Raw genomic sequence first — 139631 nt, 5'->3', positions numbered from 1 at the left:
AGCTGTAATGTAATTCTATATTCTGTAGGTCCTTGAACAGTCCCAGGATGAGCTGGTGGTCCCACTGGCTCTCCTGTTCTCTTCCACTCTTCTGCAGATGAGCCCAGATACAGTAGACCGCCACACCACAGAAACTCATCATCACCACCAACCATGACCAGAAACCCACGTGAGGACAGACTCAGTCCAGTCCAATGTACCGTAGTTCTCAGATGATCCAGTAAGTATCTCTCCTCTGTTTCAGACCCCTCACTTCTCCTCTGACTCTGGGGTGCTGCAGGAGGCCTGTGAGATGTTCCACTGTTTCCTGTCCTGGCCAGAGCCCTGCTGCAGCGCCAGCCAACACCTGCTCTCCCTCATCCAGCAGGAGCTCAGGGCACCATGTATTGAACCCTTGACTCTATACAGCCTTCCTGTTGGTCTGGGTCTCATTTCATCTGTCACTTGTCACTGTCCTGATTCAAGTTCCATTTTCTTCCACATGGAGGCACTATTGTTTAAACCAGGGCTCTCCAACACTACCATCCTGTAGGTTTTCACTCCAACCCTAATCTAGCACACCTGATTCTAATAATCAGCTGGTTGATAAACTGAATCAGGATAGTTACTGGAGTTGGATCAAAAACCTACAGGAGGGTAGTTCTCCAGGGACAGGGTTGGAGAGCCCTGGTTTAAACAATACTAAAGGTAACACCATCACATATACTGTATTTCCACCAGGTATCTCATTTCAAAGACTAGTGAGAGAAGAACAGGGCTTGACCACCACCACCAATCACTCCAAAACTATGTACGTCAACACAGACCATCCGTGATTAAATCATTCAACATCGCTCCAACTTGAAACATTTAAACTCAAACCACTGTTCTCCTCTTTGTTGTGTGTGTGCTCATAATGTATGTGTGTGTTCATAATGTGTGTGTGTGACTGTATTAGGATGGTATTGTTAATGAGCCTAGGCGAGGATGTCCCTCCCGAACTCATGTCTGTCTCTGAGCAGCTGAGTGGTGTCTGTCACTCCCAGAGGGACACCTCCATCACCCTGATCAAACATGCCTTCCAGGCTGCCCTGGGGACCAAGTACCCCCTCCAGATACTGCATCATGCACTGCAGGTATGTCCTATTATATGTGATTCCTAAATGATGTGTTCACAGTGTCACGTCTGCTCCCGCTCTTCCCACCCTTGGCGCTTGAGGATGCCAGGCTGCCCTGCATCATGCACTCCTGCCATCTATTATGCACACCTGCCTTTCCTCGTCATGCGCATCAGCGATATTGGACTCACCTGTTTATTACCTCCCCTATATTTATCAGTTCCCCTGCTCTGTTCCCTGCTGCTGCATTCATTTGTATTTTTTTCCCTGTATTACTAGTTTGCTGATGCTGTTCCTGTCTCGTTCCATGTCTGTTCCTTATTAAATGTTTGACTCACCGTACCTGCTTCATCTGGAGCAGCTTGTGACTGCAGTAACAGAGGCCCTGGAGACAGCAGCCTATACACGGGACCCAGACGCAGCCAGAGAGAGTCCACTGCAGAGCCTGAAGGGGCTGGTGGAGAGAATTTGCATACCCCCTCCAGACTGCCATACAGGCCCTGGTGAGAGAATTTTACTACATGCGTCATCATAATCTCACCATCTGAGGGGTTTCTGGAACAGATAAGCTGGTCAACTTTGGGCAAACAGGACTGACTGGAGATGATTAGAGAGAGACGGATGAGGAAGTCAAATGTTGAGTAATGAGAAACTCAGTGGCACATACAATGCTTGATCCTACTTGATCTGATTTAGTCTCGGTTCTTTCTCTTATTATTAGGAAATGTCCATACACTGACGCTGCCCTTAGCCAAATGTCACATGTACTCCTGGGATAAGGACAAGTTCGGTAACGAGCTTTTCCCATTGCTTCTTTCTCCATATCCAAGACAGTATATTTCAACACCATACTGTAAAATCTGTATAGCCTTTGTGTCTGTGGATTGTCAATGATGTAATTCTGTGTATTCGTTCAGACATTTTAAAAGACATTCTTCAGAGTGAGCTGGACCGGCTCCCAGTCTTTAACCTTTACAGAGACAAGGGAGACGAGGATGAGGAAACAGAGGAGGAAACAATAAAGAACCGATACACAGACCACCGGATCTCCACTGTGTCCACCTGCTCCAAAGACTATGTTCTCCAGCTACTCCCTGACCTCCAGCTTGTCTGTGCCCTCCACCCTGTCTGTATGTGTGAAAAACATCAGTCAATGTGGACTCAATCTTTCATTTACTGGTGTAGACAGATGTGCCTGTATTGAATTTCCTTGTATCCTACAATGTTTCACAGTGTATCTGAATACGGTGTTGAGATGTAGTACCAGTCAAAAGTTGACACACCTACACATTCAAAGGTTTTTCTTAATTTTTACTATTTCATACATTGTAGAATAATAGTGAAGACATCACAACTATGAAATAACACATCATCGAACCCTGGAATGAGTAGGTATGTCCAAACTTAGAATACACAAGGTGCAATACCGAAATTTGGTTGTGCATCAGCTATTTCTCTTGGTACTGTATATCAGTCACTCAATTTGATTGATAAATTAGTCTAGCCATCTATCTAAACTTGTAGTAATCATGGTCGAATTCCGACCCTTTACTCAGGGGCCCCCATTGGTTCTGACTTAGCATATGTGGACAACTACAAATACCTAGGTGTCTGGCTAGACTATAAACTCTCCTTCCAGACTCATATTACGCATCTCCAATCCAAATTAAATCTAGAATCGGCTTCCTATTTCGCAATAAAGCCTCCTTCACTCACGTTGCCAAACATACCCTCGTAAAACTGACTATCCTACCGATCCTCGACTTCAGCGATGTCATTTACAAAATAGCCTCTAACACTCTACTCAGAAACCTGGATGCAATTTATCACAGTGCCATCCGTTTTGTCACCAAAGCCCCATATACCACCCACCACTACTAACAAATTGATATCGTTAGTCACTCAGATATCATATTTCATGGCAAAATGTGTAGAAATGCAGGAAATTATCTTTAAAAAATGACAAATATTTCTCCACCCTATGGGGAAATGTTTAGAATTACAGGAAATTATATCTAAAACTGCACATTTGTCTCTCCACCACATGGCACAATTTGTAGAATTGCATGAACTTACAGATGTAGGACCTTAATTTGACTCTTTTGTTGCTGAGAATTGTCCTAACAGCACAGATAATGGAAATTGAAAAAACATGTATTGGCTTACCTTGACTAACTCGTATCCCTCTCATCCTTGAGCTCTCCACTCAGCAGATCTCCAAGGTCCAGGTGAGTGGTGGCAGTGGGATCACATTCCCTGTGTGTCTGGACCAGGATGAGAAGAAGATCATCCAAAGTGTCATCAGGTACAGTATCAATTAAACCAACCACAGGCCTGATCATGTGCTGCCAATATACAGTATATTACAGAATGATTTTACATGACATGTTGCTGACCCAATAATTATTCTGTTGTTGTGCAGGTGTGAGGTGTCATTGTGCTGTAAACCAGGCAGCGGTTCTGACTGGAGGTCTCACAGGAGCCGGCCTGGTCAGGTCCAGCCACTGCACCCCTCCTTCTGCTCCCTGCTCTGCCTGCCCATCACCTCCTGTGGCTCTCAACTGCCATAAAACACTGGACTAGGCTACTCTCTCTCCTAAACCACTCAGACATAAACACCCACATGATGTTCTGATAATACTGTATTCCATTTAGCATGAAGCTTTTATCCAAAGCAACATACAGTCATGTGTACATACAGTTGAAGTTGGAAATTGACATACACCTTAGCCAAATACATTTCAACTGAGTTTTTCAAAATTCCTGACATTTAATCCTAGTAAAAATGCCCTGACTTAGGTCAGTTAGGATCACCACTTTATTTTAAGAATGTGAAAAGTCAGAATAATAGTAGAGAGAATGACTTATTTCAGCCTTTATTTCTTTCATCACATTCCCAGTGGGTCAGAAGTTTACATACACTCAAGTAGTATTTGGTAGCATTGCCTTTAAATTGTTTAACTTGGGTCAAATGTTTTGGGTAGCCTTCCACAAGCTTCCCACAATAAGCTGGGTGCATTTTGGCCCATTCCTCCTGACAGAGCTGGTGTAACTGAGTCAGGTTTGTAGGCCTCCTTGCTCGCACATGCTTTTTCAGTTCTGCCCACACATTTTCTATAGGATTGAGGTCAGGGCTTTGTGATGGCCACTCCAATACCTTGACATTGTTGTCCTTAAGCAATTTTACCACAACTTATGAAGTATGCTTAGGGTCATTGTCCATTTGGAAGACCCATTTGCGACCAGGCTTTAACTTCCTGACTGATATCTTGAGATGTTACTTCAATATATCCACATCATTTTCCTTCCTCATGAGGCCATGCATTTTGTGAAGTGCACCAGTGCCTCCTGCAGCAAGCACCCCCTCAACATGATGCTGCCACCCCCATTATTCACGGTTGGGATGGTGTTCTTTAGCTTGCAAGCCTTCCCTTTTTCCTCCAAACATAACGATGGTCATTATGGCCAAACAGTTTTTGATTCATCAGGCCAGAGGACATTTCTCCAAAAAGTACGATCTTTGACCCCATGTGCAGTTGCAAACCATAGTCTGGCTTTTTTTTTTATGGCGGTTTTGGAGCAGTGGCTTCTTCCTTGCTGAGTGGCCTTTCAGGTTATGTAAATATAGGACTCGTTTTACTGTTGATATAGATACTTTGTACCTGTTTCCTCCAGCATCTTCACAAGGTCCTTTGCTGTTGTTCTGGAATTGATTTGCACTTTTCGCACCAAAGTACATTAATCTCTAGGAGACAGAACGTGTCTCCTTCCTGAGCGGTATAATGGCTGCATGGTCCCATGGTGTTTATACTTGCGTACTATTGTTTGTAGAGATGAACATGCTACCTTCAGGCATTTGGAAATTGCTCCCAAGGATGAACCAGACTTGTGGAGGTCTACAATTTTTTATTCTGAGGTCTTGGCTGATTTATTTTGATTTTCCCATGATGTCAAGCAAAGAGGTACTGAGTTTGAAGGTAGGCCTTGAAATACATCCACATGTACACCTCCAATTGACTCAAATTATGTCAATTAGCCTATCAGAAGCTTCTAAAGCCATGACATAATGTTCTGTAATGTTCCAAGCTGTTTAAAGGCACAGTAAACTTAGTGTATGTAAACTTCTGACCCACTGGAATTGTGACACAATGAATTATAAGTTAAATAATCTGTAAACAATTGTTGGAAAAATTACTTCTATCATGCACAAAGTAGATGTCCTAACCGACTTTCCAAAACTATAGTTTGTTAAAAAGAAATTTCTGGAGTGGTTGGAAAATGAGTTTTAATGACTCCAACCTAAGTGTATGCAAACTTCTGACTTCAATTGTACATTTTATGTATGGTCCTGGGAATCAAACCCACTACCCTAGCATTACAAGTGCCCTGCTCTACCAACTGAGCTACAGAGGAAGTTGTATTATTTTGCTAATTTGGTGTTCTGTGTACTGTAATAGTCAACTCAGTCAAAAATATTTTGGCTGCATTATCTTTTCCTTGAGTGGATGCCTTGTGATGCATTGTACTTGTGTGAGGATGTCTAGACTAGACAAAGGGGATTTTACTGTTGTGGTGCTGTGAGAAAATGTGTTTCACTCAAGATATTGTACAGTCCTCATGGGCTTCCATGGGCATTGCTAGCAGTGCACTGTACATTTCTTATCATGTCTGAAGATTCATTAATTGAAATATTCTCTATGCTATAGTGTCAACATTTAATTGTTCAACTATGAATGGCCCTGTAGACTCCTCAGTCCTCATTGACAAGTGTACAACTTGAATAAATACATAGATTTAATTAAATAAAGAAATCATATTTAACAGGATTCCATACTGTTTAATTTAGCAATAACATAAAGGAAGTGAACATTGTGTCGCGCGTCAACCTGCCTACACATTACAAAGAAGGTGTGGCCAAATATATTGTTTAAGTTTCTGTAGCCTACTCGATTAGCCAGGAGGGCTGACGTGCGACCCACGTACCTAGAGGGGCTACTTGATAGAATGTGGTTAGTGAATTGTCTTTTTTACCAAACGTCCATCTACGAAAACAACGGTGTACCGTGTAGCTGCTGCTGTTCATCAGCCAATTCGTCCACATCCAGTGTCAGCGTACAGTGACAAAATGCAAGGCAGGTGCGTCTCTGTAGGATTGCTACTGTATCATTGTATTATAGGCTATACTGTAATAGTAAAGTGTATTTGCACCTGTAAAGCAGACTTTTGCGATAGTGGTGTAATAGTGATTGCTGCAATGTAGAGTTTGCTGTTTTTACATCTAGAACTCTAATACATATGTTACTTTTAATGATCTCAGTCATAGATCACTGCACATTGATATCAATGTCACTGTTTCTTATGACAAGTTTTTTGTAAATAGCCTAGGTCAGCAATAGTTTACATGTAGGCTTTTGCTGAGCCAGTCAACTGGGTTCCCTAGGGAGTTTTTCACGCTATGCTTACACTTTTGAAAGTTCACTTCAGTGACAAATTACTTAAAAGTTAAATACAATTAGACTAGGATGAATTGAAAGAAACGAACTTTGAGTCTACTTTGAAAGTAGGAAGCATTACTAGCGCAATGACAGTGAATGACACTAAACTTGTATCTGGAATTTGGTGGAAGGGGGACTGATTGATTGTAATGTCTCATGCGTTCAGTATTCACATGTGCATTGTGTGAATTGCATAGAGAACTCAATAATTCTGAAAATATTTGTCATAGCAGAAGAGGAAGTCTCGCATTAATCCAGAAATCATTCTGATCTGTGTAGTTAATAAATATTTTCATTATTGGTCTTTATGCCTTTCAATTTGTCAGAGAGTACTTCTCAGTTTATAACTAGTCGTAATGCTCTCTACACCCACACATTTCTGTAGACAGGAAACAGGTTAATTCTGGCCTCGGAAGTGTGAGCTGAGGAGGCTAACTGTATTGTACGCTGTGTGTTGATGCGGAACTGCAGCATTAGACCGTTTGAGTTTGTATGAATGTAATAGGGTTTTCATGTACGTTTGTAAATTACATCAATTCATCAATTACAATTTGTTTATATCATTTCTCCCCAACTTTCCCTGTATGTATCGACTTTGGTGTCTGATAGGTTAGGTGTCTCTTATCAAGTGAATTATCAGAAAGTCTGAGTTGAGGAGAAGTCCCCCCACCTTCTGTTCCTTGGTTGTCTTAGAGTGCATTTGGAAAATATTCAGACCTCTTGACTTTTTTCCACATTTTGTTACATTACAGCCTTATTCTAAAATGGATTAAATCGACTTTTCCCTCATAAATCTACACACAATATCCCAGAATGACAAAGCAAAAATAGTTTTTTTTAAATATTTGCAAATGTATTGTAAATGTGAAATATCACATTTACATAAGACACTTTACTCAGTCATTTTTTTTGTTGCCTTTACCTCCCTTATCTCACCTCATTTGCTCACATTGTATATAGACTTGTTTTTCTACTGTATTATTGACTGTATGTTTGTTTTACTCAATGTGTAACTCTGTGTTGTTGTATGTGTCAAACTGCTTTGCTTTATCTTGGCCAGGTCGCAATTGTAAATGAGAACTTGTTCTCAACTAGCTTACCTGGTTAAATAAAGGTGAAATAAATAAATATTTTTTTGTTGAAGCACCTTTGGCAGCGATTACAGCATCATGTCTTCTTGGGTGTGACGTTACAAGCTTGGCACATCTGTATTTGGGATCCTCTCAAGCTCTGTCAGGTTGGATGGGGAGCGTCGCGGCACAGCTATTTTCAGGTCTTTCCAGAGATGTTCAATCGTGTTCAAGTCCGGGCTCTGGCTGGGCCACTCAAGGACATTCAGAGACCTGTCCCAAAGCCACTCCTGCATTGTCTTGGCTGTGTGCAATTTTAGTCAAGGGGTCTGAATACTTTCCAAAAGTACTGTAAATCCACTGTATACAGTACATGTGGTGTCATCAACCTCTGCTCCATTATCTAGGTGGGAACCCATGATGCTGAAATGTGATGTTTGACCTCCAAATTCTCTTGGGATGAATAAGAAAACAACCCCATGGAACCCTCCAGTAGGTAAACGCTCACTTACTCAGTCTTTGAACTCATACAGTATTTCAATGTTTATGTATACTTTGCTCTTTACTGTTGTTTGTCCCTTTTAATTACTTGGGTAGACTGACGTCTAGTAGTAAGAATCCCCACACATAGGACCACTGTGTTTTTAAACAGAGCTGCTATCTTGTCTAAATATGACATTTGATGTTTATAACTCTATTATTGTAGCTGACAGTATGTCGTCAGCAGTGGAGGCCAGTATGTACAACAGTATCCAGGCCATCCTCAGACAGGCTGCCTCCTCATGCAACAAAGGTACATTATCAGTGCATACAACAATAAAAAGTCAACGATTATCCCATTCATCATTATGTGGCATAATTATCTATTATACAATATTAATAGTATTACACAATTTAATAGACTTGAGGACATTATGTGGTCAATTCAGCAGCCTTGTTTGACTTCCTGAAGGTATGCTGAGGTGGACTCTTCATAAGAAGGTGGAGACCCATCCATCTAACAGTGTCTCACTGGTCAGGGTTCTGGTCAAAGAGCTAGAGAAGGTTGGTCTGACACTACCAGAGTATTCTGTTCTTGCAGAATGACACATGGCATGCCCTTTGTCTTCAGAAGTACAATTGACCATTTTAATTGTCAGTTTGATGATGAAAGCTTCCTTCATTTGTTGATTCAGGTGGAGAGGCTTGACTATAAGATGCATGTCATTCCATTGCTTCACACTCTCAACTACGTTATTATTCAGGTCAGATTAATTTATCCTACCTTCATCTGAAATAACCTTGATCAGAAAGTAGCTGTCCTGTATTACTGACGTCTTGTTTACTGTGTTATTTCCACGTATCATATTTCTTGTGTTGATTTCCTGGTTATCTTTATCCTGCTTAGAATAATTGTATTGTTCCTTGTTTGTTTAATCTTTGGATGCCCTATTCAAACTATGTGATGTTTGTTTTTACTTTCCAATCAGCTCTGATGTATGTATCTGATTGTGAAGGCTGCTCTTTTTATTCCGTTGTATCGGCTGCAGTCTAGCCACATTCCATGCAACCTGTTTCAGAGAGTGTATGAGTGCTTCAAACGGCTCCTAACACTTCCAGAGCCCTACTGTACTATCACACTGAGATACATGAGAAGCATAAAGATGGAGCAGATCACACCAGGTACTCATCACTAGCACTTTACACTTAACATAGTGGCATGTAATGTAGCACAAGCACATTTGAATCATATGAATACAGTATACAGTTCTCCCAACATGTATTTACCTTACTCCCTTTGTTCTGCTAAAGCTCCCTCCCCTACAATAACTTCCTCCACAGGAGCTTTGTATCAGAGAAGGGTAATTGCTGAGCAGAGCCTAAGGAACAAACATTTCCCCCAGCAGGAAAGGTGAGTTTAAAACACCCACGAACACGTCCGCCATCAGAATATATTTTACACTTCCCACTGAAGTCAGTTTGTAGTCACCAGCAAAAGCTGACTAATTTAGTCATGGTCATTTCTCATAAGGTGAGGGTGGGGGGTTGTTGGCTTATGTGTGAGCTTGGGTGTCACTTTCCCTTTCACAAACTGATGCTTGTAAATGAGGACTTTCCCGTCAGCTACTCTGAGGTTGTGCTGTATCCACAATAGCTGTGCTGACTGGCTGCCCCTCTGACTGTGTCCCCTGTAGGGTATTTGTGTTTGCAGACCCGGCTGTGTTCTCAGGGTCCCTGTGGCAGGCGGTGAGGGCAGACCTGGTGCTGGCCGGCCCCCAAAGTGACACACTGGCAAGATGGGTGCTACTGCACACTCTGCAGGCTGGACTGGGGAAGGCCTGTCATGGTCCCATACTGACTCAAGCTCTGGAGGTGAGGGAGGTCAATGGGCTGTGATGATATGAGATGTTTGGATTAATTGATTTCATATCTTGGTATTTGTGTGCATCAGATGGATAATCAAATCACGTGTGTGCCTGCGTGTGTGCGGGCGTGCATGTGTGTGTGTGCCGCAGGATCTAGGAGAAGATGTGGAAAAGTACTTCCAGGAGGTGGTGTTAGCTGTAGAGCAGAGTATAGAGAACGGCGAGGCAGGCCGTGACCAGCACAAAACCAGGCTACAGCACATCTACAGTGACATCCTGACCTCTGCTAACCAAGGTGTGTGTAAAGGAGGATAGGGTTGGGCGGTATCCAGATTTTCCTATTGGCATACCGTCCTTACGGTATTACAGGTTTAGTACACAAGGGGGCACCAGAAAACCCATTGGGCGTCTATTACCATAATGCTAACTAAATTAGTCATAGTGAATTTCCATGAAGGCTGCTAGCTAAATATGCTAACAAACGCAAACTAAAATAAACAAATTGCAAAGACAGGCAATCCAGCTCATAAAGTTATACATACAGTACCAGTCAAAAGTTTGGACACCTGCTTATTCCAGGGTTTTTCTTTATTTTTACTATTTTCTACATTGTAGAATAGTAGTGAAGACCTCAGAACTATGAAATAACACATATGGAATCATGTAATAACCAAAAAAAGTGTTAAACAAATCTCAATGTATTTTATATTTGATATTCTTCAAAGTAGCCATCCTTTGCCTTGATGACAGCTTTGCACACTTTTGGCATTCTCTCAACCAGCTTCATGAGGTAGTCACCTGGAATGCATTTCAATTAACAGGTGTGCCTTGTTAAAAGTTCATTTGTGGAATTTCTTTCCTTCTTAATGCATTTGAGCCAATCAGTTGTGTTGTGACAAGGTAGGGTTGGTATACAGAAGTTAGCCCTATTTGTTAAAAGACCAAATAAGGCAAGAACAGCTCAAATAAGCAAAGAGAAAAGACAGGCCATAATTACTTTAAGACATGAAGGTCAGTCAATCCGGAAAATGTCAAGAACTTTGAAAGTTTCTTTAAGTGCAGTTGCAAAAACCATCAAGCGCTATGATGAAACTGGCTCTCATGAGGACCGTCACAGGAAAGGAAGACCCAGAGTTAACTCTGCTGCGGAGGATAAGCCCAAATAAATGCTTCACGGAGTTCAAGTAACAGACACATCTCAACATCAACTGTTCAAAGGAATCAGGCCTTTATGGTCAAATGCCTGCAAAGAAACCACCACTAAAGGACACCAATAAGAAGAAGATACTTGCTTGGGCCAAGAAACATGAGCATTGGACATTAGACCAGTGGAAATCTTTCCTTTGGTCTGATTAGTCCTAATTTGAGAGCTTTGTTTCCAACCGACCTGTCTTTGTGAGACACAGAGTAGGTGAACAGATGATCTCTGCATGTGTGGTTCACACCGTGAAGCATGGAGGAGGAGGTGTGAAGGTCTGGGGGTGCTTTGCTGGTGACACTGTCAATGATTAATTTAGAATTCAAGGCACACTTAACCAGCATGGCTACCACAGCATTCTGCAGCAATACGCCATCCCATCTGGTTTTAACTTAGTGGGACTATGATTTGTTTTTCAACAGGACAATGACCAAACTCTCCTCCAAGCTGTGTAAGGCCTATTTGACCAAGAAGGAGAGTGATGAAATGCTGCATCAGATGACATGGCCTCCACAATCACCCAACCTCAACCCAATTGAGATGGTTTGGGATGAGTTGGACCGCAGAGTGAAGGAAAAGCAGCCAACAAGTGCTAAGCATAGAGTGGCTACTTCGAAGAATCTCAAATATAAAATATATATTGATTTGTTTAACACTTCTTTGGTTACTACATTATTCCATATGTGTTATTTCATAGTTTTGATGTCTTCACCGTTATTCTACAATGTAGAAAATAGTAAAAATAAAGAAAAACCCTTGAATGAGTAGATGTGTCCAAACTTTTGACTAGTACTGTATATAGGTAGGAGCTACCTAATGTCATTTTCGTGAGTTTGGACATTTTACAAGTGAATGAGAGACATTGTACAAATGAACAAAGTTTTGATGCATGCTTTTTTGAAGGAAGAACAGTTCTGGCTCTGGAGTAGAATGTGTACACACTGTGTCTGTGTGGAGTCTGGAATCGCTAGGGCAATGGGCCTGCCTGCTCTGCTCGGAGAAGAGGGAAGGAGTAGTAGACAGCCAAGAACATAGAGGAGAAAAAACACAAGGAAATCACGATAGCATTGGCAGCTGTACAGGTTTCTCAAACACGGCAGAAAGCTGATATGATATGATGCCCTGTCACCTTATTAATTCAGCCACTTACTTAGATAACTAGCAAGTTAAACTTAGGGGTCGGGTTAACGAAGAATTCTGCGTTTTTCACGAAGAAAATAAATAACGCATGAGAAATACCTTTTATAAAAGCAGATATAAAATGCTTCTTAATGTCATTTCTGCTCGGCATCAGACTAATTTTGTGCTTCAGTTGCACTTCTCCACTCGGATGAGAATTCACAAAAGGGCATTTTATCAGCAGACTACCTGGTACTTTTAATTTTAGCCTACATTCCTCAGGTAAAATGCTAGATTAACTTTAATCAAAACATTAGGAAATGTAGCTGGCTACATTCTTTCTATGATAAACATTAGAAATATGTTTTAAAAGACCTTGATTTTTCATAGTAAGCTCATTTAGTTGTGTGGCTGCCAGCCAAATAGTGTTGCACTTCCGTTGTCATTTGATTAAAAATTCACCTATTTTCTAATGCATTTTCTGTGAAGGAAAACTATAGTTGCACGCCCCTGATCACTCTTTTGAAGCAAAAACACTGATGCCTTTCAAAGTGAAATATAATACCCTTGTCAATACACAGATGGACTCACCTGCTCCCTCTTTAACCCTTTGTGCTATTTACAAACAACCACGTGACTGACTTAACTACATAATGTAAAATAGTGTGACAGGTGAAATTAAGAACACAATCTGCTTTATCTCCTAAGGTATTGCGCAAGTTTACTGCAGGTATTTACTTAAAGAATAGCTACAAATATTAAAATGTATTGAAAACCTTCAAAGAAATAGTTTTGACGGTATTGAAAAACCATCCCGTGGCCATTTCTAAATACCCCGGCATACGGTGTTTATTGTATACCACCGAAGGCTAAAGGAGAATAATGAAAGAGATTTGCTGATTATTGATATTCACTGTTTATTGTGTTATGTTCACTCTCTCTCTGTTCAGACCCAAAGGCCCGTGGCTCTCTTTCTAACACTCCATTGCCCTCGCCAGAGATTCACTTCCACCTGTGGACAAACGAAGAGGAGCTGTGTGAGTCAACATTATAGAACCTTAGTTTCTAGGGTATTATAAAGACTTAAAAATTCTGTCAAATCAGACTAATAGATAGTGTGGCAATCTTGAATCTTTCATATTTTTCTATAGGGAATGAGCTGGTAAACTTCACCCTAAACATTTCCACCTCTGAGCGGAACTCTATGTACCAGGAGGAGGAAGAGGAGGATGTTTCTAAGAGGGTTTCCCTCCTGTCTGTTGATAGTGGAATAGAGAAGGACCTGTCTGACATGGAGGAGCGGGAACAGAGGAATCCATTAACCCGGTCACGGTCACCGTGTTTCAGAGGGAGAATGAAGCCAGAAGACAAAATGGCTCTGGTACAGGAAAACATCAAGGGGCCCACCTGTAGCACCCCTCTCCCTAAAGAGGAGGGGAACCTTACCGCACGCATAGTGATGATGGGAGACGACAGGGTGCTGGGGAGACTGGCCAAGGTGTATCACTCCATCCGGTAGGAAGTACTTCTACTGTCCCTTAATGTCCCTTAATACCTAGTTTCATCCTAGGTATTCATCCTATCCTTATCCAAAGTGACTTACAGTCATGCGTGCATACATTTTTATGCATAGGTAGTGCTGGAAGTTGAACCCACTATCCTGGCGTTGCAAACACCATGCTCTACCAACTGAGAGACAGAGGACTACTGTACACTGTAATTACACTGTAATTCTGTTATTTAGAAATGTGTGTGAACTGCTTTACAATGTGCATTGCTTTTGTGTGCAGAAAAAGGGAGGCAAAACATCTCATCTTGACCAAGAGAGTGAACCTACAGATATACTACATCCCTGTCACTGATGAGCCTATCGTCAATTCACCTGTGAGCAATAATCCATTCCAAAATCCAATAATACCAATCATGTAAAATAAACATCCATCTCATGCTGCACATGTACAGTAACCGGTATGATTTGCTAGGTTATGGAACCAGTCTTTTCTCTTTTTCAGGAAAGCACATCACAAGTTGGAGACAGGTTGTCTCTAGCCTCGTTCTTAGGAAGGGTCGATCCCTGGTACGAAAGCAACATCAACAGTTTGGGAGCCATGATTCCAAAGCTGGCAAGAACGGTAATGAGTACTAATATGTTTTATAAAGTAATCTAATTCTGATCATGATTGTCCAGAAAGATCCATCAAATGGGTTCAAGGCTACCTAAATAGAAAGGGATTTTAAGAGAGAAATAGACATCCAGTCATGTCACAGTGAGACCTAATACTGTGTCTACTATGTGCCATTGCAGCAGTCCAGGCACAGCAGGTCATCAGAACCCAACCACTTCCTTGTGGATGTCCTCTCCTACTACCTTCGCTGTGGCCTACAGCCTGTCCACTTCACACTCTACTCTGTTAAGGTCAGCTCCCTGAGATACATCCACATGTCATAGTCACGTGTGTGCGTGTGTGATAGCAGCAAGATGATACACAAACATATGGCAGCCCATGAATAGTTCATACTGAAGAGTTCATATGGTTATGGTTAGGGTTGAGGCTAGGTTTAGGGTTGAACCGGGATGTGGACACGAAGCTAGCATTATGGTTAGGGTTGAGGCTAGGTTTAGGGTTGAACCGGGATGTGGACATGAAGCTAGCATTATGGTTAGGGTTGAGACTAGGTTTAGGGTTGAACCGGGATGTGGACATGAAGCTAGCATTATGGTTAGGGTTGAGGCTATGTTTAGGGTTGAACTGGAATGTGGACATGAAACTAGGGTTAGGGATGCTGTCATCCTAGGGTACCCAAGCCTTTATCCTAACCTTCTTTTATCATACGTTTTATCCTACCTTCTTCTTTGGACCTGTAGATTGCTGGAGCTTGGCTTTCCCTGTGACCCAAGGTGCAAGAGCCCTGCTTCGAGTAGCTCCGGCTCAATTTAACCACTTGTTATCATTAAGAAAAAAACAACACAATTTCTCCCTAATTTGAGCTTGTTCTTGTTGCCCTGTTGTGTTTTTAGATCTCTGTCTCTGGCCAGACTGGCAGCCCTGTGAACGAGGTGTTTGTGTCCCACCTGGATGCTGAGTTCCCGGAGTTTAAAACACTCAGAGAAAATCTAAAACAAGGTACTGTTGTCACAACTGTGAATGCAGCATGAACCGTGTTGTCAGGACAGGGACAGAAACTAGATTGTCCTGTTACTGAATCTGTTGGTGATTGCATAATGTCTCTCTGCAGAGAGATCTAGTCTGCGACGAACAAGGAAGACACTTGGAACCTGTGGAGCGGTGGTTTCTATGAATTACACTAAGGTACTTTCTGAAGGCTTTCTTCCCTATTTGTGTTATAGAGTATTTGATTAGTGGTTAGTGAATGTGTTCATGCTTGGTTAGTGTAGTCACAGTATCATTGTAATAATTTAGGAACAAGTAGTACACATTTAAATGAAAAGTAACAACTATGGAAATATCTAGATATCCTTTATGGCATAATGTCTTAACTACAATGTCTTAACTACAGTACCAAATGTGTCTGTGTCTCAAATGCTTTCTGCAGGTCTCCTTGAGCAAACAAGAGGTTGTCCAGGGAATGTCAGTCATGACATGTGGAGTGGTCATCAGTGCAATATCACCTAATGAAACAGAAGGTTTGCATTAAAACATGCAGTAACTACCTAGCGGTTCTCAATAGCAACTTGGTTTCATTACCTCAAATCAGCAATTTGTCATCCCTATTTTCCCTAGGTCTTGATTCCCTAACGGTCCATTTTGACAGTACAAATCCAAGATGCTGCACGGTAAGGATATTTCTGAATGAATGATAATAAATCATTGAGACCCCAGTAACACCATATGGAAAGTACTAAAACTGTCAGTCAGGCAACACACTGACAGATGTGATTTCTTGATCTTATCCTCATGTCTCACCTCCAAAGTAGATTATTGATTAAAGCAATTATATATAATGGTAGAGGTTTGATTTGAGCCCATAAATGCAAAGAGGGTAGACATACAGTACTGCAGTTTGGAGTCACATCCCACAATGATTTTTGCTCCTAACCTATCAGGATATTTAATTTGACCATGCTGTGTTGACAGGAGATCAGAACACAAAACATTAAAATCAGAATCCTGGAGGATAAGACCTTCACTGTCTGTCTGGACAAAGACTGTCGCAGGAAATACACACATGTGCAAAGGTCAGAGATCATACTCATCAGCAATATAATGCCATGATGCTCTACCATCTCTAATATCGATGATTGCTATACAGTAGTTATTTAGTTGTCTTTTACAGAGAATTTCCCTGGGCTCACACTGTAATAACTAAGTAACTAACACTCTTCTACAGCATTGAGATCTCTCCATGTTTGGATCCAGGGTATTGCCTCCAGACAAGTTCCAAGTTCAGTGTGGGAGAGGAGAGGGAGGCGGGGCTGAGCAAATACATGTGCAAGATCCTGCCTCTGCCAATCAACACCTTCACTGGCATCAACCACTGAGGGGATTTGATTATTTAGCCCGGGCTCTGTCCCAGGCGTGAGCCAGGTGCTCCGCTCTGGCCAACGGCGAAGTAAGCTCAAAACAAAAGTGACATCGGTTATGCCCGATTTCAACACAATGTTTCTTATAAAAAGAAGATGCAGATGCAGTCGGTCTCTCCTTTATATCAGCCCTCTGTGTCACGCCTGGTCCCACTCTTACCCCCTGGCACTCGAAGGTGCCAGGCTCTCCAGCAAAGCACACTCCTGCCATCATCATTACACACACCTGCCTTTCCCCCGTCACGCACGTCAGAGATTTTTGGATTCACCTGGACTCAATCACCTCTGTCATTACCTTCCCTATATTTGTCTGGTTCCCCGCTCTGTTCCCTGCTTCTGCATTAATTGTTGTTTGTCTTTGTTTACTCGTGTGCTGACACTGTTCCTGATTAAATGTTTGACTCCCCGTACCTGCTTCTCATCTCCAGCATTGGTCATTACACTCTGACTACAATGATAAGCAAGACGTGCCGCTCTGTTCTGGGCCATATGTTTTGACCATGACAGTTGACAATCTAAGATAACACCAAGTAATTTAGTCTCCTCAACTTATTCAAAAGCCACACCATTCATTACCAGAGGTTTAGAACTTAGGGAATGATCTGTACCAAATACAATGATCTTAGTTTTAAACAACAGTTTATTACTGGCCACCCAACAGACTGCAACTCTTTGTTTCAGTGACTTCATTAGCTGTGGTTGCTGATGTGTATATGGTTGAATCATCAGCATGGACACACATGCTTTGCTTAATGCCAGTGGCAGGTCATTGGTAAAAATAGAAAAGAGTGGAGGGCCTAGAGAGCTGCCCTGTGGTACAACACACTTTTACATATTTGACATTAGAGAAGCTTCCATTAAAGAAACCCCTTTGAGTTATATTAGATAGGTAGCTCTGAATCCACAATATGGCAGAGGTTGAAAAGCCATAACACATATGTTTATTTCAACAACAGGTTATGGTCAATAATATCAAAGGCTGCACTGAAATCTAACAGTACAGCTCCCACAATCTTCTTATTAATTTCTTTCAACCAATCATCTGTAATTTCTGTCAGTGCAGTACATGTTGAGGGCCCTTCTCTATAAGCATGCTGCTTGGCAGTGTGTATTTGTTTACAGAGGAGAAATAGCATTGTATTTGGTCAAACCCATTTTTCCCCCAACAGTTTGCTAAGAGCTGGTAGCAAGTTTATAAGTCTGCTGTTAGAACCAGTAAAGGAACACTTTATCACTCTTGGGTATCTGAATGACCTTGGCTTCCCTCCAAGCCTGAGGACAAAGAATTTCCTCTAGGCTCAGATTAAAGAGATGAAAGTGGCTATAGAGTCAGTTACCATCCTCAGTAGCTTTCCATCTAAGTTTTGTCATTATTGATCGCAAAAAATTATTTCCCCACCTCCCCCACACTAACTTTACAAAATTCAAACTTCCAATGATTTTCATTAATTCTTTTCTATTTTCTATGCATGAATATGATGGCTCACTGTTCATTGTTTGCATTTCCTGCCTAAGTTTGCCCACTTTGCCAATGAAGTAATCATTAAAATAATTACCAACATCAAATGGTTTTGTGCTGAATAAGCCATGTGATTCAATGAAAGATGGGGTTGAATTTGTCTTTCTGCCCATAATTTCATTTAAAGTCCTACAAAATGTTTCATATAATTGATCTTCAAATCAAATCAAATCAAATTTATTTATATAGCCCTTCGTACATCAGCTGATTTCTCAAAGTGCTGTACAGAAACCCAGCCTAAAACCCCAAACAGCAAGCAATGCAGGTGTAGAAGCACGGTGGCTAGGAAAAACTCCCTAGAAAGGCCAATACCTAGGAAGAAACCTAGAGAGGAACCAGGCTATGTGGGGTGGCCAGTCCTCTTCTGGCTGTGCCGGGTGGAGATTATAACAGAACATGGTCAAGATGTTCAATGTTCATAAATGACCAGCATGGTCGAATAATAATAAGGCAGAACAGTTGAAACTAGAGCAGCAGCACAGTCAGGTGGAAGTTGAAACTGGAGCAGCAGCATGGCCAGGTAGACTGGGGACAGCAAGGAGTCATCATGTCAGGTAGTCCTGGGGCATGGTCCTAGGGCTCAGGTCAGTTGAAACTGGAACAGCAGCATGGCCAGGTGGACTGGGGACAGCAAGGAGTCATCATGTCAGGTAGTCCTGGGGCATGGTCCTAGGGCTCAGGTCCTCCGAGAGAGAGAAAGAAAGAGAGAAGGAGAGAATTAGAGAACGCACACTTAGATTCACACAGGACACCGAATAGGACAGGAGAAGTACTCCAGATATAACAAACTGACCCCAGCCCCCCGACACATAAACTACTGCAGCTTCATGGCTTCTTGGCTTCATAATACAGTTTATTCTTCTTTTTGATGCGTTTAGTCACATAATTTCTCAGTTTGCAGTAAGTCAGCCAGTCAGATGTGCAGCCAGACTTATTAACCACTCCTTTCTCCTCATCTCTTTCAACCATACAGTTTTTCAAATCTTCATCAATCCATGGAGCCTTAACAGTTCTAACAGTTAGTTTCTTAATTAACAGGGACATGTTTATCAGTAATTGGAAGAAGCAGTATCATAAATTCATCAAGTGCCATGTCATTAACCATATAAGACCAACAATAATTTTTTTGCATCATCCACATTAAAGTCACAGCAAAATATTTTGTATTATCTCTTATATGCTATTTTAGGCCCAGCTTTTGGAACTTTAGCTTTCCTGGATATAGCCACTATATTGTGATCACTATATCCAATGGGTACGGATACAGCTTTAGAACAAAGTTGGACAGTATTAGTAAAAGTGTGATCATTACATGTGGATGATCTTGTTCCTGTAGTGTTTGTAAACACCCTGGTTGTTTGTTTCTGAGTGATGCAACATGTGCCTAGTAGACAACATGACGGTGCAGATTACTGTTCAATTTGAGAATTGCGCTCATTCACTCACCACTTTTGCCCATTCACGTCATGGGCCATAGACAGGTGCACTGTGATTCAGCTTAATCGATACCAATGCCTAGTAGTGTGGGTGGGGATCAACAGGCACAGTACATTTTTTAGAGCTGTCACTCCTGTCTAAAAAGTGCAGAGATATTCTTGAAACACAACTAACTTTTGTAATCTTCTGTAACACAGCATACTGACTGTATAAAGACATGTTTATCAGTTGTATATTTCCTTGCAAATTCCTGATGGACAGTCCAGTGTATTGTTGATGTTTTCAATGTATTTCATTTGGATTGCTTTCTACAGTGCTGGTTTGCAATAAATGTTCCGTTTACACTATGCTATTAAAGGAAGGCACTGTGTTGGTTAACACAGAGGAAATTACTTCTTACATCTTACCCGATTTAAATGTTTAGAATGAATAACATAGTTTTGGCTGTGTGGATATTTTGTATTTATAAACTATGAGTTCATTTAATCATGTAGCGCTGGACAAACTCACTACCTGAGCTGTTTCTATTTTATTTTACCTGTCTCGAGTAGTTGTCATCCTCACGCCCTGATGGCGCTGCAGACAAACGGCTTAATGCGTGCAAGGTGCACGAAAACTGCTTTAACAACGGACTTTTCAACTACAGAGAGGTGATATCAGGTGGTCATGACAACTGTCCAGAACCATATAAGAGACGTAAAAAGTCAGAGACAAAATGACCGAGCACAAAGAATAACCGTACGTTAATTAAAGTTCTTTAAAAAATCATAAGTTGTGTAAAACAGTTTACTGTAAAAGATGACGTGGACATGCTTCGGTTGAAACAGGTGCATTGACTAGCCTCTAACACACCAGCTGCGCTGAAAATTTGATTCATCGTTTTGACGGTTAACCATTGTAGCCTACTGATGTTAGTGGTTGTTTTTGGCTCTATTGAATTAGCTTACAGTTTTTTATTGAAGGTTTGATTGGGGGCATATGGCCCATTATATCTTTATTTTCAGTGATTTCAGTAATTCTTCGAATATAGGCATTCGTTAGTTAAATAAAAACAAATATGATTACATCCTCAATGTTAAATATTATTGCTATTTACCTATTCTTGATTTTAAGCTATATTGCATTATTTACCAGGTATTCAAACATTAACCAAATAGTAAATGTACATGTTAGCTACTGTTTGAAATATGTTTATAAGGATTTCTATACATATTATTTGTATGTATTCACAGTGCGTGCTCTGTATGAAGATAGTCTGTGAGACAGTGAGTTCACTTGGCTGGCAGATATGAAGAGGAACAAGCAGATCGACATTAAGGGTGCTCTAGCCCTCGCCAGCACCGCTTCCTGTATTCTTGTGCCAGAGCCTGCATCCTCCCCTTCCTCACCCTGTACCTCAGATACCTGGGCCTCACTCCCTCCATGATGGGCCTTCTCATGAGCACCAAGCATCTCATCTCCCTGGTCTGGAGCCCTCTGGCCAGCTTTCTGTCCAAACACTACAACAAGAGGAGGGCAGTGATTACAGGGTCTCTGGTCTGTTCAGCAGGGGCAGCCCTCATCCTCCTGCTTATCCCATCCACAGGCGTCGAGACGCTGACCAGTCACTGCAACATCTCTCACCTCAGTGTGAGCTCCACTGAAGAGCTGAGTGACTATGTGCGTGTTGTTGGCAGTGTAATGTCTACCACCCACACTACCATTGTGTCCCAGTCAGCAACACATGAATCTTCACCTACAGAGACAACCATTGACACTGTCTTCCGCTGTTTCAATGAGCAAAGCCACAACCTACACATTTCAGCTGCAACATTCCAACAATGTGACTTCTCAGTGGTCACAAGTGAATGTATCTGTGGCCAACCACAGTAAAGGAGGGAAGAGAAATGTCTTAGAGTCCCACCACGGTGCCTCCAAGACTTCACCCACAGTGAGGAGGGTTAGCAGGTTAGCAGAAAAGGAGAAGCAGAGGGAGAAGGATGAGGCCCGCTTAGAGTTCCTGGGCAGCCTCAAAGTTATGGACGTCCAGCACCAGCTCTTCTTCATGCTCCTCATCGTGGTGTCGATATGGGAGCTGATGGCCGCCCCTCTGGAATGGACAGTGGACGATGGGCTCTATGAGTATTTGGATTTTGTGGATGCGTCTGATCGCTATAGTAGTACAGGGGTGTGGGGGTTGCTTGGGGCTGTGTGTGGGGTGAGTGGTGCAGGACTGCTGGTGAGCCACCTGGACTGCCTCATTGGCTCACACACACCCAGGGAAGCTGTCCACTTCTACTCCTATGCAGCTGTGACAACCCTGGCCGTGCCTGTGGTGGCCTTCCTGCCCCTCTACCTAAACAAGAAGCGTAGTCGCTCCCCTGGGCTCTTCAAAGCTTTACAGCTGGTGCGAGGGGACCTCTGTGCCCTGCTGTGTGCTGCCACTGCCTTCCTAATGGGGCTGGCGGGGTCTGAGGTGGATGACTTACTGCTGTGGCAGATGCAGGAACATGGGAGCAGCGAGCTGCACATGGGCCTCTCTTTAGCCGTAGCGTTGCTCTCCCGGGCCGCCTTCCCTCTGCTGAGTGGCCGGGTGTCGAAGCTCCTGAGCCCAGGCAGGGTGCTGCTGGTTGGGACGGTCTGCCTGGCCCTGCAGTGCCTTTACTACTCCTTACTGTGGGGCCCATGGGCTGCAATACCTGTCCAGGTGCTGAGCTGCTTCAGCAGTGGCGCCCTCTGGTGGGCAGTGCAAGTGCAGTGCGAGGACGTGACCACGCCGGGCACAGAGAGGAGCGTGAGGAGGGTCTACCAGGCCCTCTCTCTGGACCTGGGGGCAGGGCTGGGCAGCATGGCCAGGGGGTTTGTTGTCCACAGGTTTGGGGTATCTGTGCTATTCAGAGGGGTAGCGGTGATGCTGCTCCTGTGGTGCCTGTTTCTACCCCTGCTCCAGTGGAAAGCCCCACCCCAACGCAGGATCAACTACTCCCGCCTCCTCGCTTCTGACACCAGTGAAGTGAGCGAATCCGAGTCGGAGCAGGAGACAGACTGGCTGGAGAAAGCCATGGAGGATGACGAGCAATAATAACATGGGTTGGAGTATAAATCATTAGACCTAAGGAACAATATGCAACATAATGGAAGGATGACAGTATCAATTCTGCTCCTGGAGGATTCCACCACCACTTACAGACATGTCACTCTTAATTTAGTCTGCCTTCTTGCTGCTCCACAAACTGCTAAGTGAATCTGTCGCAGGCTGGTTTAATTGAAAACCCAGTATTGCTTTTTAATTCTCTTTACTGCAGATTTATTCATTTAGTGCTAATGCTCTAGCACTCCCCACCTGCCCAGAAGGCGTTTAGCCTTCTTCAGTTAAACTAAACACATGGACTGCAAGCCTCACTATTGCACTGGTGGTAGATCCACTGTGAATGCAGAGTGATGATGAACTGTAATTTGCATAAGTTATCAAGAAACTCTGGATAGCAAATAACGGAGAAGAATTAGGTGTGGGCAGGTGACTCTGCGAGTGCTTATGAGTGTTACTATGGTCCACGTTAGGCAGCTTTACTGTCTGTAATATAAGGCCTCTTGAGTGCAGGTGTGGTCTTTGGGCGAGACAAAACCCTGGACTAACAGACTCCTCCTGTATGTGTGGTTTAGCCTGCTCTCACATGACAATGATACTTACTGTCTTGAGTCCACTGTGAAAATGTTATGTTTTGTTCACCTGTAGTAGAACTCACCCCTTGGGTCAGTTTCCTAACTAAACATGAAGTGCCTCTTGTGTGGGGGAAGTATTAGAAGCTATCTGTGGTTGGTTGCTGAACTTGTAGGTTAGATGGTGTTTGCTAAACCTGTATTTCAAAGGATGTTTGCCAAACTTGCCACAGGTGACATGGCCCATTTTGACCTGACTGTTATTTCAGCATATCCGCCAGAGACACTAATATAGTTTAGCACCTCTCCCTGAAACCTTTGTCTAATTTACAGTGCTTGGAGTGGATATAACAGTACATTACATACAGTGGTTGGAGTGGATATAACAGTACATTACATACAGTGGTTGGAGTGGATATAACAGTACATTACATACAGTGGTTGGAGTGGATATAACAGTACATTACATACAGTGGTTGGAGTGGATATAACAGTACATTACATACAGTGGTTGGAGTGGATATAACAGTACATTACATACAGTGGTTGGAGTGGATATAACAGTACATTACATACAGTGGTTGGAGTGGATATAACAGTACATTACATACAGTGGTTGGAGTGGATATAACAGTACATTACATACAGTGGTTGGAGTGGATATAACAGTACATTACATACAGTGGTTGGAGTGGATATAACAGTACATTACATACAGTGGTTGGAGTGGATATAACAGTACATTACATACAGTGGTTGGAGTGGATATAACAGTACATTACATACAGTGGTTGGAGTGGATATAACAGTACATTACATACAGTGGTTGGAGTGGATATAACAGTACATTACATACAGTGGTTGGAGTGGATATAACAGTACATTACATACAGTGGTTGGAGTGGATATAACAGTACATTACATACAGTGGTTGGAGTGGATATAACAGTACATTACATACAGTGGTTGGAGTGGATATAACAGTACATTACATACAGTGGTTGATATACATGTCCAATGACTAGTAGTATATCAATAAAGTATTAGTATTATTGGGCCTTGAAGACATTCTCAAATATTGATGACTGGCATTACAATACCTTTTGTTTATCTGATGTTTATAGTTACATTGTAAGTCAATGCAGTGGACAGTATATGTCAATACCTCACAACAGCATAGTGTCAAACATCAGAAAATGTCTTGTAGTGTTTTTAAAGAACACAAGCAGGAAACCCAATGCCTGTTGTGTCAATATCAATACACCTCTTAATGTAACAAAGCAAAGGTCAGCAGTATGTGGAACTCCTCTTGAATCTTTGTATTTGGCCTTGTCTGTCATGACTCATGCCTGTGGAGAACAGTCAGTTGAGTGAAAAGGAGCTGTCAGCCTGAGCAGGTGCCGGACCGTGGTCCTCCTGTTCATGTCCACCTCATTCTGTTGACTTACTCACGCACTATCCTGACCATATCAGCCAGAGATTTTTTTTTAAAGGGGGGGGGGGGGGGTGACTTGTCACCTCATAAAATTGACTGAACTCTTTTGTATTTTTTATCTGTCTGTGTACTGTAGACCTATAGGATACTGCTCTCTACTGATGACTTTAGTCTGAAGTCCCTGTGTGTACACAGCTGCTGGATCAGTTTATAGGGTAAGTGATGTTGCCCTGGGCTTGGAGTGCTTCCACCTACTGGCCAGAGGCAGCACCTGCTACCAGCACATTCTCTCCAGACCAGACAGAGCTGGCTGACAGCCCCATTCAGTGAACACCGATGAGGCTTCCAATACAGCAGCAGCATCTGCTCCCTCCTCACCAGTCAGTCCTCAAGGGCCCTGCAGGATGAAATCATGTCAGCTCCAGCATAAACTCAATCCGGCATGGAAAATGAATGGTGGAAGCTGATATCACATGTGAATGTTATTCATTCTTTCATTTTTTTGAGGTGGGGGAATATTGATCCCCTCCTAACCTTACCTTTGCAAGTCACAAGGTGGCGCTTCACGTTCAACTTCAGTCATTTGACTCGAGCTGTGTCCGTGGTGCTGAAATCACACTGTATTCTGCAAATACATAGCCGACGTTCAACATGTATTCTCCACGTGGTGATGGTGTTTCCTTATGGCAACGTAAATAAATAGGCTGCGCCGTGTAATTACATTTTCAAATAGGCTAAAGTAGGCTAAGGGTATTTATCTGCTACTGATTTATCATCATCAAGCCTGAAGTCGTTCAAACCGAAGAAATGGAAAAGGAGCGAAAATCCTCCAAACAATATGGGTCTTTGGAACGAAGCAAATTGGATGGAAAAGATGATAAGAAGGGTGAGCCTTTGAAAAATGCTTAATTGTATACAGTACATAGCATAGAAAGTTGTATATATGCGGGCTGCCTTTTTATCTATTCTACTGTGAGTTTGTTTTGCATGAGGATAAATTGAGTTTGATAGAACGTGGTGCTGAAATCTTAACGTTTAAGTCTATTTTCTTTACAAAAATCCAATATGTTTTGTGATTTGGAGACTTTATGAAGATTATATTTGATACTCAAAATGAGCTCCAAGTATACATTGAATACTTGCAGTAATTCAGATGAGATGCACTTGTTGTCATATTCTTAATGGCTATAAGGCTCAACATCTTACTCTGGTCCATGTGCTGATCATAAAATGAAACACTTGACTGGGTTAAGGACACTCATTGGTGAGTGGAATGGAGTAGTGATCTGATATTCTTGTGTAATGTCTGATTTTATTATTCTGTACTAGTAGAATCATTACATGAACATAGACCATGGATACTGTCACTGCATTTAGGAGTGAAAGCCATAACGGGAAGACATATAGATAGATCGATTCGATCTGAGAGTGAGAATTATTTTCTGAAAAGAGAACTTGGTGCAACAAGGCATAGAACAGAGCGTGCAGGAGGCAGGGAGTACACTTTAAAATGACATCTGAAGGCTGGGGGCAGCAAGGCGAACTAAAGAGCGACTTTGCTTGGAATTAGTAGGCAAAATGATGGAAATTCAGTGTGTTTGAACTGAGGTTGAGGAAGTCTTTGTTTTACTTCCTCTTAGTGTTTTCGGTATGCAGAGGGGCTCAGTAGAGTGGACTGGTATCCTAAAAGAAGACGTGAAACTGCTGTTCTGACTCATTGTGTTACTCTGTCTGTACAGGTGCAGTGTGAGGATATGACTCACCTTTGCCTCTAGCTGTGACTCTTCACAGGCGACACAGGGAGAGACAGTGATGAGTCTCTAAAAAGGTGAACAGGAATGGAGTATAGCCAGCCACACAGAGCCCTGGTAAAGCTCTGGTAATCCAAAATGACATTTTGAAATCCAATTGTGAGGAGCAATTTTCACAATAGGGGCAGAATATTGCCTCCGGGGAAAGGCACACACAGCAGGCAACCCACGATCAAAACACAGACGTCAAGCTTGAACTGAAGATTTCTTCAAAATGCGTAATTAGTGAAATCCATTGGGGGAAAAAACTAGCAGGAGCTGCTAAAACGTAAATGATGATATGTGTGTGTTAGATGGCATTAGCCTTGTTATCCCTGGTGATTTGGCCTCTGTTTTCACCTAATGTTGTCTTTTCTGACAAGGTGAAGTAATTAAGAGCCAATTGCAGCATTGTTGGAGGAGTCATAACTGGTCTGTGAGGAGGCTGCAGGATGAACAGCAATGATGCATTACTGGGCTTTCAGTGGGCTGCAGGATTTACATAGTGGTGAGGAGTCTACCTGGGCGCCTGGAGGTCAGAGGGAGTTGTTGACTCTTCAGGGCAGTTCACTATGGGAGGTGTCCTGAGTTGTCTCATTAAACTAATGTTAACTAAAAACACAATAGCATTGGATCAGAAAAGCCCCTCTGTAACAATAGACTAAAGAAGGACATCTCAGCCTTTTAATCCAAAACTGAGATCCGAGTCATTTGTCATCATCAAGCTGCCTCAAATTCCCCTCACCATCATGCTCAGTTCTTTCACTCATCCCCAGCCAGTGTAGCGCAAGTCTGTAGAGCTTTACACTGAGCAATGGATGGTTTATTCCAATTATCCAACCCATCGTCTGTTGTAGGATGGAGCATTTCTAGACCAAATGAAGAAAAATCTACATGATTATCAGTTATTGTAAACTAGTCCTAATTCCAAATGATTTATTGTTGTAGTTGCCCAATATACGTTCATGCACCAGTTAGTGTATGCATTGTTTACATATGTATAGTGTTTGACAGTTCTAAGCCACTGCAGGTTGAGATGACTATAATGGAGATTATATTCAGTGCATCATATCATCTTGGGAAACTAGGATCTCCTCACGGATAGCAATCACAGCGCTTCACAGACTATGACCAATGAAACAGACCGGCCCCCTCCTGGCACCACTGCCAAATTAGGAAATGTTAATGAGACTGCACGAGTCTACTCAACTGATGACCTTAACCAGTTCATTCTAGATGCTAGAAATGTACTAGTTCATGGGTGCTCAGCATCTCTTTCCTACTTTAATTGTCACTGATTCGGTCTTCTTTCTCATTGTCTGAGATTATTTCTCATTGTGCATGAAACTCAGACATGTATCAATATCCTGAATTCAACTGTTTAGCGAGAGCTGCCGTCATGCCATCCCAATCTCAGCACCACTGAGTCTCTGCCCAGCCTGGCAGTGTGCCACTCAGAAAGGCACGTTCCCTCCATGCTGTCCCACTGGGGGAGGAAATCCAGGAAGCGTGCTGCACACATGCTGTAATTAAGGCAGGCTGAAGACACACACTCACCACCATGCACACACCCACCCACCCACCACTTATGTTGCTGCCATACTTTTTACTATTGTTGTTGTTATTATTATTATTATTTATCCTGGTACCAGTCACTTTCTCATAATCTCTGCCTACATGTACATATCTACCTCAATACTCCAGTATCCCTGTACATTGTACATTTGGTGCTGGCACTGACCCTGTATATAGCTTATTTATTTTTTCTCATGTTTTGTTTTAGTTTTTTCTTAGTTATACTATTTTGATATTGAATACTTCACTGTTGGGTAGGGTTTGCAAGTTAAGCATTTCACTGTACTTGTGCATGTGACAAATGAAACTTCTATGACACGATCATGTTGTGCTAGGATAGGTGGCGCGAGCAGAATAAGCAGTCATTTGTTCCCATTTTTGTGCTGATGCACAGTACTATGTCAATGTAGCAGTAGAATAACTTGCTAATACACAAAATGACCAAAAGTATGTGGACACCTGCTGGTCGAACATCTCATTCCATTCCATCTCATTAATATGGAGTTGGTCCCCCTTTGCTGCTATAACAGCCTCCACTCTTCTGGGAAGGCTTTCCACTAGATGTTGGAACACTGTTGCAGGGACTTGCTTCCATTCAGCCACAAGAGCATTAGTGAGGTCGAGCACTGATTTTTGGCTGATTAGGCCTGTTTGATGGGGTTGAGGTCAGGGCTCTGTGTAGGCCAGTCAAGTTCTTCCACACCTCAACAAACCATTTCTGTATGGACATCGCTCTGAAACAGGAAAGGGCCTTCCTCAAACTGTTGCCATAAAGTTGAAAGCACAGAATCATTGATAATGTCATTGTATGCTGTAGCATTAAGATTTCCCTTCACTGGAACTAAGGGGCTTAGCTGAACCATGAAAAACAGCCACAGACACATTATTACTCCTCCACCAAAGTTTACAGTTGGAACTATGCATTGGAGCAGGTAGCGTTCTCCTGGCATCTGCCAAACCCAGTTTTGTCCGTCAGACTGCCAGATGGGGAAACGTGATTCATCACTTCCGAGAACTCGTTTCCACTGCTCCAGAGTCCAATGGCAGCGAGCTTTACACCACTCCAGCCGATGCTTGGCATTGCGCATGGTGATCTTAGGCTTGTGTGCGGCTGCTCAGCCATGAAACCCCATATCATGAAGATCCCAACGAACAGTTATTGTGCTGACGTTGCTTCCAGAGGCAGTTTGGAACTCGGTAGTGTGTGCTGCAACCGAGGACAGACGATTTCTGCGCGTTATGAGCTTCAGCACTCGCCGGTCCCGTTCTGTGAGCCTGTGTGGCCTACCACTTCGCGGCTGAGGCGTTGTTGCTCCTAGACGTTTCCACTTCACAATAACAGCACTTACAGTTGACCGGAGCAGCTCTAGCAGGGCAGAAATATGACGAGCTGACTTGTTGGAAAAGTGGCATCCTATGACGGTGCCACGTTGTAAGTCACTGAGCTCTTCAGTATGGGCCATTCTACTGCCAATGTTTGTCTATGGAGATTCTATGGCTGTGTGCTCGATTTTATACACCTGTCAGCAGTGGGTGTGGCTGAAATAACCTAATCCGCTCATTTGAAGGGGTGTCCACATACTTTTTTATATACAGTGTATCTTTGTTTTCTTGTTTCCCTTCCAGCAGAGGAAGACATTGTCTCAATGGCGGACTCCACCATCACAATAGATCACATCGAAGGGGAGCTTTTCAGAATCGAGCGGATACGTGATGTTCTAGTACGGAGGGAATCAGAACTAAGATACATGTGAGCATTTTTATAAATAACTATCCAATCACACCAACACTCAGTTTCGGACTCTTTTGGTGATTTATCAACGCCCTCTAGTATGGGTAGAAGAACAGGATACACATGTTGGGCCTTTTCAGTCACACATAACATCCATGCCCTGGCTCCTTGTGGAATGGGTTGTGGTTGAACTGTAGCAGATTTTCACAGGGCTCATTAGGGTTGATCTCCTCGGACTTGGTGACGCTCCACATATGACAGGATCTAGCGATTGTGCATGAAGGCGAATACTGTGTAGAGGACAGCAGCCTGCTGTTCTATTAGTCTACCAGCTCAGATCGTACACTGCACATGGACTTTGTTCTAAGAACAAACGGTTTTATACTCCTCTCTTTCCGATCCCCTTGGCTGTAATGTTTCCTCTTCATTATTGTGACATATGCAGGGGAAAGAGGGGAGAGACACAGAGAAAAGATAATGATGCTGGGTATGGGGAGGTCCAGTTGCTGGGGAGATGTGCACCGATGCGTACAGTAGCCTACATTCTCACTGTTCCTCCTCAAGACCTTAACTTTCTGGGTTGGAGCTTACATATAAGAAACCCTCGAAGTAAAACATCCTATGGGATTTCTGTGAGAATCAGTATGATTACTGAACACTAACCCTGCTCTACACTAACAATAATCACTATTGGCCAGGTAAACAACCGCACTTCCGCTCACCATTAAGTAGATGAGCACAGCGGCACAGAGAGCTTTTCTCACTTCTTACTGTATCTGTGATTCCTCGTCTTTCATCTCCAGGGACAGGAGCATATTGACGCCAGTCGCTGCAGCTCTCAAGGTCTTTTCAAGGCTGACCACAGCTCTAACAGAGAGAAACTGAACAGTGATAGCATAATACCGTTGTTCATGTGGAAAGGTAATTACTGTTAGGTTTCTGATGTGTAAAGTAGCTTTTTTCCTTATCTACTTAGGTGGAAGTGAAATTAAAAACGAACAACATGACATGGTTTACTTATGGAATTAAATGAGAACTCTCATTTGCATGCAGTGCATTAGGTGTATGCAGTTCAGTGTGTATTCTTTAATGCTGTAGGCACCACAAGGTGCTTTATTGTGAACGTGTAATGTCGGGATGCAGCTTCAGACACAATGACAGGGCAACACAAAGGGAATCCATATTAAAGCACGTACACAATTTCCATGCAAATAAATAAGCTGTGATGCAGGTACTGTATTCATCACTCCTATGAAGTGGCTTGAAAATAATAACACATTTCCTGTGTTTAAAGGGCTTGGGGCATGTTTATCTAGGAGTTCATTTTCCTCTTATTGTCTGATGGAAAAGCCCAGTTATCCAGAGCCTCAGTGTCTGACCAGTATTGTTTACTTAAACCTCCCTACCTGAGTCAATTAGTGAAATGAGATATGATGCAGCTGCAGCTCAGATAGATGGGGAGTGACTCATTCTCAGAGGCCCTGTGGTATCAGAGTTAATTCAGCTAATAAACCCTCAGCCAACAATAATTTCAGTCCACCTGGGAAGAGGAGAAAGCTAATTTAGTTCGCCATTTCCACTGAAGTGGTTTCTGTCTGTAGGATAGGCTAATATGGTTATTGCTATCATGTCTATGTTTACCAATCTGAAATGGGAAATCGCTTAAATTCTATAGCGTTACATTCTACTATGTATTTGTCCATTTAAATGTACTATGTTCGAATCGCTTGTGGAGTCACAAAATGGTATTTTTAAATAAAAGTCATTATCTCTACACTCATCTAGAGTATCTCTCCCAGTCTCCTAGCTCTGCCTGTCAGGCAGTTTTTTCAGTCGGCAGCAATTATTTTTTAATCGCCATAATTCGCTGTTGTTATATTGACCACGTTCTAATGGAGGAGTCATTGCAGAAGCTGAGAGCTTTAGGAAAGTTATGCCTCAGTAGACAGGACAACTCCAGGGTTGTCTGGCACATTGTGGTCCCAGGGGAAGGGTGATCACATCAGAAGGTCCTCTATGTCACAACCCTTATTACTGCCCAGCAGGATCTGTCTGACTGTAGTGACTGTCTGTCCTTAAGTGTTAACCCTAGTGTGGGGTTATACATGCAAGCCACAGTGTCTTCAGAGAGACCACTCAACACTGGAGCCAGCATCATTGTATCTTTAAGACTACAATCTCTCCGTCCTCTGTATTGAAGCATTCTGTATGGGCTTCAATTGTTCTGTCAATAAGAGCAATTAGGATTGATTCCTGAGTGTCAGACTAAGTGTAGTACAGGGAGAAGAACAGCCACTGTATTGACAGTCGATACGTGACAGGATCCGATTCTCACCTAGTCCTGGTTTCTCATCCTCTGGGTCATACTATACGGCTGTGAAGAAAGATTGCCTTTGAAGTATATCAATGTGGTTTATGATTGCGAATTAAATAGATTCCTCAATTTTTTTCCCCCTCAGGATGGACGACATTCAGCTTTGCAAGGAAATCACACGGCTGAAAAAAGAACTTCAGAAGCTGGTGTCTGTTTCAGGTAGGCTACCATACACTCTTAGAAAAAAGTGTTCCAAAAAGGTTATTTGACTGTTCCCTTAATAAGAGAACCCTTTTTGGTTCCAGGTAGAACCCTTTTTGGTTCCAGGTAGAAGCCTTTTTGGTTCCAGGTATAACCGTTTTGATTTCCAAGTAGAACCCTCTGTGGAAAAGGTTCTACATGGAACACAAAAGGGTTATTATACCTGTGACCAAAAGGGTTCTATCTGGAACCAAAAAGGTTTCTTCAAACCCTTTTGGATTCTAGATGGCATCTTTTTTATGTGAGGTGACTCTCTCTCTGTGTGAGGTGAGGTGTCCAATTCATATTATAGAGAGCACACACTCGCTGTGCCAGAAAATGAGGGAATATCTGCATCAAAAGGGCTTATGGTCCAGCTAGTGCTCTAGGAAAACTAATAATAAAATATTTGCAGGACAGACAAGCAGAAGATTTGGAGCACAACGTCCTCATTATCTCAGCTTATCATTTCAATGTTTCAGCCCCAGCCTCTCTCTGAATGATCTCACATTTGGTAGGTTAGATCCAGTGGTAATGCTATCCACGCCACTTTCTCAGTATTATAACAGGAACACCATGCACAGTCATCTGGTGGTTACAGATCCATCAGCCTAAGATTCATTTGCCTGGTTCTTAATCTTGAACTGGAGCTGTATCAATGCTTAATGATTCCTAACATCTATGATTACTATATGAACTGTCTGTGACTGCTGTATGACCACTCCATGACTATACTGTCTGTATGACTCCAGACACAGACAAATCCAACGAGGACCGGCAGAGGGAGGAGGAGTTGCTGCAGCAGATCCACAAGCTGGTGGAGACCAGGGACTTCCTGGTGGATGACGTGGAGTTTGAGAGGCTCAGGTGAGTGCTGCCATGATCTTAAAGGCAAGGAGGGTTGGGCCATCATGTTCTTAAAGGCAAGGGCTACCGTAACTATCCATGTTGCCGAAGTAGCATCTAGTGACTATTAATATTGGTGACACAGTCATTGTCACCTCTGAGCCATACTGTATCTGAGCCAGTTGGGGAACATTCTTCCATGTCGCTGTCAATATGAATTAAACCCACGCGATCGATCTGTTGAGGTGGATTTAAAAGGGTATTTTTCACTTCTGTGGTTTATAGAGTATTGTATTCTCTCTAGAGGCTGGGCTGAGCGTTGTGTGTTGCTCAGTGTATATTTAGTGTAAATGACAGTGAGTCACACGGAGGAAGCAAGCCCCTTCCACATTGCATTTGTTTACAGCGCTAAATTAGCTGTCTTGCATGTCAGGCATCCCTGCTTCTGACTACAAGTCTGAGTGACACTTGACAGCTCTCAGAAAGGTGGGGGATACGTGGGAAGCAGATACTTAATAATTTACAGTAAAGTGATGTTGACAGTAGAAAATCATGAAGAGAGAATGATATATTGTTAAAGTGAGTTCACACCATCCACACATATGAACAAATGTCAAAGGTGTTCTTTTATGCCTATGTCTCTATCCAGTTGTTTGGTTGGTTATTTGTTTATTTTGTGTGTGTGTGTGTGTGTGTGTGTGTGTGTGTGTGTGTGTGTGTGTGTGTGTGTGTGTGTGTGTGTGTGTGTGTGTGTGTGTGTGTGTGTGTGTGTGTGTGTGTGTGTGTGTGTGTGTGTGTGTGTGTGTGCTTATGTATGACTGTGTTTTATGGCAACAGGGGCTGTGAAAGATATAGGAAGATTTTACCCTTTGTTAACTGTGCTCATACCACTAAATCTCCTTCAACAGGGAGAGAGAGGAGGACAAAGAAATGGCTGATTTCTTGCAGTCTAAATTCCCAAAGACCTCAAAGAAAAAAGGTATGTGCAAATGTGTTACCATAGTGCTGTGTAGTCAAGGTTCAAATATGAAACTTCCTTATGTGCAGTTAGTCCAAGACGCATTGAATGAACCAAGTTAAAATATGATAACATTAACAATGCTGATGAGGATGATAATGATGTCTCTTTTTTTCCCAGACATCACAGAGGACCGAAGGATGACCTCCAAAGCCCAGCAGACTTCATCCACTCCCTTCGTCACCAAAACTGGTCTCACCCTTCTGAAGGAGTGTTGCGGCTTCACATGCTCTGTCATGTAGACTCCCTGCCCTGTGGAGAGACGGAAACACGTTGTTGGTTTCTGGATGGGGTTATTTGTGTTGAGTGGGCAGACAGAGCTCTCATACTTCGACTATAACCCTAAACATATGTACAGTGACGGTTGGGACTGTGTTCCCATCAATTAATTTATTGCTGGGTCATTGCACCAATTTAGTGCATTTTGAGAAGTGTAAAAAAAAAACTTTAGATTTCAGCAAATTTTTACATTCTGTAATATATATATGTCATATATATGACTGAGTCAAATAGGCTATATATATGTCATATATATGACTGCGTCAAATAGGCTATATATATGTCATATATATGACTGAGTCAAATAGGCTATATATATGTCATATATATGACTGAGTCAAATAGGCTATAGATATGTCATATATATGACTGAGTCAAATAGGCTATATATATGTCATATATATGACTGAGTCAAATAGGCTATATATATGTCATATATATGACTGAGTCAAATAGGCTATATATATGTCATATATATGACTGAGTCAAATAGGCTATATATATGTCATATATATGACTGAGTCAAATAGGCTATAGATATGTCATATGTATGACTCAGTCAAATAGGCTATATATATGTCATATATATGACTGAGTCAAATAGGCTATATATATGTCATATATATGACTGAGTCAAATAGGCTATATATATGTCATATATATGACTGAGTCAAATAGGCTATAGATATGTCATATGTATGACTGAGTCAAATAGGCTATAGATATGTCATATATATGACTGAGTCAAATAGGCTATATATATGTCATATATATGACTGAGTCAAATAGGCTATAGATATGTCATATATATGACTGAGTCAAATAGGCTATATATATGTCATATATATGACTGAGTCAAATAGGCTATATATATGTCATATATATGACTGAGTCAAATAGGCTATATATATGTCATATATATGACTGAGTCAAATAGGCTATAGATATGTCATATATATGACTGAGTCAAATAGGCTATATATATGTCATATATATGACTGAGTCAAATAGGCTATATATATGTCATATATATGACTGAGTCAAATAGGCTATAGATATGTCATATGTATGACTGAGTCAAATAGGCTATATATATGTCATATATATGACTGAGTCAAATAGGCTATATATATGTCATATATATGACTGAGTCAAATAGGCTATAGATATGTCATATATATATGACTTGACTCAGCCAAGTCCATAAATCAACACATATCTTCTTCATCGCCATGGTCAAAATAAGTATTCTGGTCTGTGACCATGTTTCAATTAACAAACAGAGGTACTATCCTTTGGACAGAGTGAAAATGACAATGGAACGTTTCCATTCTGATACATTCTTTTAATCTGTAGCAAATGTGGGTCAGCTCCTGGAAATGACTATCTGGCCACCCTTGGATGGTTGGTGTATATTTGTGGACGTACAAATGAGGAAAGCTGTCTGTAAAACCTGTAGTGTGATTTGACACGGTGAGTAACTACGTTTAAAAGCTCTGCAGCTGGAGAGTCATTGAGCACCAGGTTAATGGCAATTATCTTATTCAAATGGACCCTGTCCAATTAAAGTAATTAGACAGTATTATGTGTTGCTATGACTGCAATTATCTCTCTTTAATGCATTAGAGCTTGACACTTCATTCCCATGGGCATTGTCTACACAGCTATGACTAGCAAACCTCACTCTGTCTCTTGGTGACATTTTACATGGTCACGACTAACTATGACACTGCGTAACCTTGCTAAAGGCCACTGCTTGCTTGACTTCCATGCCAGGTGAAAAAGGAGCTAAAATAGATCCTCCTCTCGGCTCCTTGGTATCTCCCCTCTGGACTAGCTGCTTTACTTTGGTACCTACCCTGTCATTAGCTGTGTCTGATTCCTGGAAAGTCACCAGCATTACATTCAGCTCTCTGCTTTCACAATTCTAATATTGTTTCAATTTCAGTTTCAAATGCCATGATTTGCTTTTTTTGTTCCCCTTGACCTTCTATTACGCTGATTGGTCTGACAGGGATTGCTGTTGTTGCCAATTTGCGATACTTGTAATTTTTTTGTGACAGTAGAGATAAATGTGTGATAGTAAAAACCATGTACTGTGAATGTGGCTTTGACAAATATCTCAGAGTATCAAGGACAACTTTCCAAGCATAATGGAGATCAGAATGTCTCCCCTTTGAATGAGATAATATGCCTTGAAATACACTGTCTGCTGCTTATTCTATTACAAAACAGTCTTTAACCTGACATCTATCAATGTGCGCAGTCTGCTCAATGTAACAGCTCATTCACAATGCTCTGTATGTTTATGTTTCATTCTCTACAATGGTTTAATCCAAACTGACTGGCACATTATCTGGGTGGAGAACTGAACATTTATTTTCACATTTATGATCCTAATTGCCATGGGAGTTGATTGTGATTAGGCTACTTGTAATAATTTGTGGCTTAGAATGTCAGAACTTCTGGTTGTACATATTGTATCGGTTTAGCGTGCTTGTCTGATTAAAGAGTTGCAATGTAGGTTTATTCTCCATTATTAATACTTATTATTAAATAACTGTTTCAATCTGGACAGTATTACCACCAAACCAGGTAAAAGCTTGTGCACGGATATTGTAAGCTGGTTATAAGGAGCTAAATTGATTCATTTCAAGATCATGTACATCTTTACCCTAATTGAATCTTATGCTTTCTATACTCTCATCTCTATGAATCACTGCGCCCACAAATGCTTTGTGTTATCAAGTGAGTGTGATAATCAGGCAGTTTTCTTCCTTCTCTTCCACGCTCACATCTCAGAGACATGGGTGGGTGTCGAGAGCATGGGAAACAAAGACACAGGAGCCAGTGGAGGCTGCTGAGGGGAGAACGGCTCATAATAATGGCCGGAACAGAGCAAATGGAATGGCATCAAACACTTGGAAACCATGTGTTTGATGTATTTGATACCATCCCACTGATTGAGCTCCAGTTAGTACCACGAGCCCGTTCTCCCCGTTAAGATGCCACCAACCTCCTGTGACAGGAGCGTTACTGAACTGTCACCACAAAGCAAATGTAATGCGTGGGGTTTTGGCTTTAACATCTAACCTATTACAAAGAGCATTCTGCCACATGCGTGTGCAACTGTCATGACAACGGCCCATGATGGGAGCGATGGTGTTGCTCTACACTGGTAGGAACCAACTGTTTGTATTTTCGCCCCAGAGCCCGTTTCTCCTCACCTCAGCCCCCCTGCGCTGCTCACACAGATGACTCATCCAAGGATTGTGATCCACTGGCTTTTTCTTTCTCTGAAATCCTTCACTCCATAGCAAGTCCACCCCTGGGGGACCATTTGCAAAGGAAAGCTGATCCTAACAAATAATAATACACACTGCTTCAGAATGGAAAACTGTAAATTGACAACACAGTAGCCTATACCCTGTTCAAGAGTTTGGTTTACTAGACCTAATGATATGGGTGTTTTAGACGTAATTATTGTTTTGCAAGATATTGTTGTGGATTGAAGATACTTGAAGAATCAATCATTTCTGTGGCATTTACCTGACAGCTGAGAGAAAGGCACAGCGGGTTGCAAATGACCAGACTCTGCGTCAGTGAAGACACCTCCACTGCATTTCATTTGCAGGCCAAAAAACCCATATAATCTAGCAGCTGCACAGAGAGAATTCAGACACATTACTTCCAACCCACCCTAATTGGAAGCTGCTGATTCTCAGCTAGCTCGTTCTCATATGCGGCGTGGGCCGAGACATTAAACAATCCCTGCACAGAAGATAACACGCCTCACCAATTAGGGACCATTTCTGGCAAACACATTTTTCTCTTTTCCTTTCTTCCTCCTGCCCTCCTCTCCCCACCTGGACTTCCCCTCTCGTTGTGAGTTGTTATGACTGAAAAGTTCAAAGCAGGTTCAGACAAATCAATTCTGTATGCTCCCCTGCTGTATGTATTTTGTTCCCTTGACAAATGATTTTGACATTTACACCAGTGAAACTAAAGAAGAGATCTTAGTGTGCATGTCAGATATGAAGAGAGGTGGCACATTGGGAGGGATCAGGAGGCTGCCCACTGGAAGCTGTTGGTGGAGTGGAGGAATATCTCAGGCCTCTCACAGAGGGCCAGAAGAATAACCCAGCATGCCTTAACATGCGTCCTACTCCAACTGGATGCAGCCACTCTTCACAGTTTTGTTCCCTAGCAACATGTCACCTTGCCTGTTGTTGTTATTGACAAATGTAGAAATGAAGGCTGTGAGATTATAATTTTTTATAATTGAAAGCATGGGGTTAGAGATAGCATGCTGAGGTGAGGGGGTTTAAGTTAACAATAGAGGTGTTAGAATCTAAGTCAACATCACATCAAATTCATATGCTTTACAACATTAATCCATTAATAACTTACGCACTGTGCGTTTAGTGACATGAAATAAATTAAGTATAGGTTCATAATGGCATCTCAATTATACATAAATGGCATTTAAATCATGTGGTTTTGCAAATTTGCCTAGGAAGCATAGGTGAACACAAGTTGCAAGAGATGGCCTTTCCAACCTTGCATGTTGCTGCCTGTCTTTCTACTGTGTCTCCATTGACCTGTGCTCTGTGACTGTGACTGGTCTAATGGAATTCATTAGTGAAGGATTAGAAAACTGTTGAAGTGTGACAATGAGAGATTGAATCAATACTGGTTGATAGAGCTGTAAAATAATACTTCTATGGAATTGTGTTATCTGACTCAGAGGAAGAGTTGATGAGAGTTGAGACCCTTTCCTCCATCACATTCTATGCATTTCTGCAACCTTTTCTTGATCAACTTGAACAGTATTTACATTTATAACACAATGTATTCTGAAAATAATCTAACAATTGGATGATCTAGTGTACAACAGCTAAATAATGATATTCAATGTATCAAGTTACTGTCGATTATGTCTCAGTTCCCAGTTCAATATGTGATGTGCAAGATCTTGTAAACCATTGGCTCAATAACCGGAGATAGGAGAAATTGACATTGACTTGCTTCCAAATTGCATGGAATCTGTATATATTTTCTATTCATCTTTATCACATTGACAGTGATGATGTGACCGAATTTTATGTGACATTTCTGTCTATTGGCTCAGAGCTGGGTTCAGTATTGGTGACCACTGGCATTTTGCAGTCCCTATATTGAACCCATGAGCTTCCTCTGAGAGAACAAATCACGCTGTGCCAGCGACTGTCTTTCAGTTGTGGATTGGACAGGTCCATGTAGGCTGGCTATTGGTTCACTGCAGTGGTCACCAAGACTTTGCATTGGAACACACTGGTACCCTTTCTTACCAGAAAGACCATTTCTAACACCCATTGTTCAACATAAGATAGTGTTAATTTAATGGGTACAGATCAGTGGAGGCTGCTGGGGGGGGGGGGGGGGGGGATTGGCTCATAATAATGGCTGGACTGCAAATGGAATGGCATCAAACACATGGAAACCATTTATTTAATGTATGTGATACCATTCCACTCATTCCGCTCAAGTTCTTACCAGGAGCATGTCCGCCCCAATTAAGGTGATACTAGCAACCTCCTTTGCTACAGTTGAAAAACACTTGGAATCAGATGGACAATTGAATGCCATTGAAATACACATCCTGTACGTGGAGCAAAATGTCACAGTGAACGGCCAGTGCCTTTTCAGTCTCTGTGCTGTGGAACCCAGTGATGTCAGAAAGCCCCTGGGTGAGACAGGCCAGCAGCAGAGAAGAGCACAGTGATGGTTACCCTGATTCTCTCTTTACTCCCAGACTCATGAGACCATTAATGAACAAAACAACTATTCCAGGTGCAACACAGCAACTCACATCTGATGACCACAGACAGTGACCATCTCTCAAACACTATCTTCTGCATGTTCAATATTCACACTCACACATGCAGTGACCTGCTCTGAAACACTCTCGCAACCTCAAAGCACCTGCAACCAAATCAGTCACACACAGGAAGATGACATTTATGTTAGTGATATAATGGCAGCATATCTGTGAGGTACAGAACAGCAAAGGCAGAGATGGTGAGAGTAACACCTCTAGTGTTTTCATTTTCTTCTCACGTGAGTCATTCTGAGTCACTCCCAGCAACTTTGCAGCATAGCAAGTCAATTATTGTGCTTTTCTCCTGTATATCTCAGCCTCTTTGAGGAAGAAAACAACATTTAAGGAATGTAATTTACAGGTTATTTAGTTTAAATGCACAAACTATTCAATATTCTAGCTATGCCATAGTACATATTATTTGTTATTTTGTTGCACATATTGTCATTACTATCTAAAAATACTGTAATAAAATAATATTGACGTGTCTATAACTCCGTATAGTGCACAGTAAATGAAGTGAAATAGCCTATATGAAACAGAAACCATATCATGACATAACTAGCGACTAAATCTAACATCTCTGCCATAACCCTAACATGTACATGATCTATAAAGAAACAGTGCGACCTGGTGGCAGAAAACTGAATTAGTTGAAATTGCTGTAAAGCACAGAGCCGACAACATTGTTACTTTAAAGTTTACGTGACTCAAGAAAACAATAACACAATTAGTAGATTCGGATATTTCAGCCACACCCGTTGCTGACAGGTGTATAAAATTGAGCACACAGCCATGCAATCTCCATAGACAAACATTGGCAGTAGAAAGGCCTTAAAGAAGAGCTCAGTGACTTTCAACATGGCACCGTCAATGTATGCCACCTTTCCAACAAGTCAGTTTGTTAAATTTCTGCCCTTCTAGAGCTGCCCCGGTCAACTGTAAGTGCTGTTATTGTGAAGTGGAAATGTCTAGGAGCAACAACGGCTCAGCCGCAAAGTGGTAGGCCACATAAGTTCACAGAACAGGACCGCAGAGTGTTGAAGCGCGTCACGTGTAAAAATGGTCTGTTCTCGGTTGCAACACTCACTACATAGTTCCAAACTGCCTCTGGAAGCAATATCAGCACAATAACTGTTCATCGGGAGCTTCATGAAATAGGTTTACATGGCCGAGCAGCACATAAGCCTAAGATCATTATGCGCAATGCCAAGCGTTGCCGCCAATGGACTCTGGAGAAGTCGAAACGCGTTCTCTGGAGTGATGAATCACGTTTCACCATCTGGCAGTCCGACGGACGAATCTGGGTTTGGTGGGTGCCAGTAGAACGTTACCTGTTAAAATGCATACTGTCAGGATACAGGATACAATGACACCCTGGATACAATGACACCCTGGACAATTCTGTGCTTCCAACTTTTTGGCAACAATTTGAGGATGGTTCTTTCCTGTTTCAGCATGACAATGCCCCCATGCACAAAGCGAGGTCCATAGAGAAATTGTTTCTCAAGGTCGGTGTGGAAGAACTTGACTGGCCTGCACAGCACCCTGACCTCAACCCATTGAACACATTTGGAATGAATTGGAACGCCGACTGTGAGCCAGGCCTAATTGCCCAACATCAGTGCCTGACCTCACTAATGCTCTTGTGCCTGAATGGAAGCAAGTTCCAGCAGCAATGTTCCAACATCTAGTGGAAAGCCTTCCCAGAAGAGTGGTGGCTGTTATAGCAGCAAAGGGGGGACCAACTCCACATTAATGCCCATGATTTTGGAACGAGATGTTCGACGAGCAGGTGTCCACATACTTTTTGTCATGTAGTGTAGCTTCATAGTCCACGTATTTTGATGGCTGGGGTAGAATGTAAAGATGGTTTATCGTTCTGTCCATAGCTAAATAGTTTTTTTTTTGTCCCTTTCTCTGTAAATGTTCTGGTGGCCCTATTGTAGGCTACCCTATCATTCTGAATGTATTAATATTGTCTTATTTTATGCAATGTATAAATTCCCAATTAGTAGACAATAGTCCAGTGAATGTAACTTTCACTTTAACAGATGACGTACCTAATTTAATTTAATTTGTGCTGCTTCAGTTTTTTTGCGAGAACTCCTCTGCTGTGGAAACGACGGAAGCGCAGTTCTGGATTTTGGTTTGACTGGTAGAAAGAAGGATGGAGTTTCTGACAGGGAACCCGTTTACTACACCGGTGGGCCAGCGAATAGGTAATTGTTACATTTTAACTAATAAAGTAGGTTTATAGTGGTTTGGCAGGTGAGTTTGTAGATAATTTACATTGTTGCATCGGACATGACTCGCTTCAAGACATTGGTAGGCTACTGTTGGAAAACAGACACTATCACCCCATAAAACGCCACTAGATAATCCGTAGGCTATCGAAAGGGAAATTGGCGTTATTGGTTATGTATTTAATAAGAAACGAAACTGACAATTGCTTGTTTATAGTTAGTTAATTGATCAAGATTGACAGTGGAAGAAGAGATTAGATTATGCTATTACTTGACTGACACTTGCACCGCACAATAATACCCTAGAGGCGGGTTTACAGTGTTTTAATCCTCAATTTAATTGGCCAGTTTGGGTATTCTTGGTCCTCTATAGACCAATCGTTTAGCAAGCTCTGGGTGGGACGGTGAAAAGTTGTTCCTTTCCTTCGTGACCTAATTTTAAGAAACGGGAATTTAATAAAGTTCCAATGCAGCCATTTTTATGTCGATATCAAATAATTTCCGTGTAACCATGCAGTACCTTACTGTGAATGTTTTTATATTAAAATTGTCAAAAATAAACAATTTACTTCTTAACAAAGAGCAATTTCGCAATCAATAATTTTGCTAGGACTGTGAGTGGGAGAGGAAAGCTGAAAACTAGCTGTTATTTGCAGAGGTTTGGAACTCTTTCTTATTGACATATTAACTAATTTACCAGGTAGACCAAAATGCCATCCCACCAAAACAGGCAACCATTTCAGTTAGACTTTTCAAACATCTCTTACACTAAAAGGTCATTACCATTTTCACAATAGTACACTGTATTATTTCCACCTAATAGTGTGAAAATATATATCAAACACAGAAAAATCACATTTTTGACTGCACTGGGCCTTTAAGAAATAATAGAATAACATTGCTGATTTAATAATTAATCTGCTTGCTGATTTACTACAAGTGGCCTACAATTTTATCTTTTAACCTTAAACTCCCCTGTGATGTAATTATAGATGTAAAAACAATCTGCCTATTTTAATGTATATGACCACAATGAGAGAGTACAAGTAGGAGAGGTTGTTCTACTTTCTCGACTGAGCTAAATCTTGTTTCTATCCCCTCCTATTCAGAGAAATGAAGACCGAACATTTAAATGGTTTAATAAGCGTCTGCCAAGGAACCTAATGCTGGTCACAGTGACTATGTCTTCCAGGTAATTTTATGCAAAATAAAGTGCAATGTCTCAATTGTTTTTGTTCTCAGAATATGCAACCAGCTCCAGTCTCCAGTCGGAGGACTGGGCCCTCAACATGGACATCTGTGACATCATCAATGAGACAGAGGAGGGGTGTGTATCCTCTGACATAATGGACAATTTTCTCCTTTGACAGTTTACTGTATTGTGCTCTTGTTGTTTGAAGTTGATTGTTTACCTACAATGATTACAGGCCTAGAGATGCATACAAAGCAATAAAGAAGAGGATTGTTGGAAACAAGAACTTCAGAGAGGTCATGCTGGCATTGACTGTGAGTGTCACATTTACCTCTCTCATTCACCATACTTTTTCCTTTTCTTCATGAACTTGTAACCTAACTTTCTTTCTCTCGCCATCTCTCTTATGTCATGTTGGTTCTCAGGTACTGGAAGCGTGTGTGAAGAACTGTGGCCACAGGTTCCATGTGCTAGTCTCAACCAGGGAGTTTGTTGAGGGGGTTCTTGTCAGGTCCATCTTACCCAAGAACAATCCCCCTCTGGTCCTGCATGACAGAGTGCTCAGCCTTATACAGGTGAGAGATAGCATTGGTACTCATACCTTCAGTAAGTCACAGAGCTGTGTTGGAATTGAAAGCTAGCTATTGTTGGGTGTGTGCTGTTTATGATGTGTGTCTGTCTATTGTTCAGGCATGGGCAGACGCATTCCGCAGCTCACCAGCTCTGACGGGCGTGGTCTATGTGTACGAGGACCTGAGACGGAAAGGACTGGAGTTCCCCATGACTGAACTAGACGGATACTCCCCCATTCACACTCCAAATAGGGTATACCTTCAAACAATGACTGGTGAAAATGCATGCATTTCCTCACTGACAAATACAGAGTACAACTTTCTGCTAAAGTTGTTTTAACTCCCTACTCCCTAACACTAGTCTCTAACTCAACTGGTCCCTGTGCTCTGTCCACCAGACTGTGCCTGATAACGGGCCTGTCACTGTATCTGCTGCACCCTCATCCCCCAGGCCTGTCCCCATATCACCACAGCTTCCTGCATCCCAACAGAGCGAGCAGGGACCCCTCACCTTCACACCTTATCAGGTGATTGGAATGCTCCCGTCATACAGGGGCCTCTAAAATGGCATGGCTTTTCTTTTAGTAACACAACAATCTTTTGCATGCAGGCTGAATTCACTCCAGGGCATTACTTTAAAATCCAATTACCTTGTGCACTGTGGATGATTCACAGTTACTTGTTTCACATTCAGAATTTATAATAAAAGTTGATGCTTTACAGTATTATGCCAACCCAACACAATTTAGCATATGAGTGCTGATGCCATTGACTCCTATTCCAGGTTAAAAAGTTGAAGACCGACCTGGGAGTGGTTCGAGGTAACCTGACAGTGATGTCAGATATGATGTCTCAACTGGATCCAGCAACAGCCAAGCATTCAGACACAGAGCTGCTTCAGGTTAGTTGGTTCACTCGCTGGGCTCTCTCTATGGCTGTGACACACGTCATCTGTTTGTATCCATCTCTCTTTTGTCCATTGCTGACTCTCTGTATCTCCTGCTCTCTCTCTCTCTCTGTCAGTAGGAGTTGTATGCAGCATGTAAAGACATGCAAGATAAGATAATGGAGCTAGTCCCAAGACTCAGTGAGGAGAAACTGACCGAGGAGCTGCTGGTTGCCAATGACGAAATCAATGCCACATTCACTCGCTACCAGAGGTATTGTCCTAAATGATCAACATCAGATACAGTCAATAATTCCTGCTATGATAGCAGTATGATTTTCATTATTTCCTTTCCAGGTTTCAGAGACAAAGAGCTACACAGCAGGTAAGTGCTTTTTCTTAAGCATCTGTGGTCCTTTACTCTTATCACAAATGCATGTTTGGATGAGAAATATGTACTGTTCAAGTTCTTCACATTTTTTCCCAATCGCCTAGAGCCCAACCTACGTCAACCTTATTGACCTCAGCGCAGCAATCAAGCCTGTTGTTACAGCTCCCACCCACAGCCATCTCAGCCGATCAACAGTGGACACAGTGTCTAGTCAGATGACAGGACTCAGTAAGTAACTACAGTGTTCCTCTGATAGAGGTTCTCAATGTCTCTATAGTACAATTCATTGTCTTACCCTGTTTTCCCCCATAGGTATGAGGGAATTCGATGAATTTGCACAGAACAGGAGCATCTCACAGACACAACTAAGACCGAGGTAATGGACAGCTCCAACAAAAGTCCAGGTTTAGTTTTCATGGTAGAATGGATTGTTCAGACTTATAGCAAGAGTGAGAGGGAGCTTACTAAAGCAGGTCTCTAAAGCAGGTCTCAAGACTTTCTCCTGTCTGAGTACTGTATAACAAATGGACTAGTGCTGTGGTTGTCTTGTCACTCCCTGGCTTGTTTAGGTTATAACAGTCCTGCTCCAGCTAAGGTGGTGCACTAGTCTAGACCGGAAGTGAACCTGACTGGCTCAGGATGGCTGCTTATCTCTCTCAAGATATTTGTGCCCTTCATTCTGTCAATAAGGATTATGAATAGTCTGACATGAACTGCAAGCTTATATGGCTAGTGAGAGAATTGCAAACATTTTCAATCCAAATGTTGAAGGAATGTTCCTCTATATTTGGTTTTCCAATAAAGTTGTTCATACTTTGGCCAACGGTTACTTGTGGAGATGGCTATTATTCTACTACTGTATGTACACTGTAAACTGCATCATTTTCTAAGCAGTGAAATATGTGTTTCAGTGAGCGGAATGAAGGTGATGCCGACAGTCTGGCTCAAGCACAGAACACCAGATTACAGAACACTGGAACGGTCAGTAACCCCAGAATTATTTAACCCAGTACAGATTTGAAAGGATGTTTGTTTAGGAAGGGCATTGCTTGTGTCCATGGAGTCCTTATGCCCTGTGGAGTTACTAAGTGTCACTAATATGTACAATAACCCTGTCTTAGTTAATGTGTTGGTCTGCTATGTGTAAACAATGTTCTGTGTCCTGCCGCAATTTTGTTAGTGCTATAAGATTCTGTCTCTGTTTTGTCTCCTTGTTCATAACCCAATGGTTTTGTGTTATGGCATGCATGTCAACCAGTATCTTTGTTCATAAATAAAAATGTCTATCTGTGTAAAGGGTGACAGCCCAGACATCACCCCCCTCAGCTCCTCGACACAGTTTGATTGGATGATAGAAAAGGGAATGGTGGGTCTGATTGGCTGGCACAGTGCCATTCCATTTGCATTCTACCCCTGGTGCTTATGCTGGGATGTTTTGCATTCAAGCATGTTTAGTGTGTATTTTAATGAATGATTGTTTCCTTCCGTCTTTGTACTGAGATGGTTGTATGATCTTTTTTCCGGTGTGCCTGATCTGGTTATTTTTAGCTTACTTTGATTTTTGCATTCATGTGTTGAGTGTAATAAGTGTTCGTTTCTGAAACTGATAGATTGTGTGTATTGGCACATCTTAAAGGGATACTTATGGATTTTGGCAATGAGGCCCTTTATCTACTTCCCCAGAGCCATATGAACTCACGAACACCATTTTTGTCTGTGTCCAAAATGGCCTCATTGCCAAAATCTCCAAGTATCCCTTTTTAAATCATAATTCTTCTGAATCATTACTATACTTGCTAATTTACTCCCACTCTCTTCTGTTTTCCCTGCCGTAAATTTGGTGTGGTGGATGGATCCCTTGTTTCCCCTGTCTAAAATAAACTGGTTTCAATCAGAATACTAGGGGTCAGCATGCTTGAATGGTGGTTATGTGTAGATTGCCAAAGACAAATGTAACGGTAATGGTACTCTAGAGTCTGGCGGTCACAAGAAAACAGTGGCTTACAGTACATCCAGACAGTAACCTCTTGCCTAACTCCCCCAGATCCCTGTGAGTCAGACATCTGTGATGGATGACATTGAGAAGTGGCTGGATGTGGACGAGGTGGGTCATTGTTAGCATTCACTCAATGTCATGGTATACAAGCAGAGTCCAACTGGGTTCCATGTTATACCAGTGCCAGTCCTTGCACCCCCTCTCTAATTTGGTTTTAAGGACTTCATGCTTTACCCCAGCAAATGTAACATTCCTGAATTCTTGAACATATTCAATTTTGTTTGGACATGTGACTTTTGACGTGAACACAACAGTCATGGCTTTCATGTGTATTATGTGTATCACAGGAGGACGACATGGCTGATTCAGAGGGTGTGACAAGTGAGGGTGAGTGTCTATTTCTCATCCACTCCCTGGGTATCGCTATGTAGATACAACAACAGTTTAGTTTGCTTCCTTGTACTATTACAAAGTCCTGAGTAATCCCTCTTTGAGACCAACAAAGCACGCCTAAGGCAACTTCTCCTTCTCCCTCCTTTTAGAGTTTGACAGGTTTCTGGCAGAAAGAGTGAGAGCAGCGGAGCGACTCCCGTCCCTGAAAGCTTTTTCTCGTGACGACAACAACCACTCAGAAAAATAGGCCAAGCCGCAACCTGTCACATAACCAATGCCATTTTCCCAAATAGTGTGAGAGGACTGAACTGGCTGAATGTATGATTGGCACATACAGTGAGTAAATGACTGGTGGGAACAACAACTCCTGACAATAGGGTTGTGCTACTGACACTCAGGTACACTACAGAACTACTTTATGTTCAACTCTCCTGGGTTAAGGTCTTCATCTAGTACGTTTTAATGTATATTTTTATGTTAAGGCTAAATTAACTTGGACCAAGTGTTTTTAACTTACACTAAGAGTGTTATGATAAGAACTTAAGTCGTCCAGTGCCACTATAAATATGGATATCCAGTTGAGGAGGCTGGTGGGAGGAGCTATAGGAGGATTGGCTTATTATAATGAATGGAATGTAGTCAAACATGTGGTTTCCTTATGTTTGGTATGGTTCCATTTATTCCATTCTAGACATTATAATGAGCCTGTCCTCCTATAGCTCCTCCCACCAGCCTCTGGTATGGCTGCGGATACAAACATTTGCACAATTATTAAGTTTAGTTCCTGTTATGTTTCTTAGAAGAGAATGGAATATGCCCAATATTTTCAGATGAACTTTGAATGGTGTGCATTCCAGAAAATGCAGGCATGATACACAATGTTAGTAGATTGCCATAAGGTATAATTAGGGGAAATGTATTATGTGATGCTCATGATGAATCCCATTTGTAATACCGAACACTTTTGGGAAGAGCAATACAAACCTAATTGTTTCTGGAGTACTTGAAGTTTATCAAATGTTACACAATGTCAGTCTAGAAGTTGTTCTCAACTGGCCTCCCTGGTTAAATAAAGGTGAAATAAAATACGTTAACATTAAACACAGATGAAGTCTTAAAGAATAAAAGTTTGCTTTTATTCACTCTGGGAGATGAGGAGCTCAGCGTGTGGTCTGATTTCATGGTTCTGCAAATATGACTGATTTCTGTGTTTAGTGGAATTATGGTATACCAATTTTACAGTCTGTGACTGTGAATAACACAGTTTTTGCAGTTTCCAATGTCATTTAGAAAAGCATGTTGAATCTGTCAAGTGCTTACAGGAGTGATAATGCTTTTGTCATATCAACTTTAAAGGTGTCTGAAGAAACTGGGATGCCATAACTTTTACAAGGAACAGCGAAGGGCTGAGTGGAGTTCCAAACAGCTGGGGCAAGGGGAAGTTGAGCTATGTATTTTTTCCTGATATTAGGAACGTGCCTAAAACCAAAGTATGGAAGAGGCAATTTAGAAATGCGTTGTGAAGCATAAACTAGGCCACTGTTTGGTTCTCTGAAATACTGCATTTTGATCTGTAAATCTCTCTTCTGCATGGTATCTAAACTATACTGAACTAAAATATAAATGAAAATTTCAATGATTTTACTGAGTTACAATTCAAATGGAAATCAGTAAATTGAATGAAATGTTATCAGGCCCTAATCTATGGATATCACATGAATGGGCAGGGGCGCAACCATGGGTGGGCCTGGGAGCCAGGCACAGCCAATCAGCATGGCCCCCACACACACACACACAAAAGGTCTTGATTACAGACAGAAATACTCCTCAGTTTCATCAGGCGGCTGGTGTCAGACAATCCCACAGGTGAAGCCAACGGGTGTGGAGGTCCTGGGCTGGCGTGGTTACACTTGTCTGCAGTTGTGAGGCCCTTTCGACATACTGCCAAATTCTCTCAAATTATGTTGGAAGTGTTTTATGGTAGTGAAATGAACATTCAATTATCTGGCAACAGCTCTGGTGGACATTCCTGCAGTCAGCATGCTGATTGCATGTTCCCTCAACTGGAGACCTCTGTGGCCTTATGTTGTGACAAAACCGCACATTTTTGTGTCCTTTTGTCCACAGCAAAGGAGCAATGCTCACTAATAGGGATGTGAACCAATTTGTGCTTTTATTTCAGTTCATGAAACATGGGACCAACACGTTACGTCGTGTTTATATTTTTGTTCAGTATAAGCTGTTTACCTCCATCTCTGTATCCTATGTACAAGTAGTTTTATTTATTTCACCGTTATTTAACTAGGCAAGTTAAGAAATTTTTATTTACAATGACTGCCTACCCCGGCCAAACCTGAACGACACTGGGCCAATTGTGCGCTGCCCTATGGGACTCCCAATCACGGACTTAGACTGCTTTGTTTATTTGGTTGCTAATCTTTTATATCAGTGGTTTGGTTTTCTACGGGTTTAATTGAAAATGTAAATGTTTTATTTGAAGTAGGTTACTTTCTGTTACTTGCAAATTAAATGTGCGAACCCCGCTTACCGGACAACTGGCCATGTGAAACGAACTCGCCCTGAGTGTGGTTACACCACGGAGTTTCTAAACCCAGAAGTGAAACATCGCGAGACTTCCAGCCCGGGATTTGGGTTTTGAGAAGTAAAACATTATTCCTTAGTTGTACATTTTCTCGAAATCTAAAGGCAACCTAGATTCGAGCCAATGTGTTAAATAGTTTAACATGTTATTACTCCAACCTCGTGAAAGTGACAAACTGAACGTCGCCTACAAGTGTGATCAGGGATAGGATAAACTATCTTCATACTGTACTGTCTTTGGCTATATGTTTTGAGACGTGGTTAGATTCAGAAAGCATCTCTATACTCCCATTGCTTCTGATTGGTGCTCCATGATACGCCCAAGTGCGTTACATATCACTGACGTCACTCACAGTATTTTTGGCCACGCCTTACGTTGTTATCCTGTCTAGTCGCAACCTGTTAACTGCTTGGAAAGATTTTGACAGAAATTCATAATGCCTATTCGAACAGCTGTCCGTTATATTAGTGCCCCAATAAGATATATTTTGAGACCCTCAACTACCACCTCAAACCGGGGCTATGCAGCTATCGCCGAGGCTAGAACGGTGCTGGAGCATGAACTTGAAACGATCCGAACTGGTGGAACGTGGAAAGGAGAAAGAATAATCACGTCCAAGCAGGGTCCTCGTATCAACGTGGACGGCAGTCATGGCGGTGAGTAGCCTGACGTTATAGTTAGGGGTCAGCTCACCAACTTTCAATTGATATTGATTTGCCTACCTATGCTTTGCTGTCCTCAAGTGACATGAAAACATGGCAGAAGTTGGCACCGTGGAATTTAAGTCTAGCCTACCCACGTTGTCTAACCAGGTCGAATTTGTTGCATACAGCTAAGAGTTGTAGCAAGCTAAGTTAGCTAGCAAATTTACCTATTAGCTTAGTCTTGTTCGCCCCCATCTGAAGTTCGCGGAAATTCATCTCAGCCTGGTGGTGTTGGGGTAGCTAGCTACATGACCGAGACTTGCCCTACTTGACAACTGGAAGTTATAACGTTACGTGTGCTTAGTGTTATCGTTATTTGTGGTGGATGCTGGTGTTGTTAAACCCATATTTCTGCCACCAACGTAACTACTAAATTGTTACTGTTCACTTTTGTGTACCAGAGAAAGACTGACCCCTAGTGCTGATTTATGAATGGCCTATGGCTCTCGTGTACAGCTGGCACTCTTCTGTATTTGCCAGTATGTACACAATGGTAGAAATCCCTCACTCATACTCCCTCCAGCAGTCATGCAAGGTCACTGTGGTAATTGTTACTGGTAAATCAAGCTTTCTCTGGCAGTTGGGTCAGTATTGTTATGGTGTGCATGTCCTCTGGAGAACCTGGCTTATATATGCTTACTTATTGTCTCTCTCTCTCTCTCCCCATACAGACATATTGAATTTCTGCGCAAACAACTATCTGGGCCTCTCCAGCCATCCCCAGGTAGTGGAGGCAGGGATTGAGGCCTTGAAGAAGTATGGTGCTGGGCTGAGCTCAGTGAGATTCATCTGTGGCACACAGGTAACCTAAAGACTGCTTGCTCAAGTGTTTCTGGTGGTTCTGTGTGAGTCCACATGACTCTGTGATTGTGTCTCCTCTCATTCTCGTATTACAATATGATCCACAGGACATTCACAAAGATCTGGAGCAGAAGCTGGCTCAGTTCCATGAGCGTGAGGACTGCATCCTATATGCCAGCTGTTTTGATGCCAACGCAGGGCTATTTGAGGTTTGTGATTCTTGAATACATTAACATGTGATTAACTGTTTTATACATTCTGTTGCATGGTCTGTCTTTACAGTTTCTGTGCCACTGTATTAAACAATCGTAAAGTAGTAATGCACACTTTTTCTACGTCAGGTTCTGTTGGGCCCTGACGATGCAGTTCTTTCTGATGAGCTGAATCATGCCTCTATTATTGATGGGATCAGATTGTGTCGGGCCAAGAGGTTCAGATATAAACACATGGACCTGAATGACTTGGAGACCCAGCTGAAAGAGTCCCAGGTAAAGAGAGTGCTATACACGCATTGAAATAATAATCTCCTTGAGGTGATCATGTGGCATAATGACAGCGGGGTAAGGAGCAAGACAGGCATCATCTGCTGTCCATCTTCCAGCTAGAGGATTTCTAAACCCTGTCTTCCCCATCATAATACCTGCACTACCTTCAGCCATTACACATATTTGTTAGAATATGATTGCACAGTATCTTTTTTAAATTAAGGGCTCCACCTTTCATGAAGCTTATTGTGCTGAATCCTCTTGAAATCCATGAAGCTTGAAACCATAGTGATGGGTAAATAAAGGTTGCTGAATTGATTTTAGTGTTAATGGGCTGTGTTTGCGTCACTGGTCATCATGGCTCCCTGTCCTCCTCAGTCATCTCGTCTACGCCTCGTTGTCACGGATGGTGTGTTCTCCATGGATGGTGACATGGCTCCATTGAAGGGGATCTGTGACCTGGCAGAGAAGTATGGAGCCATGGTCTTTATTGACGAATGCCATGCTACAGGCTTCATGGGCCCACGAGGCAGGTGAGTGAAGGTCCGGGTGGAGAGAAAAAAGGACAGATGGAGAAATTATGCTAGAACTTTACTGATGTAATTATGCCTAGGAAAACTAAAAAGAATGATGGTTTCGTAGCCAATTATGTCAATAGTGTTATTACATTTTGTTTGCAGAGGCACAGATGAGCTCCTGGGAGTGATGGACAGGGTTCATATTGTCAACTCTACTTTGGGAAAAGCACTGGGAGGTGCAGCTGGTAGGTTTCCCTCTGTTTCGACTCGTATATGGAGTTGCATAACGGTACTGTATGTTCTCAATAGTTATGAAATGTCACTATTGACAATGTAGGCTGTGTAATTGAACTCCATAAATGGATGACAAAACTAACTTGAAAATGTACATTGATATAGGGCATTTGGAAAGTGTTCAGACCCCTTGACTTTTCCCATATTTTGTTGTGTTACAGCCTTATTCTAAAATGGTTTAAAAAACGAGTCAATTAATTTGATTGGACATGATATGGAAAGGCACACACCTGTCTATATAAGGTCCCACAGTTGACATTGAATGTCAGAGCAAAAACGAAACCTTGCAGTCGAAGGAATTGTCCGTTGAGCTCAGAGACAGGATTATGTCGAGGCACAGATCTGGGGAAGGCTACCAAAAAATGTCTGCAGCATTTAAGGTCCCCAAGAACTCAGTGGCCTCCATCATTCTTAAATAGAAAACGTTTAGAACCATCAAGACTCTTCCAAGAGCTGGTCTCCTGTCCAAACTGAGCAATCAGGGGAGAAGGGCCTTGGTCAGGGAGGTGACCAAGAACCTGATGGTCACTCTGACAGAGCTCCAGAGTTCCTCTGTGGAGATGGGGAAAGCCTTCCAGAAGGACAACCATCTCTGCTGCTCTCCACCAATCAGGTCTTTATGGTAGAGTGGCCAGACGGAAGCCACTCCTCAGTAAAAGGCGCATGACAGCCCGCTTGGAGTTTGCCAAAAGGCACCTAAAGACTCTCAGACCATGAGAAACTAGATTCTCTGGTCTGATGACACCAAGATGGTCGGAATGCCAAGTGTCATGTCTGGAGGAAACCTGTCACCATCCCTACGGTGAAGCATGGTGGTGGCAGCATCATGCTGTGGGGATCTTTTTCAGCGGCAGAGACTAGTCAGGATCGAGGGAAAGGTGAACGGAGCAAAGATCCTTGATGAAAACCTGCTCCAGAGCGCTCAGGACCTCCGACTGGACAACGACCCAAAGCACACAGCCAAGACAATGCAGGAGTGGCTTTGGGACAAGTTTCTAAATGTCCTTGAGTGGCCCAGCCAGAGCCCGGACTTGAACCCGATCAAACATCTCTGGAGAGACCTGAAAATAGCTGTGCAGCGACCCTCCCCTTCCAACCTGACAGAGCTTGAGAGCATCTGCAGAGAAGAATGGGAGAAACTCCCCAAATACAGGTGTGCCAAGTTTGTAGCATCATACCCAAGAAGACTCAATGCTGTAATCGCTGCCAAATATGCTTCAAGAGTACTGAGTGAAGGGTCTGAATACTTATGCAAATATGATATTTCAGTCTTTTGGGGGGGGGGGGGGGGGGGGGGGCTGTAACGTAACAAAATGTGGAAAAAGTCAAGGGGCCTGAATACTTTCCAAATGCACTGTATAAGGTGGATATGGGTTTTCTATCTGTTTTCTCTCAGGTGGGTACACAGTGGGTCCTAAACCTCTGATTGACTTGCTGAGGCAGCGCTCTCGTCCGTACCTGTTCTCCAACTCCCTACCCCCTCCTGTCGTGGGCTGCGCTACCCGGGCTGTCGAGCTGCTCCTCGCTTCCAATGAGATTGCCCAGAGTGTCGGGGACAAAACCATGAGGTGGGAATCGGGGAAGGGACTGGGGCCTCTGTTTTGGTGAATGTGGTAGACACCATCTAAGCTTATGGAATGGTTAACATAGGAGCACGGACAAAAACAGATAAGCCTTTTTGTGTTGGTCTTTGTGAAAAATACGTATGAGCTGAATCATGAATGGGACATGTTTGAAAAGCGCAATTGAATGACCATGAGATGGACTAGTCTTGTGCTGAAAAAGTGACGATCTGTGTTTATTCTGCATTCAACACTTTTGCTTATTTCATCTCTCATCTGTACTGTATCCTTCACAGGAGGTTGGTGGCACATTTAATTGGGGAGGATGGGCTCGTGGTAATGGCTGGAGTGGAAGAGTATCAACCATTTCATTTGCTCCGTTCCAGACATTATTATGAGCTGTCCTCTGCTTAGCAGCCTCCACTGGTGTCCTTCCACACATGTTTACAGTTTCAAGAGCACTACATGTTTCCCAGAGAACCCAGTTAGCAACCATGACAGTTGAAGGCATTGATACTGGGAACGATGGCTATTTCTGTAATGTCTTTATTCACTCCCCCTCTCGTAGGTTCAGAAACAAAATGACAGAGGCTGGGTTCACCATCTCAGGCTCTGACCACCCTATCTGTCCTGTGATGCTGGGGGATGCCAGACTAGCCTCTCTGATGGCTGATGACATGCTGAAACTAGGTGAGGCAACTGTTCAGGCTGAATATGAATGGAGCACAAGCACATTTCAAGCAATATCAAACATTACAACACAATCTGTATATTGGTCGGAAATACTCTGGATTTTTTGTCCACTCATTTTATAGAACTTAACTATTTTTGAAAAGCTTGATCCAAAAGATTTCTGTGGAATTACAAATGAATGGACAAATCAACCTGTAGAGGGAGACAGAGATATTCTCATTGGTATTTTGTATTCAACAATTTTGTATCACAAAATGGGAGCTGACAACAATCAGAGACCTAATAGTTTATTAGCTGCAAACTACACTGCTTGAATTCTAGGGCTGGAAAAAAAATACTCATTTGAATCAGTCTGGCCTTTTCTTGAATAACTGTAGTCTTCAGTGTTATGTCTAGCTACTACAAGTACCCATTATTCTGTCTCCCACAGGAGTGTATGTGATTGGGTTCTCCTACCCAGTGGTACCAAAGGGCAAAGCCAGAATCCGGGTCCAGATCTCAGCGGCCCACACTGACCAGGACATTGACCGAGCTGTGGATGCTTTCATACAGACAGGCAGGAAGCATGGAGTTGTGTCTTAAATAGAACAATTTGTGGATTATTTTGCTGCCAATAAGCAAGTTAAAAAGACAAGCAGCTTGCAGAGTTTGGACTGCGGTTACAGGTTACACAGGAGGCCTATGAATGACAGTGTGACAAAGATAATTTATTACATACAGGGTAATATATTACAGATTATGCTCAATTGTGGTCAATGCTATTTGTGTTGCTTTTGTGTTGAAGTTGAATGAATAAAATACTTTTAACAAAACGTTGGTATTTTCTAATGGCGCTAGCTAGATATGGTTGTAATACTGGGTAAGCTAGAAGATATATTAAAGTATTGTCTTTATTTAGAGCAATAAACGTGTGCTTGCATCAACAGTAACTTTGTAAACACAACGAACAGGGTTGTTGTTCCAGTTTGTTGTAGCACCACAATGTCCCTGGCTTGGTTTTATATATATATATATAACATCCTTGTTCTTTTCCCGCCACAAATTCTTGCAAGTCCCACCCTTCTACAATCAGGACACGCCTCCTGCAATGTATTCAGCCAATCATTATCACTCGTTGATCATATCTCCCAATGGCAAAGCGTCACTGTTCGACTTCGCGGGAAAGTGACGATTTTTATTTGCCGCGAAAGAGTCAGCGTGGAATTCATTGTCCACAGAAGATCATTGGCGTCAATCACCAAAAACTGTTGCTTTTAGGATTATTAAACATAATCTATAGCACTTTGTAGGTATAATCGGTGCATTATGTCTGGTTTCGACGACCCTGGAGTTTATTACAGTGACAGCTTCGGCGGGGGAGATGGACCCGGGGATGAAGGTGGAGTGAAACGGAGCCAGATCAAGAAACGATTCCGTGAATTTCTTCGGCAGTTCAGAGTTGGGACGGATCGCACCGGTTTCACCTATAAATACAGGTAAACTAGAGATTGTATTAAGTGCCACGAAGTCATTGTCGATGGCTACCGCCTGTTGGTATGATGTTCTACAGATGCCCAACGTTAAGTTAGCTAACAGTTAGCCAGTTACTGTAACGTTAGCTAACTACCACTGATCACCACAATGGTCTTGAAGGAATAAAGTTAGATTCTTCAAGGTCCTGTGATTGAGTTTGTATTTCGTTTGTTTTACCCTATGATTATATTCGCATTCTGTTTTAAGCTATTTATATATCTTATTGTTCATGTTGTATTGTTGACATTTTCTGCTGTGTAGAGATGACCTTAAGAGACACTACACCCTGGGGGAGTACTGGGTGGAGGTGGAGATGGAAGACCTGGCCAGCTTTGACGAGGACCTGTCAGACTGCCTGTACAAGCTGCCCTCTGAGAACCTGCCACTGGTGAGAAGATTGAATAGACTAATAACAGACAAATAATTTGAGGAGTTTTAATTGGAGAAATTGCAGGTTGAATAATTCATGGATTTGATGGATTCCTATATTTTCTGTCGCTGATCTTATCATGCTGATCTTGTATTCTATTTGGCAAATAATTATATCTGAAAATTATCCCTTTAAACTGAGCCCTGACATTATGATTGGCAGCTGGAGGAGGCTGCCCAGGAGGTGGCTGACGAGGTGACCCGTCCCAGGCCCCTGGGAGAGGAGACAGTGCAGGAAATCCAGGTCATGCTGAAGAGTGATGCCCATCCTGCCTCCATCCGCAACCTCAAGGTAGGTCTCTGAGGATGCAATGCTGGGCCTTTCATCTTTCAGTTGGATTCATGTAGAAGGTGGCATGAAAGATGTCCCTCAATTTCCCATCCATGTAAAATGCCATGACTCTGAACTCTCCATCTCTTTCTCTCTGGTAGTCGGAGCAGGTGTCCAGGCTGGTGAAAGTCCCTGGGATTGTCATCTCTGCCACGGCTGTGCGGGCCAAGGCCACCAGGGTGTGTTTGCAGTGTCGTGGCTGTCGCTCTGTCATCAGTAACATCTCCCTGCCCCCAGGCCTGCAGGGCTACGCTCTTCCCCGAAAGTGCAACACGTGAGTGCAACCCTCTGAGTTGGGTGTTTGTGTACACTCCAGTGCATGAATAAATGCATTAAGTCATTGTGTGTGTGAAATCATCTGCTTTATCATCGTGTGTGATTTCATTCTTTAACATCTCTCTCTCTCTCTCTCTCTCTCTCTCTCTCTCTCAGTGAGCAGGCAGGCAGGGTGAGGTGTCCTATAGATCCCTACTTCATCATTCCAGACCGTTGTGTCTGTGTGGACTTCCAGACCCTCCGTCTGCAGGAGTCTCCAGATGCTGTGCCACACGGAGAGATGCCCCGCCACCTGCAGCTCTACTGTGACAGGTAACACACACACAGCATCGTCTGTGTGCCTCAATATTCTCAATTAAATACAATTAACACATGCCCAATATACACAGAGTGCAAAGTGAGACTGACGAGTACATACCACATTACAGCTGTTGTTCTGCCTCCCCTCAGGTACCTGTGTGACCGTGTGGTCCCTGGGAACAGAGTGACCATCATGGGGATCTACTCAATCAAGAAGGTGGCCCAAGCTAAGGGCAAGGGCAGGGATAAAAGTGCAGGTGTGGGCATCCGCTCCTCCTACCTCCGTGTGGTGGGCATTCAGCAGGACACAGAGGGAGCAGGTAGGCACGATAAGGCTACAAGAGGTTAGATTACTTATCCAACATTATGTCCTATATGGGATAGTACTATAGCATTATATCTATCTTTGTCTCTCAGGTCGTGGGGCCACAGGGTCAGTCTCCCCTCAGGAAGAGGAGGAGCTGAGAGCTTTGGCCTCCTCCCCCGACGTCTACGGCTCCCTCGCCCGTTCCCTCGCTCCTTCCATCTACGGCAGTGATGACCTGAAAAAGGCCATCGCCTGCCTGCTGTTTGGCGGCTCCAGGAAGAGGTGAGTCATAACCATTGGAAATGGCATGTGGAATTCAAATATATTTTTGATGTGCGTACATTTCTCTCCAGTGTGTATGTATAATGACCTTTCCTGTCTCAGGCTGCCTGACGGGCTGACCCGTAGAGGAGACATCAACTTGCTAATGCTGGGAGACCCCGGTACTGCTAAGTCTCAGCTGCTCAAGTTTGTGGAGAGGTGCTCTCCCATTGGGGTAAGGATGGGCTTGATGAATGAATATATGTATATTCCAAGATTGATAGAAAAATATATATATTTATATATTTCCCTCAACATAGATTTAAACCAGAATTACAAAGTAGAATTCTAGACATTTCATTTGCTGACAATTTATCAGCATGCTAGTGACCCCTATTGAAAGCGCTAACCCGTATCTTCCCTCTCTCTCTCTCTCTCCCTCTGTCAGGTGTATACCTCAGGTAAAGGCAGCAGTGCTGCTGGTCTGACGGCCTCTGTCCTGAGGGACCCCGTCACCCGTGGCTTCATCATGGAGGGAGGAGCCATGGTGCTGGCTGACGGTGGGGTGGTGTGCATCGATGAGTTTGACAAGGTAAGGAAACATGGACAGAAGTACATCAATTGCTGAATACTTGACTAGTTTGTTTGCAGACTCTTAACTGTGTCTCTCCTTCCTCTCAGATGAGAGAGGATGACCGAGTAGCCATCCATGAAGCCATGGAGCAACAGACCATCTCCATTGCCAAGGCTGGCATCACCACCACCCTGAACTCCCGCTGCTCGGTGCTGGCCGCTGCTAACTCTGTGTTTGGCCGTTGGGACGACACCAAGGGAGAGGACAACATCGACTTCATGCCTACCATCTTGTCCCGTTTTGACATGATCTTTATCATCAAGGACATCCACGACCATCAGAGAGACATGGTGAGGGAACACACTTTAGTGTGTGTGTGGGGGGGGTATGCACAGTGATTGTGAGCACGGCCCAGGCTAGCACAGTGATTGTGAGCACGGCCCAGGCTAGCACAGTGATTGTGAGCACGGCCCAGGCTAGCACAGTGATTGTGAGCACGGCCCAGGCTAGCACAGTGATTGTGAGCACGGCCCAGGCTAGCACAGTGATTGTGAGCACGGCCCAGGCTAGCACAGTGATTGTGAGCACGGCCCAGGCTAGCACAGTGATTGTGAGCACGGCCCAGGCTAGCACAGTGATTGTGAGCACGGCCCAGGCTAGCACAGTGATTGTGAGCACGGCCCAGGCTAGCACAGTGATTGTGAGCACGGCCCAGGCTAGCACAGTGATTGTGAGCACGGCCCAGGCTAGCACAGTGATTGTGAGCACGGCCCAGGCTAGCACAGTGATTGTGAGCACGGCCCAGGCTAGCACAGTGATTGTGAGCACGGCCCAGGCTAGCACAGTGATTGTGAGCACGGCCCAGGCTAGCACAGTGTTAACACTATTGACCTTCTTTTCTCTCTCAGACTCTGGCCCGCCACGTGATGAACGTCCATCTCAGTGCTCATACTCAGACGGAGGGTGTGGAGGGAGAGATCACACTGGCCACACTGAAGAAGTACATCGCCTATGCCAGAACGTGAGTCTTACACAGAATAAATCTGCTGATATAAAGTAGTTTATGTTAGATTCTGTTTAGATGGAGTTCATGAACTCTACTTGCAGAGAAACAATACTACACACTAGTATGTACACATTGAGGGATTTGGTTTGTAACGGTCAAATGTGCCCTGACAGGAAATGCGGCCCACGTCTGTCTGCGGCGGCAGCTGAAAAGCTGAAGAACAGATACGTGGTGATGAGGAGTGGAGCGAGGGAACATGAGAGGGAGAGCGACAGGAGAGCCTCCATCCCCATCACTGTCAGGTACCTATATGATACGTCACATGCCATAGTCATTACCAGTCAGGATACTGTCCATCTTCAGTGTCATAATTCTTGGTTCTCGTGGTCCCCTGCAGGCAGCTGGAGGCGGTGGTGCGCATCTCTGAGTCCCTGGCCAAGATGAAGCTGCAGGCCGTGGCTGGAGAGGAGGAGGTGGACGAGGCCCTGCGGCTCTTCCAGGTGTCCACACTGGACGCTGCGCTGTCCGGCAGCCTCTCGGGTGTGGAGGGCTTCACCACTCAGGAGGACCAGGAGATGATTTCCCGTGTTGAGAAGCAGCTGAAGAGACGCTTTGCCATTGGCTCCCAGGTGTCCGAGCACAGCATCGTCCAGGACTTCACCAAGCAGGTCAGTTACACTAGTCTACTTTGAACAGAGACGGGACCACTTGGTCAATTACATAAAAGTACTTTGGGCATTGGAATGTTTGGCCCTTTGTCTATATGATTCAGTGCTGTCCTCAGTTAGCCTACTTGTTGCCCTGTAGCCTGTTTACCTGTCCACTGATCAGAATCTCCCTCTCCCATATACAGAAGTATCCAGAGCAGGCCATCTACAAGGTCCTTCACCTGATGATGAGGAGGGGAGAGCTTCAGCACCGCATGCAGAGGAAGGTGCTCTACAGAGTCAAGTAGTCTCTCAAAAAGATGCATACGCACAAAGATTAAGTCACGATGGGCTTTGTAAATAGTAGAAGGGACAGGCGTCTCCTCAATTCACTCTTCCTCACAAGCCAGTGGACGTCTTCATGAAGTCACATCGATACGGCTTCATCTTAGACCACAGAGCCACTACAGAGCCACTGATGTCTACCTTTTCCTGTGTTGCTTTGCCAAGTTAAGCCAACAAGTTATTTACTGTTCTATTGCTCTCATAAGTATTTTGGGGTCTATTCTTTTTAGTCTAAACAAATTATGGAGGCAATTTGGATGAACTGTGTTGTTGAATTGTTTGGGGCAAGAGAAGTGTTATGAGACTGTCCTAAAGATTGTTCATGATAAATCATTACTTGTGGAAGGTATTTTGTATTGAAAATAAATGGCAAACTTCTTTATTTAGACATTTCTTATGTTGAAATGGTGTGCATAATCTTTAATGAAACATACTACACTGAATTGCAATTAATACAGCATGTCATTTTAAGATTGCCTTCAGTATGTAAAAGTACAGTCATGACAAGTGCTGTAAATGCACACACTCTTAGGTGGTTACGATTAGTCAAGTGATTCTGTCAACTACATTAAAAATACTTATTTCGAGGCTTTAGAATACATAGATACCCATTCCGACTGTTGCTAAAGCAACACAAATACCCAGTGACAAATGCACGATGGACAAAGAGGGGATGGTAGCTGGCGTCTCGGCCTTTTCTTGGTCCCCTGCAAAAGCAAAGTAATACTTTTTTATAACACAAAAGGAAGGTGAAAGATCACATTTCCAATCAGCATATGAGCTTGTACTTACCATAAGCTTCCTCTGTGACACTCAACATTTTCTGTAGATCATTGAAGACCTGTATGAGAAAGAACACAATCATCAGCAACATGCAATGGCGATGGCGCCCAGTAACACGTTTACACTGCATCGTTCACTAGACCTTCCCAGTTTCACTTCCTCTGCACAGTCATGTTTAGCTAGTTTTAATGTCACATGCACGAGCACAGTGAAATGCCTTTCTTGTAAGCTCTAAACCGAACAATGCAGTAATAAATATGATTGTAATACTAAAAATAAAGTAGAACAAAAACACGAGAGAAAAAACGAACACGAGAAAGCATACTATATACAGGGACAGTCGGTTCCAGAACCATATCTAAAATGTGCATGGATACTGGAGTGATATCGGTAGATATGTGTAGGTATAATATGATAAACAGTAGCAGCAGTGTATATGATTGCATTTGAGTGCTTGTGTGTAGAGTCGGTATAAAGGTATGTGCATATTATTTGTGTGAGCAAATTATGGAGTGAGTGTTTGTGTCTGTGTTGGAGTGTCAGTGTTTGTGAGTGTTTGTGTCTGTGTTGGAGTGTCAGTGTTTGTGAGTGTGCATAGAGACGGTGCAAAAATTAAATACAATGTTCAACTCAGTCTGTGTATCCATTTTGTTAGCTATTTTGTTAGCTATTTAGCAGTCTTATGGCTTGGGGTTAGAAGCTGTTCAGGAGCCTGTTGGTGTCAAACTTGATGCACTGGTACCGCTTGCAGTGCAGAAGCAGAGAGAACAGTATATGACTTGGGTGGCTGGAGTCTAACAATTTTCTATATTCTTACCCAGTTTGCTTCCACTCTTCTTCCCTTTCACTCACCTGGATGTTGAGTTCAAAGGCCATGATAGCCTCCTCCAGCACCCCCTCCCTCTCCTCCTTGGTCAGCTCGATGCTGTTCATTCTGCTCCTGTACAGCTGCTTGAAGCGGTTAGGGCTTGACACTCCGGGGAAGGAGAAAAACGACAGTCCCTCTCCGCTGCTTAACCCAATTGACTTCTGGGTAATCTTCCCCAAAATTTGTCCTCCTGACAGGTCACCTAGGTAACGGGTGTAGGCGTGGGCCACCAGCAATTTAGGATTGCCTTCACCAATCTGAAGAGGGAAACAAATAAATTGTTATTACTAAGCAGGTACACAATTAAGATAGTGTGCCTACCCTGCATGTTGGTATATCTATAGCCTGTACCTTGCGAAGTCTCTGTGTATATCTGTGTGTTGCAGCAGGAATGATGACTCTCTTTCGCCACTCCTGTCCAAAGAAGTGTTCCAGATCTCTCTCTAGTGTCTCCAGTCGGGCCAGTTCCTGGGGGAAGTATATCGGTGCAACACCTGGGTGGGAAGCATTTCTGTCCATCTCCTCTTCCAGTGCTTTGTAGATCTCATAGAGGGAACACAGAAGAAGCTGCCATGGAAAAGAGGGGTTACAGATGAATACTTAGTACACAGTGAGTGCTCATTTTCCATGACTATGTAGAAAGTTTAACAAAAGGCATTCTAGGTAGTTCATATTATGAAAACTACTGTAAATTATTTTGGCAAGTGGTTTTTAATTCACTCTCAGATTGGCTTTTCTCACCTTGTACTGCGGAAGAGTTATCTGTCCCTTCTGATAGCTCAGCATCAGTTGGGTGTTTTCTGCCCTGACATGGATCTCTTTAGTCGCTGCTTTTATCTGTTCTGACAAATCCCTGAGGAGAGATGGAGAACATTAGGAGGAGGACATCTGGATTTACCTGAGTACAGTCAATGTGAGCACAGAGTTTGCAGTTAGTAAATGTGTTCTGTATGTTCAATACCTTTACTTTACCATATATCAGCCCTGACCTGGTCTGAAATACAATAATCTAGTTAACATATCGACCATTCATTACAAAATGACTGTACCTGCCAGGGTTCTGCATATCATCTTTCTGTGCCGAGTTGACTGTCTCCATGTCTGTAATCCAGCATTTTTTATATGGTGGTTATGACATTATTACCCAAATGTGACAAACTGTTACAGTTGATTAAAAAACAAGTCAGTGAAAGAGGTGATAATTTACCTGTGGGGTATTTCCTTGTTGATGTCTTGTTATACAGCTGGTAAATGAAAGCTGCCTCCTTCTCAAACGAGTTTAGAGTTGCTGTGTCCTCTTTAACCTGTGTCCCTGTCTTTATATTTTACTCCCTTGCCTTCTCTCCCAATGTTTGTCAGCTAAATCAAATGGGAAGTGAGAGTGTTGACTCATTTCCCTTATGCTGAAGCTTAACATGACAGGGCAGATTTACCAGTGAGGGGAGAGCATGAGTGAGCAGATGGGATGGTAGAAATCATTAAACACAGAGTCACATGAACTACAGGAAGTGAATGTGTTCCTTCTGCTATTGAGGGAGAGTATGTTGACTACAGGTGAGAACAAAGTTATAAACACTGAGTGCACAAAACATTAGGAACACCTTCCTAATATTGAGTTGCACCCCCTTTTGCCCTCAGGACAGCCTCAATTCTACAAGGTGTTGAAAGCGTTCCACAGGGATGCTGGCCCATGTTGATTCCAATGCTTCCCACAGTTGTGTCAAGTTGGCTGGATGTCCTTTGGGTGGAGGACCATTCTTGAAACACACAGGAAACTGTTGATTGTGAAAAACCCAGCAGTGTTGCAGTTCTTGACACACTCAAATCGGTGCGCCTGGCACCTACTACCATACCCCGTTCAAAGGCACTTAACTTTTGTCTTGCCCATTCACCCTCTGAATGGTGTACATAAACAATATATGTCTCAATTGTCTCAAGGCTTGAAAATCCTTCTTTACCTGTCTCCTCCCCTTCATCTACACTGATTGAAGTGGATTTAACAGGTAATATCAATAAGCGATCATAACTTTCACCTGGAATGTCATGTTTCTAATGTTTTGTGCTCTTGTTGTATGTACCTTTTAGTTTTCTGAAGATGAATCAGAATAACAAGAGTGATTCAATATGCTGACTTAACTGCAGGCAGGACTCAATGGTTAAATGAATCCAATTTAATCCAATTCTCTCTCCCAATGTATTCATTGAACTTTGTGTTGGTACAAAGTTTCAGCCACAAACGACTAACTGCAGGTCAAAATTCATTTCAGGGGATTACATTGTAAACTCTTGTCCTCAACATTCAATTAGTATGATGTACCTTACATTTGGCTATTATACATCTATTGATCTATTACCAATCTATAGATAACCTGATTCAACAGGTTTCAACAAAATAGAGAATGGGGATACCATGACTCAACAGAAATGTATGTTGCAGCTGTAGAAGGCAAAAATAAGAGCAATTTCTAGGCATGAGAATTTTATGAATAGTTAATTGTGTTTATGATATTATAATAATATGCATGCTATGTTTCACTTAATTAACATTTTATAATGATTAGTATGTCTTTCCCAAAACATTATCAAACTACTACAATCTACTATCTTAAAATCTCAAAAATTGCAACAATACAAAGTTTATAGCACTGTAATAAAGAATGTAAAATATCAAATGTGTTACTTTGGCTACATGATACTTTTGTATCAAAAGTATGGAACATTTCTTGTCCGTCACTTTAAATTTGATCACGCCCTCTATTTTACACACAAGCTCGTATTGGCCAGAATAGAGCAGCGTTTATTGGTCAGAGTACTGTGGTATGCTGGAGTGTCGTATCAAGGGATGGGGCTCCGTTATGAAATTCAGACTATAGGTTGTTGGAGAGTTTTATTTACAGACCAAATGCAAAATTATATGGGATTAGATGAGAGGGAACCACTGTAGTGAAAGGTAAAACATCCTACTTTAATAGATATGCTGTGTGTTTTGTGCTCGTGGAGCGCGTCTCAACCAGCGGTCTAATGCAGCTGCATCCCCTCATGTCGAGTTATGATGTCGGGCCAGAGTTTCAAGGCAAGCACGGGGATACACCCCATGAAGGCCCGCTATTGTCGTAGTTTCTCTGTTCTTCCACTCACTTGAACAATGCTATCTGATATGTCATTTCATTTGACCTTCTTATGTTGGTAAATCCATTGAAAAGAGTTGCATAACTTTGACAACAATATAGTTGCTGCTTGCCAGTGGATATTTTCAGATTGCAGCTTTCAAAATTTAAATTTGCCGTTGATTATTGTCACCAGGGTATTGCAATGACCTTCACTAAACCCACTTTCCCACCATTAAATGCCGTCATTGCCTTTTACTCATTCATAGGTCATGGATTCCCCTATCCTTCTTCTCCTAGCCCTCCTGGTCGCCCTGGTCCAATGTTTTCCTGATGACTACCACAGTCACAACAGCACCCGTCACCATGACTACTGTGTGCTTGGAGCCGGGCCTGCGGGCCTTCAGATGGGTCACTTTCTCTCCAAGAGTCAGAGAGAATACATCATCTTGGAGAGGAACTCTGGGCCAGGGAGCTTCTTCAATATGTGAGTGCCTCTGTAGTAATGGGTGTCGACTATATCGGGTATTGCACTTGCTGAATCAATTTTCCAACTCAGCAAGGTATTTTGTGAGAGTGCAACAATGATGCAACTTTCTCTATTGCCCTGCTCATAGAAATATGTTCTGACCTACACCATGTACATGAACATGTGTTGTATCTCATGGATGTTTTTTTCTCCCTTTAAAGATACCTTCGACACAGGAAACTCATCAGCATCAACAAGATCTACACAGGGAGGCGGAACCGCGAGTTCAACCTTCGTCACGATTGGAACTCCCTCCTGAGTGACAGGCCCGACCTGCTGCTTCAGCGAGTCAGCCGGGAGCTCTACCCAGATGCAGACTCATTCCCCCGCTACCTCTCCATGTATGTGAAGGAGCTGGGGCTGAAGGTCCAGTATGGGGTGGACATCGGGAAGATCAGGGCCTCAGAGTCTGAATCACCTAGAGGCAGGGGATACATACTGACTGACCAGCGTGGACTGGACTATACATGCAGGTACTGTGTTATATCTATACACATATCTAATGTAAAAGGTTGGAAATATGGAACAATTCTCCACTATGCATACCATTTAAGAGATGATTCTCTCTCTCTCTTTCTTTCCTACCCACAGAGTCCTCCTGGTGTCCACGGGACTGTGGGATCCTCAGAAGGTCCAGTTTGAGGGCTCAGACCTGGTGGAGGGCTATGAGTCCATCCCTGTGGACCCAGAGGAGTATAAGGACCAGGCCGTGCTGATCCTGGGTAAGGGGAACTCAGCATTTGACACAGCTCAGAGCATCCTGGGTCGGGCCAGCCGGGTCCATCTCTACAGCCCGAGCCCGGTCCGCCTAGCCTGGCAGACACACTACGTCGGAGACCTCAGGTACTGAGAGGCATCATCAGGTTTTGACTCCCATATTGTCCTCTCCTACCAATTGTTCTTTCTTTTGTTTCACTGATTTAGTACTCCTGCAGCTGTGTTTTAGATCGGAGTATGTTGCTATTCCCTTTAGCATAATCTGTTCATATCAAAGTGATCTATTTCTTCTCTTCCACAGAGCTGTGAACAATGAGCTGCTAGACACGTACCAGCTAAAGTCCCTTGATGGGCTGGTGGAGGGAGGCCTTGAGGACATCGCAATTGTCAGAAATGGAGAGGATGAAAAGAAGCGCTCAGGCAGAAAGAAGAAGTGCAGATCCAGTGGGAAGGAAAAGCGTGGTTGTTCCTTACTCTAGCTGAGCTACTGGACAGTTTGGATGGGAAGAACAGTTCAAAGGTCACAGCGACAAACCTGCCTGTGTACCACAATGACAACTTCTCTCTCCGCCAGCCATATGATCGTGTGATCCGCTGCCTGGGGTTCCGGTTCAACTTCAGCATCTTTGATGGGTATGTAAATGATCATTTTAGTGGCATGTCTTTACATAATGTGAAAATAGTTCTGTTAAAGTTCTTGTTTTCTATGGAAGTGGTGGATCTTCTATTTTATCATTTTCATTGGAAAAGCCATGCTGTTTCAGTCAGATAATGTCAGTCTGTCCTAATGATACCGTTAATCTCTCTAGCTCGGCCCGCCCACCAAGCAGTGAGTGTGCCAGGGGGCGGTTGCCAGGGGTGACAGCCTGGTACGAGGGGCGGGGAACCCCAGACCTTTTTGTTCTGGGGACGGCAGCCCACTCAAGAGACTATCGCTCTTCTGCAGGGGGGTTCATCCATGGCTTCCGATACACAGGTAACCATTCAAACTGCTGGTATTACAATGTAGACAAGCGTACACCTGACTTCTGTATAGTTACTAACTGCCTGTAAAGGGGGGGAAAAACTTCAAAATTACAAATTTGTCTATAAAATAATGTTTTTATCGACAAAATGTGTTTGTTTTTTCACTATTTATTGTTGTAACTTTGTTATGTGTTCCACCTTAGTGCGTGCTGTACATAGAGTCCTTGAGCTGCGTTACCATAGCAACTCCTGGCCAGCAATCAAACTGTCAATCAGTCAGCTGCAGTCCTGGTTGTTGAGGAGGGTCAATGAGGCCTCCGGACCATACCAAATGTTTGGGGTACTTGGAGACATCATTTTACTAAGAGGGTAAGTAGTGCTGAACCACTGTGCACATTTTTCTTCATGATTATTGTCCCTCATGGTAATTTACCTTTCTCTACCAATGAATCTCACATTGATTGATTGCCTATAGATATCCCGATTTATGTTCACTAAGGCTGTGTTTACACAGGCAGCCAAACTCTGATATTTTTTTTCACCAATCTGTATTTTGACCAATCTGAGCAGCTCTGAAAACGATCTGATGTGAAAAGATCTGATGTAATTGGTAAAAATACCAATTAGTGTAAAAAAGGTCCGAATTGGGATGCCTGTGTAAACGCAGCCTAAATTAATCCATTTGTGAACCAGTTTAACTTTGAATAATCTTCTCCTTTCCTGTCAGCTCTCACTGTGAGTACCTGGAGGAGTTTCCCCTCCAGGCCCTGCCCCAGTTCTCTTCTCTGTCTGGCCACCAGCTCTCCAAGCATGGGCTGCTGGTTCTGGTTCTACAGTACGGGCTGAACCGCACAGACTCACTGGGCCCTGGCAGGGCAGAGTCAGAGTGGACCCGTGCTTGGAGGTCCAACTTCCTCCACCCTGTTCTATACTACTACGACAAACTTCCCACTGGTGAGTGTGAGAATGTTAGAAACCTTATGAAGAGTACGAAACAGTTTGGCCTTATGGTTGTATTAAAAACTAAGTTAAGTAATGACATTCAAATTAAGAATATGTCTGTGTATAGTACAAAGGCATCTTTGAATGCTGACGTGAATGCTGACGTCAGCATTCAAACCTACGTATGTATGCAAAAACAAATACATGTTATTGTTTAATTTGTCTGCCATCCTAAACAGAGAGGGACATGAGACACCGTCCTGTTGGCTGGCCACTGCCACGGCCCAAGGCAGTGCATCACATGATCGAGGACTTCTTGACTGAGTGGGATGGGCCCATCTCCCACAGCCAGCCACTGCGGCGCTTCCTGGAACACTGTCTCCACACTGACCTCAGGGCCTTCTATGCAGGTAGAGCATGTCCTTATCTGATCCCTCATTACAACACCTTATTATACTAGGGTAGATATGCTCTTAGTATGCTCTTAGGATATGTCCTTTATATTTCCATATACAGTCCCTCCTACTCATCTATTTATATCACACAGGATTTGTTTGTTCACTTGTGACATACTGTCATACAGGATCTGTGTTATTACTGTTTTATTATGGTTCTGCACACTCAATTACTTGATTACTGTTTTACCATGTGTAAAACAAACTTGTTTCTTCTCCCCACAGAGTCATGTTTCCGCTTATCCCTTACTGGAAAATGACAATCGAAAGCCACCCCTGTTTTGTCGTCAGGGATACCTGAGGAAGCATGGGATTGTTAGGAATAGTCAGCTGTGGCAGCATGCCCATGAAGCTGGGCTAATGCCTGGAGGACAGGACTCTGCATCCACAGACCCAGCGTTCCCTGATTACCTTACACGAGTGCAATAAACCTTGACTTCTGATTGTTTACCCAAGGATCCCAAAACTAAGCCTATGACAGTTTTGATGTCCCAAGACATTCTCTACCTCCCATTATAATGTCCATGAATATATACAGAGTCTACAAAACATTAAGAACACCTTCCTTATATTGAGTTCCACTCCCACTCCCTCTTTTGCCCTCAGAACAGCCTCAATTTGTCGGGGCATGGACTATAAGGTGTCGAAAGCGTTCCACAGGGATGCTGGCCCATGTTGACTCCAATGCTTCCCACAGTTGTGTCAAGTTGGCTAGATATCCTTTGGGTGGTGGACCATTCTTGATACACACGAGAAACTGTTGAGTGTGAAAAACCCAGCAGTGTTGCAGTTATTGACACAAACCGGTGCGCCTAGTACTACCATACTCTGTTCAAAGGCACTTAGATATTTTGTCTTGCCCATTCAGCCTCTGAATGGCACACATACACAATCCATGTCTCAATGCTTTAAAATCCTTCTTTAACCTGTCTCCTCCCCTTCATCTACACTGATTAAAGTGGGTTTAACAAGTGACACCAATAAGTGTGTCATGGAAAGAGCAGGTGTTCTTAATGTTTTGTACACTCAGTTTGTATATACAGTACCAGTCAAAAGTTTGGACCACCTACTCATTCCAGGGTTATTCTTAATTTTTTACTATTTTCTAAATTGTACGATAATAGGGAAGACATCAAAACTATGAAATAACCCCAAAAAATGTTAAACAAATCAAAATATATTTTATATTTCAGAATCTTCAAAGTAGCCACCCTTTGCCTTGATGACAGCTTTGCACACTCTTGGCATTCTCTCAACCAGCTTCATGAGGTAGTTACCTGGAATGCATTTCAAAAAGTTAATTTGTGGAATTTCTTTGCTTAATGCATTTTAGCCAATCAGTTGTGTTGTGACAAGGTAGGGTTGGTATAGAAATAGCCCTATTTGGTAAAAGACCAAGTCCATATTATGGCAAGAACAGGTCAAATAAGCAAATGACAGTCCATCATTACTTTAAGACATGAAGGTCAGTCAATATGGAACATATCAAGAACTCTGAAAGTTTCTTGAAGTGCAAACCAAGAGCTATGATGAAACTGACTCTCATGAGGACCGCCACAGGGAAGGAAGACCCAGAGTTACCTCTGAACTCTGCTGCAGAGTATAAGTTAATTAGATTTACCATCCTCAGAAATCGGCAATTAACTGCACTTCAGATTGCAGCCCCCAAGTAAATGCTTCACAGAGTTCAAGTAACAGACACATCTCAACATCAACTGTTCAGAGGAGACTGCGTGAATCAGGCCATTGTCGAATTGCTGCAAAGAAACCACTACTAAAGGACACCAATAGGAAGAGGAGACTTGCTTGGACCAAGAAACACGAGCAATGGACGTTAGACTGGTGGAAATCTGTCCTTTGGTCTGATGAGTCCAAATTTGAGATTTTTGGTTCCAACTGCCGTGTCTTTGTGAGACGCAGAGTAGGTGAACGGATGATCTCCGCATGTGTGTTTCCCACCATGAAGCATGGAGGAGGAGGTATGATGGTGTGGGTGTGCTTTGCTTGTGACACTGTCAGTGATTTATTTTGAATTCAAGGCACACGTAATGTCGCATGTCTACCACAGCATTCTGCAGCAATACACCATCCCATCTGGTTTGCACTTAGTGGGACTATCATTTGTTTTTCAACAGGACAATAACCAAAAACTCACCTCCAGGCTGTGTAAGGGCTATTTGACCTAGAAGGAGAGTGATGGAGTGCTGCATAAGATGACCTGGCCTCCACAATCAGCCGACCTCAACCCAATTGAGATGGTTTAGGATGAGTTAGACCGGAGAGTGAAGGAAAAGCAGCCAACAAGTACTCAGAATATGTGTTAACTCCTTCAAAACTGTTGGGAAAGCATTCCAGGTGACTACCTCATGAAGCTGGTTGAGAGAATGCCCAGAGTGTGCAAAGCTGTCATCAAGGCAAAGGGTGGCTACTTTGAAGAATCTAAAATATGTTTTTATATTTGTAACACTTTTGGTTACTACATGACTCCGTATGTGTTATTTCATAGTCTTGATGTCTTCACTATTATTGTACAATGTAGAAAAAAGTAAAAATAAAGAAAAACCCTTGAATGAGTAGGTGTGTTCAAACTTTGACTGTATATTCCAAATATTTTGGTTGAACAACCATCCTGATTCCTCTGAGAGTTGACTGCTTATCCCATTTTATTCCTTAAATCCTATTTATATATTACACTAAATTGTGGCATGTTTTATATGATGGAACTTTAGATTTGAATGTGTGTACAAACAGTATGGGTGATGTTGGGTTTCAATTGCATTGTGATCTATGAATTATGCATTATTTTTTTTAATACTATTTGTGTAGGCCTACTACTGTTATTTATCTGCTTACTTTATTGTCTGTTGCAACAGATGTAAGACATTAAAGAGAGAGAACATAATGCTCAGATGTTTCCATGTTTTTGTAGTATTATACAGCGTACTTGGCAAATCATATTTCTTGAATTTCTTCACTCTAAATTGTATCTGTTTTCAAGATTTCTTGAGTGTAACAGCATCCATGATTTTATTCATAATATCAAATTTGATGAAAGATATTCAATGTTCCTTGCTATCCGGGATCTTTGGGACGCATAATGATTAGGGTAAGGGTTAAGATTATGGTCCCAAGGAGCTCACATAGAACTAACCCGATATTGAATAGTGTAGCACACATCCCGCCTGTCCTGCTTGCTCATTTGCTTATTTTGAACGGGGGTGGGTGCTTTGTTTCAAGAGAACGAACAACGTAGGCTCTGATTGGTAATAGTCATTGTCAACGTTTCTCTTTACAATATGACCGCCTTTTACGGCTTGTTCTCGTGATAATTGAAATTATGAAACAGGAGACATTTTGGTTCTTGTAACAGGGACGTATCTTGAATTCAAAGCATGAACAGATGAGCCACAATGGTAGATATGCGTAGAATCGTTTCTGTATTGATGTTCTAGAGCCAGCGATGGCAACGGAGAAAATAAACGACGTATTCAAAGTTGCAAGTCAGTTCATCAACATAAATGACTCTTGTTGTAGCTCCTAGTACTGGCTTGCGAACGAGGATCATTTTGAAGAGCGAAACAACCAAATAAATCTTACACATGAGTCGTTGAACATGGACGGGTGGAGTCCAATTGTTGCAAGAGCTTCTGACGATGAACGTTCAAGCTCCGAGGGTGAATACACGGTGGAGACTGGACCAAAAGAAGCGGAGGAGAAAGGGGGTGAACTAAAGATACATGATGAGAGGGTGGATGGAGGTGCTGCTGAGGGATTTGGGATAACTGGCTTTGGAGAGGGCACCGTGAGGTTGAGTCGTACAGGACAGACCGCTGAACAAGAACTTCGGTACCTCCACTTGCTATGGGAACCCAGTCGAGTTGGATTAGGTGCGGGTGTGGCGAGCAGCAAACCCGGGAAGGTGACAGGGTGTAGAGCGAGGCGACAAGGGAGAGCCCGGCGAAATGTGGGGCCCATTGGAAAAGATATTTATGGTACAGAAATTCCACACACAAAATTGCAGAGAAAAAAATGTTGTTGATGGAGAGAGCCGTGAATTTCACACCCAATCATGAGGTGTGAATAGTGTAAAGCTGTGTGAATGTTGCGGAGGGATGGGATGTCATGCAAGGCATCTGCCTATGGCTCCTGAACTTTGACAAAAGTATCATCAGTATGCATTATACTAGCCTAACACATCAGACGGTGATAGGCATGTCAACACTCAAAGCACAGAGTTTAGCATTCTACCTGATGTTTACCTAACCTTTAGCTTGTTTGTTCATTCTCTCTAGCGGTGAAGAGGTTTCGAGAGGCTGCCAATGGCAACGACATTGATACAGGTAGGCATTGAAAATAACTATTGGAACATCAACTATTGTGAGACTTAACAAGACTAAGTAATATATGGTATCTCTTTCAGTTGTTTAACGTTTCTGTCTCTCTTTTTTTATCCAGTGCGCAGGCTTCTTCAAGAAGACGTAGACCCTTGTGCAGCAGATGACAAAGGAAGAACAGCCCTCCACTTCTCCTCCTGTAATGGCAACGAGAGCATCGGTAAGTCAAAGTGAGAAGTGCAAGGGGCTCATGATTCATTACTCAACAGTAATGACATTGTTATGAACTGATAATAATCACAGCAGCATTACTGTGAACAAATGATTAACTTGTCCCCTTCCTTTCAGTGCAACTTCTTCTGAGCTACGGCGCTGACCCTAACCAGCGAGATGGCCTTGGGAACACCCCTCTTCATCTGGGTAAGAACAACACGTCACCGAAAGTATAGCATTTAGTTCAGGGGTGTACAACATTTCTACTTTAGGTCCCAATGGTAGAAACATAAAAGAATAACATTTTATTTTGATTGAACTTTTCCATGTCTGAAAAATGTATATTTTCCACAATCTTTCCACTTCTGCACCTGTCTATGTCTATGCAGCGGCCTGTACCAACCACGTGCCTGTAATCACCACATTGCTGAGAGGAGGTGAGAAGCCCTTACGGTATGAAGACACATGGACATACATACTGTACACCTGCTAATGATAACTTGTTAATGTTGTGTTTCTGTTCAGGCGCACGTGTGGATGCCCTAGACCGAGCAGGAAGGACCCCCCTGCACCTGGCACGCTCCAAACTCAACATCCTGCAGGAAGGAGACTCGAGGAGTATAGAAACTCTTAGAGGGGAGGTCACACAGGTAGTAAGGGGTTATTACAACAGCACTATGTAAACATTAGTATACCAACATTTATTTGGTGCAGTCTGAAATTCTCTCTCTCCATGGCTCTGTAGATCATTCAGATGCTGAGGGAGTACCTGAATGTGATGGGACAGAGTGAGGCCAGAGAGAGACTGGATCATATCTCAACACAGCTGCAGCACACACGCACCAAAGAACAGGTAAGACATATTTGTGTTTAACTCACTCTCTCTCACACACACCTGTTTCTTTGGCATTGAACCAAATGGTAACACAACCAATTGGTATAATTTTTTTTACAAGTATGAATGAGTCTTCATAGGTGACAATTATGGCTTCTCTTCTGTTTCAGGTTGATGAGGTAACCGACTTGCTGGCCAGCTTCACGTCACTCAGTCTACAGAAGCAGAATTTGGGGGATAGGTAGAGGGGGCTCTCTTTGTGGATACATTCTTCTGTTTACGGCGGAGTAATGGGCATACTACTGTGATAAAGTAAATAAAAATGATCTTTATGAGCTCATTACCCTTGACTGTTGTGTTGGTCTTCCTCTCAGCATCTTTATGTCACTGCCTTTTTTCTGTTGCCTTGCATGTGTTGTACATGAATGTTTACTGTAATAAAAAAAAAAATCATGGTCATTGTTGTAAATGGTTGTAACAATCTGAGTTAATGGATTAAAAAAATATTTGGAAATATTTGTTGCCTCTGCTTTATAAGAAAATACGATGTAACATTAATATGCATTGTCAGTTAATGTAGTTATCATTATCCATTCATAGAATTAATACATGAAAAGTAATTGTTACAAATTGGTTACAATATCTTCAAATTAACAGACGCAATGTATATTTCCAGCCAATTGACATTGTGCACTACATTAACGTACACGATTTCATTGTTCTGATTCGCTACATCACAGTCAAGTCCCTCCCCCTGCCGATACGCATCGTTGTAGACTGATATCAAAGATGGCGACTGGAACCGCGTAAATTGGTGATTCCGGAGAGGTAGTAAAATTACATATAATTGTACATTTCTTCTCACTTTGCGACAGTAAAATTCACATATTCTCACCTCAGCATGCTAAACAGAATTTATGAACCAAATGCATGAAAATTACTTTCTTTGTCCGTTTAGACTTACATAGGCCTAGCTGCACCAGAAGCCACGGACTGCTATTGCAGTACCTTCCGGATAACCCAGCACATAATCAGCAATACGAGTTAGAAGAGGTTCCAAATGTTGGGAGTTAGGGACTCTCAGCTAATGAAAGGGGGTGTGTTTGTGTATTTTTTCGAAAGTAGGCGGGAATTTATCCTTCAATTGCCTAAACACACTTCAGTTTTGTAATGTATCTATTATTACTATAGGCTCAAGCATGCCATTTATCAGTGTATACTGTTATCCAAACTTTAAGGAGAGACATCAATTACAGAAATTGAATGTCCTCTCTCATCAACCATATGTGGTGGCGAGTTGTAACAAGGCACTTCTTGCTTTTTGAAGGGGTTTACTCAGTTTGATCAATTTGGTGTTAAAATACTTCTTTATTGTTGTCTGTCTCTTATTTTTTACATCCTTCAGTTCACAGTGAAATGTAAATAACCTATATTTTGCAGTTAAACTGCTCCAAGTCACAAGTTGCTTATCTGTTATATTGGCTGATTCAGTGGCTGATGTTTCCTCCATATCCTTATGACTGTGTTCTAATATCTTGCTATTGTGACACAGAGAGACGAGCAAGCCTGTTGAGGAGAAAAGAGAGATCATGGCTTTTGAGGAGATCAAGAAGAAAGGAGTAGTTGGTAATTTGTGCCAGTTCTTTCCTGCCAGAATTGAAAGGGGTGTGCATTATATTATGTCAGGGGCATTCAACCGGAGGTCTGCGAATATAAATATTTGTCTGTCTGTCAATAATTTAGTTATTAAAAGTCATCATCATCATTCCAATTGTCATGCAATGCCTGAAGTTCCCAGTGTGCATTACAACTCCCTCTTTCTCAGAGGTAGGGATGGAAGGGGAAGTGGGCCTTGTGGCTGGTCGCAGTCAGAGAGAGAAGAGGAGATCATACAAGGACCTGCTCAGAGAGGAGGAGGAGATTGCTGCACAGGTTCGCAAGTCCTCCAAGAAACGGCCCAAGGTAACAGCAGACCACTGGTTTCAAAATGAAGTGCCATGTAGTTTCTGTTGGTTGTAAATTTAGTCAAATCCTGACTTTTTCATTTAGGACTCAGAACCTTTCTTATTGGGAGGGGACTCCCACAAGAAGAAGAAAAAGCACAGTGAAGACTACTATTACAGAGGTAAAGGAGGAAGGAATTCTGCTCTGTCAATAAAAAATATTGAATTATTTGCGTGAATTTTATGCTGAACCGATTCATTATGTTCTCACTCTCCCTTCACTATGTTCTTTACCAGACCAGCAAGGCTCAGGCCCACCTCCCCACAAGAAGAAGCGAAAGTCGTCAGACCACTCTCCTTCCCTGTCCTCCTCGTCTTCCTCCCATCCCACAGACACAGCCATGGGGCTCCTACAGGCCATCACCTCCCCAATGGCCACCGGCTCAGACCCGAGCCCACACCTGCACAAGAAGCCCTCCTACCCCTCCTTCTCTTCCTCCCACTTCTCCAAAGACCGCAAACGTGATGGGAGCACCGGAGGAAGCAAAGGCAGCCACTCCTCTCATTCCCGCCCTATGTCTTCATCCTCCTCTTCCAAAAAGCACTCCTCCAAGTCGTCGTCTCTGTTCCATGGTGGTACCGGTACCCCTAAAGGAGATCTCCTGAACATACGTGAGCCGGATGGGCTGAGGATGAAGCTCATGGTCTCGCCTAAGGAGAAGGCCGAAGGAGAGGGCTTTCCCTTCCCTCCCCACTCCTCCTCATCCTCAAAAGGGGGGATAAAAAAGGAGAAGGACAGAGACCGGAAGCAGCTCTCTAAAGTCCCCAAGAAGATGCAGCAGAGCCGAGATCCACTGCCTGTTGTGGGGAAAGAAGTGGAGGTGGAGGGTAAGAGGGCCTTTGGCTATGAGAGACATTATTAGAAACTCATTTGTATGTGCACTTAACCACTTTTCCTGTATTTGTGTTGATTCCTGCATGAACCCTATGTCCTCTCTCTCTTGTGTGTCAGGGCACTACGGTGTGGGTATGGGGGGAGACAGCTCCTCCTCGGGGGGCGAACTGGAGGCAGGAGAGCTGGTGATAGATGACTCGTACAAGCATCTGTCAAAGAAAAAGAAGAAGAGCAAGAAAAGCAAGAAGAAAAAGGAGAAAGAGAAGGACAGGGAGAAAGACAAAGGCGGGAGAGAGAAGAAGCACAGCAAAGGATCAGGAGGTGATGAGAAACTTTTGGAATGCTGCCGCTAGTCTGCCTTAGTCCTATTGCAGAAAGATGTTTAACATTGGTTACTTCAACAGTTACTTGAATTATGCATTCTAATATGCGCTCCTTGTATGCTTTCTCCAGGGGACCCATCGAGAGGCCACACCCATACCCATGGCTCAGCCAATCACTCTGCAGCTGGTGGAATGTATGCCATGGGGGCCCCGATCCCTACTCCCATCCTTACTCACCATCATCAAAGTAATGAAGTTGCAATGATGGAGAAGAAGAAAAAGAAGGAGGAGAGGGAAAGGGAAAAGCACGAGAAGGAGAAAGATAAGGTAAGAACCAAAACAGATTGGTAGTTTAGGCTTTTAGACAGTGTTTCCTGCATTTTGTACAGTGTGTGTATATATATATATATATAATATATCAAATCAAATTTGATTGGTCACATACAAAGATTTAGCAGATGTTATTGCTGTTGTAGCGAAATGCTTTATATATATACACTTCATCTCCTTTCTCTCTCAGCCCAAGAAGAAGAACACAACAGCGTACCAGGTGTTCTGTAAAGAGTACAGGGTCAACATCAATGCAGAGCAGCCGGGACTAGGTGGGCAGAGTTATCCCTTTTTATAATTACATTGTAACTATTAATGATTGTGGTACATATGTTATAAAAAATTTAGAGAAAGACTTTACTGTGTTTGCAGTGTTCGGGGAGCTGAGCAAAAGGTTGGCAGAGGTGTGGAAACAGCTCCCAGAAAAAGATAAACTGGTAATTTTCACATGAAATGACCAATTTAAGAAGAGAGTTGATTGATAATTCTAATAAACATTTGAAATCAATTTAAGAATAGCGCACCAGCACTATGCTACGAGTCATGGTTCATGGCCTAAATTGCTTCTATATACACATAGGTGTGGAAGCAGAAAGCTCAGTACCTGCAGCACAAGCAGAACAAAGCTGAGGCCACCACAGTCAAACGCAAGAGCTCCACAGATGGTGTCAAAAGCAAAGGTAAGAGCTAGGGATGCACGATAAATAGGCGAGCATATCGGAATCAAACGATATTAGCTAAAAATTCCAACATCGGCATCGGCCCAATGTCTAGTTTAACACCGATGTGCAAAACCGGTGTCAAAGCTGGCGTGCACTTCTAGTGCCATTCGACAACTGACTGGAGAAATAAGATAATCAACTGCGTCTGCAGCAGATACCCTCTGTCATGGCATTGAAACGTCAACAAAACTGCCCACACCGACCGTGGGGTTATAACTTAGGCCGTGAACAAGCGATTCTCTCTGAGCCTCTTTACTGTGTCACCACCATGCTCGATGCTAGCTACAAGGACCGCTACTTCGATGCAGACAAACAGGGTTTACGTGAAATGTTACAACGCTGGGCCAATTGTGCGCTGCCCTATGGGACTCCCAATCACGTCTGGATGTGATACAGCCTGGATTCGAACCAGGGACTGTAGTGACACCTCTTGCACTGAGATGCAGTGCCTTAGACCGCTGCATCTATGTGTGTGCGTTAACTATCTAACCTCACTAGAATGCTTAAAAGGCTGCTAAAATGTCAAATATCGGTATCGTTTTTTTGGGGCAAGGAAAATATCCGTATCGGCCAAAAATGTGATATCGGCGCATTCCTAGTAAGAATCCATCTGCAGCCACATTGGCCTTGCAGCTCTATCAGCTTTGACAGTGATTACAAGTCAATCAGTAGTCCTGTCCCTTCTCTATGCTGCTTTATCTCTCAGTAGCCCACAGGACTCATGGTCAGTTGGTCACTGCACGTGTTGTATTTGTATGCGTCTCAGGCTCTATGAAGGGCATGGGGCTGGGAGCAGGGCTGGTGTCCCCCAACCGGGCGTCTGTGGGTGTGTCCCTGTCACCTGCACGGGTCCCTGATGTCGACCCCATCGATGCGGCTGCCCACCTGCAGCTACTGGGAGAGTCCCTGTCCCTCATCGGCCACCGATTACAGGAGACAGAGGTACACACACACCAACCAACTATTCCCTGTATCTTTTAACTTAGCTGTTGTGTCCAAACTTACTCTCTTCACCTACAACAGAAATGTGTCATTATCACATTCATATGAGTAAAGACTGAACAAAGATTTCTGTGTGACCACTAGACTAACTGCCTCTGCTCTCACCTCACTCAGGGGATGGTGGCAGTGTCAGGCAGTCTCTCTGTACTGCTGGACTCCATCTTGTGTGCCCTGGGACCCCTGACCTGCCTCACAGCACAGATCCCCCAGCTCAACGGATGTCCCCGCCAAGTCTTGGTAAATCACTCACACCTTGCCATCTATTTGAAATGTTGTTCTGAAAGGTTTCATCTCCCACTTGGGCTGTAAAGTAAACATATGTGGCTGTAGTGACAGCACATTGTGTGATAGCAAGTGTGTTTGCATAAGGCCAGCCTGAAACATTTCTCTCCTTTTATGTCTCTTTCAGTCCAATACCTTGGACAACATTGCCTACATCATGCCAGGGCTGTGAAGCCAACAGAAACATTCCTTTCCCGTCTACTGAGTGTCCTCGCCATGAAGTAAAACATTTGGAGTGAGAGTGCCCATTATAGAAGCGTGGCTTGTGGCTTGGGATGCAGACAATTATTTATGCAGCAAGGCATTGGAAAACGTGGATATTAATACTTTCAACATGTTTTTAAAATGTATTTTAAAATGTGTTAATTTCCTTATTATTATTTTTTTTTTTTTACTGAAACCTATTTTAATGAACACTCTTTGCTTTCCCTCTGGCATGTCTGTTAGCGTCTTCAGAATTAACTGTATGTTCTTGTGTGAATGTGTGCGGGTGTGTGTGTTTTCTATGTGTATACAGTATCTCCAGGCTAGTTTTTACTCAAAAGGACAAGCCAGGGCCCAAGTCCACCATTGTTCCTCTTCCATCAACATACCATGAAAATAATATATTTGACAACTGTTCATGTTTGTTTTACCAGTTAATTACATAATGACTTGTTCTTTTGTATATATGCTATTTTACTGAGTATTAAGGTTTAGATTTTGATTCTAGAATGACATTTGTATACAGTAGAAACATTTTGAGGCAACTGCAATCAAACTACTGTTGTGGGTTTTGCAGCTTTTGAAGCACAAAGCTGTAAGCCACATTTTCATGAATACATTTCTTCCTCTGAGTATACAGTATGGAAATGTTGACAATAAAAATGACAGTGGCGACATGCAGACTGAGCATAGCAGATTTATGACTGGTATGTACCACCACCACCTTTTTTCAACTACAGCTGTTGTTCTGACTCCTAAACACAAACCAATGAATGAATAAGGCTTGTATTTATTGTAACAAACCATTGTAGTGTATCAAGATAATTTACATTTTAAGGCCAGTTATACCTACAACTGAAATTGCTATTTTTAAGTGAGTAAATGAATTGTACATGAACTGCAGCAGCTGCCTGTGAATCCTCAGGGTCCTTGTCAGACTGAGGATGATATGCTTTTCTCTACACATACAATAGAACTAGAACACTATGTCTGTGCTTCCACATGCCTCTATGCCCCAGCCAGGGAGGAATGCAAAACCTTCCCTAATGAAGTGTTTTGGATTTTTGTTAATCTCTGTAAACCGAGAAGTAAAATCTAGTGTAATTTGGTCAGCTACGTGATTAATTCATACGTGTTAGAAATTGAGAGAACGTTTGGTGATACTGATGATTTGTCGCCGCAGATGGTTTATTTACATGGCAAGTTAAGCGAACTAACATGACTGGTTAGGATAATAAACGTGTCAGGTTAGGAGAACGAGGTCAAGGTTACGCCTCGATCACACTGGCAATGTTTTGCATTTTGGTTCACCAGAAGTACATTTCCGATGGAACGCTGCGTTGGACTTGCAACATTGCGTTGCTGTGCATTATATGTGGAGCATACATTGGATTTATTGAACGTAGACGGCTTGACAGAAATGGTAGAAGAAGGTGAATGTTTAACTTTTGTGGCACGCATATCCAGATGATGCTGCGCCATTTTGCGCTTCCCTGTTGGTGTGATCGAGGCGTTATGAAAATCGCTCAGTTACAACGTTACGTTGTCAACAACTGTTGTTCCCGACGCGACCGCTAGATAGAGCTGTAGGCCTACTCCATTTAGCCAAACCGGTAGAAACGTAAACAAACTTTTTGGCGACCAATCACTGTATGTGTATATGAAGATGGCGACAAATAATAAGTATCGACATAAAACAATGGTCTTCAACCTGTTCTTGCCCAGGGACCGCTTTCCAGGCAAATCGGTGTTCCAGGGACCCCCATCCTATATTAGCACAAAAAAAATATAACGTCTTATCAGGTGAATGAAGTAATCAACATTTTAAAATTAATATATTTGGTAAATCGTTTTTCATTATTTTGACCCCACATAATTTGGAAGAGGAAGTGTAAACTCTAGCATATCATATTAGGTAGAACGGTAACATATTTTCGCTAAGAGCATCTGTTTAACTGGTTAAACAAAGGTTATCCATGTGCTGTCAAACATTTGTCCAAATCAAAAAAGCTTACCAGAAAGCCAGTGGCACTTCTGCACTGGTGGCCTATTTGCAAGTGCTTTTTCAAAGCCTATGTCAGACACTCCAGTGAGTGTCATTTATAATGTATAATTTTGACCTGCACTGTTGGAGTTTGAAGTCTAAGAATTTCACTGTACCCTGCAATTACATCTGCGACCATGTCATTGTGATGAATAAACTGATAAATAAAACTGACGTCATTGTATGTCATTCAAAATTAGTTTATTCTGTTGTTGCTAGCAGTAGTCTTAAAACATTTGAATATAAATATTTATATTCGCGGACCTCCGGTTGAATGCCCCTGACATAATATAATGCACACCCCTTTCAATTCTGGCAGATTATCAGTCTACACAGAGAATGTGCTCACGTGAGATTAGATTTTTTGGAAGCTTGAGCAAGTATGCCATGAACATATTGATTCGAATGTTGATGCATAATTCGCATTTTAAGAAGTCAGCCTACTTTACTTTTTTTGTCACTGCATTTAAACCGGCTTTTCTTGAAGAGCATTGACTGTACGGCTACGCCCTGAAGACTGCAGAAGCACACAGCACAGACTGATCCTTCTTCTAATGAGTCAGGATGTAGGCACGAGGAAGTTGACTAGCGTTCATACTAAATACGGCAATAATATCTGGCAATATCTCACAATCAAGAGATGGCATCAGGTCCCCCACAAACAGGTACGTGTAGCCTACCAATTATTCACGCAGGTTCCAGGAAGTGTAGGCTTTGACTTCGCGTTTGTTTACGACTATTTCATACTCGCGTGTGCGCTGTTAGCTCGCCACAAACGCACTTTTCGGCCTGTCAGTTTTTAGAACGTGGGGGAGGCTGTCTCCGCATTTCGTTTGAGCTGTCTCTTTGGACAGTAGATAAAACGTGTTTACATCTTGTGCTACATTTTATAGCCAAGGGTTTCCAAACTCGGTCATGTGGCTCGTTTTGTTTTTTTGCCCTAACACTATACAGATGATTCAAATAATCAAAGCTCGATGATGAGTTTGTTATTTGAATCAGCTGTGTAGTGCTAGGGAAGGGAAAAATACGGACTGAGTGTGGGAAACCCTGGTATAGCCTATGAGATGTTTCGTGATTAGAGTTCGTTCTATTCATATATTTTTTTGTCTCACAGGAAACATATGTACAATGTCTCCATTGTTACAATACGTATTTTGGCAGAACTTTCAGAGATACAAAAGTCGTTGCTTATTGAACAGTACTAATGTAAACGGAAACTAAAAGCAGAGATCAGATGACAGAACTTGTGATGTGTGCGGGCTACTAAATCCTAAATCTCCTCCTCTTGTCCCAATGCAGAGCTGAGGCTGGTTCTGCTCGGCGGGACAAGAGCAGGACAGAGTGCAGCTGGAAACGCCATACTGGGCCGCCAGGCTTTCCTTACCCAGACTGCCAGTGAGCCAGCTGTCACTCAGGAATGTGAGAAGCACAGAGGAACCATTGCAGGGAGAAGGGTAAGATACTTTGTTGATTCCTTAAAAGGACAGTAGCCTACACACTGATTAAATGACTTAAATGTCAACCAGAGGTTCTAACATTACACACTGTTTTTGCCTGCAGGTATCAGTAGTAGTCGCCCAAGACTGGTTATGCTCAGAGCGCCCCCCGGAGGAGGTGAGGCACCATGTCTCCTCTTGCGTGGCCCTGTCGGCCCCGGGGCCTCATGCCTTCCTGCTGTGTGTCCCTGTGGACCGGCCGGCTGACATGGAGCTGCGGGCCCTGGAGGCCCTGGAGAAGGTTTTTGGCCCCACTGCAGTCAGTGGACACACCCTGGTCCTCTTCACCCACACAGACCAGATGGTTCTGGGACAACAGCTGGACGAGTACATCACCACCAGACGCAAAGACCTACTGGAGCTGGTGGTGATGTGTGGAGACCGCTATCACTCTCTGGAGCGGAGGAGTAGAGGAGAGAAGGATGAGAGGAAGAGTGTGGAAGAGCTGCTGGAGAAGGTTGAACAGACCGTAAAAGAGAGCGGGGTGGAGTTCTACAGCTGCCCCCTCTACCAGGAGGCTGAGGCCAGGGTGAGAGAGAAGCAGGCAGAGATAGTGTGGCAGAGAAGAGGGGGAGAGGAGCTAGATGAAGAGGTGCCCTCCTCAGCCTCACCTCCAGAGGAAGAGCTAGACGATGAAGAGATGGCAAAAGTTAGGGAGGAGGCAGAGAGGAGTGTGCACAACCTGAACATAGACACCGATGGTATTACCTCTCTTTCTCCTGCCTCCTCCTCTCCCACATTTCTCTCGTCCTTGTGGCAGGGATTGACAGGGTGGCTGAGGAGGCTGCCCAAGATGCTGAGGATGGAGTCTCTGCTGGGGGCTTTCGTTGGCCTGTTTGTAGGTGGGCCCGTTGGGCGGATGCTGGGGGCCACTGTGGGCTCAGTAGCCACTGAAGTGGGGAGAAGGAAGACACCGAAGACAGAAAAAAACAAATAATTGCAATGGGATACATATCTCCAGTTATTAACATTAAAGGGACATTTCACTGCACTTATATTTTATTGTGCAATTGGCTTGTATTTGACCAACGTACAGTCCTCACAATACTTGTTATAATATTTGTTGTTTCACTGCTGGCATGCCTATTTTGACTGGTCATATTTTCAAAACCAATTATTATAGAAGGTATGGTAGGGTTAACTAAAAACTTCAAATAAAGGGGAAGTTACATACATGATCCACTTGGTGGAGACGTTGACCAAAACATTGAAGTTGAACATTAAATATTTGAGCTCAACTGAAAACAGATACCTTACTGCTGAAGGAAATATAATGCCATTTCTAAGGCAGTTTGTTGTGTCCTGTTTATGTCACACAGTTGATACTTTTAAAGCATACAATTACACATTTCCCTCAGACTGAATTTAGTCATTTATTGGCCAAAAGTTTCAAGCACTATATTTAGGAGTTGAGTATAGGCTACATCTCGAAAATAAGACTTTCACATGATGCATGATAGATAACGGAGACCTCCGCTATAGACGGACCATCTGCAGCAGTGTGTGTTAGCTGAGGACAATTGCTGGAGCGTATAGAGGGCGTTAATAATAGTGGTGAGGAGTCCTAAGTGAAAGTGCCTCTGACTCTGGAAAACACTGAAGCACTGCTCTCAAAGCTTCCTCTTTTATCTTTATGCAAAACGGTAGGTTACGGGTTTGACATTGATGTAATTGATACTCTGTTAAAACCATCAGTCAAACCCATCTTTACATCTCTCTCTTTAAGTTTCTCTCCCTCTCTCTCTAAGCTGACAGAGACCCTGCCTGTGGAACAGCTAGGCGTTTCCGAATGTGGGTGGTCCGCCGGGGGAGGGAGGGAGGGAATTAGTCCAGCTCTCATGTTTCCTGAGAAGAGAGGGAGGAAAGGAATGAGAAAGAGAGTAGGGAGAGAGCAAGAAAGAGGAGAGAGTGAATATGTGTGTGTGAGAGAAAGCGAGAGAACATGCTCAGGGATTACATCTGTCTTCCAGATGTGGCCTCCACAGTTGTCTGAAACAGGGAAAAAAAGAAAGTTTAAAAGTAAAGGAAAATTGGTGCTAAACAGTTTTTTATTGTTAAGGATTACGCATACAGTACAGTGCGGACTACAGTATGGCGGTCTACAGTGAACCAGGGTATGATGCCAGTTCATTCCTTATGAAACTGCAATGGAATGACGTGGTGCACCCGTCGACCCCTTAAAGATAATGCATATAAAAAAACACCTGTCCAAATATTGTTCTGTCTTATTGGATAAGCATCAGTGAGAGGACAGTGAGTAATGATAGAGGGAGGTAAGAAGAAAGAATAAGAAGGGATGAGAGAAGGGTGGAAAGTAGGGAGATGGATTTCTACACTCAGACACTGTGAGTTGAGGCAACCATGCCGTTAGGCCTAAATCAGAGGGAGACTGTATCTCGTCTGTGTAGACAGTTGTGGCCCAGGGTTGGTCCTCAGAGGCTGAAGCCTCATCAGGACGGCAAAGGATGCAGAGTTGATTTGTGCCTGTATGCATAACCAAAGCCAAAAATCTGAATGAACAGCTCATGGAATCACTAGTGACCCATCATTAACACAACGGCTGTAAAATGAAGCTTTCCCTCAGAGCAAAAATGTTGTTCTAAAGACCTTGTGGTCCTCCATTGAAGTGGGGGCAGCTCGCTGTGAGTCGTGGACACCGCAATATTTTTTTGTTATCATCACGCAAACCAAAGGAAAATAAACAGGATGACACGCTTTTTCCTCCACCGCAGACAAGGCCTCTCCCTTTGCTAGCTTACACAGCACTCACCGTACACTGCTCCAAATATCAACAGGACAGGACTGATTACAACCACAGCATACCCTCTAATACACATCAAATACTGTATGGTCTCTTTGTGGTTTGTTGAGAAGAACATCTGAATAAAAATACAGCAGGCTACAAAGACATTGGCTGAATGAATCTGGACCATATGAAAAGAGACTGTTTCATCCCTGGAGGTAATCACAGAGGAAATAACAAATACTACACGTGCCAACCAGAATTAACAAAAAATAGGTTTTGAGAAAGGTAGACAGAAACCTTTGTTAAAAATGTGGGCTAATAATGTGGTGATATGGTGTGTCTAGATATTAGAAAGGCCTTTTGATGGTGGCTAGCCTACTGGGTGGGTAGCAAGTGATATGCCAACTTGGAAATTCAAGATTGATTGTTACTTTGCGTCATAGATTTTTTTGCTTTGCATATAGTGAGGCATACTGTAATAATTATATCACAGCCCATGTTGTTCCCCTTCCAACAGAGCAAGGCCTAAAAAGTTAGGTCCAGCGGCCTGCCTGCCTGCCTGCACTCCTCTCTCCTCACCAAGTGTTCTCCACGGCACAGGCTCTAAGTCCACTCATCTTTTTCCTATTAGTGCTGTTTTCATGTTCCTCCCTGTAGCGTGAGCGTGTGTGTGTCTGAAATTGTTTACGGAGCACTGTGAGGAGCTAACATTTGCCCTGTCCATGTGTGGGTTGGTGCGACAACTCATAAAGCCAAGATGAAAGCCTCGGCCAAGTTAGCAAATAATAATGCAAGGAAGATGTGTCCATTGTAACGGCGCATTGAAGGGTTTGAAGATGTTTATAGCTGGCTGGCAATATTAAAGTAGTTGACGTTGAATGGTAGTGTCAGTTTATTGCTTCATGAGGTGATATGTCATGCCAAACACATGATTTACTATTATGGCTTTTGACATTTTTTACCTTAGAAGGGGTAAGACTACCTCTGTCAATAATCACATGGAACAGTCAACATAGAACTTCCAAATGAATCCTTTTATTTCAGTTATCCAGACCATTTGACATTGCTTTGATTGGTAAAGCATGTAAAACATATTCTGTAGCTATTAACAAAATGTATTATAATGCACAACTGAAAACAAGGACAGCACAAATTTTCTTAGAGTACAATTAGTGCATGCTTTCACGCAAATTCAATGTAAGTGTCAGGACAAAGAAGAGACCACTGCCAACATGACTGTAGGCCTACAATCACGTACGTCTGCCGAGGTTAGGGGAGCTAGCACGATCCAGTGGACGGACGGACACACGCACGCACACAGCCAGCCTCACATGCACCAACAGCTGGACTGATGTTTAGGATGGGAGAAGCATGACTGGGTGGAAGTGGACTGGTGCAGTCAGCCAATATAAGAGTCACCATTCATCCTCTCACACACTGCTGGACTGCCTTGGACCTGAGCCAGATGTGGAGAGGAAGCTAGCGGAGAGGGATGGAGATGGAGACAGAAGAGGGGGAGTGTAGCGAAAGAGAAATTAAGAGAATTAGGAAGTTCTTTTGGAACTTTTGTGAGTGTAATGTTTACTGTTTTTATTGTTTATTATCTATTTCACTGGCTTTGGAAATGTAAACATGTTTCCCATGCCAATAAAGCCCCTTGAATTGAATTGAATTGAATGGGCGAGAGAGACAGTAAATCTCAGTAAGACCAAAATAATGGTGTTCCAAAAATACAAATTCCATCTAGACACTGTTGCCCTAGAGCACACAAAAAACTATACATACCTTGGCCTAAACATCAGTGCCACAGGTAACTTCCACAAAGCTGTGAACGATCTGAGAGACAAGGCAAGAAGGGCATTCTATGCCATCAAAAGGAACATACATTTCAACATACCAATTAGGATTTGGCTAAAAATACTTGAATCAGTCATAGAACCCATTGCCCTTTATGGTTGTGAGGTCTGGGGCCCGCTCACCAACCAAGACTTCACAAAATGGGACAAACACCAAATTGAGACTCTGCACGCAGAATTATGCAAAAATATCCTCCGTGTACAACGTAGAACACCAAATAATGCATGCAGAGCAGAATTAGGCCGATACCCACTAATTATCAAAATCCAGAAAAGAGCCGTTAAATTCTATAACCACCTAAAAGGAAGCGATTTCCAAACCTTCCATAACAAAGCCCTCGCCTACAGAGAGATGAACCTGGAGAAGAGTCCCCTAAGCAAGCTGTTCCTGGGGCTCTGTTCACAAACACAAACACACCCTACAGAGCCCCAGGACAGCAGCACAATTAGACCCAACCAAATCATGAGAAAACAAAAAGATAATTACTTGACACATTGGAAATAATTAACAAAAAATCAGAGCAAACTAGAATGCTATTTGGCCCTAAACAGAGAGTACACAGCGGCAGAATACCTGACCACTGTGACTGACCCAAAATTAAGGAAAGCTTTGACTATGTACAGACTCAGTGAGCATAGCCTTGCTATTGAGAAAGGCCGCCGTAGGCAGACATGGCTCTCAAGAGAAGACAGGCTATGTGCTCACTGCCCACAAAATGAGGTGGAAACTAAGCTGTACTTCCTAACCTCCTGCCCAATGTATCACCATATTAGAGAGACATATTTTCCTCAGATTACACAGATCCACAAAGAATTCGAAAACAAATCCAATTTTGATAAACTTCCATATCTACTGGGTGAAATTCCACAGTGTGCCATCACAGCAGCAAGATTTGTGACCTGTTGCCATGAGAAAAGGGCAACCAGTGAAGAACAAACACCATTGTAAATACAACCCATATTTCTGCTTATTTATTTTATCTTGTGTCCTTTAACCATTTGTACATTGTTAAAACACTGTATATATATAATATGACATTTGTAATGTCTTTATTGTTTTGAAACTTCTGTATGTGTAATGTTTACTGTTAATTTGTATTGTTTATTTCACTTTTGTATATTATCTCACCTCACTTGCTTTGGCAATGTTAACACATGTTTCCCATGCCAATAAAGCCCCTTGAATTGAATTGAGTTGAATTGAGAGAGAACGCGAGAGAGAGAGAGAGAGAGAGAGAGAGAGAGAGAGAGAGAGAGAGAGAGAGAGAGAGAGAGAGAGAGAGAGAGAGAGAGAGAGAGAGAGAGAGAGAGAGAGAGATGGTCTGCATCTCTGCCAGGATTAGTGTACAGTATATGGTCCTACTGTGAGATGTTTTATGTGTGTGAGAGCGGTACCACAGGAGGGAAGAGGGGTGTGGATGGACAAGAGGCAATTACACAATTACATAAAGAGGAGGAGCAGGAGGCAAAACTGAGCCATCTTAAAAAGACATCCAAGCCAAATTTCCCAACAGCTTTGGAAAGAGTTTTAAAAAGAGTTATCTGTGTTGCGGTGAACGTTTTAGAACTTGGGATAAAGGGCTGGGTTGTTGTTGGTGTGACAGTTCTTAAGGGTTTGTGGTTTTACACCACACCTCCTACAAAAGCCAGTGCTTGAGAATTTACAGGAGGAGAGGGGCCTGACTCGGGACTAATGACGACTCACTATGGGCTGTGGGTGTTGGATGGCCCCAGAGCTGGCCATAACTGATGAATAGTGTGGTCCACACTAACTGACATGCGCCGTTGGCTATAAGTGGGTGCGGTGCACAGAGCCTTTTGAAGCTGGGGCCGTGGGCTGTGTTTGAATCATCAGCAGAGACCCTACTCTCTGTAATGGACACCGACCTGTGGTTTGATCAGGGGCTCCGGCAGGCCAACACAAGCACACACTTTCCTCCAATTGTATTACTGGGCTTGGGGGAGGTGATGGTATTATTTCTGCTACAACACTGGTTTAATTCAAGGCAGATTTGACCCCAGCCTCACTTCTCCAGTTCAACTCATTGGATCAAGTCATAATCCTGCCTCGACCACATGAATAAGACACAGAGGGGCGATGCACTCGTTCTTACCGCATACGTCAAATGTCACTCTGGTCCACATGCAAGTCATGATGATACCATTTCATCTGAAAGTTGAGGGAGCTTAACAGAGATCTACAGAGACGAGAGGAGAAGACAGACAAGTAGGACGAATGGTGCCACGCCACATTAACACAGAATCAACTTGGAGCTCTGTGACTGCTGTTTGCACAGATCCACAACCCAGCCCAAGATTCAGTAGATTACACTCTGTCCATGCCTTTTTACAACGCTGAAGTTACTTGGTGGCAAGTTGATGTATTAACATGGCAAGTACTTGTCCACCAGAGGCAATGTGAGAGCCTGTTAACATCTAGTAAACCATGAGCTATGGTTTGACATGCCGTACTTGGTTCGACAGGGGTATTCATATTTGACTGTTTAGAAACGGGGGACCATTATTCTGGAGAAATTCTGAAGGTTGTGTTGCCACAACCACACATAGGCCCACTGTAGGCCTACACTGCACCAGATCAACTAGTGGCTGACACATCACACCTCTTCACAGGAATAATGTGCCAAACCGTCCCTAAACAGCAGAGCCTTATGAGGCGTTTACTGTGAGCTATGACTAAACTAAGGCATCTTCGAGCGCTCTGCGAAACATCCAAATTCCATCCCAGAAATACAAGCTTCTCTCCAAAACACATAATAACCCCTGTTCAAAGGCCCTATCTTGTATTATCATTTCAAAGGGGTCAAACACAAAACATACTCACACTCAACCTTGAGCTAGCTAATGAGAACGGGGCCCGGGCGAGGCCTGCTTTTCCAGTCACTGCGCAGCAGGCAGCGGATAGCGGCGGTTGTGGTTGCGGTTGGTTGCCGTTTGGTGTGTGACTCGGTCCGGCTCCCACGCAGTTGAAACCATGGGTCCCGGAGCGGCGGATGCTACTGAGGCCCCTGATCCTCGCGCGCGGGGGGGGGGGGGGATTTAATCTGAGTTTGAAATGAGAGACAGGCCGTCGGCACTCAGGGACGGCCCTCTGATTTGTTCTGTGGTTCCTTTGATAGCATGCATCCTACAGAAGAGAGGGAAACAAAAAAAGATGACAGAGACAGGTCTTGGGGAAAACTGGTTTTAATCCATGGAGCAATTGCTGCACTTCGGTCACAGCCTCCCCAGAGAGGGCAAGGGAGCCAAGCTGAGAGTGATAAGCTAATATAACGTACAGTTAAAACACAATAACGTACAGTTTCTGAAAGCAATTAGAATAGAATGAAGGGGCTCTTAAGCACTTACAATTCGTAACATATTGTACGAATTGGAATTCGTAACACATCATATAAATTGCATTTACAGTGGGGAGAACAAGTATTTGATACACTGCCGATTTTGCAGGTTTTCCTACTTACAAAGCATGTAGAGGTCTGTACTTTTTATCATAGGTACACTTCAACGGTGAGAGACGGAATCTAAAAGAAAAATCCAGAAAATCACATTGTATGATTTTTAAGTAATTAATTAGCATTTTATTGCATGACATAAGTATTTGATCACCTACCAACCAGTAAGAATTCCAGCTCTCACAGACCTGTTAGTTTTTCTTTAAGAAGCCCTCCTGTTCTCCACTCATTACCTGTATTAACTGCACCTGTTTGAATTTGTTACCTGTATAAAATACACCTGTCCACACACTCAATCAAACAGACTCAAACCTCTCCACAATGGCCAAGACCAGACAGCTGTGTAAGGACATCAGGGATAAAATTCGGTCTGGGGCTCCATGCAAGATCTCACCTCGTGGGGCATCAATGATCCTGAGGAAGGTGAGGGATCAGCCCAGAACTACATGGCAGGACCTGGTCAATGACCTGAAGAGAGGGACCACAGTCTCAAAGACAACCATTAGTAACACACTACGCAATCATGGATTAAAATCCTGCAGCGCACGCAAGGTCCCCCTGCTCAAGCCAGCGCATGTCCAGGCCCGTCCGAAATTTGCCAATGACCATCTGGATGATCCAGAGGAGGAATGGGAAAAGGTCATATGGTCTGATGAGACAAAAATAGAGCTTTTTGGTCTAAACTCCACTCGCCGTGTTTGGAGGAAGAGGAAGGATGAGTACAACCCCAAGAACACCATCCCAACCGTGAAGCATGGAGGTGGAAACATCATTCTTTGGGGATGGTTTTCTGCAAAGGCGACAGGACGACTGCACCGTATTGAGGGGAGGATGGAAGGGGCCATGTATCACGAGATCTTGGCCAACAACCTCCTTCCCTCAGTAAGAGCATTGAAGATGGGTCTTGGCTGGGTCTTCCAGCATGACAACGACCCGAAACACACAGCCAGGGCAACTAAGGAGGGGCTCCGTAAGAAGCATCTCAAGGTCCTGGAGTGGCCTAGCCAGTCTCCAGACCTGAACCCAATAGAACATCTTTGGAGGGAGCTGAAAGTCCGTATTTCCCAGCGACAGCCCCGAAACCTGAAGGATCTGGAGAAGGTCTGTATGGAGGAGTGGGCCAAAATCCCTACTACAGTGTGTGCAAACCTGGTCAAGAACTACAGGAAATGTATGATCTCTGTAATTGCAAACAGAGGTTTCTGTACCAAATATTAAGTTCGGCTTTTCTGATGTATGAAATACTTATGTCATGCAATAAAATGCAAATGAATTACTTATAAAAATCATACAATGTGATTTTCTGGATTTTGTTTTAGATTGCTCGAATTTTCGAGCAGGTGGTGTTATCAAGCTACAGCCTTTTTGGTTTCAATCAAAACACATATTTAGCCTTGTGGCGCATGCTGTTGAGTTAGGAGATTCTTTATTTTGATGCTTTACAGATGGACTATCTGGTCTATCCAAATAAAGTGTCCTAAAATAAATGAATTGGTGTTTTTGGTCAAACAGTAACTTTATACTATACTATTATGTTCGCTATGTTAGGCAAATGTAGAATACGTCTTAAATCGTTAAGTGATATTGCGAGACACTGAATCAGCTTTGATCTAAACTTTATTAAACGATCACCATTCTGAGAAGTGCCAGAGCTGAAACAACGGTAGAGGGAAGCGTAATCATTACAACAAATTCAACATTATTGGTGATAGTCAATAATCAATATGGTAGTAATCTGTCATTCCTAGAATTTTACCCTGATGTCCATGCTTTGGCACGTTCATTTTGGTCACATTTAAATCAATGTGTCAGTCTGAGATAAAGCGTTTGCAAGACTGCCATGAAAATATGAAAATATAACCTAAACATGATCTAAAGAAAATGTTTAATCCCTAACAGCATATTCCTACACAAGTGTGTTTCAGTTTGTGCATGGTTTGTTTAAAGGCATGGGCTTGAGAGAGAAATCAGAGTGTGAGAGACAAACCGTGTGAGAAACAGACAGATCGGGGCTACTTTGATGTGCTTCGGTGCTGCTTGGAATAGATGCTAGATAGAAAAAAAAGCACACATTGCAGATTCAATGGACAAATGTCTGTCTACAGACCACTACAGTAGAACTGTGTGTGTGTCACACAATAATTCACAAGAGACTCACACTCATCCATGTGTGCAGACTCAAGTTGTCAATCACGTGAACTGGGAAAAAAAAGAAAAGAAGAAAAAAAACATTTTCTCCCAAATATCCTCAAGTGAGGCAGACAACCGACACGCCTTTAAAGGGAATCAAAACAGCCTCCACCACATTTCAATCTTTGTTGTATTATGTTCCCTCCAGAAGGAGAAGGAAAAGTAGTATTTGTGTGATCAGAAATCTGCGACCAATATGCTCCCCATATGTCTGACTTCAGCGTTGTGTCTTTCAACTCCGGTCTTGTTTTTGTTTTGGAGGAATTTGGCTTTTCTGCACATATCTAGTTATCTATTCTTTGCTCTTATATACCCAGTGTATTAAGTGAAGCCTGTCTTTGTGTGGATGCTGACAGCCCATCACTTAGCAGTGACTGTATGGTTTGCTTTATCAATAGCACATACAGCAGTATTAGGAAAATGGGCCTAAATGGGGCCATAGGCCTACATTAGACACAGACAGAGTCCTGTAAACAGATCATGTAGAACTGCCGTTCAGATATGAAGCACATCAAGAAACGTTAATGTTTTTTCAATCTACATTCCAAGATTACTTCATTTCCATCACACCGCCAGACTAGAGTTGCAGCCAACATCTGAACACTTCATCATTCATTGAAATATTACAGACACTAAACTCAGTAACTCACAGCCATAATTTGAAAAACTAATCTGTGTATTCACGTCTATTGCCATGACTCAACGTGGTTCAACATGGTCTCTGTACAACAGTAATTATCTATGGAGGCTGTCATATTTATTTGCCTAGTAATTTTAGACTGCTGAAGTCGGTTGGTCAGTGAGCTCATTGCGTCGTGTAGATTGTTAGATCGTGTCAGATTGAAGAAGTAACAGATTGTGTCGATTTTACCTTATTTGAGGCAGGGTGGTCCCTCTACAGCCTAGTGTCTGGGACTGTCACAACAAAGTGACCCCTGAACATTTCCAACACACACTCACCCCTGTCCCATCTATAGGGCGAGGGTGCAATCCTCCCCAATAACAAAGCTGCCATTGACACTGACCCTAACCTCCTTCCTCCACCTCTCCATCCCCCTGGACCTCATCACCCTCCCACGTTGCCCGCCCGGGCCCAGTGCTGGGCTGGTCATAGGGCCCCGGAATGCGGTTCAGGTGGAGAGCTGTGCTGTTTCCAATTAGCAGGGTATAAATTAGCATTGCTCTCTCCTGTCTCCTCTCCAAACATTGCTGTCTCCCCATTCTTTTTGACCCCTCCACACTTCACTCTTGCTCTGACCTCCCCTCTGCCACTCCGCCACATAAATGTCCTCTCTTTATGGCTCTTGTCTGCAGCCCCTGTACTACCCACTCTCATGCTGTGTGGTTAACGTGCAGTACATTTGGTATAAAGTTCTTTGTCGTCGGTCAATGAGTGTATAAATCCAGTGTTTTATATTTGAGTCTGAAAGGATATATACCTCCCAGGTTTACTGTAACTCTGCTCAAATCCTGTACAGAGGACAAGGACAAAGACAGACTCATATATAGTTTCTGTCTGCAATCCAGTATACTGTATGTTGGGTCATATTAATATTCAATTACAAAAGTATAATGTGCAACATGTGAAACTGAGCGAGTGTAGTCTTTTATTTCTGGACTTGTTACAATGTATTTGCGAGCTCTTTTTCCACAGGTCAGTCTGTTAAATGGAGTGTTATTTTTCCAGGGCAAATAGATCAGGCTCAGTGTAGCCAAGTAGGACCTGAGGTCAACCTGGCACTGAGGGTTCACATCTGTTTAAATAAATCCTCCAAGGTGCCATCAGCAGTATAAACACACACACACACGCACGCACACGCACACATACACACACACAGAGAAAAAACACACACGTAGAGAAACACACACAGTGATAGTTTTTCATAATTAACTTTTTTCACATTCCCACTTTTGGCACCTGTCATCCCTATATTTTCTTGTCTCATTCTTTACGAGCGCGGGCTGCCGTTACTGAGAACACTGCACATGGGAGTGAAATTTACAGAGTGTGTCCTCCCCAGACCGAGCACGTTCGCAGGGATCAAATGCTCCCAAGGTGTCCTACGTACAACTCTATATTTTCCCTCTGCCAGACCCCCCCCCCCCACTCCCCCACTACCACTGCACTCTTTTACAGAACCCGAGACCTCCGCTTGCCCTCTGAGCTCTCACTTTATGAGTCCCAGCTCATCCCTTGACTTGTAGAGAAAACAAGACCGGGGCAGCGTTTTATAGGGCTGCTGGGGGAAAGACAGGGGAAAGGCCCAAAAGAAGAGAAAAGTATGGTTTAGTCTCCTGCTCCCTGAGCATCAGAAGGAGACATGGGGAGTGTGATAGAGGGAGGGAAAGAGGGAACGAAGAGGGAAGAACTGTGGAGAAGAGAGGAGCAGTTTGTTGAGGAAGTGGTCATGCTGTGTTTTGCAGCGGCCTGCCACCAGTGTCTGCACCAGAGACCAGACCAGCATCCCCTCTTCGACTGGCATTCCCTCCATTCAGCTGGCCAGGAGGGTGAGGGGGATGAGGATGCAGAGAAAAAGAGAGAGAACAGGGACAAGGGCGTGAACTCTCCTCCCTGACACAGGCTCACTCGTGGGCTCCCTCCTCCGCAGGAGTCCCGTGCCTCTTTAGATAAACACAGCGGATCAGTTAACAGCTTTCACCTCCCTCACTCCCTCACTCCCTCTCTCCCTCCTTCCCTCTCCAGATGTTTGGCCCATGCAGCTGAGTGCACCCAGGGCTGAGGAGTGGAGATCTCCAGCATCGATTGGAATGCTGCTCCTCCATCCATCTCCATCAGTGGAGATGCCATTTGTTTGACTTGAGATGTGATTGTGTTTTCCCTTCCCCACACCTGCAGCTTCCTCTGGACCTACCCTGATACCTATGATCAATCGCATTGACTTGGGAAAATCGTAGCAGAGCAGCTGCAGCCCCATGCTTTATGAGTTCTGCCTGTGGTTCCAGGCAACCTGTGGATGAACAACAGTCTGAGCACAGTTTAATTATCAAAGTGTTATTCCCATCTAACTAAACCCAGGAACACATTTTATGTTCCTCTTATATTCTTGCAATGGAGTAATCAGGCTCTACCTACCCCATCTGTTTTAAGTTGTTGCTCTCTCTTCCCTTTCTGCACTGCTGTGACTTTGTGTCATTCAACAGACTGTGTTTTATATGGATTAAATGCTCCTCTAACACTGTCTTATCATGCACCAGGCCCAACCTCATTAGTCAATAGCGCTCAGCAACTGGTAGTGGGGAGTTCTGAAGAGACAGCCCAAAGTTAGCAGTGCTCATTTCAACACGGTGGGCTACCCTGTTGTTCAAATCCTCTCAAGCTGTTCCAGACATCTGACAACCGCTACTTTTATTTATTGACTTCATTTTGCTCAGAGGGCAGGTTTTTACTTCTCCCCTGAGTGATGCAGAGTTAATGTAGAGCTGTGCACTGCAAGTGCTTTTTCTCTCCCCTTCAAACCGTACTTAAGCGTTTAAACACTCTGGGTAATGACGTGCTGTTGTGGAAGTGAAAAACCATGCCGGATAAAAAAAAAGAAAAGACAAACATCCCTGCAGGCTTTCCCTGAGGAGAGAGGAAGCCATCGAGGAGAGGATGAGAGAGAGGAGGACCCTGTTAATCACAATGAATGAGCACCTCTTAGGGCCCTTGTGTCCACTGAGCTAGGAGAGCTCAGAAACCCCTGGGCTGAGTCACTGCTTGCTCAGAGTGTGAAGAGAGATCCAGATTCTCTCCCACACACAGACAAGATATCACCCCAACCAATTGTAGGTTTCTGTTGTATTAATTGTTTTCTCTTCTTTGCTTACTTTTCCAACATGTTGAATATTTATGTTGACATCATATTTTGTCAGTGTATCCCTCTAGAAAAGATGAAATAGTATTTTTATGATGAAGAACTGTTTTCTCACATTCATCAGCACAACTAGGGAGGACTTCAGTTGGCATCTTCCCAGAAATTGGAACGATCACATATCAAATGTATCTTAACCCAGCATTTTCACGTTTCACCAGTTGGTTTTAAATTCTACAAACTCTACTGCTGCTCTACTGACAAAAGAAAGAGTCTGCTATGAAAATGAAAGTAACAGACATACAATGGTGATTCCATACTGCATCTCAAACACAATGTTTGTGTATGCAATTTAAAAACAAGAGTTACTTGGAGTGAGCACATATTACAATGATCAATGAATTAAAAGAGCTCTGATTGTTGGCAGAAGCTCAGAAGGAAGGGTTTCAGTTTCCCCAAGTTATTATTACATAAATGCCTTTTGAGTATGGAGATCATCATGTTTAGCTGTGTCTGTTTTCCTTTGGATGCATTGAAGTGATTCTCCCTACTGTAGCTCTACTGCCTTATAGAATGCCTTCCCCAGAGCAGCTTTTTCAAATTTGGGGCTTGCGACACTCAGCCAAAAGCCGCAAATTACCCCCCTCTAGCAGCAGCGAATTAGGAACAATTTTGTGTTTGCTATAAAAAAAAACAGGGGAGAGAGAAGCAAGGGGAAAATGTAGCTTACACCAGGGACCACCAACGGAGGCAACATGGGATGAACAGCTCGCTGGCCGACAGATTGGGTGGCAGGGCGGTGCTTTCACGCTTACTCTCTAATCTCTGAACTTCACAGCAATCAGCTTTATCACATCACTGCTACATAGTATAACGCAACATTCATTACATACAGTAAGAATTACTGTACTTATGTTACTGTTCCATTGTTTACAAGCCTTTGAATTAGCTTTGTAATTTCCCCAAACCAGACCTGCAGCACTGATAAAATAAGGCTTTTGCTCCAACACCAGCACCCTCAGGGATGCAGTGACTTTGTTGACATTGTGTAGCAAAGGGTGAGAGATATGAGGTGCCAATTCAATGGATGTACTCTCTTTATGTCATTGATGCCATTCTTTTCAGTAGAGGGAGAGGGCTAGGTTTGGCTTCCCTGCTATGCGGTTGGTCTGAGCACCAACGTAAAAAGGCTTTTTTCCTTGTTTTTTACAAAGCGTGAGGTTTGGCTCGCCTGCCTAATCTGCTTCGATTGAGCCAGTCCATGTTTTTCCCATTCTGGCAACATTTTCAATGCCCTTTTAAAATCCACTTCCAAGTTGTAATATGCCACTGCAGACGTTATTGAGAGAAGGAAGAAAACCAAAACTGGAGAGAGGGGGGGTTGTAGGAGGGACCTATCCCCTACTGTTAGCCTTTAACTTCAGAGTTTCCAAACTTCATCACGTCTCCATGGTGATGCCTGGTGGAGCAGGCAGGCACACTCTGTCTTGCTCAGAGATCAGGTGGCCAGAGCAGGCCATGGCCAGGTTAGGGTTAGAGTTATTCTCGTTAAGCCATAGGCCTACTACAACTGTAATCAGAGCCCGGCTAGCCTGACCCCACTCTGACACGTCTTGGACCAGATGTTAATTGTGCTTCCTGCTTCTTTTTGATTAAATGACATCAGGTTTTAGTCTTGTTTGTATGGCTAATGGCGCTCATTTGGTGCAATAAGTGGTTTATGGGCTGCTGTGGGTGACATCACCCCTCAGTGCCTTTGATCTGAGCTCTCTGAGGATACACTAGCTAGCTTTTCTTGTTGGCCACAGTTGTGCTAGGGTTAGAGCTGTTGGTCCATACCTGTGGGTCTGGACTTGATGACGACAAGAAGGTAGAGTACATGATATTGCCCGATTCTTGTTGCCCAATCATTGGGCACATTGGGTAGAGCTCTCTTCACCCACCAGCCCTAAGAGGTGCCAGGCTGCAGAAACATGGTGAGGGCATGAGGTCGCCAGCTGGAACGCAGCAGGGTACCAGGAAGATTGAAAGGGGGCATTGGGAAAAGTAGGGGGGTCATGACCAAATGCCACCCATTGAACTGCATAATGGCTGCATTAGAGGGCCTGTGTTTTTGTCTCACAGATGTTATAATGAGGCTGATTCGATTAACAATAAAACCCAGAGCGCAACTGCGAATATTTTGATGTTGTTTGCGAGAATATTTTGATCTTGGTGTTTTGTGAGAGAAGTTGGGTAGTCTTCTGGGATATAGAGGGAGTCAGTGGGTGGAGGGTGTGGTTAGTCAATTCATGGATATAGAGGCAAAGTCCATTAGGGTTCTATGATTAACACCAGGAAATCTAAGTCTCGACACCAACTCAGATAACTTCACCCTTGTCTTATCAGGCACCTATCAGACCCCATGCCTACTAGTCTTTTCCTGTCTTGCAATCTCCTTATCTCCATCTCTGTAAACCCTTCTCGCTACCTCTCTCTACCCCTCTCTCCCTCTTTTTCTCCCTCCCTCTCTCTACCCCTCTCTCCCTCTTTTTCTCCCTCCCTCTCTCTACCCCTCTCTCCCTCTTTTTCTTCCTCCCTCTCTCTCTCTCAGCGCGTGGCTGAGGTGTGAGATCATTCTCCTTCTGGGTGGCTTTCCTGCTATATGTCACTGTCATCTGCTGGCACCGAGGGTTGGGGGGGGTCCCTTTTCCGAAAACACACCGCACTGCCCTCCACCGCGCCACACACATAAATTCTTGGGCACGAGACTGGAGAACGGTGCACCAACGCAGCACCCTTTTTTACTGGTCCTGGCAGGGTGAAGCACAGACCGGTGAAGCAGGGGAGAGAGGGAGACGCAGAGGGTGGAGGATATATAATTGAATAACTCTCAAAAGCGGGGCAGCAGGGATCAGCCCTGCCAGGAAAAGCAAACGCCAACAAGCCGGGCCTGTGGAAGTCAACCATTAAAGTGAGAGGAGAAAACCTCTGCTCTGATCAGCCGTAGCACAGGGCTAGCTTTTCAAAGGCTAACTCAAAATGCCACCTACTTACTGTAGCTTCCCCCTCTATAGATTGATACTATCACCCCCTCAATTCTGATCACTGTAGCCAACAGATAATCCCTTTGAAATTGTGCTGCACTTAAATGCTTGCATTGTCTTTGGTCTCTTTCAATTAAATTTCAATTCAATCCATTTAAGTAACTTACAAACCACTCTCAACAGTTCAGGAAAATAAAAACATTCAAGGGAACTCATTCCAAATGATGCATTTCAAATATAGGAATAACATGTAGGAATAACATTGAAACATTGTTTTTCCTCTAATGATTGAATTAGCTAAGGATATCCCACAATGCACCACTCTCTGCACTGTGATCTGGCTGTGGAAAGGAAGAAAGGGGAGGGTGGGTGTTGGAGGAATGAGTTTACCTTGCCTGTTTGGCTTGGCCTTAATAATGCTCGAATGAAAGCATGGCATAGCAACCGTGTCGGGCATGAATGGACTTCTGACTAAATTGACAGACTTTTCCCAGGAAATGGCCTCTACATCAGAGGGAAGATGTGAGTTATGATAAGTCATAACTGATCATCCACGTGGAACTGAGTAGAAACCTGGAGCGGTAACAGGGCATGCATCACTGATGGGAGTCACATAAACCTACATTCATCAAGTTCATAGTGTTATGAAAAACCATAATGTGACATCGATTGGAGTCTTCTGTAGTGACGTATTCAATTTAAGGCCCAGTGTCATTGTTGTTACAATTGCTGAGCCCTTTTACATATTTCATTTCTAAATGAATTGGCAGTCTCAAGGAACATTCTTTCACATGCCATTTAACAAGAACAAAAGTGAGACTATAAGAGAGAGAATGTAGGAGAGAGGTGGTGCTGACCAGGGGTTATGCAACAGGTCTCCACTGACAGAAAAAGAGGAGGTAGTCACATTTTCTCTCACATCCTGTTAGACACCCATCTTGAAGGAAGTAAAATAAAGTAAAACACAACTGATTATTGGCAAGTTTCTTCTTCCCTTACGACAGGGATGGAGATGTCATGTGTGATAAAGGACAGCTGAACACACATACAAGAGGACATGCATGCACAGTTTCTGTCTTGCTTATTTTGTCAGGTGCAGTGACGTTCCCCGCAGATAAAGGTCACTCCTTTCTCTCTCTGTCAATCAACAGCACTGCTCTGCTTTTCTGATTGTTTGTTTGTCTCTTTCTCTATTTGTTCTGGATAAAAGAGCATTGACTTCTGCTTCGTCTACAAAGCTTTCACACAGACCCATTGACTGATGCATGAGGAGCGGCTTGACTTTGAGGTCTCATACCTGACCAGGGAAAGTGACTCTCAACCATAACGCCTGGTTAAAATGTAGACGTTTCAAAGGCGCGCATTTGCAGCTTCTTTGTGTGCCGAGGCCTGATGATGCTAGTGCAATCAACGAAGGCACTGGCTGTCCCAGAGTTTACACTTGATCTTTTTTCTAATTTACCAGAGTTCTGAGATGAATCATGACTGACCACATAATACACGATGGAATTACGGCTCTGACACTGTTATCATACAGTCTCTGTTCAATACATGGGCTAAAAAGACCCATTAGTGGTATTTTCAGATTTCTTTCAAGCAGATAAGTATCATTCGAACACTAAATAATTACTGTCAGATGATACGAATCTCATGCTGGATCTATTAAGGTTACTTCAACACAATTCCCACCACACTGTTTAATATTATCAATAGCAATAATAAACGTTTTGTGTTTTATGTGCAGAAAAATATATGACCACAAAAAGGATCAAATAAACAGTGTGACCCAGTATGAGCGAGTCTGTACATTTAAGGAATCAAACGTATTCCTTATTCAAACGGGGACCAACAAAGAAAATCATTGTGTATTTCTCTCTCAGTCAAGCAATTTAACAATTCGCCATCAGGCAACAATGTTTTTATTTATTTAACTCCTTCAATGGTTGCAAAGCGGCATTAGACTAAATTGGATATTGTACTTCTATCCATCAGCCCTTTCCAAAAGCTTTAGAGTAGTCATCAATCTAAACTAGACTTAGAATAGAATTAAATAAATACTTTCCTCCCAAGAAACCTAACATTATTTTCTTCCTGTCATGTTCAGTGTAACACAGCACGGTCTGGCATAGAAGTAAAATAAAAACACACAATAAATCCAAACAAGGACGTTAAAAGAAAACAACAAATATGGTTAATTATATAATTCAACATTTACATGAATAATCTGTCTCAAATACTCAATCTTCATTATAATCTATGAGAAATGTCTATTACTTTGGGTTTAAACAGTACCAGAATCATCTCCAATGTGGCTCCAGATATTTCAAACGATATTAAGAGTGTAAGGAAACGTTTATATTCCTTTTATGTTTTGTTCCATTTATGTTCACAAATATTTAGCATACAGTATCACAATTTAACTTGATTGTGATATCTATCAAGTTATGAAGATATGTTATTAATTACTTTAAAATATTTTTTTTAAACATCCATAATTCTCAGGGCTTTAATAGGGCTTTAATTTTCTTCGAATGTAACATTGGTTATATTTTCTGACTAATAGAACTATATTCCACGAATCTGGTTCTAGCAAAACCGAGTTAAATCACGAGGTCTATTTAAACACATATTTGAATAAATCCTCAACTGGTTCGTTTGTGGTATACCTCTTGAATAGTAAGCTATAGGCTCAAGCTACATATCCCATACAAACATATTAAAATATTTATATTTAAAAAATCTTATAAGGAATGCTCTGGAGAGACAACCAAATGCGGGTTTAGAAATGACCTCATAATCTGACATGAAAATATGAAGTCTTTGAATGTGTTGTACAGATTTTTTCCATTTTTGGAACGAGCAGGCTGTGTGGCCCCATGACGCAAAATCAGGCAATTATAATACGATGTTGAACTAATGGATGGATGTGGTGTAACTCAACTGACAATCTGAAAGCTGCGCAGCTGCACAGACCGTTACTTCTTGATTTCAAATTTAGAAAGAACATTAATTTACAATGTGTTTAAGCGTCAGTTTTTGGGGATGAATGGCAAACGACAGCGAGATGCTGCAGAACAACCATATTGAGAGATTTTCAAAATATATATATAATTGCAGTAGGGCCTATATCGTAGCCATAAAAAAAACGAACAAAAATAAAATGTTTCAATTGTAATATCAGAAAATCCTTCAAATGTAGTCCTAACATTCCAGGATATTGGATTTAGCCAAGATTAGAGACAACACAATGTTGCATCTCGTTCATGTGATCTTTATATAGTTTGATTCCGCACATCGCTTGATCCTCAGTCGCTGTTTCGATAGACACTTTTAAAGCTATAACCGTCAAAAATTAGTCAATTATTTAAAGATTTTTATTTGACTTAATATAGGCTGACATGTTTTACGTGTAGGCCTAAACATCATATAATTGAATGAAATGATATTTTATTATTAGAGAAATGCTAACCAGACAAACTAAAATTACCCTAATTTTGTCAAAAGTTCTGAACATAATTTAACCCACGCATCATCTACACACTCAGCAAAATGTTGAATTTAACGGTTTTCCTGCTGAAAGATGCAATCAAGTTCACTGCGCATTTAGGCCTACTATAGGTAAAAATGTGCAGCTATATTTCCACTGATTAAAGATATACGCTATAAAGGCATCAATTACAGATCTTCAATTTTGCCAACAGGTCAGTGACGCAAAGGCCTATAAGAAAAATGATTGAGTTAAATATATTGTTTTAAATAATTCACTTTATTTCTTTCCAAATGTAAAAGGAAACTCGTCAGTTAAATATTTGCATTTCAATGAACAAATGTAATTTCATACTTTACAAAGAAAAACGCAAGATGCTATGACAAATGTAATCAATGCAAGGCATACATCTACAGCATGCTTAAGAACTCTTCAAATAGGCCTAGATCAACAAGAAAGTCCATCCAATTACCATTTGCCAAATACCTGTGTTTCCACAAGAGCTTCAAAAATCTCTATCACCTGAGATACAAATACACAATTTAAAGTCTGAAACACAACTCAAATATTCACAAGCACTGCTCATTAGCCAGGTCAGAGGTGCTGCGCTGAGTTTGTAATTTCTGATATTCTTCATGTAAACTGACGAGATGTGGAGACGCCGCGGAGTGGAACAGCGCAGGGGACGCGTAGGGAGCGCAGGAGGTCAAAGCGGAAGAAAAGGTGGCATAGCGGCTCGGATTGAAGGACCCGATAGTAACAGGCTGTTGTGATTGAAGAAAAGCCTTGGCAGCGAAAGTGTTCCGGGTAAACAGGCTCGACAAAGCCGGTAGCAGGCTGCTAACAGGTGGGATGGTGGGAGCGCATGATGAGTGCGCATGGTGATGGAAGCCGAATGGATATATCTCCAAACTGGGTAGCTGAAGACCCGCTGTGCCGAGTCCATAAGTACCATAAAAGTTGTGAAAGCCACTGGGCTCAAGGGATTGCTCCTTGAGCACCCCGAAACGAAAATGCTGGCGTTTGAACCTCTTCCTTCGACGCAGAAAGCTCCCATTCTCAAACATGTCCGAAGAATTGGGGTCCAGCGTCCAGTAGTTTCCCTTCCCTGGATTACCAGGCTCCCGGGGCATTTTGACAAAGCAGTCATTGAGCGAAAGGTTGTGTCTGATGGAATTCTGCCAGGCAGGGAACTTCTCACGATAATAAACGAATCGGTGGCTGATAAAGTCACATATCTCGCTGAGGGTAAGTCGCTTTTTTGGGCTTTGTAATATGGCCATTGTTATCAAGGCGATGTAGGAGTACGGAGGCTTTATCGAAGCCGGGCTTGTACTTGCTGCAGGAGGACACTTCGATGTGGGTGAGTAGTCGTCCCTATCCTCATCCTGCCCACTTTTTGCTCCTGGAGGACACTTCGATGTGGGTGAGTAGTCGTCCCTATCCTCATCCTGCCCACTAGAAGACCAAAACGTTTCGGGTTCATGCTCTGCGCTTCTCGTCTCTTCCAAAGGTAAGGACACGAGATGCTCCTCTCCGTTATCCCTGAGTCCCTCTCCTACTACGTCAATAACAAAATCTTCCATGGGCTCCAAGTCCAATGTCATAGTCCACGGGCAGAACCAATATCACCTGCCCCAACAAGGTGGGAAAGGGTCAGTTCTTTGAAAGGGATAGATGCTCACGCGCAAGGCTTTGCTCTCTCCATTCACAAAAAAACAAGCTTAAAATATGTGCGCTCCAGCCCCCTCTCACGTTAGTCATTCAAGAGGAAAAAACAACCCTTCAAAAAATCCAAAGCCTTTTATCTCCAAACAAACACAAAATGGAACAACCTTTTAGCCTTAAACAGAGAAAAGGGAGGCTGAGAAAGTTATGAAGCACGGCGAGTCTTCCACGATGTCCAGCATCCTCTCTCGTTGGTTTCCTGTTGGAACTGTAACAGCATTGGATCAGGTGACTGTGATGTCATGGTTATGCTCGAGGAGAAGCTCTTAACAATTCAAACAAGGCAATCGGTACCAAAGTACCACCCGTTAACTATCATCATCCCATCACTCCAACATCAACATCATATTTCAAATTCCATTCAGTAAATTACCATTCGTTTAATAAGTAACAACTATGGGATCAATATGGTGGGGGAAAATGTTCACGTATTGCCTAATTCTGTTATCCATAGGCATACTTGCAGATGGCTATTCGAAATATCAAATATATGTAGGAGTAGACATATAGCTGCCCCTGACATCTGAACTCTCACCACATCAATAACACATTTTAAAAACAAAATGGCCTATAATTGTCATTTCGTGAAGCGTCAAAAACAAAGATAACTCAAAATAAGCCTATAACCATGATACATTTTGTACATATATGCGCGAATTGAATGTGGGGCTGAACCATGAATCAACTCGTCGTTTTTCTGAATAAATAATAATGTCCTACTAAGGGCGCTTCGAACATTTTTCTTGTACTATTTTAGCAACATATGCCCATGCGCAAAACATGGAGGACAGAATGAATTGAAGTATGAGTATGAATGAAAGGCTACACAATAAAAATGTGCCTTAAGCCTCCATCACACCGACAGCTTCATTGTGTTTTGGTGCACCAGAAGTACATTCCTTTCCAATGGAACGCTGCGTTACAGAGGCAGTTGCAGTCCGTTCTGTGTGGTGCATAGGTTGGATTTATCGAACATATGCATCTTATTGTATGCATAGACGGCGTGACAGAAACAGTAGCAGATTGTGAATGTAGAACTTTTGTTGCACACATATCCAGATGACGCTGCGTACATTTAGCGAATATCACTACAGGTGTGATGGAGGTATAAATTCTAACATTTTACACAAATGGCACCGACTAAACAACTATCATGTACGGAAGCGTGTTGAGTTCTAAATGTTGAAAATACGAAGTTTGACATTAAGTTTAATAAAATCAAAGTGAGGAATCATTTTTATTAGGCTATGCTTCTTTCAAGAAATGATGTGCTTTGGAGAAAGGCATAATGCTTGTGAAAATGTCACTTCACATACTGCAGCAAGAGGCCCAAATTCTAAATTCTGCAATAATTTAAAGGCTAGATGAAATAAATCCATCTACTGTAGATCGATCAAAAATAAACGTGGTAGGCCTATTCATTTTAGTCAAGGTAAGTGAGACAAATCAAAGGAGAGTGAAGATTAACAACACAGCAATAATTGTGTTGATATTGGGGACTTGCAGTGACGGAAGAGAAGTATGAGCCAAATCCATCATCTATATCTATAGTGGCAAAAACAATTGGTGGACCAGTAGGCCTATAGGTCACCTTCAGAAGGTGTCTACCCCTATAGACAGAGACAATTTACGGCGCCTTGCAACTTTTACAATTTATAGAGGGAAATATAGCCTATAGAAATGTATAGTAGCCTACTTATGCTCATACCATGCTGCTATTATAATAGCAAAAGGAATAATATTCGAGCATATTGAAACTAGGCTAATATGTCAATTAAATGTAGTAGCTAGCCTACTTGTTATTTCGAGATAGGTATATATTTTTTTATTTCACCTTTATTTAACCAGGTTGGCAAGTTGAAAACAAGTTCTCATTTACAATTGCAACCTGGCCAAGATAAAGCAAAGCAGTTCGACACATACAACAACACAGAGTTACACATGGAGTAAAACAAACATACAGTCAATAATACAGTAGAAGACTAAGTCTATATACGATGTGAGCAAATGAGGTGAGATAAGGGAGGTAAAGGCAAAAAAAGCCCATGGTGGCGAAGTAAATACAATATAGCAAGTAAAACACTGGAATGGTAGATTTGCAGTGGAAGAATGTGCAACGTAGAGATATAAATAATGGGGTGCAAAGGAGCAAAATAAATAAATAAATACAGTAGGGGGAGAGGTAGTTATTTGGACTAAATTATAGATGGGCTGTGTACAGGTGCAGTAATCTGTGAGCTGCTCTGACAGCTGGTGAGGGAGATAAGTGTTTCCAGTTTCAGAGATTTTTGTAGTTCTTTCCAGTCATTGGCAGCAGAGAACTGGAAGGAGAGGCGGCCAAAGGAGGAATTGGTTTTGGGGGTGACCAGAGAGATATACCTGCTGGAGCGCGTGCTACAGGTGGGTGCTGCTCTGGTGACCAGCGAGTTGAGAAAATGGGAGAATTTACCTAGCAGGGTCTGTAGCCAGTGGATTTAGCGACGAGTATGAAGCGAGGGCCAGCCAACGAGAGCGTACAGGTCGCAGTGGTGGGTAAGTATATGGGGCTTTGGTGGCAAAAAGGATGGCACTGTGATAGACTGCATCCAATTGATTGAGTATATGACTAGATCTGGCTAAGATAAAGGGCACTAGGCTTGCTGACATAATTTTTCCTCCTCGAGAAGCCTATTTAGCGAGAGGTAACAGGACGGTCATAATGAGAAAAATGTCATTGCTATGCCTTATTTCTCATGAACAAGGAAACCATCGGCCTGCTACTCAATTGAAAACACACACCTTTAAATATATAACAGTCCGTAATGACACTGTTAAATTGTATTTTATATAGGCCTATAGCCAACGAAGAATAAACTGGTATTATGCTGAAAGTAATAGATTTGCACTTGCCAATATATAAAAGGAATGCCAGAAGCGGAGGGCACTTTTGTATTGTTCGAAGGCCCTGGGTTGTTTGTGTTTAATGATTTAGTCCTTTGTTGGGATTTCCACATTTCCCATTGATACCCCAGGGCAGCGGACGACTGTGCTGGTGTGGGTGGGCTACGTTACCGACAAAGCTGCAGCTGATTTGCCAAATTCATCACGCATGTCTTCAGATTGGAAACAGGTCCAATGCCGTGGCGGAAAAACGCGATGTGTGGTTTCAATAACAAAAAGGATAATAATAGAAATTCGTCTGAATTTCCACAGATATGGTGCTAAAATGACAACAGCTGGCACGAGAAACATTATTCATTTCTCGTTGAGAAACCAGAGATGGAAATGATCAAACCAACAAAGGCCCTATACTGAGATAGCCTATTGACAGTTCAATATAAGAAACAATTGAAAGTTAACGCCCCATCTGATATTGTTATTAGATGCGATATAAAATATGATGCTGTCGCGTAAAAGTTGTAATGCATCGTCATATCACCGTAAATTATATTTAAAGCAGCTTAGTCCTACAGAGAAATAGAGCTAAACCCAAGTTAAATTCACCTGCTGATGAACTTTTTAGTCATTTCAATTTTATATAGTCGTTCCATTCATTTGTTCTTCAGACGCCAGACTCTCTCTCACTCACAAACACACACATGTACACAGTAAATCATTTAAAACTATTATTCTTCAGACATTCGTCTACATATTTCTGTTTCCAATTCTGTCAAAATATCCCTTCAATGTGTAAGCCTGATCATACTGAAAACAAAAAATGTAGACTAACAAATGTTTTTTTATTAGGAAATATTGAATGGCACTTCAAAGACAGAGGATGTTTTCTGTCAATTTTACATAAACACCTCAGCTTTATCCACTTAAAACCTTGGCAGTGTTGAATGACTCAGGCATAATGTGAGAGGCATTGTATATCATGAATTACTAGTCCATCCACATTTAAGGAACTGCTGTTGAACTGAGTCAAACAATAGTGATGTAAGAAACGAAATAACGGGAAGTGTGTTCATGTCTATTATTCTGTGAATGATGCTTTACTCACTCTCTCTGCATTTAGGAGGGCTCAAGAAAAGGTTGGAATCTCATAAATCATCAGGTCAGTACGTTTTGCTTTACTAGAGTTTTCACCATCGCCTTGATCTGATGTAATTTGTGTGTGCTATTATATTTACCCCCTCCCCCCATGCCTTCAGTTTCAAATAGCTTTTGGCAAATAAACAAATATTATAGCTCTATGAAGGAGCACATTTCCAAGGAGTCTACGTCAAACCACATGTTAACTACAGAGGACCAAAAGCAATTTATATTCTAGAATACCTAGTCATGTTGAGTGTGTACTGGAGAGACTTTGCTCCAAAAGCGAGCATGACGCCATCTTGTGGCATAAATGAAAAGTCACACCATCACGTTCAAAAACACAAGACATCAATTAACACTTAGAGCAGGGATGGGCAACTGGCTGCCCAACCCTTTTGTAGGCCCGTGTACCAATAAAAAATAGTAATAATAATAATAAACTACCGGTAAAAAGTTTTAGTTCGTTCAAGAGTTTTTATTTGCACTATTTTCTACATTGTAGAGTAATAGTAGACTTAAAAACTATGAAATAGAACATATGGAATCATGTAGTAACCAAAAAAAGTGTTAAATAAATCAAAATATATTTTATATTTGAGATTCTTCAAATAGCCACCCTTTGCCTTGATGACAGCTCTGCACACTCTTGGCATTCTCTCAACCAGCTTCACCTGGAATGCTTTTCCAACAGTCTTGAAGGAGTTCCCACATATTCTGAGCACTTGTTGGCTGCTTTTCATCCCAAACCATCTCAATTGGGTTGAGGACAGGTGGTTGTGGAGGCCAGGTCATCTGATGCAGCTCTCCATCACTCTCCTTCTCGGTCAAATAGCCCTTACACAGCCTGGAGGTGTGTTGGGTCATTGTCCTGTTGAAAAACAAATGATAGTGTCACTAAGCACAAACGTGGCGTATCGCTGAAGAATGCTGTGGTAGCCGTGCTGGGTAAGTGTGCCTTGAATTCCAAATAAATCACTGACAGTGTCACCAGCAAAGCACCCCCAGACCATCACAATGCCTCCTCCGTGCTTCATGGTGGGAACCACACATGCGGTGATCATCCGTTCACCTACTCTGCGTCTCACAAAGACACGGCAGTTAGAACCAAAAATCTCCAATTTGGAGTCATCAGACCAAAGGTCCAGATTTCCACCGGTCTAATGTCCATTGCTCGTGTTTCTTGGCCCAAGCAAGTCTCTTCTTATTATTGGTGTCCTTTAGCAGTGGTTCCTTTGCAGCAATTTGACCACGAAGGCCTGATTCAAGCAGTCTCTTCTGAACAGTTAATGTTGAGATGTGTCTGTTACTTGAACTCTGTGAAGCATTTATTTGGCCAGCAATTTGAGGCTGGTAACGGTAATGAACGATTCCTCTGCAGCAGAGGTAAATAAAGTTCTTCCTTTACTGTGGCGGTCCTCATGAGAGCTAGTTTCATCATAGCGCTTGATGGTTTTTGCGACTGCACTTTAGGAATCTTATATAATTCTTGAAATGGTCCAGATTGACGGACCTTCATGTCTTAAAGTAATGATGGACTGTCGTTTCTCTTTGCTTATTTGAGCTGCTCTTGCCATGAAATGGACTTGGTCTTTTACCAAATAGGGTTATCTTCTGTATAGCTCCCCTAACATGTCACAACACAACTGATTAGCTCAAACGCATTAAGAAGGAAAGTTCCACAAATTAAGTTAACAAAGGCACACCTGTTAATTGAAATGCATTCCAGATGACTACCTCGCGAAGCTGGTTGAGATAATGCCAATAGTGTGCAAAGCTGTCATCAAAGCAAAGGATGGCTACATTGAAGAATCTCAAATATATTTAGATTTGTTTAACACATTTTCAAATCAAATCCAATCAAATCCAATCACATATACAGTGCCTTGCGAAAGTATTCGGCCCCCTTGAACTTTGCGACCTTTTGCCACATTTCAGGCTTCAAACATAAAGATATAAAACTGTATTTTTTTGTGAAGAATCAACAACAAGTGGGACACAATCATGAAGTGGAACGACATTTATTGGATATTTCAAACTTTTTTAACAAATCAAAAACGGAAAAATTGGGCGTGCAAAATTATTCAGCCCCTTTACTTTCAGTGCAGCAAACTCTCTCCAGAAGTTCAGTGAGGATCTCTGAATGATCCAATGTTGACCTAAATGACTAATGATGATAAATACAATCCACCTGTGTGTAATCAAGTCTCCGTATAAATGCACCTGCACTGTGATAGTCTCAAAGGTCAGTTAAAAGCGCAGAGAGCATCATGAAGAACAAGGAACACACCAGGCAGGTCCGAGATACTGTTGTGAAGAAGTTTAAAGCCGGATTTGGATACAAAAAGATTTCAAGCTTTAAACATCCCAAGGAGCACTGTGCAAGCGATAATATTGAAATGGAAGGAGTATCAGACCACTGCAAATATACCAAGACCTGGCCGTCCCTCTAAACTTTCAGCTCATACAAGGAGAAGACTGATCAGAGATGCAGCCAAGAGGCCCATGATCACTCTGGATGAACTGCAGAGATCTACAGCTGAGGTGGGAGACTCTGTCCATTGGACAACAATCAGTCGTTCTGGCCTTTATGGAAGATTGGCAAGAAGAAAGCCATTTCTTAAAGATATAAAAAAGTGTTGTTTAAAGTTTGCCACAAGCCACCTGGGAGACACACCAAACATGTGGAAGAAGGTGCTCTGGTCAGATGAAACCAAAATGGAACTGTTTGGCAACAATGCTAAACGTTATGTTTGGCGTAAAAGCAACACAGCTCATCACCCTGAACACCCTATTCCCACTGTCAAACATGGTGGTGGCAGCATCATGGTTTGGGCCTGCTTTTCTTCAGCAGGGACAGGGAAGATGGTTAAAATTGATGGGAAGATGGATGGAGCCAAATACAGGACCATTCTGGAAGAGAACCTGATGGAGTCTGCAAAAGACCTGAGACTGGGACGGAGATTTGTCTTCCAACAAGACAATGATCCAAAACATAAAGCAAAATCTACAATGGAATGGTTAAAAAATAAACATATCCAGGTGTTAGAATGGCCAAGTCAAAGTCCAGACCTGAATCCAATTGAGAATCTGTGGAAAGAACTGAAAACTGCTGTTCACAAATGCTCTCCATCCAACCTCACTGAGCTCGAGTTGTTTTGCAAGGAGGAATGGGAAAAAATTTCAGTCTCTCGATGTGCAAAACTGATAGACACATACCCCAAGCGACTTACAGATGTAATCGCAGCAAAAGGTGGCGCTACAAAGTATTAACTTAAGGGGGCTGAATAATTTTGCACGCCCAATTTTTCAGTTTTTTATTTGTTAAAAAAGTTTGAAATATCCAATAAATGTCGTTCCACTTCATGATTGTGTCCCACTTGTTGTTGATTCTACACCAAAAAATATTGGCTATCTAGCTAGCTTTGTTTGACCCCGATTGGTGTTTATTTGACAAAGTTACAGTCAATCAAGTGAACACCGCCCGCGTCATCGGCGTGCCATTAAGGCGTCGATCTCTGACCAAATTTAGTGTCCTATAGGATATACTACACTCCTAATGATATAGTGAACTCTGGTTACGCTCTAGGATCTCTGAGGAATAAATACGAACATGATTTGACTGGTTGAAACAACATTTAGTGTTAGATTTCACAGATTCCTTTATTTGCAAATTGAACGAGTGGAAATACAAAATCGATCATGCATGTGTCATGACGTTGGCCTGGGGGTAGGTTTATGACAGTCATAAATACCTCTCCCCCCTTTTTCCTCTCTCTACCCTACTGATGTGACATTTGAAAATCCCTTGGTCAACATAGAGATTCTGGAAACATCAGAAGGTGGGGGGAAATGAACCATATTCCGGTAATCCGACCAGTTGAACATATGCGGTAGTACTTAATGAATATGATGTCAGTTCGGTTGTCATCTGAGACATTCTCATCAATGATAGGATGACATAAACTCAAAAGTGGAAAGTCTGCACATTGTAGTTATCGGATTCACATGGAATTGTTGTTCAATTTAAATGTTTGAATATAAAATTATTGGTGAAAAGATTAAATGTAATTTTAGCTTCCAAATGAGAGATTTTGGTTTTCATAAGGTTAGGGCTCTGCTAAATCAGTGACCCGCCCCTGTGAAGAGACATGGGCTGTAAACTATGAAAACACACCTTTCTCCCTCCACTATATAAAGCCTTGACGAAAATGTAACCTCCTGTTCCAAGGATGTGAGGACGACGGTCCATACGTTAAAAGGACTAACATGTCAACTGTTACGGGTACATTAGGATGACGATCCGATGTCAGAATGGTTCAGATAATAACTACAGAACGAAGCCAACCTCAGCGTGAGCTTTGGTTGCGAATGGTATGAACTTTGAATTCTTATTCACTACAGAAGTGATACCTCCTAGCCGTTGAGTTAGCAACAGCAGCTGCAAACGTGGGCTAGGAAAGAGTAAGTATTTATTGCATTTTCCTTTTCCAAATGGGCGGTAATTTAGAATGCATAAGATTCTGTATTTACGATAGAGTAGCTGCCTACGGCCCGTTAGAGACATCGCTTCTCTCTTTGTTCCTCAGTCTTCCCGCTCTTTCACTCAAACCCAGCCCCCTTTTCTTTTGTGTAACCAGCGGTCATATCTGTTCTGTCCGCTAGGGACGTTTTCCTTTATGATATAATTTGTAATCAAGGTATAATTCATTCTGTGTATATGTAATTCTGTGTGATTAGTTAGGTATTTAGTAAATAAATGTAGTAAATAAATAATTAAACCCAATTTTGTATTGCTGATTCAACTTGTTAGCCAGGGTTCGTGAAGATAACCAAGAATTTACAACTTTCAGATGAGACTGAAATAAGGTGACGATTAATATTGAGTGCTATTGATGTAAAGTATTACGAGGTCTTTAAGAGTTTATTCGGAAGATAACAGCTCTATAAATATTATTTCGTGATGCCCCGACTTTCTAGTTAATTACACATACATGATTAGCTCAATCAGGTAATATTAATTACGAAGAAAGGATTTTATAGAATAGAATGTCATATCACTTAATCCGGCATAATTTTGGGTATGCAGACCCACTAGCCACTGCAGCCCCTCACAAGTTCCGATTTGTTTGTGGCCCATACCCCATCAAATTTGCCCATACCTGACTTAGAGTAATTCATTCATAATTTACCACTTAGAGTAATAGAGCAATCCGACATACTGTGTCTATTGACTAACACAAAAAACTCAGAAATGTGCTGAATAAAAATGTGTACTCTACATTCAACTGTACATTTATTTGTTAAATATTTAACAGCGGTCTCTGCCATTAAATAGAATAATGCAACTAATATACTAACATTATCTAAAATTGATTGAATACATTTGTGTTGGTTCACACCTACAGTACATCAACATGGCTAGTTTAAAGCAGAAGTAATCTGATGGGGACAAACAGCACCCTGGACATATGATCAGAACCGGTCCTAGCTGGCCCGGTTATAGAGAAAATAGGCATAGAGAAAATGTTGCAGTTTTAAAGCAAGTTTAATGCAATTCTACACATTTTTTCATGGGTCAGAGAGAACATCTAGCAATTGTGTAACTCATTTTGTGCAATTCTACTCATTTTGCTATGAGGCAGACAGACATTTTTATAACAAATGTTATGCAATTCTATTCATTTTGCCATGGCGCTAATACCCTGCAATTATACACATTTTACCATTGGGTGGAGAGAATCTTGGCAGTTTTAATTTCCTGCAATTCTACGCATTTTGGCATGACAAAGTCAATGGGGGCCCAATGGAGAACATGACCAACATGTTTAGATAGCTAGCTCGACTAACTTCCCGATCTAAAAAAATGTTAGCTGACATGGGCTACAGTAGTTGTGTCATGTCAGTGACTGACATAATAATAGAAAAACTGCTGATGCACAACCAACCCCCCCCCCCCTTTCTTAGCGAATTGGAATAGCATAAAGCACCACGTTATTTCACACAAAATAATGGAGAGGCGTGCCTAATTATATGACACGTGTATTTGTTTACAGTGTGTCTGCTGTCAGGATTTGACAAATGCTAAATATTAAATACCTACCAAATTAAATGTTTAACTGTTACTGAGTTACTGCCATGCTATGTTGTTGTCTTATATGTCTCTCTTATAATAGTGTTGTGGTGTCTCTCTTGTCGTGATGTGTGTTTTGTCCTATATTTTTATTTCTTTTTAATCCCAGCCCCCATCCCGTAGGCATTTTTCCTTTTGGTAGGCCATCATTGTAAATAAGAAATTGCTCTTAAGTGACTTGCATAGTTAAATAAATAAAGGTAAAATAAATAACAATATCATTTGGAAAACAACAGGGGGGGGATTTGTACATTTGAATTGCATGCTCATTTAAAAAAAAAAGTGAAACATGAATTGCATCACGAGTGTGTCCTGAGGTTGATGGGTTTACTTATCCCCTCAACACTCAGAAAGTACCCACAGAGATTCGTCAGCAACAACTGACAACAGAACGCCCACGAGGCTGTGGTTTGGGATTCACAGAAAAGTTGTTTGTGATTTACCTTTTTTCTGATCACATGACCTGGCCAGCAAAAAAAACTCCGGGCGGGTTTGGGATTCACAGAAAAGTTGTTTGTGATTTACCTTTTTTCTGATCACATGACCTGGCCAGCAAAAAAAACTCCGGGCGCATTCAGATCACTTTTGTCAAGTCCTTTCAAAGTGTGTTGCATTATGGGGATATAAATTGTCCTACATGTCGACTGCATAAACGTTACAAAAATCATGTGATCAAAAGTAATAGTGTTTTGAACGCAGCCATCGCCTGCGTTGTGTGACGCTCTATTGTCAGCCAATCATTAGGGCGTTTTTGTTTGACCCACGCCAGGGTGACGAAAAACGTGACTTAAACAGGAACCAACTGTGCGCAAATCATGTATACAGTAGATATGTGATATTTGAGACTCTCTCACACGAATTGATTGTACAATGTACACATATATATGTTTCCAGTGTGAGTGTGAAATATGGGGGTTGGAGATATGTTTATTTGGACATAATAAAGAAAAACTTGTTTAAACAATGTGAACACTGTCATTTTGCACTGAGCCTTGCTGTTGGAAAACCACACCAGTGGCTAGGTTTCAATCCAATTGGCTACAGATTTTCATGCAAATATTATAAAATCCGCATAAAGAAAATATGTCAATTTTCCCATCAGTGGGATGGGTTTGGTTGCCACCAAACTGACTTGTGGATTAAAATCCGTGTTATGAGGTAGTGCACAAAAAAAAACAATTTTTTTTGCTTACGTTTTCATGTACTTAATAAATATCGAAAGTTCAATGAGTTTCTATGGCATTTTCAACTCATATTTTTGTCACAAAAACTGTTGTATTAAATAGAAAATGTGTCTCTGGTCATGACACATGCTCTCTAGCCAACAGCTCACATTTACAGTGAAGGTAGTCTACATGATGAGTTTACTATGAATAAACACCCGTCTAGCATCAATAATCAGATACAGTGAGGGTAGTCTAGTCTTCATGATGAGTTTACTATGGATAAGACCAAGAATATTTATATTTGTCAAATGGCAGTCAAGCATCGATCATGTCACCAGAATAAGACCCTCAATATTTATTGGAAAGGAGCATCAATCTCATAACAGTGCACTTTCACCACCCTGTGAAGTTCATAACTTATTTAATCTGTAGCCTAATAAACTGCATTGTTTCCCAAGTAGTAATAATGGGAGGACCACAACACCATATCATAGCGTGACTCCAAGTTTACAGCGTTTTCACCACCATTTCTCGCAAAACTCATTTTAAAAGACACAATGTCGAACGAGCAAATGATCTGTCGGCATTTACAAAATTGTACCATAACTTCCTTTTTTTCCATCACAGGCACAGCTGTTGTGATGTGTTTTGTATGTATGACTTTACTTGCATAAAAACTGTGGCTGGAAACGTGGTTAGTGACGGATCGATATATACTGGGGGGGGGGGGCTGGTACAACTCAAAATAAAAATGACCCCCCCCTCCCCAACATTGAAAATATTTTCACATGACCCTCCCCTTGTACTGTAAAATAAATTGAGCACCCTCCCTCCTCATAGAATTAACTCAAACTAATGTTTATGACCAAAAATAACAATAACTAGCAACCCTGTGTTTATAAACATGGATATCGACTTTGCTACTTCAGCATGCTTTTGTGGCACAGTCCATGAAACACAAGGTTACATGCCAGAAGGTTGAGGGTTCGCCGATCCCCACAGACAAGCTCACTCTCCCTGCCTGTTTCATTACTTCACTATCAGAGCCAGTGGCAAACAATGATCAGCTAGGGGGAATCTGATTATCTACATGTTGATGCCATATTTATAATTATATAAAATATATGCAATGAATAGTCCACCAGCAGGTTTCTGTGCCATGCACCACACAACCAATAAACAAAGCATACTGATGTCAGGACCATCAGTATCATGGTTTGCATTTTCAGCACCACAACAAATATGCCATGTCAATCTGGACAAACAGAAAATACATCCCTCCCTACCATGTAGGCTTATCCAGTATCGAACGCTTCACTTGACAATCTCTGAATGTCTTTCCATTCATCATTTGGCCACTGCACAGTTTGGAATGATAGATACATGTATAATTTGTCATTTAAAAAAATACATTCTGTATATCCAGTACACACAGAGATGTTTAAAAGTGACCAGGATTGCACAATAAAGTCGGGGACTTATTTCTAATGTTGTCCCTATTTTTTTTGCATAAATACATACACAATTACATAGATACAGACACATTACAGAGGTAGAGACAAAAATAATTCTGCACCTCCAGATGAGTATGAGGGGGCAGTTTAAGTACAATTCTTACAAGCTTGTTTGGCAGGTAGCTTATTTTTGTTAATGTTTGGAGCTGCTGGTAAACCATGATGTGCAGACAAAATCAAAGTAACACTGGACTACCGCATCTTTAGGGTGTCTATAGCTAGGTTTTCATGTGAATATTCTACAATCTTCAAAAAACAAGATGCCATATCAGAGTTTCCTTTAGAAAAATTTGGAGCCGGGCAACATGACAAGGAACATTTTGACATTTGAGAAATTTCATAGGCATCCATATATGCATTCAGATTCGACCTGGCGCAGGTCGGATATGTTGGTCCCCACTTTGCTGCTATAACTGCCTCCACTCTTCTGGGAAGGCTTTCCACTAGAGGTTGGAACATTGCTGCGGGGACTTAGTGAGGTCGGGCACTGATGTTAGGTGATAAGGCCTGGCTCGCAGTCAGTGTTCCAAAGGTGTTCGATGAGGTTGAGGTCAGGGCTCTGTGCAGGCCAGTCAAGTTCTTCCACACCGATCTCGAATAAACCATTTCTGTATGGACCTCGCTTTGTGCACGGGGGCATTGCCATGCTGAAACAGGAAAGGGTCTTCCCCAAACTGTTGCCACAAAGTTGGTGGCACAGAATCGTCGAGAATGTCATTTTATGCTGTAGTATTAAGATTTCCCTTCACTGGAACTAAGGGTCCTAGCCAGAACCATGAAAAACAGCCACAGACCATTATTCCTCGTCCACCAAACTTTACAGTTGGCACTATGAATTGGGTCAGATAGGGTTCTCCTAGCATCCGCCAAACCCAGATTCATCCGTCGGACTGCCAGATGGTGAAGTGTGATTCATCACTCCAGAGAAAGCGTTTCCACTGCACCAGAGTCCAATGGCGGCAAGCTTTACATCACTTGAGCTGACACTTGGCATTGCGCATGGTGATCTTAGGTTTATGTGCGGCTGCTCAATCTTGGAAACCCATTTCATGAAGCTCCCGACGAACAGTTATTGTGCTGATGTTGCTTCCTGAGGCAGTTTTGAACTTGGTAGTGAGTGTTGCAACCGAGGATAGACAATTTTTACACGGCCTACCACTTACAGTTGACTGGGGCAGCGCTAGCAGGGCATACATTTGACAAACTAACTTGTTGGAAAGGTGGCATTCTATGACGGTGCCACATTGAAAGTCACTGAGCTCTTCAGTAAGGCCATTCTACTGACAATGTTTGTCTATGGAGATTATGACTGTGTGCTCAATGTTATACACCTGTCAGCAATGAGTGTGGCTGAAATAGCCGAATCCACTAATTTGAAGGGATGTCCACATACTTTTGTATATTGTCACACCCTGATCGGTTCACCTGTCTTTGTGCCTGTCTCCACCCCCCTCCAGGTGTTGCCCATCTTCCCCATTATCCCCTGAGCATTCATACCTGTGTTCTCTGTTTGTCTGTTGCCAGTTCTTCTTGTCTTGTCCGGACTTACCAGCGTGCTTCCCCGTTTTCCTGTTTCTCAAGTGTTTGTTTTCTAGTTTTCCCTGTTTTGACCATTCTGCCTGCCCTGACCCCTATTCTGGCTGCCATCCTGTACCTGACTGACTCTGATCTGATTACGAACCTCTGCCTGCCCTGACTCCGAGCCTGTCTGCCATCCTGTGCCTTCCTGACTCTGACCTGATTACATACACCTGTCCTCGACCTGACCTTTGCCCCGTGTTATAATCAATTATTGAGAACTGTACAATCCGCTATATATACATATAGCGAGAGAGAGATATATAGAGATACACCTTAGCCAAATACATTTAAACTCAGTTTTTCACAATTCCTGAAATGTAATCCTAGTAAAAATCCCTGTCTTAGGTCAGTTAGGATCACCACTTTATTTTAAGAATGTGAAATGCCCACAACCCACAACCAGATGCATCTGGTTTGCTGGGATACAGCTAATTCAACCTACATATATATATATATGTGTGTAGGTTGAATTAGCTGTATCCCTGAAAACCGGATACATCTGGTTGTTGGCAATTCCACTAAGGGTGACCCCTGGCTCTACACGGAGCACAACATCAGGAAGTAGCATTAGCCATTAGTATGGTGGTGGAAAATTGTGTTTTGTAAAGAAAGAACACATATTTTCCCAGTTTTTTTCCCACCTTCTCGTCATTAAATCGATTTAGAGAATAAATCGACTCCATTGCAGCCTGAATGGAGAATGTTTTATGTACAAATATATAAAGGAAGAGAAGCTTAGACTTAACCTCAGAGAGGGAGAGATATGCCAAGGGCATGCTACAACACCTAGATGCATTTCTTTATGTCAAATGGCTCCTGCGTCAGCTATACAGATAGAGACGTGCAAAAGGAGGCTAATTCATACATTTTCGATCCAAATATTTTTATAAAGATAAGCATTATATTGTTAGATTATAGGAGTAACTCTGGTAGGCCTAAAACAGACTTCCTCACCTCAAGTTCAACTGTCTGAGTCAGTTGGAGAGCCGGGTCGGGAGAGCTGGGGCGCACTGCCTTCATATCACAGGTCTGCAGTAGCTTAAGCTTAACAATAACCACACCATACCAAACCTTCACAAATGTTTCTAAACTTTATTAGGATAATATAAAAAGTAAGTCAAGCCATTGTTTATAGGGAAAATACGAACAGAAGATTGAATGTAAACCAGGGAAAAAACGCACTTGTCACGTTCTAACCTTTATTTCCTTTGTTTTGTCTTTATTTATTATGGTCAGGGCGTGAGTTGGGGTGGGCAGTCTATGTTTGTGTTTCTATGTTTGGTTTCTGTTTCGGCCTAGTATGGTTCTCAATCAGAGGCAGGTGTCGTTAGTTGTCTCTGATTGAGAATCATACTTAGGTAGCCTGGGTTTCACTGTTGGTTTGTGGGTGTTTGTTTCCGTGTGTGTGTTTGTCGCCACACGGTACTGTTTCAGTTTGGTTATTTCACATATTAGTTTATTGTTTTTGTATTTCATAGTGTTCAGTGCTTTTCTTATTAAAATCGTCATGAACACTTACCACGCCGCATCTTGGTCCGATCCTTACTCCTCTTCAGAGGAAGAGGAGGAAATCTGCAGTTACATCACTACCATTCCCTGTGCCCAATAAAAAAAACACACAACCCTCCCCCCAGTAGATTTCGACCTGTCCCTATAGTGTCTGACTTTCAATTGTTGCAGATGCACCTTGCTGACTTCCCTCCTTGACTTTTGTATACAGTTGGTTGCTTTTGCCTCACCACTTAAATGAGCCCTCTGTAATTAGTTACTGAGTTTTCCCAGTGAGGTCACTTTAAAGTCAGAAAAAACTCCCTTCCCTATTTATAGCACATGCATTGCAGCTAAATCGGTGAACTAATTTATATAAAATCCCCCATCAATCTTATTACAATTTTCAAAAAAGACACACTTCCTCTCATAGATGGGGGCTGAATGGTCATTCATGGTGTGATGTCGACGTTGTACAGGCCAGATGTGTTGGTTCATGTTTTTTTTGTCATGTGTTTAGTTCTCACGGAAAGCTGAGTCTCTGGCACCCTGCCTGTCTGGAGGAATGTCATTTCAGTTACTCAATGTTTACTTAAATTGTATTGTTTGTCACTTCCTGTTTTAGTGAATGTAATGTTTATTACAGAACATTGTATTTAAAGTGTGGACAGAGATTGTGATATAGACTGAATATACCAAAGATTAGGAACTCCCCCTTTTGCCGTCAGAACAGCCTCAATTCGTCGGGGGCATAGACTCTGCAAGGTGTCAAAAGTGTTCCCCAGGGATACTGGCCCATGTTGACTCCAATGTTTTCCACAGTTGTTTCAAGTTGGCTGGATGTCCTTTGGGTGGAGGACCATTCTTGAAAACACACAGGAAACTGTTGAGTGTGAAAAACCCAGCAGTGTTGCAGTTCTTGACACAAATCGGTGCACCTTGCATCTATAACCATACACCCCCCCCCCCCCCCCCACACTGATTTGAAGTGGATTTAACAAGTGACATCAATAAGGGATCATAGATTTCACCTGGATTCACCTGGTCAGTTTATGTCATGGAAAGAGCAGGTGTTCTTAATGTTTTCTATACTCGGTGTAAAGCATGCACAGAGATGATGATTTAAAGTGTTATTAGGTAGGCCTATTTTTGTAAATAAAACATCAGTCAGCTTTAGAGGCCCGGGTGGTGTAAAGTAGCCCTACTTGGAATAAAATGTAGTACTTTTAATAAAAGATTATTGAATTGGATTCAATTGGATTCAATTCAAGCCTGCTTTCCTCTACTATGTCTTCATTGAAACTCCCCATCATACAGTAGTAGGTGAGCGAACATACAGTATATCATGCCCCATTCAATGATAGAATAAAATAAATAGGGTCTGAGGCCAGGCTGTCAGGGAAAACTACTGGCCCTCATATCATAGTTAGGGTCAGAAGTTTTGTGATCCGGTGAGCCTAATTACTGGCGATGATGATTCTTTGTTGAAACGTTCCATCCTGTGTGACGAATGTCTTGTGACACAATACGCATATTTCAGCCATTTGTCCACAGCTAGGTTGCATTTGAAATGTTCTATTAGTTGATGTCAGTTATGATTCCAATGTACTCATCTGAAATGTGTTAATACATAGTTGTCAGTGAGCAATATAGCACTGTGCACTTTACTCTGGTTAGTAAAGAAAACATCTGGTTAGTAAAGAATCATCAATGCATTCAAAACTCAAGCATTTCATCAAATTTCATGACACTTTCATTTGGCATTTTTCCATCTGTATGATGTGACAGGTTGTTCCATGAGAAAGCTGTTGATAAATCAAAATCAAATCAAATTTCATTTGTCACATGTGCCGAATACAACAGGTGTTGTATTACCGTGAAATGCTTACTTACAAGCGCTTAACCAACAATGCAGTTTTAAGAAAATAGAATTAAGAAAATATTTACAAAGTAAACTAAAGTAAAAAATAAAATCTATAAAAAAGTAACACAATAAAATAACAATAATGAGGTTATATACAGGGGGTACCGGTACCAAGTCAATGTGTCTTACTGTCACTCATGAGTTAAAGGGAGAAATTCCCTACCTCAATCAGCCCTCAAAGTCAGCCAAATCCCCGATTTCACAATCTTTCACATGCCACAATGACTCACTTCCAGGACTCGGCTTTAAAACAGCGCTCTCCCCACAGTGGCAGACAAAGCTTCTCTCTTCTCACAGCGGCAGATTCAAACTCTCCACAGACAGAGAAGGAAGGAAAGAAAGAACTCGCAACTGGACTGACAAAGAGAGAAAGATATAACAAAATACTTTACAATACCTGTTACCAACTAGATAACAACCTTAGAGTTTATTAGAGGATCATCTGTAAACCCCAAGATGAGCATCAGAATGTCAGCCAGCCTTGTCGTTGTGCTCCTGGCCCTCCTGACCATTACTGAGGGTGAGTTTATATTATTACCTACATCACTCTGACTCAATGCATTGACACCAATGGACATGAATATAATGGTTATGAGCAGTAGGATTACTATTTACCTTTATATACTGTACTGTATCTTGTTGTACATACAAATAAATCTGCATCTCTCTCTCTCTCTCTCTCTCATATATATATATATATATGAAATATATACTGTATATATACTGTATATATGCCATTTAACACACACTTTTATCCAGAGCAACTTACAGTCATGTTTGGATGACTTTCTCTCTTTCCCTCTCTCTAACTAATCAAGTGTGTTTGTCATCACGGTGGATGCCTGTGTATTCCTTCTACCGCTGACCCATGACCTCTTACCTCTAACAGGGATGAGTCTGAGAGGCATGGGGGCTGACCTGCGATGTCGCTGCATTGAGACGGAAAGCAGACGAATTGGTAGACTCATTAAGAAGGTGGAGATGTTCCCTCCCAGCTCGCACTGCAGAGACACTGAGATCATGTGAGTCCTGCTGCTTCCTGACTATAGTCATATTACACTGGCAAATGCTTACTGTAAAATATGGTTATTATATGATGTTGACATTAAATGTGGTTACTATATAACGTTCATTTAAAAAATATACAACTTCAATTAATCAGTCCTACTCCCTGACTACCATCCAATTTCACTAGCTAATGCTGACACTAAAATGTAGTTATTACCAGGTTTCATGATTGTCTGACTGTGCTGTGTGTCTGTCCTGTAGTGCCACTCTGAGCAAGAGCGGTCAGGAGATTTGTCTGGATGTCAGCGCTCCTTGGGTCAAGAGGGTCATTGAGAAGATGCTGGCCAAGTAAGTACAATATAAACGTGTACAGCCTAAGGATATAAACCGACAGGGTAAAACAACACAGATAGGATGACTGTCTTTAAACAAAGACAAAATTGGACAAAATGATGTCATAAATACAGCAGAGCATGACTTGCTTCACCTGACAGAAATATGTCTAGGTTCAAGTGACATTATTTAATCTTTCCTTATCCTGAGCTTGGGGAATTTTCTGATCTAGCTTCACAAAAAGTTGTGCATTAACTTCACATGGGCAATTATATTGTAATAACGCAATCTTTCATTTTCCTCAACAGCAACAAATGAAGAGGGGGAATCATTCCATGAATACACTGGGATTCTGAAGATACAAACCAAATATGTATTTATAAGCTTAATAGGCTGAATTCTATCATGTTCTATCCAGGTTGAAATACAACATTAGATTTAGAGTGGCATGAGACTGTTTTAAGTGAAAAGACAGTCGGTTTCTTATATACAACCAAGTACTATGTACTAAACTTATATTTTATTTTAATTTATAAAGTGTTTTTCTTTCATTGTTATAATCAAATTATGAGATTTACATGCATTCCGGTTGTATTGGAATGATTTCGTAATGAACAACGTCACATCCTACTTGACCCTCAATTGTATTTATACAAACCTCAGTATATTTATTGATATATTTATTCATATTAAACTGTTGGATCATGTTGAAACTTCCAATCTAATTCAATTACAATAAATGCGTGAAAAAAAACTCTGTCGCTGTCTCTATTTCCTGTATATAACCATTACTCCACTTCTAAAATGCAATCACAGCTTTTTACAACAGCTGGACTTAGACAAGCCTTATGACACTTTTCCCTGAAGCAAGGGAAGGTAGAGCATTGGAACAACAATACTAACAAGCAATCATTCAGTAAAAATAAGGACATCTCCTCACAGTAAACCAAAAAGTTGGATTTCCATTTGAGAGGAAAAGGGTAATTCATTGTTGCCCCTTTGAGTCATGGATTAAGATAGTGCTTGTTTCTACACAGTGGCCAATGAGCTCGGCTTGGATACAAGTCACTTTAGAGCAGTGGTTCTCAGCTAATTTTGCCTGGGGACCCAAATTTGACAATATGATAGACTTGTATTGTTGTATTGCAGCTGCTTTCTTGGGCAGGCTTCACTTACAAAATAGACTCAATTATGGTATTAAAGAAAGGCATTACACAGCCATCTTAACTGAGAAAACATGTAGTATAAATTCATGAGAATAAGCCATTTAACTAAGCGACCAGTTCAGGAGTTGGGTGTAATAAATGATCAGACTCACAACATGACATTAAATCCAGCCCAAGAATGTTAATGAACTGTAACACATACCAGTGTTTGAAATAGAAGAAAAAAAACAATCATTAGGAATTCTTAATCATCAATTACCATGTGAATAGTTTCACAACTTTGAAAATATTTTTTTAAAGGTGAATATTTTTAACCCGTTCAATGATATGTTATATGAATGTCAGAATTAATTAACAATAATATTTAACATAGTGAACAATAACTCCTGTTTATGTATTTGGTATGTGCGTGCGCGCGTGTGTGTGGCCTGTCAGTGTGAAAGCTGGGGGTGTTTCTTTAGTTTGATAAGTTCATTGAAGTCTGGGGTGATAGTTGACAGGGCAACTCGGAGGTCATGCTGGCAGTGCAATTTTTTTTCTACTTTTAGTTTTCAGCACGGCCATAGTAGAGAAGTCACTTTCACACAGATAGGTAGTGCTGAACGGTAGCATGATCCATGACAGGCGAGAGCAAGATACTCTCCCATTACGGTGCACCAGAACTGTGGCAGTGTCATTTCCGTGATCTTCATGCTCCGTCCGCGATCAAATGACAGCTCCAACAGCAGATCTTTTTCGTTGCTTGGCAACATGAGGCTTCCCATCTCCACTCGAAAGGTGTCCGGTGTCCAGTCATCTAGTCTCCTGTTCTCCTCTGACAAGTAGTCGCAAAACTTTCCCTGCAGGTTGACAAGATGCTGTTTAGCGGGTTTTTTCAGTGTGTCGTGATGCGCTATGCTGATCAGATTCTGAATCTCGAAATCAGCATTGGGAAACATGTCAAACCTCCTGTTAGAAACATGATATGCCCAAACAGTAAGCTTAATCTTGAAGGAATCAACTTTGTCCATCTGTTCAAATGTATTGTGCCCCCTCCCTTGCATTGACACATTGAGCAAATTCAGATGATCAAAAATATCCGCACGGTAGGCAACCTGCGCAAGCCATTCCTCACAATCAAAATGTTCGAAGCTCATAAAAGTGACCCAAAAGTTTACCCTGGAAAGCCAGTGGACCTCTGCATGATAAAGCACCTACTGGTGCTCCCTCCCCATATCCCTGCAGAAGGCCTGGAAACACCTGCTGGTGCTCCCTCCCCATATCCCTGCAGAAGGCCTAGAAACACCTGCTGGTGCTCCCTTCCCATATCCCTGCAGAAGGCCTGGAAACACCTGCTGGTGCTCCCTCCCCATATCCCTGCAGAAGGCCTGGAGACACCTGCTGTTGCTCCCTCCCCATATCCCTGCAGAAGGCCTGGATACACCTGCTGGTGCTCCCTCCCCATATCCCTGCAGAAGGCCTGGAAACACCTGCTGGTGCTCCCTCCCCATATCCCTGCAGAAGGCCTGGAGACACCTGCTGGTGCTCCCTCCCCATATCCCTGCAGAAGGCCTGGAAACACCTGCTGGTGCTCCCTCCCCATATCCCTGAGGAAGGCCTGGAAAGACCTGCTGGTGCTCCCTCCCAATATCCCTGCAGAAGGCCTGGAGACACCTGCTGGTGCTCCCTCCCCATATCCCTGCAGAAGTCCTGGAGACACCTGCTGGTGCTCCCTCCCCATATCCCTGCAGAAGGCCTGGAAACACCTGCTGGTGCTCCCTCCCCATATCCCTGCAGAAGGCCTGGAAACACCTGCTGGTGCTCCATCCCCATATCCCTGCAGAAGTCCTGGAGACACCTGCTGGTGCTCCCTCCCCATATCCCTGCAGAAGGCATGGAAACACCTGCTGGTGCTCCCTCCCCATATCCCTGCAGAAGGCCTGGAAACACCTGCTGGTGCTCCCTCCCCATATCCCTGCAGAAGGCATGGAAACACCTGCTGGTGCTCCCTCCCAATGTCCCTGCAGAAGTCCTGGAGACACCTGCTGGTGCTCCCTCCCCATATCCCTGCAGAAGGCCTGTAAACACCTGCTGGTGCTCCCTCCCTATATCCCTGCAGAAGGCCTGGAAACACCTGCTGGTGCCCCCTCCCCATATCCCTGCAGAAGGCCTGGAAACACCTGCTGGTGCTCCCTCCGGAAGGCCAGGTGCATATCCATTGTGCTAAAGACAGCCTCTGTGGTGGTGGTGGGCAAATCAGCACTAAAGAGGAACTGCTCCTCAAAGTTATTATCCCAGACGTGTCTGACATAGACCATTAGAATTGCATTTTTAGCCACATCTGTGGATTCATCAAGCTGCTGTGCATAATGGCCATTTGCAGTGTTGCCCTATGATGTCTGACACGATATGTCCTCAGACATGTCCTGGATTCTCTTCCTCATGGTGTCATTGGATAGGGGTATGGTTTTCAGTTTGTTGGCGGCTGACTATCCCATGATTTCAGTGCACATAACAATCGCAGCAGGGAGTATGAGATCCTCTGCGCTGGTTGGGCTTTTTTTGCACTTAGCAATATGCTGGGCCACAAGGTACGATGCGCAAAGTACCTTTTCTTGTACTGTGCATACCTTGTTCAATTCATCATGTGAGGCCTCCAGATATTGACATTTCCTTTTAAAAAAGTCAGCTGTCTATCTTTATAGCTTGGATGCTTGGTGCCCAGATACATTTTCATTTAGGAAGGTTTCATGCTCTCATTAGCTAACAGCTCATTGCATAGGACCAGTGAAGGCTCCTCAGAGGAGGAAGGGGAGGATCATCCTCCTCAGTGAAATTTCATAAAAATACTATTAGTGAAACATTTAAAAAGTTACCCTTTTTGAATAAAACAATACTAAATATATTCATATGTCACCAAATAATTGATTAAAATACACTGTTTTGCAACGAAGGTTTGTGTGTAAAATGGAAACCCATTTTATGAAGCTCCCGACAAACAGTTATTGTGCTGACGTTGCTTCTAGAGGCAATTTGGAACTCAGGAGTGAGCTTTGCAACAGAGGACAGACCATTTTCACGAAATTTGATGAACTGACTTCTTGGAAAGGTGGAATCCTATATGACGGTACCACATTGAATGTCACTGAGCTATTCAGTAAGGCCATTTTAATGCAAATGTTTGTTTATGGAGATTGCATGGCTGTGTGCTCGATTTGCTACACCTGTCAGCAACAGACGTCGCTGAAATAGACAAATTTGAAGGGCTGTTCACATACTTTTGTAATATAGTGTATGATCAGGGCTGGGCCTAGCCTTTTATGTTTTAAAGTTAATTTCCTACAATTCGACACATTTTGCCATGTGTCAGAGAGAACATCTAGCAATTGTATAACTAATTTCATGCAATTCGGGCTAGGGCCAGCCCATCTCCCACAGCTCACTAACAGCATCACAACAAAACACACATAGGCTTTTGTTGAAGTAAATACTTATTTTCCTCTCACACTATCGGTTCCTCAAAGTGGTCTAATTCCGCCCCCTCCATTGTCCACTGCCCACCCTTTTCCCATCGTAAACCCCATCTCACAATTCAACGCAGGCCCTGGTGTGGTATCACTTCATGATTTTGCCCCATAGAACATCCGATGAAGGGATTAGGCTAGTTGAAACACACACTTGAATCCCAAATCACCCCCTTCCCCCCTCCATTTGCGTGTTCACGTACAAGCGTCCATAAACTGAAGGAGCAAAATTGTAGCATCTTGCCTATGCCGTTCGGCCATCAATCTTCCATATATTTATATGTACATATTCTTATTAATTCCTTTACACTGTGTGTAAAAGGTAGTTGTTGTGAAATTGTTAGATTACTTGTTAGATATTACTGCATGGACGGAACTAGAAGCACAGGCATTTCGCTACACTCGCATGAATTAATCTGCTAACCATGTGTATGTGACCAATACAATTTGATTTGATCTAATTAGACCCTCCCATAGAGACTTCTATTGAGCCTGCAACGCTGCCGCCTTCATAGCGAATTAGAATACCATAAGGAACAGTGTTATTTTTTAGTTTGCGCAATTTCACACAAGAATGGAGAAGCGTGACTAATTATATGACACGTGCATTTGTTTGTCTGAATTCGAAACTTGACAAATACAAAATATGAGATACTTATGAAATTAAATGTTTAAGTGTTTATTTAGCCTACTGATGTGTTATTATTTAAAAGTGGAACATGAATTGTCCTGAAGTTTATGGGTTTACTGATCCTGTCACGGCTGATGAAAGGAGCGGACCAAGGTGCAGCGTTGTGAGCGTACATGTTCTTTAATAAAGAAAAAGACCCAGAACAAAACAACACACTACAAAACAAAACTGTGAAGCTTTAAGGCTAAGTGCCATAAAGAAAGTCATCCTCCCACACACACAGGTGGGAAAAGGGTACCTAAGTATGGTTCCCAATCAGAGACAACGATAGACAGCTGTCCCTGATTGAGAACCATACCAGGCCAAACACAAAGAAATAGAAAACATAGAACACAAAACATAGAATGCCCACCCCAACCAAACCAAAAGAGACATAAAAAGGATATCTAAGGTCAGGGCGTGGCAGATCCTCTCACCACTCAATTCAAGGGACTTTATTGGGTAGGCCGTCATTGTAAATAATAAATTGTTCTTAACTGACTTGCCTAGTTAAATAAAAGGTTAAAAAATTTGCCAAAGCGCCACTCTGGAAGTTACCCTCTGAGTTATGTCAGCAACACGTGACAATAGAGGGCACTCCGAGCGAGTTGGTAGCAGTGTTGCCAATTTAGCGACTTTGTCGCTATATTTAGCGATTATTCAGACCCCTCTAGCGACACATTTTCAAAAAAGTGGTGTTATTGGAGACTTTTGGAGACTGACTTGAAAGCACATATCGTTCTTACTCTTCTCAATGAGCAGCGGGTGGGCCTGTCCCAAAGCACTCACAGGCGGCGCCAGTCCTCGTGCAGCAGTCCCTCCCAGCTGCAATCAGAGCAGGAGATGTTCAAACCCTCCTCGTCCGGACTGCAAATGAATCGCGCATGCGGGAAGCCGCCACTGGCTGATCCCGCCCTGGTTTACATTTAAAAAAATAATAATAACCTGAATTAGGGCCAGACTAGTTACCATAATTTTCTCACATTGCCATTGACAGTTTTTTCTATTGTCTCTTTTTGGTCAATTTAGATTTGCTAATGTAGATTGTATACCAAAAAATTTAAAAAATGTTATGGTTAAAAATGTTAATGTTTTACTGTAACTTGTTGTAGGCTCCTAAGTGGACCACACGGTCAAAAACCAAACTGAATTAAGAAAACTAAACTAAAAAAAAATACTATAAAAATTAAATAAAAAACGAAGTAACTCCGCCAGAGTGTCTCTTTTGGGTCACTTTTGCCGGTCCCAAGCCCGGATAAAGGAGGAGGAGGGTTGGAATTGTGACATAAAAAAAAACAAGAATCGACAGAAGAAAGTTCATTTGTAGTTCTAAACATATTTAGGGTGTTTTTTTTACTCACTTTTTGTCTCTCCCACAACGTTATTCCTCTCTCCTACATCGTGGCCAATTATGCAAATTAGGTGATTACGTCATCTAGCGACTGCTAGCGACTTTTAGGACAGCCAATAGCTACTTTCCTTACTGAGGAGTTGGCAACACTGGTTGGTCGGAGTGAAACGTGGTTTGGAAATAACCAAGAAGAGCTGCATTCCAAACACTTAAAAGACACACCCTTTCCCCTCAAATTATGTGGATACTTCTGATGTCTGACGAGTTGACACTTGCAGGGCAAGGGATGAGTGAATTCATTTTAGATGGACCGCTCTTGCCTGGAAATTTCTCACTCTTTCCTTCCACTGTTGTGTTTTCAGTTTTCAGTCATAATTTTTTTAGCGGATGTACAATAATCGCGAATTTAATTATAAGGCGTTTCGTGCCCCAGAGTGAATATAATTGTACACTCGCAAACTCGATGAAAAACGAGGGCTGAGGTGCGTAAATTGCCAATTTCTTTTGCCTGGCTAATCATTTGGGCTGACTACAGAGATGGCTGCGGGGATTTGCCCACGCATAAGGCAAAATGGAGGAGGGTGTCTTATGTGTTTGAAAGTTATTTTTGTGATTAAACTTGGCCCGATCACATGACCTGGCCAGCAAAAAAGAATATGGGCGCGTTCTTATCTCTTTTGTCAAATAATTTTGAAGTGTGTTGCATTATGGGGATACAAATTGTCTGACATGCACCTACATGTCGACTGCATGAACTTGACAAAAATCATGTGATCAAAGGTAATCAAGTTTTGACTGCGGCCATCGCTTGCATTGTGGGAGGATCTATTGTCAATCAATCAAATTAAATCGTATTTGTCACATGCGCCGAATACAACACACATTAAATGCTTTCTTACAAGCCCTTAACCACAATGCATTTCAAGAAAGAGTTAAGAAAATAATTACTAAATAAACTGAAGTAAAAATTTTAAAAAGTTACAAAATAATGAGGCTATATACAGGGGGTAATGTGACTATGCATAGATAATTGACAGCGTGTAGCAGCAGTGTAAAAACAAATGGGGGGGGTGTCAATGCAAATAGTCTTGGTGGCCATTTGATTAAGAAGAAGCTGTTAAGGAGCCTTTTGGTCCTAGACTTGGAGCTCCTGTATCGCTTGCTTTGCGGTAGCAGAAAGAACAGTCTATGACTTGGGTGACTGGAGTCTGACAATTTTTTGGGCCTTCCTCTGACACCGCCTAGTTTATAGGTCCTGGATGGCAGGACGCTTGGCCCCAGTGATGTACTGGGCCGTACACACTATCCTCTGTAGCGCCTTACGGTCAGATGCCTTGCAGTTGCCATACTAGGCAGTGATGCAGCCTGTCAGGATACTCTTGATGGTGCAGATGTAGAACTTTGAGGATCTGAGATCCCATGCCAAATATTTTCAGGTGTTGCCGTGCCCTCTTCACGACTGTCTTGGTGTGTTTGGACCATGATAGTTCATTGGTGCTGTGGACAATGATAGTTCATTGGTGATGTGGACACCAAGGAACTTGAAACTCTCGACCTGCTCCACTACAACCCCATCGATGTTAATGGGGCCTGTTCGGCCCACCTTTTCCTGTAGTCCACGATCAGCTCCTTTGTTTTGCTTACATTGAGGTAGAGGTTGTTGTACTGGCACCACACTGAAATAAGTTCTGAACATTACAGTGTTTGTTTGACCCATGCGAGGGTGACTGAAACAGGAAACAACTTTTCTGCAGTTCATGTATACAGTGGATATGTACAAATTAATGTGATATTTGAGGCTCTCTCTCATACTAATTGATTGTACAATGTACACATATATATATTTTCAGTTTGTGAGTGTGTAAATATGAGGGTTGGAGACATGTTTGTTTGGACATAATAAAGAAAAGCTTTTGTAAACAATGGGAACACTGCCATTTTGCACTGAGCCTTGCTGTTGGAAGACCACATCAGTAGCTAGGTTTCCATCCATTCGGCAACAGATTTTCATGCAAATATTATGAGAAAAAAGAAGGAACCCGCACACTGCTCTTGATAGTATCACTGCTCTTTAATAAGCTTTACGTGTTGGCCTCACGGCCTTCATCAGAGCTTTTGTGAGTAAAAAAAAAAAAAGATCACCCTTACGTTAACCTAGCCTCACCCACATCTGTTCCACGCATCGAATGGTGTTTGAGTCGATATTATAAAATCTGCATAAAGAGTGTGTTTCCACCAAACTGACTTGTTGTTAAGTCAGTGCATGATGACATAGTTGACACAACATGTACTTTTTCCCTTACGTTTTCATGTACCAAATATAAATATAAAGTTCAATGTGTTTCAATCGCATTTTCTACTCTACCGCCATTTTTGTACAAAAATAAAAATGCTAATGTGTCTACTCTTGTCTTGACACATGCACTCTAGCCAACAGCTCACAGTTACAGTGAGGGTAGTCTACATGATGAGTTTACTATGGATAAGACCGAGAATATGTATATTTGTCCCCCAAAAATGTATAATAATAATATATATATATATATTATGGATAGCTTTGTGCACACTCCAACACTAACATAATTTACAAAAAAAGCATTTGTTTTTAGTGAGTCTGCCAGATCATGGGCAGTAGAGATGACCAGGGATGTTCTCTTGATAAGTGTGTGAATTACACCATTTTCCTATCCTGCTAAGCATTCAAAATGTAATGAGTACTTTTGGGTGTCAGGGAAAATGTATGGGGTAAAAAGTACCTTATTTTCATAAGTATTAAGACCTTTTGCTGTGAGACTCGAAATTGAGCTCAGGTGCATCCTGTTTCCATTGATCATCCTTAAGATGTTTATACAACTTGATTGGAGTCCACCTGTGGTAAATTCAATTAATTGAACATAATTTGAAAATGTACACACCTGTCTATATAAGGTCCCACAGTTGACAGTGCATGTCAGAGCAAAAGCCAAGCCATGCAGGCGAAGGAATTGTGCGTAGAGCTTCGAGATAGGATTGTGTCGAGGCACAGATCCGGGGAAGGGTACCAAAACATTTCTGCAGCATTAAGGGGCCCAAGAACACAGTGGCCTCCATCATTCTTAAATGGAAGAAGTTTGGAACCACCAAGAATCTTCCTAGAGCTAGCCAGCCGGGCAAACTGAGCAATCGAGGGATCAGGGAGGTGACCAAGAACCCAATGGTCACTCTGACAGAGCTCCAGAGTTCCTCTGTGGAGATGGGAGAATCTTCCAGAAGGATAACCATCTCTGCAGCACTCTACAAATCAAGCCTTTATGGTAGAGTGGCCAGACGGAAGCCACTCCTCAGTAAAAGGTACGTGACAACCCGCTAAGAGTTTGCCAAAAGGAACCTAAAGACTCTCAGACCATGAGAAACAAGATTCTCTGGTCTGATGAAACCAAGATAGAACTCTTTGGCCTGAATGCCAAGCGGCACGTCTGGAAGAAACCAGGCACCGCTGGGGTTGTTTGTCAATGGCAGGGACTGGGAGACTAGTCAGGATCGAGGGAAAGATGAACGGAGCAAAGTACAGAGAGATCCTTGATGAAGACCTGCTCCAGAGCGCTCAGGACCTCAGACTGGGCCGAAGGTTCCCCTTCCAACAGGACAACGACCGTAAGCACACAGTCAAGACAACACAGGAGTGGCTTCGGGACAAGTCTCTGAATGTCCTTGAGTGTCCTTCACCTCTGCTCAGGTTGGGGCTGCTTGTCGACGTAGACTTCATTTACATACACATGGCATGTAGAACAGGCCAACGAAGCCTCATATGCACCTGAGTATAAACACAGTACCAGATGGTAACAGAACAGATCACAAGTAGACTATGAAATGCAGGCACTGTCATCTTTCCAAGCAGTATACTAAGACAGAAAGACAATACATTTCAACTTATTGAGGAACCCATGTCTTTGATCATGGACATGAACGGGGGCTGGATAGAGGATGTTGTCCTCCACATGAGCCTTCACTGGGATTCTCTGTCCTGAGCGGACTATGTAAGCAACTTTAACTCTGCAGACGCAAGTGACAGAGAGCAAAACAATTGGACTACATGAAAATTATGCTACTTTTGTAAGCAAAAAAAAATATTTCAATAAATGTTAAAAAGATAAGCAAATGGTGGCACTCCCAAACATAAGGTGTATTTCAGTTACTTTTAACACACACATAGAAAATATGCTAAACATATTTGGCCCAATTTCAAAGACATTCCATCATTTCAGTACCTGGTTATAAAGACTTATAAAGACTGTAATATACTATTTGTACAAATGTTTCAAATTATACCAACTAAAGTATTACAGTTTATCCTATGGTAGTTTCAATGAGCAGCAATAGCCCAAAGGCTGGCAGATATTGAGTCATGTCATCTTACTGTCCAAAGCAGCCGGCTATACATATGCTCGTATCCCCGTGGACTGGTTCATACATAAAACATTCTCCATTCAACCTGCAAATAAGGTTTTCACTAGTTACCACAGTCACAAAGTCTAAATGGCTATGGTTAGGTTAGGTGGCTATGGTTAGGTTAGCAGCGAGTTTTGATTAGGGTTCGGTTAAAATCAGATTTTAAGAAGATAAATCGTAGAATTACATGGGGTTTATGACTTTGTGGCAACTAGTGACAACCATGCTAGAAGTGGCTAATGCCTAGGAATCCTAGTCCCGGATGCTGATTAATAAGTTCAGCCAATCAGGTTGCAGCAGTCTGTTGTTTATGCCTGGCTAACCTAACAACAAAGCAGGTGTAAAAGAAAACGCCTAAGCGGAGTTCCCACATCCGGTTTTCAGAGGGAAAAAAAGCTACACTACATGACCAAATGTATGTGGACACCTGCTCGTCGAACATCTCAGTCCAAAATCATGGGAATTAATATGGAGTTGTTCCCCCCTTTTCTGCTATAACAGCCTACACTTTTCTGGGAAGGTTTTCCACTAGATGTTGGAACATTGCTGGGGGACTTGCTTCCATTCAGCCACAAGAGCATTCGACAAACATTTCTGTATGACTTTGTTCACTGGGGTATTGTCATGCTGAAACAGGAAAGGGGATTCCCCAAACTGTTGCCACAAGGTTGGAAGCACAGAATTGTCTAGAATGTCATTGTATGCTGTAGCGTTAAGATTTCCCTTCACTGGAACTAAGGGGCCTAGCTCGAACCATGAAAAACAGCTCCAGACTTTTATTCCTCTTCCCCCTTACTTTACAGCTGACACTATGCATTCGGGCAGGTAGTGTTCTCCTGGCATCCGCCAAATTCGTCAGTCGGATTGCCAGATGGTGAAGCATGATGCAACACTCCAGAGAACGTGTTTCCACTGATCCAGAGTCCAATGGCGGTGAGCTTTACACCACTCCAGCCAACACTTGGCATTGCACGTGTTGATCTTAGGCTTGTATATGGCTGCTCAGCCATGGAAACCCATTTCATGACGCTCCCAACGATGTGCTGACATTGCATACTTTTGTATATATAGTGTAGGTTGAATTAGCTGTATCCCTGAAAACCGGATACATCCGGTTGTTGGCAATTCCACTAAGGGTGACCCCTGGCTCTACACGGGGCACAACATCAGGAAGTAGAATTAGCCACTAGTATGGTGGTGGAAAATGACGTTTCGTAAAGAAAGAACATATATGTTTCCTGTTTTTTTCCCGCAGTCTCATCATTAAATCGAGTTACAGAGGAAATCGACACCTTTACAGCCTGAACGGAGAATATTTTATGTACGAACCGGTCCACGGGGATACAAGTTTATAACTAGCTGTATACAACGCCTTTGGACAGTAAGATGAAACAACTCAGCATGAGCTCAGGACCTACTTTCAAGGATTTTTGATCCTTATAACATTTGACTGGAGAGGCTTGGGAATTCCCCAGAACAGCAAACATCAGTGGAGGAAGTGCAATGATGCGACGGTGTAAAAATTGTGCTGTTAAGGTCAGAGATTTGTCTCCTGAATATACATCTTTGTTCGAGGTGTACATACCTACGTCTCCTGATTACAAACCAATATGACTTATAGGTATTCATGCTCTCTTGAGAACGTTGATGATCTTGAAATGGAGTGGCAGTGGTGAAGGCTCAGAGGTTGAGCCAGTCCAGGATGAAGAAGGCCTACCTGCGGTGACAGGTGTAGTGGAGACTTCCAACGTTAGCCCTGAGAATCCTACCAGAGATGAGTTTGGACAGGTAGGAGTGAGACTTTTGGAAAGAGTGGATTCTTGCTTTTTGGCCAACCTATACATTGTGTCCGGCTGGGTAAAGGACAAACTGGGAATGGATGCATGTGAAAGTTCCCAGAAGTGGAATTGTTTCGATTTGTTGTGTATCCCGCTGCCCAGAGTAAGAGCACGCTTTGAGTCACTCGGCTCGGGGCTCAAACTGTGGTGTGCTTTGCTCTCTGGAGCTGCTAAAAGGGGTGATCAGTGGGGTAGTGTTGAGTGTAAAAGGGGTGATCAGTGGGGTAGTGTTGAGTGTAAAAGGGGTGATCAGTGGGGCAGAGTTGAGTGTAAAAGGGGTGATCAGTGGGGTAGTGTTGAGTGTAAAAGGGGTGATCAGTGGGGCAGAGTTG

At 42.5% G+C, this 139631-nt stretch overlaps 13 protein-coding genes and 1 pseudogene across 35 annotated transcripts in view; 12 read left to right on the top strand and 2 right to left on the bottom strand.

The window, feature by feature from the left end:
• LOC109897626 (phosphoinositide 3-kinase regulatory subunit 5-like) overlaps nt 1-3858 on the top strand; it is a 9509-nt gene extending 5651 nt beyond the window's left edge. Inside the window, exons 4-11 of one of the 4 annotated variants that reach the window (XM_031834579.1) lie at nt 29-383; nt 721-790; nt 938-1115; nt 1459-1600; nt 1819-1887; nt 2015-2227; nt 3311-3402; nt 3520-3858. In XM_031834579.1, coding sequence (XP_031690439.1) covers nt 293-383; nt 721-790; nt 938-1115; nt 1459-1600; nt 1819-1887; nt 2015-2227; nt 3311-3375 — 828 coding nt within the window. In that variant the 5' untranslated portion in view covers nt 29-292 and the 3' untranslated portion in view covers nt 3376-3402; nt 3520-3858. Of the gene's footprint in view, nt 1-28; nt 384-720; nt 791-937; nt 1116-1458; nt 1601-1818; nt 1888-2014; nt 2457-3307; nt 3403-3519 lie in introns of those variants that run through there. The other 3 variants (XM_031834578.1, XM_031834577.1, XM_031834576.1) reach the window with 3 other exon arrangements.
• Nucleotides 3859-6026: 2168 nt separating this feature from the next.
• pik3r6b (phosphoinositide-3-kinase, regulatory subunit 6b) lies at nt 6027-18433 on the top strand. 12 transcript variants are annotated; one of them, XM_020493712.2, is made up of 20 exons: nt 6027-6233; nt 8070-8158; nt 8369-8455; nt 8615-8706; nt 8838-8906; nt 9192-9324; nt 9484-9553; nt 9837-10014; nt 10158-10302; nt 13275-13361; nt 13476-13839; nt 14115-14208; nt 14337-14456; nt 14630-14740; nt 15344-15449; nt 15562-15635; nt 15880-15970; nt 16068-16120; nt 16422-16522; nt 16675-17993. In XM_020493712.2, the coding sequence occupies exons 2-20, from the start codon at nt 8122-8124 to the stop codon at nt 16823-16825; spliced, it is 2163 nt and encodes a 720-aa protein (XP_020349301.1). In that variant the 5' UTR covers nt 6027-6233; nt 8070-8121; the 3' UTR covers nt 16826-17993. The 12 variants fall into 12 exon arrangements, with proteins under 12 accessions (XP_020349301.1, XP_020349296.1, XP_020349293.1 ...); XM_020493707.2 differs by having other exon boundaries at nt 6033-6233; nt 9454-9553; nt 14633-14740; nt 16675-18433; XM_020493704.2 differs by having other exon boundaries at nt 6034-6233; nt 9454-9553; nt 16675-18433.
• Nucleotides 18434-21077: 2644 nt separating this feature from the next.
• LOC109897373 (major facilitator superfamily domain-containing protein 6-like) lies at nt 21078-24480 on the top strand. Its single transcript, XM_020491884.2, has one exon. The coding sequence runs from the start codon at nt 21547-21549 to the stop codon at nt 22882-22884; it is 1338 nt and encodes a 445-aa protein (XP_020347473.2). The 5' UTR covers nt 21078-21546; the 3' UTR covers nt 22885-24480.
• Nucleotides 24481-25517: 1037 nt separating this feature from the next.
• Nucleotides 25518-37214, top strand: LOC109897372 (bMERB domain-containing protein 1-like). Of its 2 annotated transcripts, none has more exons than XM_031834570.1 (6): nt 25518-25783; nt 29889-30012; nt 32454-32527; nt 33301-33415; nt 34303-34373; nt 34533-37214. In XM_031834570.1, the coding sequence occupies exons 1-6, from the start codon at nt 25705-25707 to the stop codon at nt 34652-34654; spliced, it is 585 nt and encodes a 194-aa protein (XP_031690430.1). In that variant the 5' UTR covers nt 25518-25704; the 3' UTR covers nt 34655-37214. The 2 variants fall into 2 exon arrangements, with proteins under 2 accessions (XP_031690430.1, XP_031690431.1); XM_031834571.1 differs by having other exon boundaries at nt 25542-25783; nt 29892-30012.
• Nucleotides 37215-42636: 5422 nt separating this feature from the next.
• tom1 (target of myb1 membrane trafficking protein) lies at nt 42637-49390 on the top strand. 6 transcript variants are annotated; one of them, XM_031834566.1, is made up of 16 exons: nt 42637-42773; nt 43907-44124; nt 44225-44303; nt 44415-44564; nt 44680-44814; nt 44960-45088; nt 45346-45462; nt 45588-45721; nt 45805-45832; nt 45943-46066; nt 46151-46214; nt 46750-46819; nt 47136-47204; nt 47883-47942; nt 48182-48221; nt 48377-49390. In XM_031834566.1, exons 2-16 carry the CDS (start codon nt 44015-44017, stop codon nt 48472-48474), a joined length of 1407 nt encoding a protein of 468 aa, XP_031690426.1. In that variant the 5' UTR covers nt 42637-42773; nt 43907-44014; the 3' UTR covers nt 48475-49390. The 6 variants fall into 6 exon arrangements, with proteins under 6 accessions (XP_031690426.1, XP_031690428.1, XP_020349290.2 ...); XM_020493701.2 differs by having other exon boundaries at nt 42649-42773; nt 44040-44124; XM_020493703.2 differs by lacking the exon at nt 44960-45088 and having other exon boundaries at nt 42649-42773; nt 44040-44124.
• A 1787-nt stretch (nt 49391-51177) lies between these two features.
• Nucleotides 51178-56698, top strand: gcat (glycine C-acetyltransferase). Its single transcript, XM_020493698.2, has 9 exons — nt 51178-51485; nt 52205-52335; nt 52442-52543; nt 52676-52822; nt 53198-53352; nt 53500-53582; nt 55028-55199; nt 55762-55883; nt 56317-56698. Exons 1-9 carry the CDS (start codon nt 51266-51268, stop codon nt 56466-56468), a joined length of 1284 nt encoding a protein of 427 aa, XP_020349287.2. The 5' UTR covers nt 51178-51265; the 3' UTR covers nt 56469-56698.
• A 337-nt stretch (nt 56699-57035) lies between these two features.
• On the top strand, nt 57036-62264 carry LOC109898654 (DNA replication licensing factor mcm5). The gene is made up of 14 exons (XM_031834564.1): nt 57036-57361; nt 57660-57786; nt 57991-58119; nt 58260-58432; nt 58591-58746; nt 58885-59054; nt 59152-59323; nt 59426-59537; nt 59751-59894; nt 59984-60226; nt 60785-60897; nt 61056-61184; nt 61280-61550; nt 61736-62264. The coding sequence occupies exons 1-14, from the start codon at nt 57192-57194 to the stop codon at nt 61835-61837; spliced, it is 2211 nt and encodes a 736-aa protein (XP_031690424.1). The 5' UTR covers nt 57036-57191; the 3' UTR covers nt 61838-62264.
• On the bottom strand, nt 62222-64957 carry hmox1a (heme oxygenase 1a). Its single transcript, XM_031834565.1, has 7 exons — nt 64733-64957; nt 64575-64626; nt 64267-64378; nt 63877-64092; nt 63510-63782; nt 62667-62715; nt 62222-62581 (listed from the first exon to the last, which is right to left on the bottom strand). Exons 2-7 carry the CDS (start codon nt 64622-64624, stop codon nt 62466-62468), a joined length of 816 nt encoding a protein of 271 aa, XP_031690425.1. The 5' UTR covers nt 64625-64626; nt 64733-64957; the 3' UTR covers nt 62222-62465.
• Nucleotides 64958-66351: 1394 nt separating this feature from the next.
• LOC109897625 (FAD-dependent oxidoreductase domain-containing protein 2-like) lies at nt 66352-70874 on the top strand (annotated as a pseudogene).
• A 2644-nt stretch (nt 70875-73518) lies between these two features.
• On the top strand, nt 73519-76139 carry ankrd54 (ankyrin repeat domain 54). The gene is made up of 8 exons (XM_020493697.2): nt 73519-74233; nt 74534-74581; nt 74697-74795; nt 74924-74995; nt 75178-75225; nt 75314-75438; nt 75534-75641; nt 75794-76139. The coding sequence occupies exons 1-8, from the start codon at nt 73855-73857 to the stop codon at nt 75866-75868; spliced, it is 954 nt and encodes a 317-aa protein (XP_020349286.1). The 5' UTR covers nt 73519-73854; the 3' UTR covers nt 75869-76139.
• Nucleotides 76140-76366: 227 nt separating this feature from the next.
• LOC109898648 (HMG box-containing protein 4-like) lies at nt 76367-82014 on the top strand. Of its 3 annotated transcripts, none has more exons than XM_020493693.2 (13): nt 76367-76451; nt 77176-77249; nt 77449-77585; nt 77673-77748; nt 77864-78454; nt 78579-78782; nt 78915-79111; nt 79305-79386; nt 79469-79551; nt 79695-79794; nt 80603-80778; nt 80953-81075; nt 81248-82014. In XM_020493693.2, exons 2-13 carry the CDS (start codon nt 77213-77215, stop codon nt 81290-81292), a joined length of 1851 nt encoding a protein of 616 aa, XP_020349282.1. In that variant the 5' UTR covers nt 76367-76451; nt 77176-77212; the 3' UTR covers nt 81293-82014. The 3 variants fall into 3 exon arrangements, with proteins under 3 accessions (XP_020349282.1, XP_020349281.1, XP_020349283.1); XM_020493692.2 differs by having other exon boundaries at nt 79463-79551; XM_020493694.2 differs by having other exon boundaries at nt 76383-76451; nt 79487-79551; nt 81248-82005.
• A 1658-nt stretch (nt 82015-83672) lies between these two features.
• si:dkeyp-69e1.8 (GTPase IMAP family member 6) lies at nt 83673-86231 on the top strand. The gene is made up of 3 exons (XM_020493695.2): nt 83673-84033; nt 84671-84825; nt 84932-86231. Exons 1-3 carry the CDS (start codon nt 84009-84011, stop codon nt 85802-85804), a joined length of 1053 nt encoding a protein of 350 aa, XP_020349284.2. The 5' UTR covers nt 83673-84008; the 3' UTR covers nt 85805-86231.
• A 19493-nt stretch (nt 86232-105724) lies between these two features.
• LOC109892272 (forkhead box protein D1-like) lies at nt 105725-107356 on the bottom strand. Its single transcript, XM_020484723.2, has one exon. It carries the CDS (start codon nt 107059-107061, stop codon nt 106024-106026), a length of 1038 nt encoding a protein of 345 aa, XP_020340312.1. The 5' UTR covers nt 107062-107356; the 3' UTR covers nt 105725-106023.
• A 17912-nt stretch (nt 107357-125268) lies between these two features.
• On the top strand, nt 125269-127097 carry LOC109893517 (interleukin-8-like). Its single transcript, XM_020486762.2, has 4 exons — nt 125269-125522; nt 125892-126024; nt 126272-126358; nt 126652-127097. Exons 1-4 carry the CDS (start codon nt 125459-125461, stop codon nt 126659-126661), a joined length of 294 nt encoding a protein of 97 aa, XP_020342351.1. The 5' UTR covers nt 125269-125458; the 3' UTR covers nt 126662-127097.
• Nucleotides 127098-139631: the final 12534 nt, after the last annotated feature.

This window comes from Oncorhynchus kisutch, linkage group LG10 (genome assembly GCF_002021735.2).
Source record: "Oncorhynchus kisutch isolate 150728-3 linkage group LG10, Okis_V2, whole genome shotgun sequence".
Classification (NCBI taxonomy): Eukaryota; Metazoa; Chordata; class Actinopteri; order Salmoniformes; family Salmonidae; genus Oncorhynchus; species Oncorhynchus kisutch.
Note: the sequence above shows the minus strand (reverse complement) of the source record. Positions and strands in the feature narration are given on the sequence as shown.

What these genes read in the sequence shown, in the direction of transcription:
- pik3r6b (XM_020493704.2), top strand. Translation starts at nt 8,122, where the DNA reads ATGAATAAGAAAACAACCCCATGGAACCCTCCAGTAG. An exon ending in TGGTCAAAGAGCTAGAGAAG is followed by an intron (nt 8,707 to 8,837) that starts GTTGGTCTGACA and finishes TTGTTGATTCAG; the next exon opens with GTGGAGAGGCTTGACTATAA. An exon ending in TTCCAAAGCTGGCAAGAACG is followed by an intron (nt 14,457 to 14,629) that starts GTAATGAGTACT and finishes GTGCCATTGCAG; the next exon opens with CAGTCCAGGCACAGCAGGTC.
- LOC109897373 (XM_020491884.2), top strand. Translation starts at nt 21,547, where the DNA reads ATGAATCTTCACCTACAGAGACAACCATTGACACTGTCTTCCGCTGTT.
- LOC109897372 (XM_031834570.1), top strand. Translation starts at nt 25,705, where the DNA reads ATGGAAAAGGAGCGAAAATCCTCCAAACAATATGGGTCTTTGGAACGA. An exon ending in GAATCAGAACTAAGATACAT is followed by an intron (nt 30,013 to 32,453) that starts GTGAGCATTTTT and finishes TTTCCCCCTCAG; the next exon opens with GATGGACGACATTCAGCTTT. An exon ending in GAAGCTGGTGTCTGTTTCAG is followed by an intron (nt 32,528 to 33,300) that starts GTAGGCTACCAT and finishes GTATGACTCCAG; the next exon opens with ACACAGACAAATCCAACGAG.
- tom1 (XM_020493701.2), top strand. Translation starts at nt 42,722, where the DNA reads ATGGAGTTTCTGACAGGGAACCCGTTTACTACACCGGTGGGCCAGCGA. An exon ending in CCATTCACACTCCAAATAGG is followed by an intron (nt 44,815 to 44,959) that starts GTATACCTTCAA and finishes TCTGTCCACCAG; the next exon opens with ACTGTGCCTGATAACGGGCC. An exon ending in TAGTCAGATGACAGGACTCA is followed by an intron (nt 46,067 to 46,150) that starts GTAAGTAACTAC and finishes TTTCCCCCATAG; the next exon opens with GTATGAGGGAATTCGATGAA.
- gcat (XM_020493698.2), top strand. Translation starts at nt 51,266, where the DNA reads ATGCCTATTCGAACAGCTGTCCGTTATATTAGTGCCCCAATAAGATAT. An exon ending in TTCATGGGCCCACGAGGCAG is followed by an intron (nt 53,353 to 53,499) that starts GTGAGTGAAGGT and finishes TTTTGTTTGCAG; the next exon opens with AGGCACAGATGAGCTCCTGG. An exon ending in TGATGACATGCTGAAACTAG is followed by an intron (nt 55,884 to 56,316) that starts GTGAGGCAACTG and finishes TGTCTCCCACAG; the next exon opens with GAGTGTATGTGATTGGGTTC.
- LOC109898654 (XM_031834564.1), top strand. Translation starts at nt 57,192, where the DNA reads ATGTCTGGTTTCGACGACCCTGGAGTTTATTACAGTGACAGCTTCGGC. An exon ending in TTTGGCGGCTCCAGGAAGAG is followed by an intron (nt 59,324 to 59,425) that starts GTGAGTCATAAC and finishes TTCCTGTCTCAG; the next exon opens with GCTGCCTGACGGGCTGACCC. An exon ending in TCCAGGACTTCACCAAGCAG is followed by an intron (nt 61,551 to 61,735) that starts GTCAGTTACACT and finishes TCCCATATACAG; the next exon opens with AAGTATCCAGAGCAGGCCAT.
- hmox1a (XM_031834565.1), bottom strand. Translation starts at nt 64,624, where the DNA reads ATGGAGACAGTCAACTCGGCACAGAAAGATGATATGCAGAACCCTGGC. An exon ending in ATACACAGAGACTTCGCAAG is followed by an intron (nt 63,783 to 63,876) that starts GTACAGGCTATA and finishes TTCCCTCTTCAG; the next exon opens with ATTGGTGAAGGCAATCCTAA. An exon ending in TGTCACAGAGGAAGCTTATG is followed by an intron (nt 62,582 to 62,666) that starts GTAAGTACAAGC and finishes TTGCTTTTGCAG; the next exon opens with GGGACCAAGAAAAGGCCGAG.
- ankrd54 (XM_020493697.2), top strand. Translation starts at nt 73,855, where the DNA reads ATGGACGGGTGGAGTCCAATTGTTGCAAGAGCTTCTGACGATGAACGT. An exon ending in CATTGGAAAAGATATTTATG is followed by an intron (nt 74,234 to 74,533) that starts GTACAGAAATTC and finishes CATTCTCTCTAG; the next exon opens with CGGTGAAGAGGTTTCGAGAG. An exon ending in CACCACATTGCTGAGAGGAG is followed by an intron (nt 75,226 to 75,313) that starts GTGAGAAGCCCT and finishes GTTTCTGTTCAG; the next exon opens with GCGCACGTGTGGATGCCCTA.
- LOC109898648 (XM_020493692.2), top strand. Translation starts at nt 77,213, where the DNA reads ATGGCTTTTGAGGAGATCAAGAAGAAAGGAGTAGTTG. An exon ending in ACGAGAAGGAGAAAGATAAG is followed by an intron (nt 79,112 to 79,304) that starts GTAAGAACCAAA and finishes TTTCTCTCTCAG; the next exon opens with CCCAAGAAGAAGAACACAAC. An exon ending in ACCGATTACAGGAGACAGAG is followed by an intron (nt 80,779 to 80,952) that starts GTACACACACAC and finishes CACCTCACTCAG; the next exon opens with GGGATGGTGGCAGTGTCAGG.
- si:dkeyp-69e1.8 (XM_020493695.2), top strand. Translation starts at nt 84,009, where the DNA reads ATGGCATCAGGTCCCCCACAAACAG. An exon ending in ATCAGGTCCCCCACAAACAG is followed by an intron (nt 84,034 to 84,670) that starts GTACGTGTAGCC and finishes GTCCCAATGCAG; the next exon opens with AGCTGAGGCTGGTTCTGCTC. An exon ending in GAACCATTGCAGGGAGAAGG is followed by an intron (nt 84,826 to 84,931) that starts GTAAGATACTTT and finishes TTTTGCCTGCAG; the next exon opens with GTATCAGTAGTAGTCGCCCA.
- LOC109892272 (XM_020484723.2), bottom strand. Translation starts at nt 107,061, where the DNA reads ATGACATTGGACTTGGAGCCCATGGAAGATTTTGTTATTGACGTAGTA.
- LOC109893517 (XM_020486762.2), top strand. Translation starts at nt 125,459, where the DNA reads ATGAGCATCAGAATGTCAGCCAGCCTTGTCGTTGTGCTCCTGGCCCTC. An exon ending in CCTCCTGACCATTACTGAGG is followed by an intron (nt 125,523 to 125,891) that starts GTGAGTTTATAT and finishes TACCTCTAACAG; the next exon opens with GGATGAGTCTGAGAGGCATG. An exon ending in TGCAGAGACACTGAGATCAT is followed by an intron (nt 126,025 to 126,271) that starts GTGAGTCCTGCT and finishes TCTGTCCTGTAG; the next exon opens with TGCCACTCTGAGCAAGAGCG.